Source organism: Myripristis murdjan, chromosome 24 (genome assembly GCF_902150065.1).
Source record: "Myripristis murdjan chromosome 24, fMyrMur1.1, whole genome shotgun sequence".
Lineage (NCBI taxonomy): Eukaryota > Metazoa > Chordata > Actinopteri > Holocentriformes > Holocentridae > Myripristis > Myripristis murdjan.
Window position 1 is genome coordinate 2354373 of NC_044003.1, and position 144179 is coordinate 2498551.

The following is a 144179-nucleotide window of genomic DNA, read 5'->3' on the forward strand; positions in this document are numbered from 1 at the left end:
AATTTTGTGTAATTTCAAAATGATTCTGTTCACATAGACACATCATCACTCTGCTCTCTTGATCCCTCTTCTTTTACCTCATTTATTTTATATATTTTATTTATTTTGCTGCATTTTTTTTAATCACATGACTTGTTTTGTTCCTTGTAGTTTTTATAAAACTGGAGGCGATACAGACTCAAATGACTGTGCTGTGCTTAGTTTCCTCTGCCACTTCGTGTCATCCAATAAAGAGACATTACACTCTAAATCAATTTCTTGCGATGCAATATATTTTTGGCCACAGGATGGCGGGGCCCAAGGGCTCACAGCTGAAAAAGGCAACATGGATCAAGACTTTCCAAACAAAAAAACAAGACAAGAAAGGCTGGGAAACAGCTAACTACAGCAGAAGCTGTTGAACTACAGCGACCAATATTCAACCAGAGAATCTTCCGGTAAACTGCAATCCTGCACCATTCTATATGATTAGACTGGTACTTTGAAATTCAATTATAGTTATTATTATTATTATTATTATTATTATTTCAAAATAACCCAGCTGCAGGCTTCTCTCGAGCTGTTGCAGATGACGCAAAAGATGATTGCAAATTCTAGCTGTAGCAGCAACAGCAATGTGGGGGAAAAATTGCGGGGTCCAAACTGTCAGTAGTGTACAGACTGTAAGGCAGGTGCAGGAAGTGCTGCCCTCAGCCTCCCCCACCCTTTCCAGTGGATGTGTCCATCCATGGAAGAACAGAGGTCAAGCAGGAAATAATAAAATCAGAGAGAGAAAAGGGGAAAAAAAATGTCGAAGTTGATGCTGCACCTTGAAGCGTTCATGCCTCCGGCTGCAGAAGAAGACATTGTTCTGGCTTTGGACACTGATGGAATGATCGTCAGGACGACGGAGAGGAGAGCAGTGACGGGACGTCTTCTCAGGCAGGACACGCTGTTCTGGTCTATTAGCTGCTCAAAGTCGCTGTGCTGTGTTTTTTTTTTTTTTTTTAAATCAGGTCAAGGTGAGAGGGTTATTCTGGTTCAGCTGCTCTGTTGCTCCGGGTCGCTCCAGCAGGGGGCAGCATGGTGCCTGACAGCCGGACAGCAGCAGTGAATGAACCTGTTTAAATCGTGTCGGCAGGAGGAGAGCCTGACTGTTGAGCCTGATGTGTGAGCTGCATCAGATCAGCTGGGAACACAAAGTGAACAGAGTCTGTTGATTAATGTGCAACTTCACACACACCTCCAGCTCCTCACTAGGCCAGGCCTGCATGGAGGAAAGCTCTGTCCAGTGGGAAAACTGAGTTTGGCTGTTTGGTTGAATGACAGCAGCAATGCATTTTGTCATAGACTATATTCATGACATGTGATTTTGGAATATGTGTTTCATTTAAGTCACAGATTGTATGTTTGAAGTACACAGAGAGTTGGGCTGCCCACTATCAAATGAGTCAGTGCATCTCTTGGGGTGGCAGCTTTTCCCCTAGGCTGTTTCTGGGTGATTTATTTCTAATGTTATTTCATGAAACCCTGTAAGTTCACGTTCAGGTTCATTTAGAGCCAAATATCACTGTATACAGTCTCAAGTTTTCAACAAACTGGGTGACACCCCCTGACTTCATCCTCATAGTGGGCAAGAAAAAACTCCAAAACCCAGCAGCTGGAGCAGGGAAACACCGAGAGAGGAGACGCCACACCTGGCCAGACAGGTGGGAGACAAGAGCAGCAGAGGTGGATATTAAAGTCTCCCTGCATCAGGATTTTATCTGCTCTAGCTGTCACAGATAAAACTCTTCCAGAAATTGGCTGCAGGGCTCTAGGGGGCGATAAAGTACCACTATGAGAGATGGTGAGGCAGTGCAGGATCGCTTCATGGAGAGAAACTCAGAGGGAGGAAAGTTGGGTTCACTGAGGGTGTTGGGACAAAGTTCAGTATTCAGTACACGAGTTGTTAGAGTGCCAACTGGACTCTGTTGCTCAGCCTGATGCTGCTGGATGCAGCTCAGAAATGTGCATGTTGGGGACAAAAGCAGCCAGTTCAGACAAAAACTGCCAGGACCGAATTTTTTTCTCAGTCTGACCCGGACTACCTGTCTGATCACATCAGAGCGTTGGAATTAAAAAATGTCCTGTCAATGGTAATAAGACTCATCTTATTGAACATTTTACATGATCATTTTTGTTGACTCCATAATAAACTGTAACAATAAAATGTGTTAAAAAGCAGATATGAGATAAAAGACACCAAATTATTATTATTATTTTTTTTAAATAAATAATGTGGAAGCAGTGATATAATAGGTGATCTATTCTGCAGGTCAGAGATGTTCAGGTGGGTCGGTCCAAAGACATTAAAGAAGGATTTCATTCACCTGGACAGAGTCAGAAAATACTTCTTTGCACTTGTAAACCAGCTTTGCAGTGTGTCAGAGAGAAGGCACGTAGAAATCATAAAGAAAATCCCACACACCGTCTCAAACTCACAGCTTGAACTTTATTAAACAAGACAACGGAACAGTCTGCTCAGGATCTTCCTCAGGTGTGAACAGCAGGTGACTGACATGTTCTTATACAGTCACCTGCCAAAGACATCTGAAGCAACTGGACTTTCTCTCATCACCACAGAAACAGCGACACAATTTACAATCAGATAAACGTCTTGCAGCATTAAAGAATAAAACATATATGATGATGTAGCATTGATTATTATATGCAGAATACCTTTAACAAGCATAACTTTATTACACTTTCAAACAGCTCAATAACATCATCATAAGAGTTTAAAATTAAAAACAATCAATCAACTGAAAATAAAATCTCTGATGTGGAGGTCTATCATTAATTTATTTATTTTGAATTTGTTTTGTTTCACTTTGTAAGTGTGTGTGTGAGTGTGTTAGATATGCACACGAGTCGTTTTTTGCAAGTTTAAATCGAGTCTCAAGTCTCTTATGGTTGTAATGAGTGTTTTATATCATCGGCTGCATCGCTGTGTCTAAGCTATTCAAAGCATCTACACCACTAGTATCACTCTTTTGTAAAGTTTTTTTTAAAAAGTATTTTACAATAAAAGAATATATATAAGGATACAAGGATACAAGGAAGTTTATTTGTCATTATACAACAGGTTGAATAATGAGATTAAAGTGTGGTTCCCTCTTGATTGATTAATTGATTGATTGATTAGAAAATAGAATTATTAAGCCTGGAGGAGTTCAGATGGTGCATTCAGTCTCACAGCCTGAGGGAAGAAGCTGCTCTGTAGTCTGGTGGTACGGCAGCAGATACTTCTGTATCTTTTGCCTGACGGCAGCAGGTGAACAGGCTGTGGCTGGGGTTGATGTTGTCTTTTAGTATCCTTTTGGCTCTGCGCAGGCACCTCACCTCCCCGATATTGCTGATGCTTGGTAGATGGGTACCAATGATGTTTTAGGCAGTTTTAATCACTCGTTGCAGAGTCTTCCTGTCCTGGGCCGTGCACATCCCATGCCAGTTTGTGATGTTTCCAGTCAGGATGCTTTCAATCGCTCCTTTGTAGAAGCGGACAAGAACTTGGCGTGGGAATTTTGCTTTCTTAAGTTTCCTTAAGAAATACAGCCGTTTCTGAGCTTTTTTAACCAGGGCAGAGATATGTGAAGTCCATGACAGGTTCTCTGTTATGTTGATTCCCAGGAACTTAAAACTGCTCACTTGCTCCACCTCAGCTCCATTGATGTAGACAGGGTTGTGTGTCTTTGCCTCCTTTTTTTGAAAATCAACTATCAGCTCTTTGGTTTTATTGACGTTGAGCAGTAGGTTGTTTTCTGTGTTGCATTCTGCAAGATGGTTGATTTCCTCCCGATATGAAAACTCATCATTGTTGGAAATCCGGCCGATGATGGTGGTGTCATCCGCGAACTTCACAATACAGTTCTCTCCATGTCGGGGGTTGCAGTCGTGGGTGTACAGCGTGAACAGGAGGGGGCTGAGCACACACATAAGTTATGGAAGCTGTTGGATTTTCTTTGCTCTGTTTGAAACAGAAAGCAAACAAACAGAAAGTGTGCACCCACTGTTAGAAAACATGGACTGGATCCCTCCTTCACATAAAACTACAGCCCAATTGGACCTCAGCACAGAACACAACTGATCACAGCCTCCTGTTACACAGACTGAGGCTCTGGCTGGGGGTTTCTGGAACAGCTTCAGAACGACTACCTGTCGGATAGGAGGCTCAGAGTCTCTGTGAATAACTGTGTCTCTCCAGGTTCTTCTGTTACAGTATGGTGTCCCTCAGGGGTCGGTTTTGGGACCAATTTCATTTTCTTGATTCATGCTTCCCCTTGGGCAAATTATTCATAGACATGACGGTTCCTTTCGTTGTTATGCTGATGATACGCATGAAGTACCTGCTCGTTTCAACCAGAACTTTCAAGGCTCTTCATGGCATCTGATCTCTTCTCTGACCTCTTAGTACTGAACATGCTGGTACAAACTTTCAGATCCACAGGCAGACGTCTTTTGTCAGTTTTGGCGGCCCGGCTGAAAGCTAAAGAGGACAGAGCCGTTACGGCCCCGAGGCTCTGGGGTCCTTTCTTAAAACAAACTTTTCTGATTTTACTTCACCTGTAATTTTCTTTGAACCGTCTTTTAAACCCTATGAACCATGCACTTTTCACAAAAACCCTTTTTTCCACCATTAAAATACCAAATGTGGACTTGGACACGCACTAAATGCACTTCACCATGCTCTGCAGACTGTTTTTATGACTCTGTCATAAAAACAGAGCCCCTTGTGTTTTTAGATGTGTTGGTTTCCTGTGCCCTCATGGTGTCAGTCTCATTTTAAACAGCCCAGCTTCCCACACCTGCCCTGATTTAGATCCATCAGCCCTGATTGATCTGTTCCCTCCCTGGATCAGCGGATCCTCTGTTTTCTCCTGTCTTGTGTTTTCTTGTTTCCTTGTTCGTCTCTGGTGTGTTTCAGTTCTGTGTTCATTTCTGTCTTTGTTGGTTCATGGTGTGTGTTTGCCTTGCCTGTTTTCAGAGTCTCTGAGGTCTAAATTCCTGTGTTAACCTGACTTAATTATATTAAATATGTTAAATGCTGCAGGCCTGCCTGGTCTCCTGCATTTGGGTCCACCTGCTCTGCTGCATGTAACAGAACCTCAAATCTCAAGTCTCAAGTCACTGTGTGTGCAATTTCAGTCCAAGTGCCACACTAAAATCCCCATCTCTGGTGTGTGTGTGTGTGTTAATCCACACTGAAGGCGACTCTCACTCCTCAAATCTCACACAGAGACACTGAGGAGTCATCTACCCAGAAATCAAACCCCGGGTACAGAGGCTCAGTGAAGGTGCTGTTGAAGGTGTGGAGGTGGATCAGTGTGTCAGAGGAGACGCTGTAGAAGGACAGAGAGCCAGCAGGCCAGTCCAGATACACTGACACTCTGTTAGAGGAGGACGAGGCAGCGATGTTTGTATATCTGTTATTGTGTCTGACAGTGAAACCACCATCAGAGCAGATCAGACTCCAGGACTTGTCATTCCTGCCAAGCCCACAGTCATCACTGTTTCCTTTCCTGTTGATTCCTCTGTAAGTCACTGATATATAAACTCTTCCTTTCTTCTCGACCTCCCAGTAGCAGCGACCAGTCAGACCATCTCTACACAGGATCTGTCTCCAGAAGTCAAACCTCTCTGGGTGATCAGGATATGGCTGCTCCTCTGTCACTGCTGTCGCCTTCCTGTTGTCCTCAGACAGGACGAGGTTTCTGTGAGCTGTGTTTGTGTCCAGTTTGAGTTCACAGGAATCTGATGGAGAGAACAAGACACAACAGACCTACTGTGGTTATTATCTGCTGATTTATTACCAGTTTGATTATTGATTTATTAACACTTTGATGATGACACATTTTAAATGCCAAATTGTAATTTGTCATTGTTTTGTGATAATTTTATTATTTTGTCAAGCCCAATTAGTCAAACTGATTATTACTGAATTGTATATTTGATTTTATGAGGGACATTTCTAATTGTTATGGTTTTTGTTGCACGGGGGACATATTTTGGTGCGACACCTACCTGTCTTTCACATGCGCTTGCTATGCATTGGTGTTGGATGTGGTGAAGATGGACAACTGCTAAGCTGGCGTTGTTCAGACAATAAGTTGTGGTGGCAGCCGCTTTGTCTGCTAATTTACGTTTTGGAGAACATTTGCTCATTTAGAGATTAAGTTTTATGTTTATCTCTGGATTTGGAAGAAGAAAGTTCTGAAGATTTCCTCTGGACTCATTTCATATTTCAATATTGTTAGTTATTTTATTGTACTTTTATTTTATATCTTTTTGTATAATTATCCGGTAATTCTGTATTTATGTTTGTGTATGTGCTTATAGTTCGACGGTGACGTGGTGACAACAAGGTGACAAGTGGTTTAAATAAAAGTCATCTGTATGAAGAACAGTGGTGCAGTTTATGTCCCGGAGGGAGTGAAACACATTTTGTCAGCCGTCCTCTTCATTCACAGCAGGATCTGAATGGATGGACATCACAAACTGCTGTGGAAATTCACTTTACATCTGTAAGAGCCATTTATACATGTATAAAGTCATTTATTAATTTGAATGGAATAATATAACAAAAACACTATTACGGGACTATTTATCAATGGGTCCTTTAATAACTGAAAATGTATAAAAGTTTAGACAGTTGGGTAAACTGTTCTAAGACCTTGGATATAATTTTGGACAGTTTTTTGTGTTGAGATATTGTGTCTATAATTTTAATGTCTGAAAACAGCAAAGATGGAGAGGTAGTTTAACAAATAAGCAAGGCTTTGCGTGAGTGTGTTAACTGTTTTTACTGTATGTGTAAAAATTAGTTTGTAAAATGTGTAAATATTAAAGGAATAAAGACTGTCTTTGGTGGAGCATCAAATGTGATTTTGTTTGGTTCAACAGGTAAAAGCAGCTGAGAACAAGTAGAAACTGCAGCTGCAGCATCTAAACAGCTGAATGTTTGCTGCTTTGTGTTCAGGAGTCAAACTAAATCCACACTTACACTTCCTCAGACCTGGTTTCAACCACTGCTCTCCACCATGGTCCACCCTGGAGGAAGAAACAGAGTCAGAGCAGCAGATTCTCTTTGATGATGGAAACATGGGCAGTAAATAACCTTCCCTATGAAAGATTTAGCAGACCACATCACTCATATCCACCATTAAACATGAAACAATATTCCTCAGCCCTCTGTAAGACATTGTGTGTGTCTCTCCATACCTGAGAGCCTCCAGTCTCCAGGTTGGATCCTCCAGTCCAGCAGAAAGCAGCTTCACTCCTGAGTCTCCTGGATGATTGTAGCTCAGGTCCAGCTCTCTCAGATGGGAGGGGTTGGAGCTCAGAGCTGAGGCCAGAGAAGCACAGCCTTCCTGTGTGAGCAGACAGCCTGACAGCCTGCACACCATCACAAACACAATCAGTCCACCACATCATCTGCTTTGTGATTTCACAAAAACCTACACAGGTTAGGATTCTGATCAGTGACATAAAGCTGCATGTAAAACAGGTCTGAACTGGTCATGTGTTGAGCAGGTTGAGGAATCCTGACCTGAGAGTCTCCAGTCTGCAGTGTGGACTCTCCAGTCCAGCAGAGAGCAGCTTCACTCCTGAATCCTGCAGCTGGTTGTTACTCAGGTCCAGCTCTCTCAGACTAGAGGACTGGGAGCTGAGAACTGAGGCCAGAGCTGCACAGCTTCTCTCTGACAGATTACATACACTCAGCCTGAAGAGGAAGTAAAGATGGAAACAATAATATGACACTTGTGGAAATAACAATATGTCATGCGCTAAATATGTCCAGTTATCTTTGAACCTACACAGATTTCCTGGAGGCTTTGACCAGTGGCAGCAGCCCCAGAAGAGCGTCCTCTGAAGCAGAGTATTTCTTCAGGTCAAACACCTCCAGATCTTCTTCTGATGACAGTAAGATGAAGACCAGAGCTGACCACTGAGCAGGGGACAGTTTGTCTGTGGAGAGACGTCCTGACCTCAGGTACTGTTGGATCTCCTCCACTAGAGAATGGTCATTCAGCTCATTCAGACAGTGGAACAGGTTGATGCTTCTCTCTGGAGAGGGATTGTCCCTGATCTTCTCCTTGATGAACTGGACTGTTTCCTGATTGGTCTGTGAGCTACTTCCTGTCTGTGTCAGCAGGCCTCGTAGGAGAGTCTGATTGGTCTGCAGTGAAAGACCCAGGAGAAAGCGCAGGAACAAGTCCAGGTGTCCATTTGCACTCTGTAAGGCCTTGTCCACAGCACTCTGGTAGAGGTGTTTCAGTTGGGAGGTTGATTGTTCTTCTGACAGCAGATTGACTCCAGAGTTGATGAATGTCACAAAGACATAAAGAGCAGCCAGAAGCTCCTGAACGCTCAGATGGACGAAGCAGAAAACCTTGTCCTGGTACAGCCCACACTCCTCTTTAAAGATCTGTGTGAACACTCCTGAGTACACTGAGGCTGCTCTGATATCAATGCCACACTCTGCCAGGTCTGCTTCATAGAAGATCAGGTTGCCTTTCTCGAGCTGCTCAAAAGCCAGTTTTCCCAGAGACAGGATCATCTCCCTGGTCTCTGGAGTCCAGTGTGGATCTGTCTCAGTTTTCCCATGATACTTGACATTCTGCACTTTGGACTGAACCACCAGGAAGTGGATGTACATCTCAGTCAGGGTCTTGGGCAGGTCTCCTCCCCCACTGGTTTTCAACACGTCCTCCAGAACTGTAGCAGTGATCCAGCAGAAGACTGGGATGTGGCACATGATGTGGAGGCTTCGTGACGTCTTGATGTGGGAGATGATTCTGCTGGCCTGCTTCCCATCTCTGAATCTCTTCCTGAAGTATTCCTCCTTCTGTGGGTCAGTGAAGCCTCTCACCTCTGTCACCATGCCAACGCACTCAGGAGGGATCTGATTGGCTGCTGCGGGTCGTGTGGTTATCCAGAGGTGAGCAGAGGGAAGCAGGTTCCCCTTGATGAGGTTTGTCAGCAGAACGTCCACTGAGGTGGACTCTGTGACATCAGCCAGGATCTGGTTGTTCTTGAAGTCCAGAGGAAGTCGACACTCATCCAGACCGTCAAAGATCAACACAACCTGGAACTGCTCAAACCTGCTGATTCCTGCTTCTTTGGTCTCAGTGAAGAAGTGATGAAGAAGTTCCACCAAGCTCAACTGTTTCCCTCTCAGCAGATTCAGCTCTCTGAAAGTGAATGGAAATGTGAAGTGGACATGCTGGTTGGCTTTGTGTTCAGCCCAGTCCAGAGTGAACTTCTGTGTTAAGACTGTTTTCCCAATGCCAGCCACTCCCTTTGTCATCACTGTTCTGATTGGTTGATCTCTTCCAGGTAAAGGGTTAAAGATGTCTTCACATTTGATTGGTGTTTCTGGTCTGGCTGGTTTCCTGGATGCTGTTTCAATCTGTCTGACCTCATGTTCCTCATTGAGCTCTCCACTCTCTCCCTCTGTGATGTACAGCTCTGTGTAGATCTGATTCAGAGGTGTTGGGTTTCCTGCTTTAGCAATCCCCTCAAACAAACACTCAAACTTCTTCTTCAGGTTAGATCTGAGTTCATGTTGGCACCCTGCGAGAGTTCCTGAGTGAACAAACAACAAAAAACATCAACAAATGGAAATTGTATTAAATGCTCGGAAATGTATCTATTGGCCCATTTCAGCTGTAAGCCAAACAACAGTCTGCAGAAACAAACAAAGAGCTGCACATCCTGATGAGGATTTAGGGAGAATAAAGTTCACAGTTCAACAAACAACACAGCGCTGCCTCAGCTGGAGTTCTGCTGCTGCTGTCCTGGAGAATTCAGCAGGACATAACGAGAAAACAGGAGGAACTTTTCACCAGGCAAGCAGGAAGTGGAAAAGCCGCCCACTGAAAAAAATGCTTCAGTGTAAAAAGTGACAGAGGCTGACATTGAATTAATGGTTTATGGTATTCAGCAGATGTTGACATGAAAAAGTGTTAATAAATTTACAAAAATGTCTTAAAACATATTTTCACTTTGTCATTATGGGCTATTTCGTGTAGATTTTTTAAAAGAAAACTATACTCAAATCAGTTTTAGAATAAGTCTGTAACAGAACAAAATGTGGAAAAAGTGAAGGGTTGTGAATACTTTCTGATGGCACTGTATATTTAGCAGACCACAGGTATTCAAAACCACAAATAAAGCTTGCTAGGGATATCAACAGTTAAAATAAAACCCTGGAAAAGTGTACAGCATGGGGCATTTTTGTCTAAAATGTACTCCCCCAGATTAAATGGCAGCTCTGCTATTCTAATTGGTGAACTGTATCAGAACTGCAACAGAGCACATTATAATATCAGATGTTAGTAAATCACTGGCTAAACTGGTACCAGTTATTTTGTAACAATAGGCAGAACCTGAACTTGACGGGTTCTGAAGAGTCCCAGGTTGTGGAAAGTTCCAGGTTTCCCTTGACAGTGGAAAAGGGCCACATGACATCGATTTAGCTCATAACTGCTGGTGGAAAAACGAGTCCTGACCGTGTGCAGCCAAATGTGAAAACGGTTTTCATGTGAACTTTGTGTTCAGCTTTTTACACAAATATTACAAATCAACACTTTAACCAGGTTATCTGTGGGGATTGTGCTCATTTCCCTTCCAATCTGGAATGATGAGATCTTGTTTTAGAAATGTCTGTATTTACAGCAGAGGGTAGAAATACAAACATTTCCATTTTCCCATCATTCCTCCTTTCCGTCCTGTTAAAGGAGTTGAAAGCCTCTTACTGCTCTGCAGACGCTCAGCCAGCTCCTCCTGCTTCATTCTCCTCAGGAAGTGCAGTGTGATCTGCAGAAAAGCCTCTCTGCTGCTCCACCTCTGCTCTTCCTCCTCACCGTCCAACACCTCCTCATCCTCCCTCTGCCTCTCTAAGCATTCTGGGTAATCTGGCCTCAGAGACCTCTGGAGGTTTTTCAGCTCCTTCTTCACAAAGGTGACCATGTTCTCCTCCAGCAGCTGCAACAGAAAAATAACAGAATCAGACTTCCACATTAAAATCTGGACACAAAACACCAAATCAAATCCAGGTCAAAGAGGCTGAAAGATGTAAAGAGAGCAGCACGGAGACGATTCTGAGCAGAATGGTTGTTTTTCAGTTGGTATGTTGTTGTACATTTACACACCATAAATATGGAGGCCAGGTCTGTTTGATGCTGCTGGGCAGACTGAGCACTGGGAACTTCTGAGCTCTGCTGGTGGACTCTGTGGAGGACACACACACACACACACACACACACACACACACACAGGAAACTCAGTCAACAGAGTCTGAAGGTTGTGAAGTACTGTGAATCTGAAAATAGAAAAAAAAAAAACCCATCTGTTTCATCATCAGTTTAAAATAGTTACCCATGATCCACAGGGTGCTGACTGTGTTTGAAGTTCTCATGATGATACATAGACTCCTCACTCCTCATGGACACACAGCTGGGCTCAGGGGAATCTGGTCTCTCCTTCTGGATCCTGATAGAAACATCAGGAACACAGTGAAGAAGATCTGAGTCCTAATACAGAAAATTGTAATTTTACTTTCTCAATAAAGTCAGAATGCTAAGATAATAATGTCTTACTTATTTTTAGAGGCATATTTGTCTAAAACTTATACAGATTTATTTGTTTTGTCAGTTTCGTTTTCAACAAATTGTGAGCCTGTAAACTCCTTTGAGACTTTATCAGAGATTGAGGGATATAAAATTTAATTTGAACTGGACCTTGAAACTCAGTCAAGAATGGGAGCTGAACCAAATCTATATCTCATGACTGAATCTGATAACAACAAACCCAGCTGTTATTTTTCCTTCTTTTTCTTATCAGTGTTAAATAATTAACTTTGAGCAATAAAGTGGTGTCCAACTTTGAAGTCAAATCATTCATAGACCTGTCACTCTTAATGGACACACAGCTGGGCTCACGTCGAGGCTTAGGTCCAGGTCCAGGTCTAGGTTCAGGTTCAGGCCTTCAACACAACACACACAGAGCTTTTCCTGTGAATAATGCTGCTGTGCTGATTTGCCTGCTGAGCTCTGAGATGGAGAACAGTCATGGACAGTCAGAGATCCTCGTCTTACCTCTGAGCTTTGGTCTGGCTGTCATGTTCTCCAGACAGAGTGGTTCTAGAGGCGGGGAACCTCCTCTCTCTCTTCCCAGCCGGTTCCATAGCAGAGCCAACACCTTGACACAAACACAGCGGCTGATTGATGACAACAAGCTTTCCATGACAGGATGTGTGCTGTCTTCCTGTCAGCACCATGTCACATATACAGAGTGGACGTAACACTCAGAGCAGCCGCCCTTTACATCAAACCCACTGAGCAGCTTCATCTACAGAGGACTTTGAATCCTCTGGGACTCTTCACACATGGACTGGAAACTACTGACAGGCAGAAAAGTTTTATTTCATCATCTACACAAAATTCACTTTGTCATTTTCTGAGGGGAATTTTGTGGAATTTTCTTGTAATTTAACCCATTTAAGCCCACCGGCAACTACAGTTGCTGAAGTCTATGCCTGTCATTTTCTACTCAAAATAAAAAATCTATATGTTATTCATATAGTTTTCTTCAATAATATGATAGTAGACAACTTAGACAAAGGTTTCAAGAAAAAAAAATAAGTTTGCAAGTGCTTCCTGTCAAATGACATCATCGACTTCCTGCCCCTTCCTCCCGAGAACATGGCGGCAGCAAACCCTCCCAGAAAGAGCTCATTTTCTTTAAATTATGATGTTTTCAACCCTGACATGTTTATATGTATTTAATCATACAAGTCTCTTGAATAACCCAAAAAAAGAATTTTGTAACTGGGATGAATAGTTTATTGTTTATGGGCAAATTTGTGCAAGCGGCAACTATAGTTGCCGGTGGGCACATAGCTTGTAGCTACCATGGGAAAACACTCATGAATTACTTATTTTAAATTGTAGAATGATGTACAATGGCTCATTGTAATCCTCTTAGATTACCTTTTCTAACTATATAAGGACACTGGTGTTCAAAAGCCACATGTCCCTAGATTTTGACACATTCACACACCTCATCGTGCTTGCTGCTAACATAATCAATCCTACTTTGCTTTAGTATTGAACTGAGGCAAAAAAAAAAAAAAAAGACTGTTGTCCAATTGGAGATGCTTTTCCCTTCATACACAAGTACTAACCCCAACCAATGCTCCCACCCCTCCACCCAATCCCCCCATTTGGTAGCTAACACACACACACACTCTCCCCAGGACCTCTCCCCAGTCCCCCCCAATCGCCTCCTCTGCTAAATGTTAGCACTTTTCATATAATAATCAGGTACCAAATGAATAATCATGTATATATCCATGGATGACATGAGAGGAAAATCAGTTTTTAGAGGTTTTGGGTCATATTTGAAAAATGAAAAGTCCACACTGTTTTTACATGAACTACAATTCATAATGTTTATGTTTTATACGATGTTTATCTATTTCACATGCGCTTTATCATTTCTAACTTTATAAGTTTTAAACTTGTTATGGACTTTTAAAAAATGTTAATGACCCTTTATGAAATTCTTGTAATTGGTTTCCATTTGCTGCAATTGGTGCTTTGATGTATCCAACTTGTTCCCACATTTTTGTCAGTTTTGGATTGACAAAGTGTTATTTAATGTTTTAAACCTTTGAATTGATATTTTAATCTTCAATTTTGTGCTAAAACAGATTTGAGCTTACATGTAGCTCCAGCATAAAGATTGTTTATCAATAAAGAAAATTGCTGGAATATTTTTTTTATTTCATGATTTGATTTGACCATTGTTCAACATGTAGCTTAGAGGAACCAGGATTCGAACCAGCAACCCTATGATCATTGGGTGACCCCATCACTATCTGCCTGGACCAATAATTCATATCCATGTACAGTTTTAGATCAATTGCTCAAGCCAAACTGAGGAGATACAATGGCAGCTTACCAGCCATTGATTTACTGGTTTAGACCTTGATACAAGGTATGTGCCCACCGGCAACTATACATACATAACATGATTGTTAGTGACTCAACTGACATAATTATATGCATGAAACCTTTGAAAAAAATTTGGGCATAAATGGGTTAATTACAAATAGGTACATATTTTCAATAATTATAAATGGTTTCCTTTTTATACTATTTTTTCTGGTTATTCTTTTCATTTTCCGATTCATTTGTGTTTATTTCTGTCAAATAATTTTCCTGAAACTTTGTTTTATTTTATTTTTACTCATTTGTTGGGTTGGTATTGAGGCCATAAAGCAGCTTAAAAAACAATAGATGAAATCGTTGGTGATGATGTTTTTCTGTCCTGCGTCGACAGCAGAGGAGGGTTCATCCAACTGGTCTGACTGGTTGTCTCCTGTATTCTTTCAGTTTTACCGATGAACTGAATTCAGATTACAATCTACCTTACACCGACTTCAGTCACCTCTAATAAAATACATTTTAAAGACTTTAGACAGAGTTGATTTTGTCCTCAGTGTCAGAGAACAATGTTGAAAATTATGACACAATGAATATTTACATCTGGAAACACAGAAATCACATTTTGAAAGACGTTCCACCATCCAGTTATGAAGCACAAAGTTAATTAAACATCTCTAATGATCCCTGGTCGGCTCTTTACCTGCTGAGTCACATCCACATCAAATCCAAGAGCCTTTCAGCTTCACCTGGAGAGGAAACCCAGAGAGAGAAGACGCTGCTGACTCTCCTGAGACAGTCCTGAGTGTGTGTGTGTGTGTGTGTGTGTGTGTGTGTGTGTGTGTGTGTGTGTGTGTGTGTGTGTGTGTGTTTGTTTGTTTTGGAGGAAACAGGGTGCTGCTCCGCCCAGTCGAGTCCCAACACTGACCTTCTAAGCACCTCAGCACGCAATACACTACTACTCTGACTTTGCTCACCACTAAAAAACACATTTTAAACATTTCAGATAAAGTTGATTTTGTCTTCAGTGTCAGACATCAATGTTGAACATTATGACACAATGAATATTAAAATGTGGAAACACGGACATCATGCTTTGCTTCACTGCGTCACTCCAGTGTGTGTGTGTGTGTGTGTGTGTGTGTGTGTGTGTGTGTGTAACTTCAGTCTCAAAGTCCACAAGTTGATGTTTGTGGACTTTGCCCTTGGTTCTTTAGTTGATCTGACTGTAAAGGATTTGATACCTGATATGGGCAGAGATAAGGCCTCTTGAGCAACAAGGTAATAAAGTAATTCAGCGCTGCACAAAAATAATAAAGTAATAAATATAATAAAGTGCTGTACAAAACAACACACAGTGATTGAGTGAGTCTTGAGCTCCTGACCCTGGACGAGGTGGAGCAGAAATGGCGCGACTCTCAGCGTGAGGTGAAGACACACATCACGTCCACAGTGTCGGTGCTGTAATGCAGCAAGTGAGGTCGTGTCTGCCAGCATGTGAAATACCCAGTCAACCCAGTCACTGTGAGACTGTCCCTGTCACTGACCTTCAGAACCAGGTGGCCATGTCAAGCTTCATCCCCACGTCTGTCCACCTCCTGAAGCCCTGAGCTGAGCCTGCTGGGCTGCCTCAGCCGTCCCAGGCACCAGCACCTGGACCCATTCTAGGAACCAACTTTAACATTGTGATCTTTTAAATGTAAACACCTACAAACCTTTTGAAACCTTTTCAGCCTGTTTTTAAGCTGTTTACGGTCTGACCTGTCATCAGTGGGTTCATCAGCGCTGTGTGTCCCAGCTTTGTTCAAACCCACAAAACTTTATTGTAAGTTCTAATGGAGATCCTGAGGTTTCCAAAGATCCCGAACATGAGCTGCTGAGATCCAGGGGAATGTGTCTAAAATGATGCACAGGACATGTAGATCTTTTCTGTCTGATGTGATGCTGCAGCCATAAAACAACAGCATCTTGGCTTTGAATATTTCCCTCAGCATCAGAGTGATGGAGCTTCAGCAGAGACACAACAGGGAGGAGACTCTGTGCTGCTTCATGGGAAGACATGCTGTTATCAAGCTGAAGATATTTAGGGGGGAATTCAAGGGGAAAAGCCAACTCCAGTCACAAATCCTGAAAAATATTTTTGTACAGAAACTCAAATGACTTTGTTGTTCTTTGTATTCTCTAGAACTGTGTGTTTTCACTGTCATCCAATAAAGAGACATTACACTCTAAATCAATTTCTTTAGGGCTGCAGTATATTTTTGGACTCAAGGTGGCAGTGTATGGACTGGTGGTGCTGTTGCAACTATTCTGCTGCACTGCCAGTGTTATTTTTTCCCCTCCTGTTTTCCAGGAATACCAACCCCTACTCTGCCTCTGATTGGCTAACCCTAACCCTAACCCCGCCCTAACCTAACCTCGACCAACCTAACCAAAAGAGGCAATGAGTGGCAACAAATACTAGCCAGTCAGAGTTTATTTAATGGTTTGCAGGGCGTGTCTTGCCAAGAAAAGCTTTGGGATCTATATCAACATGTACCGACCGGGGTTCAAATCTGTGATGGAGGAAGACAAAAAAACTTCATGAAGGTAATTATCAGTCTGAGCTCAGGATGAATTAGACTGATAAAGTTTCATCAGAAATGAATCAGTGAATGAAGAGAGGGATGGATGAGGAATAGATAAATAGACAGATAATCTTTACTGTCCACAGAAAACACATCACAGTAAATCACAATACATGCAATAATAAAAGCACAACCTGCAGAGTGCAGACAGCAGTAACACACCTGGTTCCACTGTGATGCTGTTTTCCAGTTTAGCAGAGTTCTTGCATTTGGTATGAAAGACATTCTGTAAATGTTCTTGGTTCCTGCAGCGGCTCTATAGCGCCTCCCGAGGGCAGTTTGATGGATACTTCAAAGAAAGCATGAACAGAATCAGACACCATTTGATTCACCTGCATTTTATATATAAATCAAAGTTGTCTCTGCTCTTTCCCAATAATTTGACCGGCCTCGTTTATATTTCTGGATCATCTATTTCTGTTCTCAGACCCCAGGTGTCCACAACATGTACACATTAAAAGTTCAAACACTGTCAACAAGACTTCTGTAAACAGTCTCTAAAATATTATTGCCCTTATCGAATGAATCCAATTTCCAGATTAGATACAAGCGCTGCATTTTTTTTTTTTAAAAGATGCACTATGTGTTGACTGTAAAACTTAAATTGCCATAAAAAGGTTAAAAAATATTTAAACTCTACTGCTGCTTCAACAGGCTGAATATGAATCAAAACAGGTGGAAAATAATAGCAGGCCCTTTAGTGACTCATGATAAGCAGCTCCTCAGTGTTTCTTTGGAAGAGGCCACTGTCTTCACACCACTTAGTAAGCTCATCAATGTGGTGGAAATATGAAGACTGATGAACTGTGTTGCCTGTCTGCACAGGACCCAATAACACCATGTCTTCAGCAGATTCATGCAATTTGGACTCGACTTATTTGAAATGCACCATTTATGTCATCAACATGGTGAGAGCTTTATTTTGTTGACCATCTCAGTTCCAGTTTAACACTCCAGCTTTCTCAGTCTCAGCACTGGAACCATTTGAATGCTCTGGGGCCAGACGTGGAAAGAATTAGAAATAAAGAATTCATGTGTAATTAATGAATCAGTCAGAAAATCCATTATTCCTGTGTGTTTCTCTACACAGGAAGCAAATCTTAGTCCTTAAATCTCACACAGAGACACTGAGGATTCAAACGAAACCCAAAACCCCGGGTACAGAGGCTCAGTGAAGGTGCTGTTGATGGGGATGGATGGGGATCTGTTATTGTGTCTCACAAAGAAACTTCCATCAGAAGTTGATGAAGTCTGTGTCTATGTCCACACTCCTGTAAATGTCCATATCAATGCTGTTTTCCTGTGATTCCAGGGGTACAGTCCAGACTGTGCATTTCAAATAGTCCATGAGAGAGCCGCTGGCCTCCTGGGGCCATTTCCTGAATGAACAGGTGGTTACAGCCACTTTTAATACACAGGTGGGCTGGAGAAAGACCAGATTGTGACCTAATCTGCAAAGAGGTAGTAGAGCAGAAGCACTGTGTAAACCTTCTTGGTGTTTTTGAATAAAACAAATCAAGAGTCTAATTTTTCCTCATGGGACAGTCCGTAGAAAACTAGTCAGACAGGGTGGTGCCTGCCGGTGGTGCCAGCTCCACCTCGACTGACAGCTGGTTCAGCAAATGAGAGGATGTTTTGGAAACAAATACAAATAAATTTTAATTACAAAGCAAATACATGGTTACATTGTGCTTTTGTTGTGAAAAATACAGAACTGTGTTTTATTACATTTTTACATCATGAAGTAGTTACTTTGATACACACACACACACACACACACACACACACACACACACTTCCTCTCTCTCTCTCTGCAGGTTGGACAGGTAGGGCGAGCGGGCGGCTGGCAGCAGGAATGTTGCGTCCTCATTGGTCCGTTCACTTCAGTCACTTCCCCTGCCTGACAGCCTGTAATCTGACACCATCAGCATCTTCAAGGCTTCTTTAGTCAAGTTAGCAAAACTTGCCTGCAGATGAAAATTAGCCCGTTTGGCCTAAATCTGGCAGATTTACATGATGGACTCATATGCTCATGTTAGTTAATGTGCACTGGCCATTCTTAAATAAATAAACAAACAAACAATTATAGGAAAAACTTAACTCTAACAAAACTTAATAATTCATTACAGTAAATAATTGTAAATAAAAATCACAGTGTGGGATCCTGTTTATCAGCACAGCATCTCACAGCACACTAACACAGAGGGTGTAGACGTGGATGGGATGAACCAATAGGCGAGGGCGGGGTCTGTCTGGATTTCCAAAGCAACCGTCCCCAGACTGTCAGGCTGGGAAAACAAACATCCTCCACTCTAATCCTGAACACAGGTGTCCCTCAGGGGTGTGTCCTGAGCCCCATCCTGTAGACCCTTCACCCATGACTGCCAACCTCTCCATGCAACACCATCATAAAGTTTGCAGACGACACAACGGTCACAGGCCTGATCTTCAGTAACGAAGAGTCAGCAAACAGGGATCTCTCTTTAGGAGGAAGAGGAGAACCAGTCACAACCCAGATTACAGCGACAGTGTAGCAGTGGAGAACGTCTCCAGTTTCAAATTCCTGGTTGTGAACTTCACTGAAGACCTCACCTGGGCCTTGCACGCAACCACCGTCATCAGCAAGGCACCAGAGTGTCTCTTTCTCCTGGGGAAGCGGAGGAGAGCCAGTCTGCCACAGAACCTACAGGTAAACCTGTACAGGTGCTCTGTGGAGCGTGTCATCACGTACTGCATCACAGCATGGTTTGCCCACTGCACTAATAAGGACCAGAGGGCACTGCAAACACTCATCAAGACGGCACAGCACATCACTGGGACCCAGCTTCCTGCAGTCAGGGACATCTTCCAGGCCCGCTGTTGGAGCCACAAACATCACCTGCGACCCAACACACCTGGTCACCACCACTTCCAGTTACTCCCCTCTGGCAGACGATACAGGGCAACTCAGTCACACAACACAAGACTGAAAAACAGTTTCTTCCCTCAGACTGTTAAACTAATGAACATGGCCTGAGCCCTTCACATCACACACAGAGCACATCCAGCAGCATTTACACAACTAAATCCACCCATTAGTGTCATTTTATATTGCTTTATCCTTTTACCATTTTGTACAGGAGTGTATATACCTGTAAACCAGGTGATATTATGGCTCAGCAGCAGCTAAAACGATTGTAATCTCAAATCTAAAGGTCAAACACCACTTAGCTCTGTCATATGCAGTGTGTGTCTCTGTGTTGGCTTTTTGATGGCAAAATAATGATTTGGGTCAGCAGCAGAATTCAGTGGATCCAGTAAACATCTGAGAGAGAAACGTGCAAACAAAAACCTCCAAGTTTTAAATGACAATGTGGATGACATCAGAATCAAAATACTCCAGTATATTGATGATGATTTTGTTATTGATACACCCACCTATAAAGGACAAGGCTTTTCTGTCTTTGAGCCTATATCTTTGCCCACTCTAACAAAGGTTGTCATGGCAGCACAATATACAACTTGCTCTTGAGATCCTTTGCCATCTTCGATGGTCAAAGAGTTGTGGTCTACATTAGGTCCTTATGTTTTATATATAAATAATCTTAAACTTATCACTTTCTACAGGTGTCTTCCCAGCTTGTTTTAAATCTGCTGTAATTAAACCCTTATTAAAGAAGCCTGGTTTGGACGCTGACTCCTTAACAAATTACAGACCTGTCTCAAATCTTGCTTTTTTTTTTGGTCAAATGTTACTGAAAAAGTGGTCTCAAATCAACTCTTGAACTATCATCATCAAATGACCTCCTTGAGCCATTTAAATCTGCAATCCCAGTGAATCGCTCAGCTCAAAAAGTACTCACAACGGTGGTAAATGATTTATTATTGACTGTAGACTCAGCAACTGTGTGATTGTTGTTTGATCTGAGTGCAGCATGCCACACAGCGGATCACTGTGTGTTATTGGACAGACTTGAGAATTATTTTGGCATCTCAGGTCAGGTGCTTCTCTGGTTGAGATCTTACCTGTGAGAAAGATCTCAATGTGTCTTATATAACAACACATTCTCTGAACACCGTGCTGCTAGTAATGGGGTCCCACAGGGGTCTGTGCTCGGTCCCCTGCTGTTTTCACGGAACTTCACGCCAGGGTAGGAATTATACTACAGCCATGATGGCCATGGCCGTCGATGCCCCTCGCTCTGGCCGCAGTGCCCTGAAAATAATTGTACCCCTCACGGCCAATTTGGCCGGTGTGCCCCAAATAGTCAGTCTCTCAAGGTTATCATGGATGCAAGAAAAAAAGGGGGGTGGGGAGGGGAGGGAGCGAATCCCAACCCAACATGAATTGAATTTCTGCTCATGTTGGTGGCTTTGAAGCAAAACAATGTTTTGCATGCACGCGCAACCATTATACAACACATAGATCCGACCAAGCAATCTGATTGGTTAATCAGACGTTTAGGATTTGCTCAAATGAGCATGATAGCACGGCTAGCCATGCTCAAATGAAAATTACCTCATCACTGAAAATATTACTCCGCCTATATCTTATTGCCTGAGTCTGTGTGGTTTCCATGGCAACATGAACTGAAACCCGCATCAAAAGCCGCTGTCAACTTTGTTAGTCTGCATAATGGACCGTTTTGTTGTGATTGTGATTTTGATTTATTTGGCGACCTAAGTTTGGATAAACGGCTGAACGAGGAAGACAAGACAGAACAGAAAAAGGAGAGATACGCGAGAGTGACGAGTGAAGAGCTGGATCAGCTGGAGAGTCAGGAAATGAAGCTGGTACGGCCCGGTCAACGTCTTGGGACATCAAATGTCTACAAGACTACCTGACAAACACCGGGCAAACAGCTGATTTCTCAGCTGTAAGGAAAGAAGAGCTAAACAAGATCCTCCATGAATTTTATGGAGCTTTAATTTCTATAATAAAGAGAATGAAATGCCTCAGCAGAGTCAGCACCATGGACAGTACCTGCTGAGGTAGATTCAGCACCACGGAGAGTGTCGACCGAGGCAGATTCACCACCACGGACAGTACCCTCTGGGGCAGATTCAGCACCATGGACAGTGTCTGCTGAGGCAGATTCAGCACCATGGACAGTGTCTGCTGAGGCAGATTCAGCACCATGGACAGTACCCTCTGGGGAAAATTCAGCACCACGGACAGTACCTGCTGAGGCAGATTCACCACCACGGACAGTACCCTCTGGGGCAGATTCAGCACCATGGACAGTGTCTGCTGAGGCAGATTCTGCACCATGGACAGTACCCGTTGAGGCAGATTCAGCACCATGGACAGTACCTGTCAGATTTTCCACAGAGATGTGCAGCCTGTAACTTTGTTCTTGTTATTAATGTGTTAATGTTATTAGTTATTAATTAGCCTATTAATTGTTATTAATTTGTTTAGTCTATATTATATATATATATATATATATATATATATATATATATATATAGATAGATAGATAGATAGATAGATATACTGTATTGATCCCAACCAGGGAAATTCTGGTATATATATGTATATATTGGCTTATACCGGGACCTGAGTGCTAATTTCGTACCACTAGCATGTAAGTGTGAACTGGTATGACAATAAAGTTCCTTGAATCCTTGAATCTTGAATCCTTAGTCTTTATGAGTAGCCTAGGCCACTGATTTAATTAATTCATCAGCCTTAATGTTACTGCTTACTGTTGTTACTTTTGCTGCTTAGCCACATTAATCGGAGCTGACGTTAAATTGGAGTGACACACCCCCAGCTGAAATAAAACATCTGCCAGTGAGTTTATGAAAAGATAGATGTTTGTTCTGGCGCCGACACTGGAAAGCAGTAGCCTACATTTAAATATAACTGTTAATATAAGTTGGTTGTAGATAAAGATCTGTGCTGCTGAGTCGTTGTCACGGCAACTGTTAGATTAAAAATGACTGAGAAGTCGGCAGGAGTATAACTATCAGTCCATGAAAAAAATACTTTTTCCAGCGGATATTCTAGTGACAACATGATTGAGCTAGCAGAGCAGTTTTGTGTTGCTATCTGTGGTATTTATTCAGTTTGGGGAAATCACGATGTCTAGAAAACATGATAAGCCCAAGTTGGCTGGCTGACAAGGACTGGTTACCGTCAGATCTCATGTGTTTCAGCTGAAACAGAGAGAACAGAGAGAATACTAGCAAAAAACTTTTATATTTTGAGAGCGAAATGCCCACAGTATGCTTCAGTATAATTGTATAATCACATTGTGTGTGATGTTTTTTGTTTACTTGTATGAAGTCATCAGTCAATGTTTATTCATAGCATAGGTTACAAGTCCACGCATTTTACTCAATGGCCTTGGTTCCCTGGCATGTGGCCTTAATGTCCTAAAAAATAAAAAAGTTGCAACACCAAAGGCCAAATGTCCTTGCCCCTTAAATTGTGTAATTCCCACCCTGCTTCACACCTTTGGGTCAGATTTTACGTTCATCTCATTTCTTTTCATTGTTATGCAGATGACTTACAGTTGTATATGCTTGTTTTCCTTCAAAGTGGGTCTGATACAACTAAACGTGAGACCTGTGTAGCTGCAGTCAGGAAATGGTTATCTAGAAAATTCCTGAACTCGGCAAAGACAGAAATGATGGTTAATGGTCCTGCAAAACTAAAGTATCTGTATGAACACTTTACTTTGACTCTGGATGACTGTGTAATTCATTGCATTGACAGAGTTAAGAATCTTGGTGTGCTATTTGATTAGACCCCCTAGTTTGATTTTCATATAAAGGAGGTGACCAGAGTGGCCAGAAACATCACTAAGATTCTTTGTATTCTGTTGTTTAGGGATGCTGAGATCCTTATTCATGCTTTTATTACATCACAACTAGATTATTGCAATGTCCATCTTTCAGGTTTGCCAAAGAAGAGTTTTTGAGGTCTTCAGATAGTAAATCAAATTTATTATTATTATCATCACCTGGTTCTGGTCCAAAGGACAGATGAGCTACACAGCAGTGCACAGAGGGAATGCACAGAGCACATAAAGTGCATAGAGGAAGGAAGAATTCAGAGGCAATTTTTTTTGGATTTTTTGGAATCAGTGACGTATTCTCACTGTATATACAGTACAGTTACATGACAAAGACACCTGAGGCGACTGGACTGTTTCTCAGGACCACAGCAAGTTTATCAATATTAACACCATACACAACAAGAAAAATGTCACATTACATAAAAGAAAAAAAGGCTGACATAAGAATTTCTCTATCAGATTTGTTCTGCTGTAAGAGTCTGCATGAATCAGAGTTTTTTCTCCTCCTTTTAGATAGTTCAGTAATTTTACAAGCGTTCTGAAGAATTCATTTGGATAATAGAAATAAAATAAAATAAAATAAATCAAGCAACTGAAAAAATCCTCATTGATAGGGAGGTCTATCAATTAATCTCTAATTTTTGAGTTAATTTCTCTCTCTCTCTGTGTGCGTGTGTGTGTGTGTGTGTGTGTGTATGCGTGTGTGTGTCTGTGTATATCTCATGTCAGCAGCTGTCTCTGATCAGCAGTGTGAATGTTTCTCCACACAGGAAGCGACTCTCACTGAGGCGTCTGGCCAAAACCCAAACCCCGGGTACAGAGGCTCAGTGAAGGTGCTGTTGAAGGTGTGGAGGTGGATCAGTGTGTCAGAGGAGACGCTGTAGAAGGACAGAGAGCCAGCAGGCCAGTCCAGATACACTGCCACTCTGTTAGAGGAGGAGGGGGCAGGGATGGCTGCCTGTCTGTTATTGTGTCTGGCAGTGAAACCACCTTCATGGCAGGCCAGAGTCCAGGACATGTCATTCCTGCCAAGTGAACAGTCATCACTGTTTCCTTTCCTGCTGATTCCTCTGTAAGCCACTGCTATATGAACCCATCCTTCCCACTCGACCTCCCAGTAGCAGCGACCAGTCAGACCATCACTACACAGCATCTGCCACAAGGAGTCAAATCTCTCTGGGTGATCAGGATATGGCTGCTCCTCTGTCACTGTCGCCTTCCTGTTGTCCTCAGACAGGACGAGGTGTCTGTTTGCTGTGTTTGTGTCCAGTTTAAGTTCACAGGAATCTGATGGAGAGAACAAGACACAACAGACCTGCTGTGCTTATTATCTGCTGATTTATTAACAGTTTGATTATTGATTTGTTAACACTGATGTTGTTTACTAATTTGTATGAAATAATACAAGAAAAACACTATTATTGGACTATTTGTTAACAGGTCTTAATTTTTGAGTTTTCTGTGTTGATTTTTTAAAATGACGTATAGTTTTAAGGTCTGTAAAAACAGTGAAAATGGAGAGGTGGTTTAACAAATGATCAAGGCTTCGCATGAGTGTGGAAACTGTTTTCACGCTATGTGTAAAAAATCGCTTGCAAAATGCGTAAATATTAAAGGAATAAAGATTCTCGTTGTGGTGGAGAATCAAATGTGATTTTGTTTGGTTCAACAGGGAAAAGCAGCTGAGAACAAAACAGCAGAAACTGCAGCTGCAGCATCTAAACAGCTGAATGTTTGCTGCTTTGTGTTCAGGAGTCAAACTAAATCCACACTTACACTTCCTCAGACCTGGTTTCAACCACTGCTCTCCACCATGGTCCACCCTGGAGGAAGAAACAGAGTCAGAGCAGCAGATTCTTTTTGAGGATGGAAACATGGGCAGTACATAACCTTCCCTATGAAAGATTTAGCAGACCACATCACTCATATCCACCATTAAACATGAAACAATATTCCTCAGCCCTCTGTAAGACATTGTGTGTGTCTCTCCATACCTGAGAGCCTCCAGTCTCCAGGTTGGATCCTCCAGTCCAGCAGAGAGCAGCTTCACTCCTGAGTCTCCTGGATGATTGTAGCTCAGGTCCAGCTCTCTCAGATGGGAGGGGTTGGAGCTCAGAGCTGAGGCCAGAGAAGCACAGCCTTCCTGTGTGAGCAGACAGCCTGACAGCCTGCACACCATCACAAACACAATCAGTCCACCACATCATCTGCTTTGTGTTTTCACAAAAACCTACACAGGTTAGGAATCTGATCAGTGACATGAAGCTGCATGTAAATCAGGATTCAAAGTGTAATTCATTCAAAATGTAATATTAATGCTCTTGAAGTGTGAAAATGATCACCATACAGCAGCAATAGATCAGTAATGTTGTCAGCATAAGAGTCAATCCACTGTCACCACAATGGCAGCTGAGCAGTGGGTCCTTGGGAAAAATCCTTGGAAAGGATTTTTCTACTGTCACTCAAATTGGGACATTTCATGCTCTTGGCAACATGAATGTTGTCACCAAGTTTCATGGTGATCCACCACAAAGCTTTGGAGATTTGCTGCTCTGGACCTAACTGCTGAGCGACCGACACAGTGACGTACAAGCCTCTGTTTCACAGCAGGGCAAGAAGGCATGAAGACAAAAACACAGAACAGATGATCCTGATATGGATCTTACATGGTTACACTTTGCAGATTCAGGATCACTGAGCTGAGACAAACTGCTTTGAGTGAATGGACCTTAGTGTGAAAAGTGACAAATCAGTCAATCACTGTAAATGGACATTACCTGAGAGTCTCCAGTCTGCAGTGTGGACTCTCCAGTCCAGCAGAGAGCAGCTTCACTCCTGAATCCTGCAGCTGGTTGTTGCTCAGGTCCAGCTCTCTCAGACTAGAGGACTGGGAGCTGAGAACTGAGGCCAGAGCTGCACAGCTTCTCTCTGACAGATTACACACACTCAGCCTGAGGAGGAAGTAAAGATGAAAACAAAAATATAACACCTAGTTTTCTCTTGTGGAGATAACAATATGTTATGCATGAAATATGTCCAGTTATCTATGAACCTACACAGATTTCTTGGAGGCTTTGACCAGTGACAGCAGCCCGAGAAGAGCCTCCTCTGAAGCAGAGTATTTCTTCAGGTCAAACACCTCCAGATCTTCTTCCGATGACAGTAAGATGAAGACCAGAGCTGACCACTGAGCAGGAGACAGTTTGGCTGTGGAGAGACGTCCTGATCTCAGGTACTGTTGGATCTCCTCCACTAGAGAACGGTCATTCAGCTCATTCAGACAGTGGAACAGGTTGATGCTTCTCTCTGGAGAAGGACTGTCCCTGATCTTCTCCTTGATGAGCTGGACTGTTTCCTGATTGGTCTGTGAGCCACTTCCTGTCTGTGTCAGCAGGCCTTGTAGGAGAGTCTGATTGGTCTGCAGTGAAAGACCCAGGAGGAAGCGCAGGAACAAGTCCAGGTGTCCATTTGGACTCTGTAAGGCCTTGTCCACAGCACTCTGGTAGAGGTGTTTTAGTTGGGAGGCTGATTGTCCTTCTGACAGCAGATTGACTCCAGAGTTGATGAATGTCACAAAGACATGAACAGCAGCCAGAAACTCCTGAACGCTCAGATGGACAAAGCAGAAAACCTTGTCCTGGTACAGCCCACGCTCCTCTTTAAAGATCTGTGTGAACACTCCTGAGTACACTGAGGCTGCTCTGATATCAATGCCACACTCTGCCAGGTCTGCTTCATAGAAGATCAGGTTGCCTTTCTCCAGTTCCTCAAAAGCCAGTTTTCCCAGAGACAGGATCATCTCCGTGGTCTCTGGAGTCCAGTGTGGATCTGTCTCAGCTCTCCCATGATACTTGACGTTCTGCACTTTGGACTGAACCACCAGGAAGTGGATGTACATCTCAGTCAGGGTCTTGGGCAGGTCTCTTCCCTCACTGGTCTTCAACACGTCCTCCAGAACTGTAGCAGTGATCCAGCAGAAGACTGGGATGTGGCACATGATGTGGAGGCATCGTGATGTTTTGATGTGGGAGATGATTCTGCCGGCCTGCTTCCCATCTCTGAATCTCTTCCTGAAGTATTCCTCCTTCTGTGGGTCAGTGAAGCCTCTCACCTCTGTCACCATGCCAACGCACTCAGGAGGGATCTGATTGGCCGCTGCAGGTCGTGTGGTTATCCAGAGGAAAGCAGAGGGAAGCAGGTTCCCCTTGATGAGGTTTGTCAGCAGAACATCCACTGAGGTGGACTCTGTAACATCAGTCAGGATCTGGTTGTTGTTGAAGTCCAGAGGAAGTCGACACTCATCCAGACCATCAAAGATCAACACAACCTGGAACTGCTCAAACCTGCTGATTCCTGCTTCTTTGGTCTCAGTGAAGAAGTGATGAAGAAGTTCCACCAAGCTCAACTTTTTCCCTCTCAGCAGATTCAGCTCTCTGAAAGTGAATGGAAATTGGAAGTGGACATGCTGGTTGGCTTTGTGTTCAGCCCAGTCCAGAGTGAACTTCTGTGTTAAGACTGTTTTCCCAATGCCAGCCACTCCCTTTGTCATCACTGTTCTGATTGATCCATCTCTTCCACGTAAAGGTTTAAAGATGTCTTCACATTTGATTGTTTTTTCTGGTCTGGCTTGTTTCCTGGGTGTTGTTTCAATCCATCTGACCTCATGTTCCTCATTGAGCTCTCCACTCTCTCCCTCTGTGATGTACAGCTCTGTGTAGATCTGATTCAGAGGTGTTGGGTTTCCTGCTTTAGCAATCCCCTCAAACAGAAACTCAAACTTCTTCTTCAGGTTAGATCTGAGTTCACGCTGGCACCCTGCGAGAGTTCCTGAATGAACAAACAACAAATAACGTCAACACATCGATGTTTTATTAAATGTGAAACGTGAATATTTCCTGGGAATTATATCTGTTGGCCCCTTTCAGCTGTCAACCAAACAACAGTCTGCAGAAACAAAGAGCTGCACATCCTGATCAGGATTTGGGGAGAGTAAAGTTCGCAGTTCACAGTTTAACAAACAACACAGTGCTTCCTCAGCCGGAGTGCTGCTGCTGCTGTCCTGGAGAATTCAGCGGGATGTGATGAGAAAACAGGAGGAACTTTTCACTAGGCAAGCAGGAAGTGGAAAAGCCACCCACTGAGAAAAATGATAATGTGTAAAAAGTGTCAGAGGCTGATATAATGGAATTGATGGTTTATGGTATTCAGCAGATCCTGACATGAAAAAATGAACTGCTCAGCTGCTCAGAGTATAAAAATGAAGCAAGACGACAAAAAGAAAATTCCTTGATTTAAAAAAGGTTTGTAGTGGCATTAACGGCATTGTGTGCATAAAAAAATAATAATTAGGGTCCAGTTCCCTCTTGTATTCCTGCGTGTTCTTCTTCTTCTTTCTTTCTTTCTTTCTTTCTTTCTTTCTTTCTTCCTTTCTTTCTTTCTTTCTTCCGAGGCAGTCCTACTTCCTATGTGCAAAAAATCACCAAATTTTGCACAAAGGTCCAGTCCCGTGCCAGATTACCTCAGATGCAAACACAAGCCAGTAGTCCTGATGGTGGCGCTATAGCAAGCCTTTAAAGTTCAAAACTTTGAAAATTCATTACAAATCAACCATATGTGCCACAACTTCACAACTTTCACCAAAATGTAGCTCCAATACTGATGAAACTTTTGTGCACTTAAACCTATTGCAAATTATGAAATCCATCACTCTGTTTTTCTAAAAACTGTAAAACTTATTAAACCTATCTCCTCCCACAATTTTTGCTCAAATGTCACCAAATTTGATACAGAGCATCTTCCGACTGTCCTACACAAACAATCCACACAGATTTTTGATTTATCAAAAACTGAGCCTGCAGTGCATCAAAATGTTTGACTGTAAATGGTACTGTAAACATGCACTTGTAAATTCTTGGTAAATAAATCTTCAATGTTCATGAAAAAAATGTCAGAATTCTCAAAAACTCAATTTTTGACAGCATTTTGAACTCTGCTCTCATGTGAACAATTGGAGTCAATGCAAGAATGGCATTTTTAAACATCAGTTTTTCACTTATGGAGCAAATCAATCACTGTTAAAAACAAATGATCAACATCTCCATGCTGTCTAGATGCAATATGTGTATTTTCATATTTTTATCTTAATAACTGAATTTTTGACAGCTATTTAAAATCTGCCTTTCCAAGCATGGATGGCTGCTGTCCTGTAGGTCAGTGATTGGCTCAGTCAGTCCGTGAAGCTACATGTGAAGTTTTAGCTCAGTGAGATAGAGGCCAGGCCTCGGTGTCGAAGATTGTGAGTTCACGCCTCAGCTTGTGCAACATTCCCATGAGCCAAAACTCACCAAACTTTGTACAAAGGTCTAGTCCCATGCCAGATTTCCTCAGCTGCAAACACAAGCCAATAGTCCTGATGGTGGCGCTACAGCAAGCCTCTAAATTTCAAAACTTTGAAAATTCATAACAAATCAACCATATGTGCTGCAGCTTTGCAACTTTCACCAAAATGTAGCCCCAATACTGAAGAAACTTTTGTACACTTTACACTTAAACATCAGTATTCACTTATGGAGCAAATCAATCATTGTTAAAAACAAATTACCAAGATCTCCATGCTGTCTAGATGCAATATGTGTATTTTCAGATTTTTTTTTTTTTTACAGTGGTTTGAAATCTGCCTTTCCATGCATAGGCGGCTGCTATCATGTGACTTAGTCAATTTGTCAAGCCTCACATGAACCGACACTTGCCAATGAGCTCAATGCGATAGAGCATTGTCCTTCATGCCAGAAATTGTGAGTTCAAATCTCAACTGATACAAAATGAACATGAGAATGCCACCTTTCTTTTCATCTTCCTATTCTCCACTTGTTGCTCAGAATTGCCTAAATTTGCCTAAAACTGCCTGGCCCCGACCATTGCTGTGCAGCAACTATAATTCTCACTCTTTTGTTTTTCACTCCTAGATTTTGCAAGTGCATCTGAAGATGGGCATCAGGGTACAAACATTTAGCATTTTAGAACCAATGAATATGTCAGATAGAAAGCACAGAAATTAAGGAGGGGTTTATTTTAATCATTTAAATAACTCCTTACTAAAAATTAAAAAGCTTATTTACTGCCTTGTGAAAGTATGTTTTAATTTAGACACAGACACGAAAAAAGTTTTTAAATGTACGAGCAGCCTACTTAGGGTCACCATAATGATGAGTTAACATAAAATCTACAACAACAATTGTAGATTTTGTTGATATTACAAATCAACACTTTAACCAGGTTATCTGTGGGGATTGTGCTCATTTCCCTTCCCTTCCCTTGGAATGATGAGATCTTGTTTTAGAAATGTCTGTATTTACAGCAGAGGATAGAAATGCAAACATTTCCATTTTCCCATTGTTCCTCCTTTCTATCCTGTTAAAGGAGTTGAAAGCCTCTTACTGCTCTGCAGACGCTCAGCCAGCTCCTCCTGCTTCATTCTCCTCAGGAAGTGCAGTGTGATCTGCAGAAAAGCCTCTCTGCTGCTCCACCTCTGCTCTTCCTCCTCACCGTCCAACACCTCCTCATCCTCCCTCTGCCTCTCTAAGCATTCTGGGTAATCTGGCCTCAGAGACCTCTGGAGGTTTTTCAGCTCCTTCTTCACAAAGGTGACCATGTTCTCCTCCAGCAGCTGCAACAGAAAAATCAAAGAATCAGACTTCCACATTAAAATCTGGACATGGAATTTTCTTGGTTGAACTTCTTCTCCTACACCCTGTTGCAAACCTTCTTAGAGTTTTGGAGAAAGGATTTTAATCTATCAAGATCCTAAAGTATTTAAATTTTTTTTGACTATTTCTAATCTTTGTCCATTAACAAGTACACTATATTACCAAAAGTATTCGCTCACCTGCCTTTACTCATACTATGAACTGAAGTGCCATCCCATTCCTAACCCATAGAGTTCAATATGATGTCGGTCCACCTTTTGCAGCTATTACAGCTTCAACTCTTCTGGGAAGACTGTCCACAAGGTTGAGGAGAGTGTTTATAGGAATTTTTGACCATTCTTCCAAAAGCGCATTGGTGAGGTCACACACTGATGTTGGTCGAGAAGGCCTGGCTCTCAGTCTCCGCTCTAATTCATCCCAAAGGTGTTCTATCGGGTTCAGGTCAGGACTCTGTGCAGGCCAGTCAAGTTCATCCACACCAGACTCTGTCATCCATGTCTTTATGGACTTTGCTTTGTGCACTGGTGCACAGTCATGTTGGAAGAGGAAGGGGCCCGCTCCAAACTGTTCCCACAAGGTTGGGAGCATGGAATTGTCCAAAATGTTTTGGTATCCTGAAGCATTCAAAGTTCCTTTCACTGGAACTAAGGGGCCAAGCCCAGCTCCTGAAAAACAACCCCACACCATAATTCCTCCTCCACCAAATTTCACAGTCGGCACAATGCAGTCTGAAATGTACCGTTCTCCTGGCAACCTCCAAACCCAGACTCGTCCATCAGATTGCCAGATGGAAAAGCGTGATTCATCACTCCAGAGAACGCGTCTCCACTGCTCTAGAGGCCAGTGGCGGCGTGCTTTACACCATTGCATCCGACGCTTTGCATTGCACTTGGTGATGTGTGGCTTGGCTGCAGCTGCTTGGTCATGGAAACCCATTCCATGAAGCTCTCTGCGTTCTGTACTTGGGCTAATCTGAAGGTCACACGAAGTTTGTAGCTCTGTAGCAATTGACTGTGCAGAAAGTCGGCGACCTCTTTGCACTATGCGCTTCAGCATCCGCTGACCCCTCTCCGTCACTTTACGTGGCCTACCACTTCGTGGCTGAGTTGCTGTTGTTCCCAAACGCTTCCATTTTGTTATAATAGAGCTGACAGTTGACAGTGGAATATTTAGGAGCGAGGAAATTTCACAACTGGATTTGTTGCACAGGTGGCATCCTATGACAGTTCCACGCTGGAATTCACTGAGCTCCTGAGAGCGGCCCATTCTTTCACAAATGTCTTGTTTCACAGTCTGCATGCCTGAGTGCTTGATTTTATACACCTGTGGCCAGGCCAAGTGATTAGGACACCTGATTCTGATCATTTGAATGGGTGAGCGAATACTTTTGGTAATATAGTGTATGTGTGCTTCAATGACATTGCTTGCTTACTCTGTGAAATACATACTAGTCGTTTTGATACATTTAATTGTAAACATCAGTGGTTTAACCATTTGGTGACATGGACTAGTCTTTGGTTAGGATGGAAATGACCTAACTTTTCGTATTGCTGTGTACATACAGTGGTGGAAAAAAGTTTTCGGACACCCTTAAAATTTTACACAATCTCAAATATTATCATGAAATATTTGTGGAAAAATATTTTTTGTGTTTCAAAAGGTGTGGCTGCATTAGACAGATACAAACAAATACAAATTATATTTTTTTGTTTATTGTTTACAAGAAAAACTAACAAAACTAAATTCTTGACAGTTTAATCTTTATCTTCAGGCGTGTTTCCTGCGTTAGGTTCCTGGTTTTAGCCATTTTTGTGTCCGAAGATCTTTCAGATGTGCTGGCTTTATATAGACACCAAGCTTGGCAACAAAAATTGTGTCTTTTAATAAAAAGAACCACCTTCATCACTGGTACCAAAATGACGCAATACTCCAAATGTCTTATGTATTTTTATGGAACCAATCAGTTTGAAGTTTTTAATGTCTTTTTTAGGATTTGTTTAGTATTTTGGCTGTGACTGTACTAAAAGAAATTGCACTTGAAGACCTAAGAGTGATTTGTTAATGTAATATTTCACAAATGCATGGGGTGTCTGAAAACGTTTTTCCACCTCTGTACAGTGTCATCAAGGAAGTTGTTTGATGTACAGCTAGCTAGATTTCTGTTTCATTTTGTTTAAGAATAATTCCCAAGGGTATTCTCTCCAGAGCCTTAGAGTTTAGATTAGATTAAGTACACTTTATTAATCCCACAAGGGGAAATTCCAATTTCGGTTAGGGCTAACGCTAACCCTAATCCAAGTGAAGAGAGTGAGCAGAGGCGCTCATGTGAATAACATCCTCATATTCAAGAAGAGGCAAAAAGGTGGCAGCAGCAAGCCGCCTCTTGACAGTAAGTGATTTGTTTCTAAAAAAGAAACCCAGTTTTCAGTTTTCAAGATCAACAATGTGAGGTTTCAAAGAAATGAGCGTTCTGTCATCAAACCCTGACCCATGGTTGGGTCTGCCAAAAGCCTGTGGGAGAAGAAGATCCACTTATTGATCCGCTGTTGAGCAGCCGTTTGGATCAAACAAATTAGGAAACACGACCTGGTGGGAAAGTGAAACATTAGAACGGCTTAATGAGGTTTTTTATTATTATTATTATTATTATTATTATTTTTAAAACATTTTGGGAGGTCAGGATACTCGTGTCACACACGTTTCCTATCTTAAGTTGGGATAGGAGTGCTGACTCAGCTCTGAGGGCTGCTGGACGTTCAGGGTCATGCTGGTGAGAGAGTATGATAGCAGGCACAGGCTCAGATAAGGAACAGAAAGTTAACTAACAATAAAACAGGTTAGGTAGGGTTATTGCTTCATCATTGCTTTATCATTGCTTGAGTCGCCATGACCTTTAAGGACTCAAGAGACAACAAGGTCCGGGAAGCGGAGGTACAAACCAGATCAGGACGGAAGTGAGGCTTCTACAGCACTAGCCCAAGCAGAAGGAAATCTCAAGCTCAGAGACATCATCGGAGCACCCTGCACAGGCAGGCAAGGTCTAGGGATGACCTACTTCCAAAAGTGGGGAAAAGCCAACCCAAGGGAGAGGAGAACCATGGTCCAGACAAAAATAAGGAACCTGGAAGAAGAGTGGAGGAAGGCAAGAGCAGTGGAGCTAGGATCCCTGGGAGCCTGGACAAGGTGGGACCTCCCAAAGAGGAAGCTGACATGTGCAAACTTATGGAGGCTCGAGCCATTCCGGATCTCCTTCTTGCTGAGGGCCATCTGTGACACCCTTCCAACCCCTGTGAACCTGCACAGATGGGGTATGAGAGAAAACCCAAAACGCCAACTCACGGGCAAGCCGCCACCTGCCATCACATTTGTCAAGGAGGGAGCAAAACCAGTAGGGCCCAGTAAAACCAGGGCAAATCTCCTACAGTCAGCCCAAGCGTGGGAGCTAAGGATTGTAGCGGTTTACTGGCAGGGAGGTTTGTTTGTTTTCTGCGGGGTGCCAGTCAGCGTCTCAGTCTGACAAAAGTATCATTTAAACCAATATTCCACCGGAACCCCTACAAGGGACTGCTAATTAAGTCCCACCAAACCTTCAACACACAATAACAAAATGTGTAAGAAAAACACACACACAATATTCTCCAAATTACCCTCAGTGTATTCCACAGGTCAGTATTTACACACAGTCCCGGTTACAGTTCATATAAAGTCCACCATCTTCAAACATTTGTCAAAGTCACAGTCACTAAACACAGTCCGCTGAATATCAAGAGGTCCGCTCAGAAGAGCCGTAAACCGCAGGGGTTTGCTTGCCTAGGACACAGCTCGAAGCAGAACATGGGAGTAGCTAGCAGCTGATGGCATGTTACCGTGAGTGGATCCGAAGTGGAATCACTGCGGCGCTCCCTAGCAGAGACGAGCCTTGCTTCCACCCAGAGTACGTCCAAGCCAGGATCTGGGCGAGCCCACGGCGGAGCAAGCTAAGCTAAACCGGACTTTGGGAACAGGGACCAGAGGTAGGCCTGCTACATGCGCTAGGACTCACAACCCACTCCTCTCACTGAAACAGCCCCTTTTGAATAATGGGCCGAGGCCGGCTTTTTTTTTCATTCATTCGATTGGAGGGTGTAGTTGTGTGACGTAGGAGAGGCCGGGCCAGTGTTTCATTAATAGATTCGGTTGGAGGGCGTGGTTGTGTGACGTGGGGAGGACAGGTTACCAAGGCGCCGACTGCCACAGGGTAGACCTGAAGAGAAGGCTCCAGGTCCTGGATGTCGTCCACACAACCTTACATCCAGATGCAGTCATGTTCTCCACTGAAGGGAAAAAGATCATCCTTGTGGAGCTTACTGTGCCATGGGAAGAGGGGTGTGAAGAGGCATATGAGAGGAAATCTGAGCGCTATAGAGATCTGATGCAGGACTACAGGGAGAAAGGCTGGCAGACATGGTTGTACCCGATTGAGGTAGGGTGCAGAGGTTTCCCGGCCCAGTCAGCCTGGAAGTTGTTGACCGCAGTGGGGCTGACAGGAAGTGAGAGGAAGAAGGTGGTACAAAGACTGGGGGAGGCGGCAAAGAGAGCCTCCTGTTGGATATGGAGCAGGAGGGAGGAGGCATGCTGGCAACCAGGAAGGAGTGAGTAGTGGCTGGCCACCACTGCTGACCCGCCAGCAGGAGGGTGTTATGGTTAAGGGTCGAAACACCCAGTGAGCGCTGGTGACCATCTGATGACACGACCTCCTGGCCAAAGGCTGCAGACATTATGCAATGACTAAGAGGAGAAGCATCACAACATGTATGTAAATACTGCTCTGCTGCAGCTTCAAAAGAGCAAATAAAGCTGCTCTGCAGATGAAGTTGTGTGTCTAAGAAGAGGAGAGGGTCAGAGTGCATTAGTGTCTCTCTATGTCTTTACTTTTGTATTTTTTGTTTTTATATTTCCCCCTTCTCTTTATTGTTATACATTTATTAAATGAATTAAAAAAAAAAAAAACAGTCAGAACAGCAATGTGAATGGTTTTATTCCCTTCCTTGCTGTTTGTATTGGTCTGTATATCATATCTTTGTTGTTGTTTATTGTTTTTGTTTGCTTGTTGTCATTATTTGTTTTTTTTTTTTCATATATTTGTCTTTTACAGTGACGTTTAATGAGTGTGAAGCACTTTGTAACTTTCTGTTTTAAAAAGTTAAATATGAATAAATTCACTTCCTTATTTATTTACAACAACAGAATGAATCAGGAAGGTGTAAACACTGCAGGAGAACATTTACACACCATAAATATGGAGGCCAGGTCTGTTTGATGCTGCTGGGCAGACTGAGCACTGGGAACCTCTGAGCTCTGCTGGTGGACTCTGTGGAGGACACACACACACACACACACACACACACACACACACACACAGGGGAAACTCAGTCAAAAGAGTCTGAAGGTTGGAGCCAGTTCTGTATCTCATGACTGTGAATCTGAAAACAGAAAAAAAAACATCTGTTTCATCATCAGTTTTAAATAATTACCCATAATCCACAGGGTGCTGTTTGTCTTTGAAGAAAATAGTTTGATCCATAGACCAGTCGCTCTTCATGGACACACAGCTGGGCTCAGGTTCAGGTTCAGGTTCAGGTCCAGGTCCAGGTCCAGGTTCAGGTCCAGGTTCAGGTCCAGGTCCAGGTTCAGGTTCAGGTCCAGGTTCAGTCCTTCAACACAACACACACAGAGCTTTTCCTGTGAATAAAGCTGCTGTGCTGATTTGCCTGCTGAGCTCTGAGATGGAGAACAGTCATGGACAGTCAGAGATCCTCGTCTTACCTCTGAACTTTGGTCTGGCTGTCATGTTCTCCAAACAGAAGAGTTCTACAGGCGGGGAACCTCCTCTTTCTCTTCCCATCCGGTTCCATGGCAGAGCCAACACCTTGACACAAACACAGCGGCTGATTGATGACAACAAGCTTTCCATGACAGGATGTGTGCTGTCTTCCTGTCAGCACCATGTCACATATACAGAGTGGACGTAACACTCAGAGCAGCCGCCCTTTACATCAAACCCACTGAGCAGCTTCATCTACAGAGGACTTTGAATCCTCTGGGACTCTTCACACATGGACTGACAACAACTGACAGGAAAGTTTTATTTCATCATCTCAACAAAATTCACTTTGTTTTATTTTTACTTTGATAGATGTAAATTGTCAGCAGCCGTTGCTCCGTGTGCAAAACCCTCTGGCACATGGCCAGGAAATACAGACTGCAGGGGCCTGTTCCATCAAGCTGGCTAACGGGATAGCCTGGCCTATTTCGATAAGCCTCGCTAATTTAAGTGAGAGTTCCGTTCCATCAAAGTGGCTTGTATGAGTTGCAGCTCAGTAACCATGGTAACTTAGTCAGCAGAACTAGCCTGCTCCGTGGCGGCTTACGGTCCAGTTTAGCTCAGCTGCCTGTCAAAGAATGTCCGACGGACGGAAACAGACCCCCAAATGACGGTCCCGTCATGTAGGCTATATTGTGGTGGTTGCCATGGCAGCGCGCATAGACGCAGCGGATACAGCTCTCCACTCTCGGTGCCGTATTACATGTTTTTGTATGTGTGAACGGTTGTGTTTTTAGCTTAAAACACCACCTTATGTTGGGCAATGTACGCGTACAGTCGTCAGCACCTTTTGAGCTTGGGATTGTGCTGCGAGGTACCAATTTCGCCGGACTTTCATCGCTGCCAGGACATTCCGGAGGACGCCGTTAGAACACCGGGGTCTCCGCGGATAGTTCTTCCCAGTGACAAGTCCAGGAGGAAACATAAACAAGCAAAGGAAACAACAGTTATCAGGACCTTTTGAGCTTGGGATTGCGCTGCGGGATGCCAATTTCACCGGACTTTCGTCGCTGCCAGGATATTCCTGAGGACGCCGAGGCTGCAGGGCCGGCGCGTTGACACGGCTGAAAGGACAGCCCTCCCAGCTTTTTCCAGCGCCAGGTCCATGGCGAACACGGGATGACGAACTGTGCTTGCACATCCAACAAGTGTTTCCGTGACTGTTGAATTTTTTCTGATATCAGAGACATGGCTGCAGCCATCTATTACTGGACTTGGCTATTCAACTAGCAAGATGCACGATGCTTTCTATTCTCCCCTGCACCGAAAGGACTGAGCCCTAATTTCGTTGCATTATTATACGTATATGATTGTGCAATGACAATAAAAATCTATCTATCTATCTATCTATCTATCTATCTATCTATCTATCTATCTATCTATCTATCTATCTATCTATTGTTGCCCTGGCATCACATATTCAGTTCAATTAAATTCAAATTTAATTATGTAGCACCATGTCAGTGTTCAGAAATATAAGTTCAGACCAATTTCCCACAATGTGACCAAGCATGAATGTACGTGTTTACTTAATAAAAATAAACGTAATGAAAATCATGTGTTACCACTGTCAGTCTCCGAAATCAACCGAATAAACAATCAGTTACTCAATCAAATTTTATTCATGTAGCACAAGTCATACATCAAATGCAACAACAAGTGTTGAACATAAGGGTTAAAAAGAACATGAGGTTAAATAAAAAAGACGTCTTATTTCCCACCCGCAATTTGCGATGACCCGCCTCTATTCTGCCCGAAGCCAATAGATTAGTTGACACAGGTGAGGGACGTTTACAAGAACACATATTTCAGTTAATCCCAATTGGATTCATGGTCATCCCACTTTTAGAATGATCCCTTTTTATTTGGATTTTTACATGTATAATTTAAGAAAGATCGTGCCTCAGTTTTGAAATAATTTATTAACCATTCAAAAAAAAAAAAAAAAAAAAAAAAAAAAAAAATCAGTCCAATCCAATCCAATCCAACTTTATTTATAAAGCGCTTTAAAATAACCACAGAGGTCCAAAGTGCTGTACAGTAAGATGAAAACATAAAATACATAAAATACATAAAAACATAAAATACAGTACATAAAACATAAAAAACGGTAAAATACAGACATCACAGAAGACAGTATATATAAGAACAGTATATATATAAGAACATATAAAAACAATAACTTACACGGTGTTAAAAGCCAAAGAAAAGAGGTGAGTTTTAAGAAGAGACTTAAAAATAGAAAGAGAAGGAGCCTGTCTAATGTGCAATGGCAGATTGTTCCAAAGATTCGGAGCTGCAGCACAGAAAGCTCGATCCCCTCTGTGCTTGAGCCTGGTTTTTGGCATCACTAGGAGCAGCTGATCGGCTGACCTGAGCGAACGGGTTGGGGTGTAAGGGCGAAGCAGTTCAGTGAGGTAAAGCGGGGCAAGACCATTAAGAGATTTAAAAACAAATAAAAGAATTTTAAAATGAATCCTAAAATGTACTGGGAGCCAGTGGAGTGAGGCTAAAACCGGGGAAATGTGCTCGTGCTTACGTATGCCAGTTAAAAGACGCGCAGCAGCGTTTTGGACTAGCTGTAGACGAGCTACAGAGGACCCACCAACCCCGATATACAGTGCGTTACAATAATCAAGCCGGGTAGTAATAAAGGCATGTATTACTTGTTCAAAACACTTTCTTTCGAGTATAGGCTTTATTTTGGCCAGCTGCCTCAACTGATAAAAACTTGATTTTATTACAGCTTTAATCTGACTGTCAAGCTTTAGGTCTGCATCAACAGTAACTCCTAAGTTTTTGACGGTAGGCTTGACGTACTGGGCCAGAGAACCCAGATCTATATGAGGGGTCACAGATGGGGATGAGCTGCCAAAAACCATTACTTCTGTCTTTTTTTCATTAAAATTTAAAAAGTTCACAGACATCCAGGCCTTAATGTCATCAAGACAGCTGAGAAGAGGTTTGATGGAGTAGGCGTCATTTTTGTTCAGGGGTACATAAATCTGACTGTCATCAGCGTAACAATGAAAAGATATACCATGTCTCCTGAGTATTGAGCCGAGTGGCAATAAGTAAAGGGAGAAGAGCAGCGGGCCAAGAACTGAGCCTTGTGGGACCCCACATGAAAGGGGGGCAGTGGCGGACACAGAGTCACCAAGGCTAACACAGAAAGTACGATCTGATAAGCAGGACCTGAACCATTTCAGAGCTATCCCCTTTATTCCCACCTGATGCTCCAAACGAGAAATGAGGGTTTCATGGTCAACAGTATCAAAAGCAGCTGTCAGATCTAAAAGCACAAGTCACCACACAGTCATCATAATTTTGTTCAAGCTGTGAAGACAAAGAATGAAAGCATTAGCCTAAATACAGTCCAAACCATGACTTTCTGTTGTGTTTAAATTTATACTTACTTCTTTCTCCAATGTTTTGATTTCCATATCCCGACAGTGTCACGCCGGTCAACAATCCTGCTTCCGGCGCCCCTCTGGCCGCTAGCGGCACCCCTCCAGCAGATGGCACCCTAGGCAAATGTCTATACCGCCTATGCCAAAAGCCGGCTCTGTTTGTGATGATTTCTATATTCTTCATATACCCTGCATTCCAATACTCATACTACCATACTATTTAGTAGGGGAAAAAAAGAATTAGCATGCATATTTCATACTAAACTACATACTTTATAAGGGCAGCTGCAGTATAGGCTATACTAAAAGTAAAAAGTATAAGTATGCGATTTGGAACGCAGGGATAGTTCCATCAGCAGTGTCTGCTCCGCCGCTGAAAATGTCGAGGCTCTCCTTTTCCCCTCCTTTTAAGACAGCTGTATCTTCGTTTCGACACTCGACTGTTCTGGGCTGCTTATGTACCCCGTGGACTTGTTCAGGCATGGCTAGAATTAACGTTGACCTGACGCGGTTGAATCGCGTTAGTGGAACGGGTTGAGGCTTTAGTGAAAGTTGACGCTAATTCAAGCCAGGCTATATCACGTAAGCGCAGCTTTCTTTAGCTGCTTTCATGGAATAGCCCTCCGGTCTCCTGCCCTTTTCCTCTCTTTCATTCCCAACCATGGAGGCCATGCTGTGATTCGGTGGTTTGACTGTTTTTGTCCGTCATCTAAATTGATTATTGTTAGTTATAGGCTTGGTGTGTTTACCTAGTGTGTAAATATAGTTCATTGTAAAAATTGTAAATATTCGTTTGAAAAGGAAACCAAGAGCAGCATCTGGTAGGAAGGAGAAGCCCTTTTTTGTTAACATTTTTCTCCTGTTTCAAATGTAGTGAGTAGGTAAACTGATGTCTTTTGTTTTCATTGTTTTCCCCGTCAGGTAAGGGCAGAGGGGTGTAGCCTACTACGAAGCAGGTTTAGTGGGTTAGCGAGGTATGTTGAGTCTAAAGCAGGGGTGTCAAACTCGTGCCATGGAGGGCCAAGAGGCTGCAGGTTTTCATTCCAACCAACAACTCCACCAGGTGACCTCGAAACAGAGGCGGGACTAATCAGTGAAATCACCTGGTGGAGTTGTTGGTTGGAATGAAAACCTGCAGCCTCTTGGCCCTCCATGGCACGAGTTTGACACCCCTGGTCTAAAGCCAGGCTTTCCTGTATCACAAAGGTGGCTCTCTTTTAACCCGGCTAGATCACCATGGTAACTTAGGCTTAACTCATAACCTGGTCGGGACCAGGTTATGAGTTAAGTTTAACCTCGCCCGGCTATAAAAGCGGCGCTATCTCACCATTTAACTCTTTGGGAGACGGCGTCACCATTCACTGATGACCTGGTGGACCTGGGACCCAGGACTGTCCGTGGCTCATTACGGAGGCAAAGAGGATTTAGGGATCGCGCAGATCCGCTGGCATTTCCTGACCATATTCTCCATGAGCGGTATAGATTTTCATTTGAAGGAATACGCTACACTTTGCTCACTTGTTGAGCCAAGTGTCAGGAATGCCACGGATAGAAGTTGTGCGCTCACAGTAGGGCAAACGGTGTGCGTGGCGCTAATAGTAGCCTATACCTGCATAATGCAGGTATACCAAACGCCACTTATTCCCATTTAGAAAAAAAAAAAAGATTTAACAAAAAAGGAGCAAACAAACATCAACAGAATTCTAGTTAAACTTCAAATGTAACGAACAGTTATCTGAAACTACTAGCCTACTGACAAGGAGCTCTAAGCAGCGTAAATAGTGGTCAAAACTGTCATGTAACCATGGTAACCACCGCCTGCTCCGTCCGACACTGCTAGACTCACCCACACACACCTTCAGTCACCTGACTTAACCTCAGGCTTTACCTCCAATTCCTAGGCAACACTCCCATAAAGCTACTGAAGTTACATATTTCTAAACTAAAAATCATAATACTGAATGAATATAGAGAATATAATGAGTCAGTTGACCGACGCATTCGCTAGGTCAGCAATTTTCTGCCAGCTCTCCTCTCTCGCCTTATTTGCGGCCACAGTGTTGCTCTTAGCGTTAATTTTATTTTTAAAATGTTCATAGCTTTCCATGAGGACAAGCTGCTCCTCTTGTGTGAAATATGCAGCCCGTGAACAGTCCATTTTTCGCGGAAGTAGAATCACATGAGGCCCAAACGCCCCCTTTTCTGTGAGCGCGCACAGAGCACAAAGCTGACAGCCGGACTGAACAAACCTTGATGAGAACCGCCGTCGTGATACCACTTAACTTTGACTGGAGCTTTAGGTTTTGTTGAGCCTGATAGTGAACACAAAGCCTGCCTATGTTGAGCCTCCTTCATAGTAAAGCCCTCTGGGCTATATTTAGTTGTTTTGTTTGTTGTTTTGGGCATATCTTCTCCTGTCCCAAGTCTACTATTAATAAATACGCTGCTCTGTGAACTTCAACCCTGGTATGGTCCTGCATTCTTGGGGATGAGAAGAGCGGGGGCTCTATTCATGTTGTGGCTCCAGGTTCCCCTAGGCCAGGGACATAACACACTACAGGAAGCCAAAACAATGGAATAAAAAATCTGGAATGCTGTCAGTGTCGTCTTGGCAGCTGCTGAAATAAAGTTCAAACTGTTAAGTTATGTGATCTCATCAAATATTTGGGATGTACTATTATTATTTGTTTTTGTTTTATGTATACTCCCATTTATGTGATTTACCACCTGTTCATCTTATGCAATCGTATTGGTGTAATGTCATCACATGACTGTCGTAAACTGTATGTAGTGCACCTTTACGCCCTTTTTTTATATACAAGGAAGTAACCTTACTTAACAGTAATTATAATAATTTAAAAAAAAAACAGTCAGTAGGCCTTTATTAGAAGTCCATTAGTAGTTAGTTTTTCACGAACATGGCATGTCCTTTCGACAACGATCCCGTGGGTGAAGGTGCAGTGTTACTGTGCAGAGAATTAAATATTCGTTAAATATTAAGACTACCTCTTGAAGCTCATCTAGAGAATGCCAATGGAATGGGTTTCCATGGCCGAGCAGCTGCAGCCAAGCCACACATCACCAAGTGCAATGCAAAGCGTCGGATGCAATGGTGTAAAGCACGCCGCCACTGGCCTCTAGAGCAGTGGAGACGCGTTCTCTGGAGTGATGAATCACGCTTTTCCATCTGGCAATCTGATGGACGAGTCTGGGTTTGGAGGTTGCCAGGAGAACGGTACATTTCAGACTGCATTGTGCCGACTGTGAAATTTGGTGGAGGAGGAATTATGGTGTGGGGTTGTTTTTCAGGAGCTGGGCTTGGCCCCTTAGTTCCAGTGAAAGGAACTTTGAATGCTTCAGGATACCAAAACATTTTGGACAATTCCATGCTCCCAACCTTGTGGGAACAGTTTGGAGCGGGCCCCTTCCTCTTCCAACATGACTGTGCACCAGTGCACAAAGCAAGGTCCATAAAGACATGGATGACAGAGTCTGGTGTGGATGAACTTGACTGGCCTGCACAGAGTCCTGACCTGAACCCGATAGAACACCTTTGGGATGAATTAGAGCGGAGACTGAGAGCCAGGCCTTCTCGACCAACATCAGTGTGTGACCTCACCAATGCGCTTTTGGAAGAATGGTCAAAAATTCCTATAAACACTCTCCTCAACCTTGTGGACAGTCTTCCCAGAAGAGTTGAAGCTGTAATAGCTGCAAAAGGTGGACCGACATCATATTGAACTCTATGGGTTAGGAATGGGATGGCACTTCAGTTCATAGTATGAGTAAAGGCAGGTGAGCGAATACTTTTGGTAATATAGTGTATGTTATGTCTATTATGTGATGTTGTGATCACTAATTTTGCAATCTTCATTGTAGTTTTTTTTTTCTTAAGATTGTGAAATCATGTTTTTTCCATGTTTTGACACTAGTCAGTGGCGCCCCCTATTGGTTTGCCATCGGACATGATAATAGAGGTCAAGAGCTTTCCAAAAATGTTGACCCCATGTCTGTGCCATTTTTTGTTGCTGCACTGTAAGCCTTTAAAAGTGATCTTTAAATCTTACTCTAGCCAATCATCACCACTTACGCAGTTGTCTCGCCCCTCCCCTCCTCCCTCACCAAAGAAAAAAAAAAACACCTTTGCAGCTCCTGTGGTGTCTGAGAGCCAAGTTGGATGACAGCTTCAATGAGTAGCTTCAGTAACGCGCCAGTAATGCATGTCGGTAAAGGTAACGGCGTTGTAACGATGGAAATAGTAATCAGTTAGATTACCCATTACTGAAAAAAAAAATAACGCTGTTAGTAACGCCATTTATTTTAACGCCGTTATTCCCATCATTGGTCATATGTCACCTTTGCTGTTTTCCATTCATACTAATGACACCGTGGTGAATTTTAATAATGTTCAACTTTTTAAATATGCTGATGACATGGCCCTGGTTGGGCTAATGTCTTAAAGTATGCCACACACAAGGAGGCCTATTTCAGACAGATCTCTGTTTTGCAGGACTGGTGTCAGGCCCGTTATTTGGAAATTAATGTGGCCAAAACAAAAGAACTTTTAATACAAACAAAAACAAAGGGAGCTATCAGTGTCACTCCTGTCACTCTCAACAACCAGCCTGTGGAGGGAGTGGATCATTTTAAGTACCTTGGCACAATCACTGACAAAACCTTGAGCTTCACTGAGAACTCAGAGAGCATTTTTAAGAGAGCAAATCAGCGACTGTTTTTAATAAGGAAACTAAAGAGCTTTGGTGTAAGTCAGCATGTTCTGGAAATGGCATGTAAAGGCCTGGTAGAAAGTATTTTACAATTCAACATAGCGGCTTGGTTTGGCAATTTGAGTGTGAAGCAGAAAAATAGGCTCTCCAAAATTGTTAACACTGCAGGGAAGGTGGCTGGGAAGCCACAAAAGCAACTCTGTGAAGTGTTTGCAGGAGTCAGGAAGGACAGACAGATATCTGAAGATACTGCACACCCTTTGAATTCAGAGTTTGAATTGCTCCCATCTGGCTGCAGATTCAGGGCTCCAAAGGCAGGCCGCAACATTTATAAGACATCTTTTATTCCTCATGCCACACAAGCACTGAATACGATGTGACCATCACTCATTCTCTGTGGGTTGTGACACTCATCTGCTGCTGCTGTTTCATGTTCATGCACATTTTATCTTCATGTCACTGTACTGTATGTGGTGGGGTGTTTTAATGGTATGCTGTGTGTCAGTTTGCTTGTGTGTGATTTGATGCCTTGGAGAGACCAAAAACAAATTTCCACTAAGGTGGACAATAAAATCAATCAATCTATCCATCTATCATTTGCATAATATTAACAGTATAACAGTAAGATAAGAAAAAAATATTACTACTAATACTAATGACAAAATATAAAGGATATAAATTCTCTACACTCAGAATACCAACACCACTGGTCAACAGGCAGGAATAACAGACAGTGCAGTGCACCTCAAAGCTTATAGGCATAAAGAGGCAGAATTATCAAGGTCACAGTGCCCCCTTGTGGCGACACACGTAATATACAGTAAATTCCACTGACTGAGCGATGTATTTCCATCACTAAACATTTTAAACTGTCTTAATACAGGAAGTAATGCACAGTAGACTGGTAGAATAATACACAGAATAACCCAGACAGTGACTGGCGAGGTGAAAGGAGAATTATTCACTCGGCAGCAACCGACTTATAAAGTTTCCCCCGCAGCGCCGAGGTGCGCTCCTGAGGATTTAAAGTGCGTCACAGTCACACCATGGAGGAAAACCCTTACCAAAAAGAAGTAAACTTCTAGTTTACCTTTCCAAGTGTACTTAAGTGGAGTTTGAGTATACTTTATCAAGTATACTTTCCTTACCAAGTATACTTGTATTTATGTACTAGTAGTGTACTTACATATGTACTAGTTAGTATACTTACAAAGTATACTTATACTAAAAGTACCCTGATTTGGCCCATTTTTGAGTATACTCGGGTAAACTTCAAGGTTACTTTACTTATATATAAGTATACTTAAATTATACTATTTCCTGTACTTGAGTTGTACTATTCTTTAGTTAAAGTAAACCATTCGTATACTCATTAGTGTACTTCAAGTACACTATTGCTTTACTTACTTTGCACTTTTATAAACTTAACCTTCAATGTACTTGAAAATACTTTACTTATACTTGATGCATACTACAACCATACTTGAATTTGTTGATTTTGTTGACCCGGCCGGGGATTGAACCCCCAACCTCCCAGTCTCAGGGCGGACGCTCTACCACTAGGCCACTGAGTTGGCACAATCTACTTTGAATCAAATAGCTGAGTGGAGAGGTATCTCATGTGAATAAACACCTCTTGGAAAAAAATGCACTTTAATGAACGAAGAACTGAAAAATGCGAGGTACTGAATGAAAGTGTTACAGGGTTTGGGCGCCAACCCTGTGAGAGCAAATAGGCATGGCATTCAAAACTTCCCTTACCAAAAAGGAGTATACTCAAGTATACTTATAAGTATACTTTTTATGAACTAAGTATACTTTCTGTGAACTAATACTTAAGTTAGTATACTTTTCAGATTACTTTGAATGTACTATCAGGAATATAAAGTTTAAGTATACTCCAAGTATAACATACTTGATATGCTTTAAGTTTAAGTATATTATCCAATGTTGTACCTGCTTGCAACATGGAGTGTTATTTTACTGTATTAGCTGGCTTGTTGTATAGCTATTTTACACATTGGCTGCTTTGAGGTAGTTGCCATAACACATACACTGTGAGTGAACCTGTAGTGTACTGCTTATGCTTGACTACATTTACACTTAAACACTACTATATTTACGTATATACTGTTTATAGGTTCAAGGTTGCCAGTTGCCACACACAAGTACACAATGCTCAAATCAGAATTCAACTCATACTTAAAGTACCATCCCTCTTTCTTTATAAAACACATTTAAAAACAACAACACTGTGCCAAAGTGCTTTACAATTAAAAAAAAAAAAGAAAGAAAGAAAGAAAGGAAAATACACACTGCACATGAATCATCATATTGTAGTCACGTTCATATACATTCGGCAACATACAAATGATCAACGTCATCAAGTGTTTTGATGACGTTGATCCCTTCCAAACCTTGTGTGTGGCAACTGGCAACCTTGAACCTATAAACAGTATATACATAAATATAGTAGTATTTAAGTGTAAATGTAGTCAAGTATAAGCAGTACACTACAGGTTCACTCACAGTGTATGTGTTATGGCAAAGCAGCCAATGTGTAAAATAGCTATACAACAAGCCAGCTAATACAGTAAAATAACACTCCATGTTGCAAGCAGGTACAACATTTTTATATACTTGTACTAAGTTTTAACTACTATTGGATAATATACTTAAAGTATATCAAGTATGTTATACTTGAATTATACTTAAACTTTGTCTGTGTACTCATCAGTATAAACTAAGTATACTTTTGTTAAGTATATTCCTGATAGTACATTCAAAGTAATCTGAAAAGTATACTTACCTAAGTATTAGTTCACAGAAAGTATACTTAGTTCATAAAAAGTATACTTATAAGTTACTTGAGTATACTCCTTTTTGGTAAGGGAATACAACTAGGAAATATCTTTTTACCTACTGCCGTCTCTATGTAATTATATTAGCAACACAGGCCGATATGTAATATCTAACATCTCAAACAACATTTCAGTTTTCACAGAACTAAGTAAATAAACAACAGGTTGTTACTTAAAGGTCAGGGACTCACAGCGAAGGGAAAATATGATGCACCGAATTCACCTTCACACAAACTCATTACTCTAGCGGGCCAAACTACTAATTATGTATTCAATTAAGGAAAACATGGCCTACATTATATTTTCGGAGCACTCTTTTGTACAGAGACAGTTTCGCAAATCTAGGGTTACCGTCTGAGCAGGAGAGAGACTGGGGGAGGGGCGAGAGAGAGAGATGGTCGAGCAAGGTAGACAGTGAACAGAGAGAGTGAAAGTAGACAAAACAAACGTCTTGTGAAGGTTTTGAACCATAGCAACCAGGAGAAGTTCTCACACACACACACACACACACACACACACACACACACACACACACACACACACACACACACACACACCCCGAGCGGCCTGTCCTCACCTGCAGTGAGAGCGGGGAGTCCAGTGGAGTCCAGCTGCTTCACAGTCTCTGCTCTGCTCTCCTGTTCACTTTCTGACTGCTGAGCACTTTCACACAACTCCCATTAAAAAGAGTCAACTTCCTGTTTCTACACAGCGGCTGCTAACACAGGACACTTTGGAGTCAACTGGACAATCTGCACTTTGAGCACAGAGGGAGCGGCACGGCGGATTCAGAGCAGGACGAGGCTCTGTGTCAGGCGCGACGCAACAGATTGGACTTTGCAGTTTTTCATAACTTATTACCATCAATGGGGAATGAGTCCAAAGTGCATATAAGGCACAAAGGTTCCGATAGCAGAGCAGTTAGTGTCCCCGCCTTCCCTGCAGGAGCCCGTGGGTTAGAATCCCTGCCTGGACCAGAGGGCATCCCTACTTTGTGATTCTTATTATTCTGCCTGTCATTGGCTAGATGACACACAGAGTGGCATTTAGGGTTTCTGTAATTTTCATTTTGTAACCAAGGTGGTATTCTTCTTCTTCTTCTTCTTCTTCTTCTCGTGTTTTTTTTTTTTTTTTTTTTTTTTTTTTGCCATTTTTTAAGCCTTGTTCTAACTTTATGGGATATATATATATATATATATATATATATATATATATATACATATATATATATACCAATTCATTCAGATTCAGATTTAAACAAGGATTTGTGTGGTATACTTTGCCATGACCTTCCTATGTGCAGTTTGGGCTCATTCTCCATTCATGCTGATCGGCACCTCCACTTACTGATCTGAAGTAGATGCCCAAAAGGTTTTACCAATATGGCCGCCAAGTGAACAGACTTGGCCTAAAGGGACGTTGGCCTATTGACCCTAATCAGGCATACAGCCTTTATTGATTATACAGTAACCTGAATGCATTATGTTTTAAGTCTTAACTTTGCCATTATAAGACTCTTAAAAGTCCCCTGAAGCCACTATTTAAGGGGTTGTTTTTCAAAAATGTCTCCTGCGGGAACATACCCCCACACCCCCCAGTCGGCCCGGGCTTAAGCCCCGGATGTCAACAATGTCTGGCACGGCCCCTGGAGGAGAGCCTGACTGTTGAGCCTGATGTGTGAGTTGCATCAGATCAGCTGTGAACACAAAGTGAACAGAGTCTGTTGATTAATGTGCAACTTCACACACACCTCCAGCTCCTCACTAGGCCAGGCCTGCATGGAGGAAAGCTCTGTCCAACAGCAATGCATTTTGTCATAGACTATATTCATGACATGTGATTTTGGAATATGTGTTTCATTTAAGTCACAGATTGTATGTTTGAAGTCCACAGAGAGTTGGGCTGCCCACTATCAAATGAGTCAGTGCATCTCTTGGGGTGGCAGCTTTTCCCCTAGGCTGTTTCTGGGTGATTTATTTCTAATGTTATTTCATGAAACCCTGTAAGTTCAAGTTCAGGTTTATTTAGAGCCTAATATCACTGTAGACAGTCTCAAAGGGCTTTACATGCCCACAAGTTTTCAACAAACTGGGTGACACCCCCTGACTTCATCCTCATAGTGGGTAAGAAAAAAACTCCAAAACCCAGCAGCTGGAGCAGGGAAAAACCGAGAGAGGAGACGCCACACCTGGCCAGACAGGTGGGAGACAAGAGCAGCAGAGGTGGATATTAAAGTCTCCCTGCATCAGGATTTTATCTGCTCTAGCTGTCAGAGATAAAACTCATCCAGAAATTGGCTGCAGGGCTCTAGGGGGCGATAAAGTACCACTATGAGAGATGGTGAGGCAGTGCAGGATCGCTTCATGGAGAGCAACTCAGAGGGAGGAAAGTTGGGTTCGCTGAGGGTGTTGGGACAAAGTTCAGTATTAAGTACACGAGTTGTTAGGGTGCAAACTGGACTCAGTTGCTCAGCCTGATGCTGCTGGATGCAGCTCAGAAATGTGCATGTTGGAGACATGCACATTTCACAGACAGAATTTTCCTGGTTGGGATCAATAAAGTATATCTATCTATCTATCTATCTATCTATCTATCTATCAAAAGCAGCCAGTTCAGACAAAAATTGCCAGGACTGAATTTTTTTCTCAGTCTGACCCAGACTACCTGTCTGATCACATCAGAGCTTTGGAATTAAAAAATGTCCTGTCAATGGTAATAAGACTCATCTTATTGAACATTTACATGATCATTTTTGTTGACTCCATAATAAACTGTAACAATAAAATGTGTTAAAAAGCAGATATGAGATAAAATACACCAAATTATTATTTTTTTAAATAAATAATGTGGAAGCAGTGATTTAATAGGTGATCTATTCTGCAGGTCAGAGATGTTCAGGTGGGTCAGTCCAAAGACATTAAAGAAGGATTTCATTCACCTGGTCAGTGTCAGAAAATACTTATTTGCACTTGTAAACCAGCTTTGCAGTGTGTCAGACAGAAGGCACGTAGAAATAAAAAAAAAATCCCACACACCGTCTCAAACTCACAGCTAGAACTTTATTAAACAAGACGATGTTACAGTCTGCTCAGGATCTTCCTCAGGTGTGAACAGCAGGTGACTGACACGTTCTTATACAGGGCACAGTCACCTGTCAAAGAAATGTGAAGCACCACAGAGGTTTAGTAACAACATTAACAGTATTAACGGAATACACAATCAGATAAATGTCTTGCAGCATTAAAGAATAAAACACTGATTATTTTATGCAGAATACCTTTAACAAGCATAACTTCATAACACTTTTAAACACCTCAATAACATCATCACAAGAGTTTAAAATGAAAAACAATCAATCAACTGAAAATAAAATCTCTGAAATGGAGGTCAATCATTAATTTATTTATTTTGAATTTGTTTTGTTTCACTTTGTAAGTGTGTGTGTGTGTGAGTGTGTTAGCTATGCACACGAGTAGTTTTTTGCAAGTTTAAATCGAGTCTCAAGTCTCTTATGGTTGTAATGAGTGTTTTATATCATCGGCTGCATCGCTGTGTCTAAGCTATTCAAAGCATCTACACCACTAGTATCACTCTTTTTTTAGTTTTATTTTTTTAAGTATTTTACAATAAAAGAATATATATATATATATATATATATATATATATATATAAGTTATGGAAGCTGTTGGGTTCTCTTTGCTTTCTGTTTGAAACAGAAAGCAAACAAACAGAAAGTGTGCACCCACTGTTAGAAAACATGGACTGGATCCCTCCTTCACATAAAACTAAAGCAAAATTTCCAAATTACATTTTATAATCAGACAATTTTGGAAAAAATAGTGTTTAAACAATGTCTCTTTGTGCTGGAAGGTAACAGCATTTGTGAGTCTGGGTTCCTGAAGAATCTCAGCACTGAGACGGCTCCAGGTTACTGATGGCCTCTCATTGGCTGCTGATGGCGGCGTGTGCTGCGTTCTCGTGGTCTTGGCCCTCAGCGCAGAACACGACTGATCACAGCCTCCTGTCACACAGACTGAGGCTCTGGTTGGGGATTTCTGGAACAGCTTCAGAACGACTACCTGTCGGATAGGAGGCTCAGAGTCTCTGTGAATAACTGTGTCTCTCCAGTTTCTCCTGTTACAGTATGGTGTGCCTCAGGGGTCAGTTTTGGGACCAATTTCATTTTCTTTATACATGCTTCCCCTTGGGCAAATTATTCCTAGACATGACGGTTCCTTTTGTTGTTATGCTGATGATACACATGAAGTACCTGCTCGTTTCAACCAGAACTTTCAAGGCTCTTCATGGCATCTGATCTCTTCTCTGACCTCTTAGTACTGAACATGCTGGTACAAACTTTGAGATCCTCGGGCAGACGTCTTTGGTCAGTTCTGGCGGCCCGGCTGAAAGCTAAAGGGGACAGAGCCGTTACGGCCCCGAGGCTCTGGGGTCCTTTCTTAAAACAAACTTTTCTGATTTTACTTGACTTGTAATTTTCTTTGAACTGTTTTTTAAACCCTATGAACCATGCACTTAACACAAAACCCCTTTTTTCCACCATTAAAATACCAAATGTGGACTTGGACACGCACTAAATTCACTGCACCATGCTCTGCAGACTGTCCACACAGATCATAAAAACAGAGCCCCTTGTGTTTTTAGATGTGTTGGTTTCCTGTGCCCTCTTTGTGTCAGTCTCGTTTTAAACAGCCCAGCTTCCCACACCTGCCCTGAGTTAGATCCATCAGCCCTGATTGATCTGTTCCCTCCCCGGATCAGCAGATCCTCTGTTTTCTCCTGTCTTGTGTTTTCTTGTTTCCTCATTCATCTCTGGTGTGTTTCAGTTCTGTGTTCAGTTCTGTCTTTGTCGGTTCATGGTGTGTGTTTGCCTTGCCTGTTTTCAGAGTCTCTGAGTTCCTGTGTTAACCTGCCTTAATTATATTAAATATGTTAAATGCTGCAGGCCTGCCTGGTCTCCTGCATTTGGGTCCTCCTGCTCTGCTGCATGTAACAGAACCTAAAACCTCAAGTCTCAAGTCTCAAGTGACTGTGTGTGCATTTTCAGTCAAAGTGCCACACTCAAATCCCCATCTCTGGTGTGCGTGTGTGTGTGTGTGTGTGTGTGTGTGTGTGTGTGTGTGTGTGTGTGTGTGTGTCTGTGTGTCTGTGTCTGTGTGTGTGTGTTAATCCACACTGAAGGCGACTCTCACTCCTCAAATCTCACAGAGACACTGAGGAGTCATATACCCAAATCTCAAACCCCGGGTACAGAGGCTCAGTGAAGGTGCTGTTGAAGGTGTGGAGGTGGATCAGTGTGTCAGAGGAGACGCTGTAGAAGGACAGAGAGCCAGCAGGCCAGTCCAGATACACTGCCACTCTGTTAGAGGAGGAGGGGGCAGGGATGTCTGTCTGTCTGTTATTGTGTTTGGCAGTGAAACCACGATCATGGCAGATCAGACTCCAGGACTTGTCATTCCTGCCAAGCCCACCCTCATCACTGTTTCCTTTCCTGCTGATTCCTCTGTAAGTCACTGATACATAAACCCTTCCTTTCTTCTCGACCTCCCAGTAGCAGCGACCAGTCAGACCATCACTACACAGGATCTGTGGCCAGAAGTCAAACCTCTCTGGGTGATCAGGATATGGCTGCTGCTCTGTCACTGTTGTCACCTTCCTGCTGTCCTCAGACAGGACGAGGTTTCTGTGAGCTGTGTTTGTGTCCAGTTTGAGTTCACAGGAATCTGATGGAGAGAACAAGACACAACAGACCTGCTGTGGTTATATATAAATATTTAAGGAATAAAAGATTGTCTTTATCATTGGTCATTTTGTTTGGTTGAAGAGAACCAAACAAACAAGCAGCAAACATTCAGCTGCAGCATCTAAACAGCTGAATGTTTGCTGCTTTATGTTCAGGAGTCAAACTAAATCCACACTTACACTTCCTCAGACCTGGTTTCAACCACTGCTCTCCACCATGGTCCACCCTGGAGGAAGAAACAGAGTCAGAGCAGCAGGTTCTCTTTGATGATAGAAACATGGGCAGTAAATAACCTTCCCTATGAAGGATTTAGCAGACGTCACTCATATCCACCTTTAAACATGAAACAATATTCCTCAGCCCTCTGTAAGACATTGGGCCCTATCTTGTGCCACCCGCTATCCGCTGCCACTACCCGCTACCCGCAAATTGCGGATTTAGGAACTTCCGCTATCCCTAAACGGTATCTTGCGCCACCCGCTACCCGCTATCCTTATGCCGACTCCGTCATTTGCGCCTGGAGGTGTGTCCGTGGGCGTGTTTCATGCGCTATCCCTAAAGTTGCTATCTTGCGCACACACTTTAGGGATAGCAGATAGCGGGTGGTCCTGACCAGCCGCTTTGGGCTGTTACGAGAGCGCGCCCAGGCGGCTTCAATGTACGCCCCGACGGAGCCTCACCACGCACACGGTCGGACTGATACCGGGAATGGACTGAGTATATTACTCATATAGAGTGTTTAGAGGAAAGACTGTTTTAATTGGACACTTACGGCAGCACGTTTTATTGTTTTATCATAAGCCAGCAGCTGTGCTATATTTTTATTTTTAATATTTTATTTGCCCAATCTACCTTGTCAATAAATTAGTTTACACATAGTTCCACCTCTGCCTCTTGTGTGTGTGTGTATGGTGTGACCCGGGGATTTTACTCAATCAGTACAATCTTGTGACACGTCCACTTGGACACATGTGGCTCCACCTCCCGAATTAACTCGCCTATAATATATAATATGTATAAAGCCAACTTGCTTTAGCCTCAGTAGAAGCCCTGAGAAAATCTACCTCCCTCTCTCCATCGCGGGTTTAGGATTTAGGATTTAGGATAGCGCAGCCTGCCCTTAAAGGCAATGGCACCTGGCACACTGATTGGTTTAACTGGCGTAACGCCCAAAACACGCCTATGCATAATATAGCGGGTAGCGCAAGTGTTTTGCGGATAGCGGGAGGTGCACAAGATAGCAACTTTTACGGGGGAACGCCTCTTCCTAAATCCTAAATCCGCAAATAACGGGTTTAGGGAGTCTGGCGCAAGATAGGGCCCATTGTGTGTGTCTCTCCATACCTGAGAGCCTCCAGTTTCCAGGTTGGATCCTCCAGTCCAGCAGAGAGCAGCTTCACTCCTGAGTCTCCTGGATGATTGTAGCTCAGGTCCAGCTCTCTCAGATGGGAGGGGTTGGACCTCAGAGCTGAGGCCAGAGAAGCACAGCCTTCCTGTGTGAGCAGACAGCCTGACAGCCTGCACACCATCACAAACACAATCAGTCCACCACATCATCTGCTTTGTGTTTTCACAAAAACCTACACAGGTTAGGAATCTGATCAGTGACATGAAGCTGCATTTAAAACAGGATTGAACTGGTCATGTGTTGAGCAGGTTGAGGAATCCTAACCTGAGAGTCTCCAGTCTGCAGTGTGGACTCTCCAGTCCAGCAGAGAGCAGCTTCACTCCTGAATCCTGCAGCTGGTTGTTACTCAGGTCCAGCTCTCTCAGACTAGAGGACTGGGAGCTGAGAACTGAAGCCAGAGCTGCACAGCTTCTCTCTGACAGATTAAACACACTCAGCCTTAAGAGGAAGTAAAGATAAAAACAATAATATTATACACCTATTTTCTTTTGTCAAGATAACAATATGTTATGTGCTAAATATATCCAGCTATCTATGAACTTACACAGATTTCTTGGAGGCTTTGACCAGTGGCAGCAGCCCCAGAAGAGCCTCCTCTGAAGCAGAGTATTTCTTCAGGTCAAACACCTCCAGATCTTCTTCTGATGTCAGTAAGATGAAGACCAGAGCTGACCATTGAGCAGGGCACAGTTTGACTGTGGAGAGACGTCCTGAACTCAGGTACTGTTGGACCTCCTCCACTAGAGAATGGTCATTCAGCTCATTCAGACAGTGGAACAGGTTGATGCTTCTCTCTGGAGAGGGATTGTCCCTGATCTTCTCCTTGATGAACTGGACTGTTTCCTGATTGGTCTGTGAGCTACTTCCTGTCTGAGTCAGCAGGCCTCGTAGGAGAGTCTGATTGGTCTGTAGTGAAAGACCCAGGAGGAAGCGCAGGAACAAGTCCAGGTGTCCATTTGGACTCTGTAAGGCCTTGTCCACAGCACTCTGGTAGAGGTGTTTTAGTTGGGAGGTTGATTGTCCTTCTGACAGCAGATTGACTCCAGAGTTGATGAATGTCACAAAGACATGAACAGCAGCCAGAAACTCCTGAACGCTCAGATGGACGAAGCAGAAAAGCTTGTCCTGGTACAACCCACGCTCCTCTTTAAAGATCTGTGTGAACACTCCTGAGTACACTGAGGCTGCTCTGATATCAATGCCACACTCTGCCAGGTCTGCTTCATAGAATATCAGGTTGCCTTTCTCCAGCTCCTCAAAAGCCAGTTTTCCCAGAGACAGGATCATCTCCGTGGTCTCTGGAGTCCAGTGTGGATCTGTCTCAGCTCTCCCATGATACTTGACATTCTGCACTTTGGTCTGAACCAGCAGGAAGTGGATGTACATCTCAGTCAGGGTCTTGGGCAGGTCTCCTCCCTCACTGGTTTTCAACACGTCCTCCAGAACTGTAGCAGTGATCCAGCAGAAGACTGGGATGTGGCACATGATGTGGAGGCTTCGTGACGTCTTGATGTGGGAGATGATTCTGCTGGCCTGCTCCTCATCTCTGAATCTCTTCCTGAAGTATTCCTCCTTCTGTGGGTCAGTGAAGCCTCTCACCTCTGTCACCATGCCAACGCACTCAGGAGGGATCTGATTGGCCGCTGAAGGTCGTGTGGTTATCCAGAGGCGAGCAGAGGGAAGCAGGTTCCCCTTGATGAGGTTTGTCAGCAGAACGTCCACTGAGGTGGACTCTGTGACATCAGTCAGGATCTGGTTGTTCTTGAAGTCCAGAGGAAGTCGACACTCATCCAGACCGTCAAAGATCAACACAACCTGGAACTGCTCAAACCTGCTGATTCCTGCTTCTTTGGTCTCAGTGAAGAAGTGATGAAGAAGTTCCACCAAGCTCAACTTTTTCCCTCTCAGCAGGTTCAGCTCTCTGAAAGTGAATGGAAATGTGAAGTGGACATGCTGGTTGGCTTTGTGTTCAGCCCAGTCCAGAGTGAACTTCTGTGTTAAGACTGTTTTCCCAATGCCAGCCACTCCCTTTGTCATCGCTGCTCTGATTGGTTGATCTCTTCCAGGTAAAGGTTTAAAGATGTCTTCACATTTGATTGATGTTTCTGGTCTGGCTGGTTTCCTGGATGCTGTTTCAATCTGTCTGACCTCATGTTCCTCATTGAGCTCTCCACTCTCTCCCTCTGTGATGTACAGCTCTGTGTAGATCTGATTCAGAGGTGTTGGGTTTCCTGCTTTAGCAATCCCCTCAAACACACACTCAAACTTCTTCTTCAGGTTAGATCTGAGTTCATGTTGGCACCCTGCGAGAGTTCCTGAATGAACAAATAACAAATAACATCAACAAATGGATGTTGTATTAAATATGAAACATGTAAGCTTTTCCTAGGAAATGTATCTGTTGGCTCCTTTCAGCTGTCAGCCAAACAACAGTCTTCAAAAACAAAGAGCTGCACATCCTGATCAGGATTTGGGGAGAATAAAGTTCACAGTTTAACAAACAACACAGAGCTGCCTCAGCTGGAGTGCTACTGCTGCTGTCCTGGAGAATTCAGCGGGACGTGACGAGAAAACAGGAGGAACTTTTCACCAGGCAAGCAGGAAGTGGAAAAGCCGCCCACTGAGAAAAACGATAATGTGTAAAAAGTGTCAGAGGCTTATATAACTGAATTAATGGTTTATGGTATTCAGCAGATCTTGACATGAAAAAGTGAACTGCACAGCAGAGTGTAAATATGAATGAAGACCACAAAACGTTGAATTCCTTGATTTACAAAAAGGTTTCAAGGAGCATTAAAGGCCCCGTGGCCTGAAAAATGAAATTTTCATTGTTTTTGCGTGATAGGGAGGGTCTTGGGGCCACATAAACACTGTGTCATGCATTTCACCTGTGATAAATGGAGAAGTGCACACAGCCTGTTTTTTGAAACTGTCCCTGTAAAACAAACGGATTTGCACTTCCTGCAATTTCCTGACGTCAGTCTGTAATCTGACATCAGTGACTCCGCCCACAGCCCACCTTCCCTCCCCAGGTAACCAACTCTCAAGCCAGCCACCTCAGACAGTTTGTTTATGCTCCTCGGTCTACAAGCTACCAAGCTAACGAGCTCAGCCTGTTAGCTTCAACTCCCCGACCAACAAGATACCAAGCTAGCGAACTTAGCCAGTTAGCTTCAACTCCTGGACCAACAAGCTACCAAGCTAGAAAACTTAGCCAGTTAGCTTCAACTCCCCGACCAACAAGCTACCAAGCTAGCGGAATTAGCCAGTACCCCTCCGCTCCCCGGGCAACAAGCTCACAACATATTTGACAATAATAACGTACCATTCTGCAACATCTTGTAATAAACAGATTTGAGGTGGTTCAGTTTCTCCTGCCGTCTGTGGTTCGAGATCATATGGTCGTAAACCATCACGCTCAGGGTCCTGGTTTCACGGGTCCCGCAGGGTTTTAGTCCAAATTTGCTTGTCTGTTGGGCTCATTTCAGCGCTGACTGTTTTAACAACCCGACACAATCAAATCAAATCAAGCTTTATTGTCAGTTAGCTCCACATACAGCAGTAATGCACACAAAATGAAATAGCGTTTCTCACTTGAGATCCCTGAGTGATGGGTAAAGTCAGCCTAGCGTGGATCCCGGCTCTCTTCCCCCTCCTTTGTTTACGTTCGCACCGCTTGCGCAGCCTCCTCTCCCTGGTGATGCCGGTGTAGACACAGGTAAAATCCCGTGCTGGCGTAGTATGTCCACATCAAAGCAGAGTGCCTCAGTTGCAGCATGCTTTACCCTGATGTTTAGTAATGTTTAGTAATCAGACAGCTGCAGCTGATTCAGAATGCTGCCGCCAGAGTCCTTACAAACACCAGGAAACTGGACCATATTACACCGGTCATTAAATCGCTACACTGGCTTCCTGTGAGTCAAAGGATTGATCTACTGGTTCCCTACGAAGCATCCAGACCCCTAAGGTCATCTGGAACTGGTTTGTTGTGCGTTCCAAGAACTAGAACCAAGAAAGGTGAGGCAGCATTCAGTTATTATGCTCCTCACCTGTGGAACAAACTTCCTGTAGATCTGAGGTCTGCTCAATCTGTTAGCTCCTTTAAATCAGGGCTAAAAACACTATTGTTCAATGAAGCATACTCTTAGATTAAATACTTACCTGTTTTATTGCCTGTACCTTTTAACTACGCACTGTTGATTTATGCCTCCTTCGCACTCCAAGGACTACCTGTTGTTTTGCATGCACTTTTTAACTATGCCTTTTATTTTTCTACTTCTTTTCTTATCCTGACTGTTCTAGTGTAAATAGGTTAGTTAGAGTTTCTACTTATAGTGATACCAGAGAAAGTCTGATGCAGGGAAAAGCCCTATGCCAGAGAAAGTCTGATGCCAGAGAAAGTCTGATGCCGTTTTCCTGTCTTCTTGTAGACATAGGCCTAAAGTTCTATAAGGACACAGGGAAAGTTTTGTTATTTTTCATCTCAATTCTATTTCCCTTTTTATTGACTGTTTTTATTGTTTTAAATTGTGTCTTGTTGCTTTTAATGTCTCTGTAAAGCACTTTGAATTACCTTGTGTTGAACTGTGCTATACAAATAAACTTGCCTTGCCTTGCCTAAAGTCTCTCGGCTGTAGGTTATGCAACCTGAGCGTCTGGGTTAAGCAAAACATTCCCTCTCGCTGATCCCTGGAGGGGCCGCTGTGTCCTTGCGCGCCGCCATCACCATAGTAACACAATGCCGGCTTTGTCTGTGGTTCGGGATCGGAGTCGGACTCAAATACGTACGGTTGTATGACATCATGCTCGGCGGTAGCCATGACAATCCTACATAAGATGATAACTCGCTTTCGACAAGTTTTCAAATAGTGCATAAAAGGTAATAATACTTATTCATTTTTTTCACTCCTAGATTTTGCGAGTGCAACTGAAGATTGACATCAGGGTACAAACATTTAGCATTTCAGAACCAATGGATATGTCAGATAGTGTGCTGAAGATCGTTTAGTGTGCATGTGCGACTGTACATGCAGCCTGTTGCAAGCGCTCCTGCTCGTTTTCTAACTTTTTCCTATTTTTTTTTTTTATCTTTTTAACTTACTTACTCGAGTACTTTGTTCCTACTACCTACTAAGCCGTTCCCTCTCCGAACATGCTGGTGGAGAGAGTTTTAGTCTTTTTACTGGCAGTGTGTATACTTTTTACACTCTGCCGGGCGCAGCAAACACACGGCCGCTTTGTTTACACCAGAGAACAGCTGATCGCTATGAAGCCGGCCGGCATAGCGACCAGATCGGCAGACATCCCCAAGGAGATCTGGAGAAGAACACACCAGGGTTGCAGAGGAAAGAAGAACCAGCAGAGAAGAGAAACGAGAAGGAGACAGCGGAGACTTATGGAGAATAAGAGGTACAAACCGAGTCTCCCCACCGTCACCATGGGCAACGTGAGATCGCTGGCTAACAAGATGGATGAGCTAACAGCGCTAGCCAGGAGTCAGTTGGAGTACCGGGAGTGTAGTCTTATGTGCTTTATGGAGACATGGCTGCACCAGGACATCCCCGATGACAACGTCTCCATCAGTGGCTTCCAGACTGTCCGGGCAGACAGGGACTGCACCGGGAGCGGTAAGCGGAAAGGAGGTGGGCTTGCCGTTCTCGTAAACAACAAGTGGTGCAATCCTATGCACATCACTATTAAAGAGCGCATTTGTAGCCCGGACATCAAACTTCTTGCTGTTGGTCTCCATCCATATTATCTGCCGCGGGAGTTTTCTCATGTTGTTATGCTGACTGTGTACATTCCTCCGTCCGCCAACCCGACCACAGCGTCATCCACTCCGCCATAGCCCGGTTACAGACTCAACACCCGAGTGCATTCATTGCCATCTCGGGTGACTTCAACCATGTCACCATGGACAAAACACTACCCAGCTTCACACAGTTTGTGAACTGCCACACCAGGGAGGAGAAGACACTGGACCTGCTGTATCCCAACGTGAAGGATGCATACAGCTCCTCTCCCCTTCCCCCGCTGGGCAGGTCAGACCACAATCTAGTGCACCTCAGACCCTCTTATGTGCCTCTGGTGAAGAGCCAGCCTGCGACCACAAGGACAGTGAGGAGATGGTCAGAGGAGGCTTATGAGACACTGCAGGGGTGTTTTGAGGTCACAGACTGGCAGGCACTCTGTGAGCCGAACGGAGAGGACATAGACGGGCTCACAGAGTGCATCACAGACTACATCAACTTTTGTGTTGACTCCATTGTTCCAGAAGAGACAATAAACTGTTACCCCAACAACAAGCCCTGGGTAACAAAGGACATCAAAGCCATCCTGAACAAAAAGAAGAGGGCATTCAGGGCTGGCAACAAAAAGGAGGTGAGAGATATCCAGAGACACTTGAAATACAAAGTCAGAAAGGCTAAGGAGGAGTACAGGAGGAAGCTGGAGTGGAAACTCCAGCAGAATAACACCAGAGAGGTCTGGAGAGGGATAAGAACAATCACCGGCTTCAGGCCGGCCGGAAATAAAGATACTGAAGGCAGCGTGGAATGGGCCAACAAACTCAATCTGTTCTTTAACAGATTTGATACAGTGGTCCCCGCACCCCCCACGGACTCCACCATCAACACCTCCACCAGCACCTCTATTGTTTGGCCCCTGACGACAGCTACTCCTCTCTCTCCCCCTCCCTCTCCTGACTGCCTCTCATCTTCCTGTGAATGCCCTTCTCTCACCTCCACCCCCACCCATCCACCCCCATCTACAGTGTTCATCACAGCAGAGAATGTTAGAAGACAGCTGGGGAAACTTCACTCTGGCAAGGCTGCGGGCCCTGGCGGTATCAGTCCCCGGGTGCTCAGAGCCTGCGCCCCCCAGCTCTGTGGAGTTCTCCAGTATATCTTCAACATGAGCCTGAGTCTACAGAGGGTCCCCGTGATGTGGAAGACGTCCTGCGTCGTTCCCGTGCCGAAGACGCCGCGCCCCGGCAGCTCCAAAGACTACAGACCGGTGGTGCTGACCTCCCACATTATGAAGACCATGGAGAGACTCATCCTACAGCAGCTCCGGCCTGTGGTCACACCACATCTGGACCCCCTCCAGTTCGCCTACCAGCCCCGACTAGGAGCTGAGGATGCCATCCTCTACCTGCTCGACCGCGTCTACACACACCTGGACGGGGGGCACTGTGAGAGTCATGTTTTTTGACTTCTCCAGTGCCTTCAACACCATCCGTCCGGCCCTACTGAGTGAGAAGATGACGGCGATGCAGGTGGACTCCTCCCTTGTGTCCTGGATTGGGGACTATCTGACAGGCAGACCACAGTATGTGCGCCTGCAACACTGTGTGTCAGACAGAGTGGTCAGCAGCACCGGGGCACCACAGGGGACTGTCCTCTCTCCCTTCCTCTTCACCCTGTACACCAGCGACTTCAACTACCGCACAGAGACCTGTCACCTCCAGAAGTTCTCGGATGACTCAGCAGTAGTTGGATGCATCAGCAAGGGTGATGAGGTGGAGTACAGGACTACTGTGAGCAACTTTGTCACATGGTGTGAGCAGAACCATCTACAGCTCAATGTGACAAAGACCAAGGAACTGGTGGTGGACCTGAGGAGGGCCAAGTTGCCGGTGACCCCTGTTTCCATCCAGGGGGTCAATGTGGACATTGTTGAGGACTACAAGTACCTGGGGGTTCACATTGATAATAAACTGGACTGGAGGAAGAACACTGATGCCCTGTACAAGAAGGGCCAGAGCCGCCTCTTTTTTCTGAGGCGGCTGAGGTCCTTCAACATCTGCAGGACTATGCTCAGGATGTTTTATGAGTCTGTGGTAGCCAGTGCTATCCTCTATGCTGTGGTGTGCTGGGGCAGCAAGCTGAGGGTACCGGACACAAACAGACTCAACAGACTGATCCGCAAGGCCAGCAACGTTGTGGGAGTGAAGATGGACTCTCTGACGGTGGTGTTAGAGAGGAGAATGCTTCACAAGGTGAAAGCCATCCTGGACAATGTGTCCAACCTGCTCCATGACGTATTGGTCAGACACAGGAGTTCTTTCAGCACCAGACTGATTGCACCACGATGCACCACAGAGCGACACAGGAAATCATTCCTGCCTGTGGCCATCAAACTGTACAACTCCCCACTCTGAGTGTCAGACACTCTAAGTCAGTGGGCTGGCCCCCGAAACTAATTCTTGTGCAAATTCCCTCTGTGCAATAATCCATATTCAATACCATACTTATGTGCAATAACCTATAGTGCAATAACTCCTGTCCATGTTTGCACTTGTACATATATTTTTTCTTTCTTTTTATTCTCTCTCTCTCTCTCTCTCTCTCTCTCTCTCTATATATATATATATATATATATTTATATTTATATTCCTTTCTTTATTTTTCTTGACTAATTGCTCTTTTTTACTTTACACTTTGAGTGGGAGTTGTTATTGTAACTAAAAGTAATTTCCCCCTGGGGATCAATAAAGTATTCTGATTCTGATTCTGATTCTGATGTAGTTTGAGGCCCAGCCACTTGGCGGTGCTGTAGCCAACTCAGCTGGCCCAGGACTTTTACTAAAGAAGAAGAAGTTCTGTTACATGTCTGGGCAAGTCTAGTTTTACAGTTGAAGTGAGTTGGTCCACCACTTATGTTCGTGTGTGTGTGTCCAGAGAAACGTGAGTTAATTGCTATTATTACATCTCTGAGAAACGTTAGATAAATATAGTTTTTTGCTGGTTTATGTTTGCAGCTAGGCTGAAGGCTTTTATATTGTATATATTTATGTTATATATTTGTGACTGCCGTTGCATATTTTATACATAGTCTGTTATTTCATCAATGTAAGGCAGGTATCATTATTTCTTTATTGTAAGTAAGCTTTAGTAATTGCTACTTGTATTGTTTATTTCCAGAACCACACAAAACCACAATGTATGTTGATTGAGTTGCAATAAAGTGCAGTAAAGTGACCAATTGCTTCTTGAAGCCTTATTTATATTTAGTCTTGGGGGAACCAGGAAGTGCATTCTAACCGATGCCCACTTCACGATTGTGATTAAGAGAAGCCAGCCTGTGATTATTGAGCCTCTGCAACAGATAGAAAGCACAGAAATGAAGGAGCAGTTTATTCTAATAACTATAATAGGTGCTCACTAAAAATAAAACAGCTTATTTTACCATCCAGTGAAAGCATGATATAATTAAGGCACAAAAAATAAAATTATTTTAAAATCTACCAGCAGCAAACTTTGGGTTGTATTTTCAAAGTCAATTCATTTTATGTTACTTTAAGAGGAAGGGACCTGTCTTGTGTTGCCAGAAGTGGGAATTTTGCACCAAGTTTGGTGCAAAATACCACATACATCCCACATACATCCCAAAAGCCATCGCTGGCTTTTGGGAGGCTTTTGAGAGGGTAGTGCGCGGGCCCGTGACCCTGCCACGTAAAAAGCTCTTGCTACAGAAATCTTAACCAACAAACCAGATGCTGGGAGGAGGACAGAAGCACGTCACGAAACTGAAATGATGACAGATGACAGCCAAATCCAACTGGAAGCTGGCATCTCGAGGGTGGATATCCTCAGACCAAAAACTACACGAAGAGTCGGTTGCTGGAATGTGCGAACACTCTACCAGACAGGGAAACTAGCTCAAGTCATGAAGGAGATGGAAAGCTATAACATCGAGCGATTAGGAGTGAGTGAAACAAGATGGACAGGCAGTGGCACAAGACAGCAACAGGGCACCAGATTCTGGAATGTATTCTGGAAGAACAGACGATCACCATAGTAGAGGTGTGGCCATCATCACTGCAAAACAGGTTCACAAATGCTTATTAGAATGAAAGCCAGTTAATGACAGATTAATCACAGCCAGGTACAACTCCACTTTTGCAAAGCTGACTGTTATAGTCTGCTACGGACCAACAGAGGATTCACTGGATGTGGAAAAAGACACCTTCTATGACCAACTGCAAGAGCTTGTTGATGAAACACTGGCACACGATGTGCTCCTCATCATGGGCGATCTAAATGCAAAGGTCAGATCCAACAACAAGGGAAAAGAGAACACCATGGGGAAGCATGGCCTGGGAGACATAACTCACAATGGAGACAGACTAACATCCTTTTGTCAGGAAAACAGATTAGTGGTAGGAGGAACCATCTTTGAACACAAGAACATCCATAAAGTAACCCGGACATCCCCGGATGGTAAAACAAAGAACCAGATAGACCATATAATTATTAACAACAGATGGAGAAGTAGTCTTCAGGACGTAGTGGTAAGATGAGGAGCAGATGTTGGCAGTGACCACTCATTTGTCATGGCAAAGATAAGGTTAAAACTTAGAAAGACCAAGAAGAGAGACCAAAGGGACCCACCACTAAATATAGGGAAACTAAACGACAACTAAATTACAACTCTACAAAACCACCAGGAACTGGACCTGTAGGCTACCATTTCAATGAAGTTCTCTTCGAAGCTGGAAATAAAGTATTAGGAACCAGAAGGAAACGACATGAGGTCTGGATATCGGAAGAGACGTGGACAAAAATAGATGAAGATTTTAACAACTAAGTCAGGAAGACTGAAGGCCAAGCTACAGCTGCCATATAGTGCATTAGACAAAGAGGTAGAGAAGAGGGCCAGAGCAGATAAGAAAGCATATACTGAAACAATTGCAGAGGAAGCGGAAACAGTGGCTTCACAACAGGACATGGGCACACTCTACAAGTTTACAACAACACTCCACTTCACTTCACTTTATTAATTGTCCTAAAAAGGGCAATTTGGTTTGCAGCAAACTTTGAAAGGACAAAAACACATAAAACACACAGTGCACACTTAGCAGCAGGTGGCAAGTAGCAAGTAGCAAGCATCGACTCACCACAGTAGTACATTTTATAAAGGCACCATTCACATTAAAGTGCATAATAGGTACCGGTAAAATAAATAAGTTAAAGCATAACATGAATACTGACAGATAAACTAGGCGGCAGTATTGCATCTTCAAATATACACCTCAACCCGTTGAACATCAGACAAAAACACAAGGAAACAACAGGTTGGACCAGTGCAAATGCAAATAGCAGCAGCAACACAGAGAGTTAACTCTGCTGATCTCCGCAGCATTTAAAGCCCGGATGGGGATAGGCAAAAAGGAGAACTTGTACCAGTATTTAATGGCCGGGGGGACAATTAGGGGAAGGACTGTAGGAAGCAACTTACCTTATGAGCTGAGGGGATGGATGTCATCCATACGAATGGACTTGGCTTTCGTAAGCACCTGTGTGTTGCACCTGTGACACTGACCAAGGGATTCCAGTCAATCGACATCCCACCCCAAGATGATGAGGAATGGAAAAGTGTTGACAAGAGAAGAAGACCAACTGCGGTGCTGGAAAGAGCATTTTCAAAGAGTACTTAATGGCAATGAACCAGAAACAGAGGCAAACATCATGCCAGCTGAAGAATTGTTGGACACAGAGACTGGGCCACCAAATGTTGAGGAGGTAAAGAGTGCTATAAAGGCACTGAAGAGCGGAAAGGCACCAGGTTTAGATCAAGTCCAGTCAGAAATGCTGAAAGTAGATGAACACCTAACAGCAATGGTCCTTACTGAATTACTTGTATTGGGGACATCTGGACTTCAGAAGAAACACCGCATTCCTGGAAAACAGGTCTCACTGTCAAGATACCAAAGAGGGGAGATTTGTCCAATTGTAACAACTCGAGGGGAATGATGTTGTTGCCAGTCAGCAGTAAAAAAGACGCAGTTGATCCCCTTCTTCGAAAAGAACAGGCAGGGTTTGGAAAGGGAAGAGCCTGTACGGACCACATATTCACCTTAAGACAGATAATGGAACAGAGCAATGAATGGAGTACAACCATCTATGCCAATTTCATTGACTTTGCCAAAACATTCAACAGCATCACTTGAACAGTGCTATGGAGAATTTGGAGCCATTATTCCCAATAAAATCATCTCTGTAATTAAGATCCTTTTAAAGAGACTTAAGTGCTAAAGTGATCTGTGGATCCAGCCTCACAGAGGAATTCATAATTAAAACTGGAGTCAAACAAGGCTGCCTGCTATCCCTGTTACAGTTCCCTCTATGCATTGATTGGCTCATGAAAGTAACCATTGGAAACAACAAAAGAGTAATATCATGGACATTCGTACAAACTCTTGAGGATATCAATTATGCAGACGACACTGCCTTATTATCTCATCACCACCAAGGCATACAGAGTAAAACTGAAGAACTTTTGGTGAACAGATTGGTCTCAACATCAACATAGACAAGACAAAACTGATGAAGCTAAAACCCTAAATCAGTCCAACCCCTCATTCTCAATAACAACAGGGTGGAGGAGGTCCAGGAATTTACCTGCTTAAGGCTGAATTATGCTTTCGCGTAGGAAGAGCGTACGGAGGTTGTGCGAAGCTTACGGGGGTTGTGCGACCGCCGCAGAGCCTTGCCGCGCGCCTCCCAAAAATTGTAACTACACAGACCCTACGCAGCCCCACAAGAGCTGTGATTGGTCCGCCGAAGTACATCATTTCCGGCATTTCGTTGCAACCGGCATCACATCCTGTTGTTGTGTTGGCCAGCAGCGCCGTTTTTAAAACAACTGCTGAGTCGTTGTGTTTGAAAACTTTGGAGAATGCTGGATCTCGCGGAAGAACGCCTGGCCGAGGAGGTGCGCAAGTACCCGCACCTATACGACTCGTCCTCTTGCCATTACAAAGACGCACAGAAGAGCAGCGACCATACGTCACAGGGTCTACGTTGGTGGGAGGAGAATTGCTCAGTGTGTTTCGCAGAGGTATGTTGGACACACACGCGCTGCGTAGGAAATGCATGCTTCGCACAACCCCCGTACGCTGAAGCATAATTCAGCCTTTAGGCAGCAAGATAACAACAGATGGAGACTCTGGGACGGATGTGCAGAGAAGGATCTCTTAGGCAAGGGGGCTTTTGCTGTATCAAAGACCATATGGAGATCATCCAATATTAGAACAAAAACCAAGCTGAGGATTTTTAAGTGCAATGTCCTCGGGGCTCTCCTGTATGGGGCAGAGTCGTGGATGGTGACACAGGCCATCTGTCACCTTCCTAGACGTGTTCCAGACAAGATGCCTTAGGAAAATACTAAGGATATTCTGGCCCACGACAATCTCCAATGAAGACCTGTACAAGAGAACAGGCCTGACTGCACTGTCAAATGTCATCAAGTTCAGAAGGTGCATATGGATTGGACATGTTTGCAGAATGGACCCAAGTGCCATACCAAGGGCAGCCATGAGCTGGACACCGCCTGGGAAGAGAAAACAAGGGTGACCCAAAGAGACATGGAGAAGATCTGTGTGAAAGGAGATGAAAGAACAGGGGTGGACCTGGGCCAAGTGGAATATGGGCAGCAGACAGACAACATTGGCGTTTGTTGGTGAAGACTATGGGCTCTATTTTCGCAGACCAGGCGAGGCGGAGGCGCAGCGCAGCTGCGCTGCGCCAACTGGGAGTGGCCAAGTGGATTTTGCTATTTTGGCACGCCGTGCGCCTTGGCACAACTGCTGCGCCGTTCCTCCTACCGGCGCAAGGGAGGAGAGAAGGCGTGGAATGGGTTTGACACAGCCGATTCACTTTAAACCAATCAAATGAGCCCCTGTCCTCACCTTTAAAATGCACTGCGTGAAGGCGTAATGAACGTTCACACAATTGACATGGAGAAAGAGAGCAGCCGCGACACACACGCAGTGAGGCCAGTCTTGGCTGCTGGAATGTCGCTGGAGCTACCTGCCATCCATCTGTCCATCCATCCATCCATCCATGCGTCTATCCTTAAATTCGTCTTCCTGAGTCCCCTGTCTTTCCATTACCTACCTGCCTCGCATCTCTCTTTTTTCCAGCTCTGTCACCGTCTGTTAAAGTTATTGATTTTTACAAGCAAATATAAATTTAACTGTGAAGCCCCCATTTTTAATGAATGTTTTTACATCAAAGGATAATGCTCGCAGTATTCATATAAATACATGTTTGTTTTGCAACTTTTGACTCCCGTCACTTACTGATGCAACGACATACTAGAGATTAAAACAAAATCCGGTTCATGAAAGCTTTTACATTTGTTTGTTTGTTCTAAACGCCCAGAGTCTGGCAAGGAACCGATGCATTTTACATTTTCTATATGTGTGGAATCAGGGTTTCCCCTAGAAAAAAAGATTGGCACCGGACAATGTGACCGGCAGGTTTTCAATTTATCGGACAAATGTTTGAAATTCCGGTCAAACATTATCTGAATTTATTGAGCTTAAAATTATATGCAGGCTACATAAGAATGATATCAAGGCATGTCAATTTATAGCGTAATATTTTTTATTGAAAAGTAGGCTATATCAAATAAAATGAGTGCCGTCAATTGACTCAAGTGCGTAACGTCTAAAATAAATAAATAAATAAATATTGCACAAGCCTGTGCTCTTTTAACGTGAACATTGCATACAATTGCAAACAAATGCAACTACAATTTGCAAACAAAAAAACTGGCTCATACCATTTTAATAACGCTGCGTGCTGCCAACTTGAAATCAAATAGATGCAATAAAAACTAAATTCAGCAGCTGAATTAAAATCGAAAGTCTCAAGTGTCTCTCCGCAACTTGCAATGCGCATCAGTCTTGTGACCTTGTTCTCCCCCAGGCAACTTTGCTGCGCTGTTTTGATCCGGTTCTGCAGAGAAAAACCTCTCTCTCTCTCTCTCTCTCTCTGGTACACTGGAGACAGGGATCACGCAGGCTATTTTTTTAAAATAACTAAATAAATAAATAAAATTAGTGAAAATTGACTGTTTTAATAAAATTCAAATTGTGCTTAGAGGGAATCTTTTCACCGGGCATTTAAAAATTACCGGACTGACAGGTGATCAGGTTGGGTTTCCATTGCGCATGCCAAACAGTGCCATTCTCCTTTGATCTGACATCAGTTGTGTCGGGACAGTCGATATGGAGATACATTTATGATTGAGATTATAGCATTGAATTGTGTTTTTTGTGGTTATTTATTGCATTGTTACTGTGCCTGACAATCTGTGAGGTTTTGGAGACGTGTGCGCACTGCCCGCCTGCCAGCCAAAATTCCACTGCGCCAGCCCCGCTGCACCTTGCGCCGAAAGTAGACGTGGTTTCAGGAGGCGAGCTTTTGGCGCACCTTGGCGAAGCCTTTTGGCACGAAAATGCCACTGCGCCAGGTTGAATCTGTCGGCACCTCCCCCTGCTGCGCCGCCACTCCCATCTCGGCGAACCTTGGTCTGGGAAAATAAGAAACTGTGCGCCCCACGGGTTGCGCTGGTCGAAAATAGCTTTGCGCGGGGTGCGCCTCACTGCGCCACCCTGCGCTGCGCCGGGAAAATAGAGCCCTTTATGTGCTACCCAGCACAAAGAGGATCAATGTATGTAATGTTAAGAGGAAGGGACACAGTCACAATGTAGCCTATTTCATTTCATTTCATGAGGACACTGAGCAGTCACCTCACACTGCCGGCTGTTCTCACCTCCCTTTAGGATCTGAGATACAACCATGTTAGAGCCACACATGTGGTGCAGCACAAGTTTGAAATCACAGTTTCTCTGCCTCGACTGCACCGGTGGAGAGGCTGTTGCTGTTTGCTGCATGTGCTACAGTAGAACCACAGGGTGATGATGAGGATTATGATAAAGAGTAAGACTGTGAGGAGGAAGATGAGGATGACAGACCTCTGCTGCCCAGGTGTGGCAGGCGCATCAGAGTGACACGAGATGTTTTTTTGAGATGTTGTAATTGGTGAACTGTATCAGAACTGCAACAGAGCTCATTATAATATAAGATGTTAGTAAATCACTGGCTAAACTGATACCAGTTATTTTGTAGCTCAGGCAGCTGGTTTGCGTCTGCCTTAATAAATCAGGGGGTAAGACTAAGATTTTTTATGAAGCCTCTTACTGCTCTGCAGACGCTCAGCCAGCTCCTCCTGCTTCATTCTCCTCAGGAAGTGCAGTGTGATCTGCAGAAAAGCCTCTCTGCTGCTCCACCTCTGCTCTTCCTCCTCACCGTCCAACACCTCCTCATCCTCCCTCTGCCTCTCTAAGCATTCTGGGTAATCTGGCCTCAGAGACCTCTGGAGGTTTTTCAGCTCCTTCTTCACAAAGGTGAGCATGTTCTCCTCCAGCAGCTGCAACAGAAAAATCAAAGAATCCGACTTCCACATTAAAATCTGGACACAAAACACTAAATCTAATCCAGGTCAAAGAGGCTGAAAGATGTAAAGAGAGCAGCACGGAGACGATTCTGAGCAGAATGGTTGTTTTTCAGTTGGTATGTTGTTGTACATTTACACACCATAAATATGGAGGCCAGGTCTGTTTGATGCTGCTGGGCAGACTGAGCACTGGGAACCTCTGAGCTCTGCTGGTGGACTCTGTGGAGGACACACACACATGCACACACACACACACACAGAAAACTCAGTCAACAGAGTCTGAAGGTTGGAACCAAGAAAAAACAGAAAAAAAACCCATCTGTTTTATCATCAGTTTGAAATAATTACCCATAATCCACAGAGTGCTGTCTGTGTTTGAAGAAAATTGGTCGATCCATAGACACGTCACTCTTCATGGACACACAGCTGGACTCAGGTTCAGGTTCAGGTTCAGGGGAGTCTGGTCTCTCCTTCTGGATCCTGATAGAAACATCAGGAACACAGTGAAGGGATCTGAGTCCTCTTTAAAAAAATAACTGTAAGTTTACTTTCTCAATAAAGTTAAAATGCTACGATATTAATGTGTTACTCATTTTTATAGATATATTTGTCTAAATCTTGTACAGATTTATTTGTTTTTGTCCGTTTAGTTTTCAACAAATCATGAACCTGTAAAGTCCTTTGAGACTTAATTAGAGATTAAGGGATATAAAACTGTGAATTTGAGAACAGAAAAAAACATTTGTTTTATCATCAGTTTGAAATAATTACCCATAATCCACAGAGTGCCGTCTGTGTTTGAAGAAAATTGGTCGATCCATAGACACGTTGCTCTTCATGGACACACAGCTGGGCTCAGGTCCAGGTCCAGGTTCAGGTTCAGGTTCAGGCCTTCAACACAACACACACAGAGCTTTTCCTGTGAATAATGCTGCTGTGCTGATTTGCCTGCTGAGCTCTGAGATGGAGAACAGTCATGGACAGTCAGAGATCCTCGTCTTACCTCTGAGCTTTGGTCTGGCTGTCATGTTCTCCAGACAGAGTGGTTCTAGAGGCGGGGAACCTCCTCTCTCTCTTCCCAGCCGGTTCCATAGCAGAGCCAACACCTTGACACAAACACAGCGGCTGATTGATGACAACAAGCTTTCCATGACAGGATGTGTGCTGTCTTCCTGTCAGCACTAGGGCTGGGTATTGTTAAGAACCTCACGATGCGATTCGATTTGGAATTCGATTCTTTGGGTAACAATTTGATTCGATTTCGATTCGATTCGATATTGATTTAAACACTTCGATATCGATTCAGTAATAAGTTGAAATGCACAAATAATTTTTGCTGCTTAGCAACATTAATTGGAGCTGACGTTAAATTTAAGAGACTCACCCCCAGCTGAAATAAAACATCTGCCGGTGAGTTTATTAAAAGACAGATGTTTGTTGTGGCGCCGACACTGGAAAGCAGTAGCCTGTATTTAAATATAACTGTTCATATAAGTTGGTTGTAGATAAAGATCAGCTGTGTTGGTGAGTCCTTGTCACAGCAACTGAGAAGTCGGCAGAAGTATAACTATCAGTCCATGAAAAAAATATTTTTTCCAGCGGATATTCTAGTTCCAACATGATTGAGCTAGCAGAGCAGTTTTGTGTTGCCATGTGTGGTATTTACTCAGTTTTGGGGAATCACGATGTCTAGAAAACATGATAAGCTCAAGTTGGCTGGCTGACAAGGACTAGTTACCGTCAGATCTCATGTATTTCCGCAGAAACAGAGAGAATACCGGCAAAAAACGTTGATATTTTGAGAGCGAAATCCTCACAGTATGAATGCATTTTGATTATACATTTATTTTGTTGGTAATAGTTGTATAATCGCATTATTACATGAGAGGGTGTGCTTGACCATCATTATTGTCACTTCAGTGATGCGCCCGTCAGCATCAAGCACACCCTCTCGTGTAACAATGCTTAAAAGGATAAAGGATGCATCGAGTTGCATCTGTTTGGGTTTAGCCACAGGTTGCTGCATAACATCGGCATGGTGTCGGCTAAGGTGGTTGCGCAGGTTCGTGGTATTATTGCAGTACTTTAATACCACCTGGCACAGTTTACACACGACTTGACTCTCATCTGTTACCTGTGTTCCGGGGTTACGTTTAAATTCAAAGTGAGCCCAAACGTCTAATTTTAAAGTCGCAGGTGTCGACTTAACACTGCTGCTACTTGCTTCCATGTTGTAGTTGTGTACAGTGCGGCTTCCGTCCATACAACGCCAATCACACGGAGGTGTTGCTCACAGCGCCCCCTACTGGTTAGGGGGTTTAATCGATTCAGAGGCTTTTATGAATCTATATTGAATTGTGAAAAAAGATATTGCAATGCAGTGATGAACCGATATTTTTACCCACCCCTAGTCAGCACCATGTCACATATACAGAGTGGACGTAACACTCAGAGCAGCCGCCCTTTACATCAAACCCACTGAGCAGCTTCATCTAGAGAGGACTTTAAATCCTCTGGGACTCTTTACACTAGGGCATTAATGTAAAGGTCGACCCGTCGAAATGTCGACGTCATTAACTGACGTCGACGTTTCGACATTGATTGAAACGTCAGCGTGAAAAAGTCTGGCGTTGTTAATGCCCTACTTCACACATGGACTGGAAACTACTGACGTTTACCAAGCTCTCATTTCACCGATTCACCAAAAGTCACTTTCTCTTACTTTTCTACGAGTAAACTGTCATTTTCTTGTCATTTAATTTTACATGTGCGTCCAAAAATGATATATAAATTGCTGTCTTATAATTGATACTGATTTCCTGGCAATTATTTTATATATTTTCTGATTTTTGTGTACATTTTTTCAAAAAAATTGTCAAAGATATGTTATGTGTAACTGATTACGAATTTACTTTTTCTGCTTTTTTAAGATGCAAATGCTCAGGTTTCAGAGGGTTACTTAGTATAGAAATACTGATCGATAGTAGTGATAATAGAAGAGGTGAAACAACAGGTGATCATGTTTTTCTCTGCTGGTGTAATTTTTTCCTGATGAAATGAGTTCAGATCACAACGTACCTGACTCTGACTTTGCTCACCACTAAAAAACACATTTTAAACATTTCAGATGAAGTTGATTTTGTCTTCAGTGTCAGACATCAATGTCGAAAATTATGAAACAATGAATATTAAAATGTGGAAACACGGACATCATGCTTTGCTTCACTGCGTCAGTCCACTGTGTGTGTGTGTGTGTGTGTGTGTGTGTGTGTGTGTACACAGCTGATCTGAGGGTGACGTCACTTTGTCATGAGTTCAGTCTCCAAAGATCGTGTGGAGATGGTAACCCTAGATTTGTCAAACTCTCGCACATGCGCACTAGATTCAGCACAACGACGCTTTACTCTGCTCTATTATTAAAGTCAATACTGACGGCATCGTGAGAGTTTGATGAGCAGTGGGCGTTTCACAAATCTAGGGTTACCGTCTGGACAGGCGAGAGAGAGTGGGGGGCGCAGAGAGGGAGAGAGATGGTCGAGCGAGGTAGACAGTGAACAGAGAGAGCGAAAGTAAACAAAACAAACGTCTTATAAAGGTTTTGAGCCACAGCAACCAGGAGAGACTCACACACACACACACACACACACACACACACACACACACACACACACACACACACACACACACACACACACACACACACACACACACACACACACACACACACACACACACACACACACACACACACACACCGAGCGGCCTGTCCTCACCTGCAGTGAGAGCGGGGAGTCCAGTGGAGTCCAGCTGCTTCACAGTCTCTGCTCTGCTCTCCTGTTCACTTTCTGACTGCTGAGCACTTTCACACAACTCCCATTAAAAAGAGTCAACTTCCTGTTTCCACACAGCGGCTGCTAACACAGGACACTTTGGAGTCAACTGGACAATCTGCACTTTGAGCACAGAGGGAGCGGCACGGCGGATTCACAGCAGGACGAGGCTCTGCTTTCACTTTCCGGTTCCGTTTTATGGAGCAGGAGCGCCACCAAGTGGACATGAAGGGAACTTCTCTCAATCCTTTCCATCAGTCCAGACAATATAAACCTGAACTCCACGCCTCTCACCTGGGAGACACAGATGGATTTCAAACCTACACTTTCTTCTCATTCCAGACATTTTCTCATTACAAAATAAGTCGCTTCACTGTGTTTCTCATGACAATAATCACAGAGTCCAGTTTAATTTGACAAGCAAAGTCCTGAATGAGCCCCTCTCATCCATTGTTCCTCACATGGTGGGAAGTAACTCTATGGAGGAAAGACGTGTTGTGTGAAGGAGGAGGACTAAATGCAGGAGATGCTTGACTTGGTCTGGAGCTGCTGTCACAAAGTCGAGTTGGACAGAAATGCTGACAGAAGTGGTGCACTTCAGAAAGCCGTCTGTGGTCGTGGCAGGTTTCAAACTCTCTTGTTGCTCTTCACCTCTTGAAATTGCCAAACAGGATCAATCTCTGAGTTTAATTTTTCTTGGATTTTGGATTACAACCGGACTAGCCAGCAGCTAGCCTGTTATAACTGTAGCAGCACCGCTACCAGTGCCTGTCAGTAGCCTGTTGTTTAGTTTGGTGTTTCTCCATTATTTATTACTCTGTGTGTAACACTTCATGGTGTTACCGCTGTTTTGGTCAGGTCCCATTTCAAGTAGCTTTGAGTCAGAATCAGTCATCATCATCATAAAAACATCTTGTGACCCAGTAAGTCATCTCTGAGGATGTTGTTAATGATACTAAGATTATAAGTACTTGATAAGATCCAGTGTTATTTAAAGTTTGTTTGTTTTTGATGGATAGCCTACAGAAAGATGGTTCTACACAAAAGATTGAGGGAGTCAGCCTTCCCACCACCATGAACATCTATACCCCAGATGCAGGAAAAGGGCCTACAGCATCATGAAGGACCTCACCCACCGCACGCGCTCACTGTTTGCCCCCTCCCCTCAGGCCAGAGGTGGAGGAGCATCAGGAGCAGAACCACCAGACTCAACAACAGCTTTTACCCACAAGCTGTCAGGCCTCAGTTCTTAATTTCGTACCTCCTCATGTGCATGCTTGTTGGTATGACAATAAAGAATCCTTGAATTATACCAGTACACTGAAAAAAAATAATATTATAAATTCCTAATTTTGTATTGTATATTTATGTAACAATGATATCTTTAATGATTTTATGTGTGCCATTTACCACTAACGATACATAGTATATGTCTGTACATTGTATGATACAGAGACTTTGATCGATTTATTATCGAATTATTAATATAGCCTAATAGAAAATATCTGGTATTTGGTAATGCTGTGTAATGACTTTACTAACCCTAACCCTTCATGATGTGCATTAATGAAGCACAAAAGACATACAAAAAAAGATTTTGTCACAGAAATAAATTCTGTTGTCTCCCGTCTTCTGCCCACAGACTACTTTTTCCATTAAATATGTAACCCATGGAATCAGCTCACACTTCATATGTGTAACACTTGCAGATTAAAAATTGTGCACTTTGCCTCCTCAGTCCTGAGCTACATCAAAACCAACTCAGACAGTGTCACTACCATCAAACGGATCACTACATTCGTGAATCAGAAGCTGAAGGATGAACAGAGAGGCACGCCTACTGCTGAAGGCACATGACACTGTTTTCAGATCAGGCGACATGCAAGCCTACAGTGCATCCAGGGCCAATCTGCGGAAAAGCCTTAAAGAGGGCCAAGCACAGCCACAAGTTAAAGACTGAGGACTTCTTTAACACCTTGGACCCCCGACACCTGTGGCAGGGTATCCAGGCCATCACCGACTGCAAACCCACCAGCAACACCCCCTCAACCTGCGACACCTCCCTCCCTGATGAGCTTAACAACATCTATGCTCGCTTGGACAGGGACAACCTAGAGGCAGTCGTCAAATCTGCACCCCCTGCAGATCACCAACCCCTCAGACTCCCTCTGATGTGTACACTGCACTGAGCAAGATCAATGCATGCAAAGCTGCTGGCCCTGATGGCATCCCCAGATGCGTACTCAGGGCCTGTGCTGAGCAGCTTGCCGGAGTCCTGACTGACATTTTCAACTTGTCACTGGCCCACGCTATTGTCCCTGCATGCTTTAAAGCCACTTCCATTGCGCCTGTTGGAGCCAATTTAATGGGTCTAGGTGTTAGTGATTTATTTTGACCACAAGGGTGTACTCTAGTTCTGTTTAATTCTGTTAATTTTGGGTTGGTAGCCGCCCAGACACAGGTGCTTTGAATAAGGCTGAAATCACTTTGAGTTGAATGGTGGTGGGAAGCACACAGTTTTTACCGACCTCCAGCCGAAATCCAGCCACAATCCACCATCTTTGTGTTACAGTCAACATCTTCTTTCACGGTAAAAGCTTTGTTTCTTTTTGTAATTATTATTATTTTTGTTGCAATAAATGGGAACATCACCCAAAGGAAGTCATTTTTGAACAGTGTTTATTTTCCTGGAGTCGAAGTCAAGACATTCCTCATGCCACCATTAAGTTACTAATTAAGTTTGTTTTTGATAGTCACCACACAAGTAAAAACTGTCCTGAATGGAGGAATAACACTCCACCCCAGCGGGCCTAAATGACTACTGCTCTGTTGCGCTTACCCCCATCATCATGAAGTGCTTCGAGAGGATAGTCTTGGCTCATCTTAAATCTTGCCTAAACCCCTTACTGGACTTTGCTTACCACCAGAATAGGAGCACTGAGGACTCCACCTTGACGGCACTCCACTCTGCCCTCTCCCATCTGGACAACAGCAACACTTACGTCAGAATGCTGTTCGTTGACTTCAGCTCAGCATTCAATATCATCCTTCCCTCCAAACTGGTCACCAATCTCAACAAGCTTGGCATCAACCCCTTCCTCTGCTGCTGGATACAGGATTTCCTAATCAACAGACCCCAGCATGTCAGGTTAGGTCTCAGCGACATCTGTACCAGATCAGGACATCAGCTGACTTGACTCCGGCCGTCCAGACCCCGTGAGCGATGGCCTGGGAGCATCAGGAGCTGCTGGCACCCGTGGACACTGCAGCCGCATTTAGGTGCCACATCTGCGGACGAGGCCCCAGCGCAACATGAGGCCCGAGGCACAGCGCGTGCTCTGTGTTTAGGGAGGGGCAGCCCTGAGGTTAATACACCACTAATGCTGCCAGACAGGGAGTGGACATGGGCTGGAAAACATTATGGTGTGGCCAGTGGCTGTGCATGAACAGGGACTGGTGTAGCCTTGGGGAAATGACTGATACCAGACTTTACCAACGAGGGTTTTTGTGGGGGAAGAAACAGTGAAGCAAATACATGCACATCGACCACAGGATGGTTTGAAGGATTCGCTCCTGGTTATGGATTAAAATTTTACACATTCTTACACATCACTGAGTGTTCCCTAAATAGAGAACCTGCAACTGGAGCAGTGATGTGTTCAACCACATTCCAGCACTGAACAGCCATTCTGGCTTCACGTCACTGGTTACCAGAGCGAGCTGGAGCTGACTTTAGGGTTCCTCTTTGAACTTATAAGTTTGCTTCTTTTCAGTGTGATTTTTTTTTTTTTTTTTTTTTTTTAATTTTCCTTGTTCAATCAATGTTACATTTACTTTGGCATGGAGTTTTATTGTGATGTAGGAGGACTTACCCAGAGTCAAGTGTGTGTGAACTCATCAGAGGGAAAAACAGGTGTCTGGTCCCATGACTCAAAAACACAAATCAGATTGTTTGTGTCTTTATGGGCTGAACTGTTAAGAATGGCTCTCTGAAATCCACAACTATATTCAGTGTCACTTTATAAACATTCTTCACTCCCAGCATCATACAAATGATTTGTGCCTCTCCTCGTTAGTGTAGGGGTCAGTACCCCCACCCCCCACCCCCCCATCTCCTGGGACAGCGGGTTCAAATCCCTGATGGGGGGAAGTCAGCAGCTTCCTCTCTACAGGCTCCATGGAGGCAGTTCAGTGTTCCTGTACAGTCACTACTGTCTGATCACAGCACTGCTTTGGAATTAAAAAATGTCCTCCCAAATTATAATAAGACTCACTTTATTCTACATTTCATTTAATTATTTTTCTTGATTTCATGCGTGTAAAAATTGGAGAAAAAAAAAAAAAAAGCAAAACACCAAATGATTTTCCATAATTAACCAGTAAGCAGTGATTTACAGTTTTTCTCAATTGCTAAAACACTAAACCCTGTTGTCTGAACCCACTGATTGAATCAGTCACTCTTTTGGCAAAACCATAAGCACATTTCACCTGTTTAGACACGACTTATCAACACATTTTCATTGTGATGCACCTGTGTTGCATAATGGTGAGCACTGGTGGCAAAAGTCAAACACAAGTAAAACACTGGTGTCACTGGTTGAACACAACAGCTCAAAATTGATCACACTTTTGGCTAATGATGTGAGGGAACATATATAAGCCAGTTCAGAGAGCACTGCTTTGTGAGGCACAACAATGGATAGAAATCTGAGAGGAGGAGTTTGTGTGAGAGGAGGTCGAGGTGGTCGAGGTGGTCGAGGAGGTCGAGGAGGTCGAGGTGGTCGAGGTGGTCAAGGTGGTCGAGGAGGTCGAGGTGGTCGAGGAGGTGGACCCAGTACGGAGAAATGATGCTGTGGCTGAGTAATGCACTTCTCATTTGTATATTTTTGTACTTTATTTTTACGTAGGCTTACTGTGTACAAGATTTCTGTTTGTTTTTGTACTGTGCAAGTGCTACGTGTAAATGCACAAGATTTCTGTTTTTCGTACTTTTTTTTTTTTTTTACTATGTACAAGTGCTAAATGCACAGGTTTTTGGTTTTGCAACATGCATTTAGCCTACAGTGAACAATAAACATTTATTTCTACAGCTTCATGTCCTGAGCATTGTGTTTTCTATTTTTCTATGTAGTGTTTAGTGACTGCTCAGTAGTGTTTTTAATTTTGATTGACTCGGGGCACAATTTGACAACATAGTTCAGTTTTGAGCACAGATTGAACTGTTTTGAGGTGAAAGTTTGGTTTTGCAAGAGGAGTCTGAGGTTTTGTGAATGTAGCTTGAAAATTGGGTTTTGTATTCACAGATTAGAGAAAAGGAGAGCAACTTTCGAGAAATGTGTCTTAGCAATCGAGAAAAACTGTAGTACATGATGCATTCTGATGGTCAGAGCTCTAAGGTTGGGTCGGTCCACAGACATTAGAGAAGGATTTCTTTCACCAGGACAGTGTCAGAAAATTCTTCTGCACACCTGTAAACAAGCTTTGCAGTGTGTCAGAGAGAAAGCATGAATAAATCATAAACAAAATCCCACACACCGTCTAAAATTTGCAGATAGAACTTTATTAAACAAGAAAACATTACAGTCTGCTCAGGATCTTCCTCAGGTGTGAACAGCAGGTGACTGTCACGTTCTTATACAGGGCACAGTCACCTGTCAAAGAAATCTGAAGCACCACAGCAAGATTGCTTATTCTCTTAATATTGTTAATCAAAAAAATGTCACATTACATAAAAGAAAACAATATGACAATAACCTATAGGCCGAGCATAAGAACATTAAATATAAACCTCATATGTCTCATGATCAAAACATAAACCCTCATTCAAGAGAACCTGTGAAGCCAAATATACACATGAAGTTAAACCAAAACAAAACAAAACAAAAAAAACAGATAAAAGATCCTGATTGAACACAGTCAGAATGAAGAAAACCAGAGCCTCGCATTGAGAACTAATTTATCATTACGTTCATGTGGGAACAGAGTTTTTAAGGTGTGTATCCAGTACGCTTCACCTCTTTTTAGAGGCAGTTCATGATTTTGGCCTCTAGGTGGCAGACTGACCTGTTGTATGCCAATGAAACCTAGACTAGAAATATGACTGGAGTCAGTGAGGTGGACAGCGACTGGATCTTCCTGTCATTCCTACAGACGCTACTTTTGTGTTCACTGCTTCACTTTTTGAACTTTGTAGATGTTTCAGCGACATGTGCCAGGCCACAAGGAGCAGCAGATAAATCACATGGTGGAGGCTCAGGTGATGCTGCTGCCAACAGGACACGATTTCCCTGCATGTGGCCATGAAAACATGACATTTTCACATTATTGTGACACTGTGCACAGTTTCACATCAGCAGCTGACATTTGGTAATGGACTCAGCAGAGACTGGGAAGGACTTCGAAGTCAGCATGAATCAGATGGTCCCTGAGGTTTTTCTCCTTTTAAGTAGTTCAGTAATCTTATAATAACAGTTCTAAAGAATTCAGTTGGATATTACAAATAAAATGAAATAAAATCAAGCAAGCAACTGAAAAAACTCCTCATCGTCTAATCCGTGTATCATTCGTTTAATTATCATTTATTTAATTGGTCCGGTTTACCGTAAACCGGACCAATTAAATAATAAAATCAAATTCAGTCCTGATTCCTGTTTTTCCATTTCGTATTTTTGATCCGAGCCTAAAATTGAACTATGAAAAACCAGGCATATTTTGAATTTTGGTGTTAGTTTAAAAAACAAATAACAAATAACCAGTCACTTTTTCATTTTTTAATTTTTGATTGGCAATTGAAAATAGAAAGAACGAATGATACACGGATTTAGTCTATCAATTAATCTCTTATTTATTTTGAGTTAATTTTGTTTTGCTCGATGTGTGTGTGTGTGTGTGTGTGTGTGTGTGTGTGTGTGTGTGTAGTGATACAATATGTCATGTCAGCAGCTGTCTCTGATCAGCAGTGTGAGTGTTTCTCCACACAGGAAGAGACTCTCACTGAGGCGTCATGCCAAATCCTGAACCCTGGAAACAGAGGCTCAGTGAAGGTGGTGTTGAAGGTGTGGAGGTGGATCAGTGTGTCAGAGGAGACGCTGTAGAAGGACAGAGAGCCAGCAGGCCAGTCCAGATACACTGCCACTCTGTTAGAGGAGGAGGGGGGGGCAGGGATGGCTGTTGTTCTGTCATTGTGACAGGCAGTGAAACCATGATCGTGGCAGGCTAGACTCCAGGACTTGTCATTCCTACCAAGCCCACAGTTATCACTGTTTCCTTTCCTGCTGATTCCTCTGTAAGTCACTGATATATAAACTCTTCTTTTCCACTCGACCTCCCAGTAGCAGTGACCAGTTAGACCATCACTACACAGGACCTGATACCAGAAGTCAAACCTCTCTGGGTGATCAGGATATGGCTGCTCCTCTCTCACTCCTGTCGCCTTCCTGTTGTCCTCAGACAGGACGATGTTTCTGTGAGCGGTGTTTGTCTTCAGTTTGAGTTCACAGGAATCTGATGGAGAGAACAAGACACAACAGACCTGCTGTGGTTATTATCTGCTGATATATTAACAGTTTGATTACTGACTTGTTAACACTTTGATGATGACACATTGTGTCAGCCGTTTTTAATTATTGGACTATTTGTTAAAAGATGTTTTAATTTTTGAGTTTTCTGTGTTGAGTTTTTAAAATGATGTACAGTTTTAATGTCTTTGAAAAAAATGAAAATAGCGAGGAGGGTTAACAGATGATCAAGGCTTTGTGGGAGTCAAACTAAATCCACACTTACACTTCCTCAGACCTGGTTTCAACCACTGCTCTCCACCATGGTCCACCCTGGAGGAAGAAACAGAGTCAGAGCAGCAGATTCTCTTTGAGGATAGAAACATGGGCAGTAAATAACCTTCCCTATGAAGGATTTAGCAGACCATGTCACTCATATCCACCATTAAACATGAAACAATACTCAGCCCTCTGTAAGACATTGTGTGTGTCTCTCCATACCTGAGAGCCTCCAGTCTCCAGGTTGGATCTTCCAGTCCAGCAGAGAGCAGCTTCACTCCTGAGTCTCCTGGATGATTGTAGCTCAGGTCCAGCTCTCTCAGATGGGAGGGGTTGGAGCTCAGAGCTGAGGCCAGAGAAGCACAGCCTTCCTGTGTGAGCAGACAGTCTGACAGCCTGCACACCATCACAAACACAATCAGTCCACCACATCATCTGCTTTGTGTTTTCACAGAAACCTACACAGGTTAGGAATCTGATCAGTGACATGAAGCTGCATGTAAATCAGGATTGAACTGGTCATGTGTTGAGCAGGTTGAGGAATCCTGACCTGAGAGTCTCCAGTCTGCAATGTGGACTCTCCAGTCCAGCAGAGAGCAGCTTCACTCCTGAATCCTGCAGCTGGTTGTTACTCAGGTCCAGCTCTCTCAGACTACAGGACTGGGAGCTGAGAACTGAGGCCAGAGCTGCACAGCAACTCTCTGACAGATTACACACACTCAATCTGAGGAGGAAGTAAAGATGGAAACAATAATATGACACTTGTGGAAATAACAATATATCATGTGCTAAATATGTCCAGTTTTCTCTAAACCTACACAGATCTCTTGGAGGCTTTGACCAGTGGCAGCAGCCCCAGAAGAGCCTCCTCTGAAGCAGAGTATTTCTTCAGGTCAAACACCTCCAGATCTTCTTCTGATGTCAGTAAGATGAAGACCAGAGCTGACCACTGAGCAGGGGACAGTTTGGCTATGGAGAGGCGTCCTGAACTCAAGTACTGTTGGATCTCCTCCACTAGAGAATGATCATTCAGCTCATTCAGACAGTGGAACAGGTTGATGCTTCTCTCTGGAGAGGGATTGTCCCTGATCTTTTCCTTGATGAACTGGACTGTTTCCTGATTGGTCTGTGAGCTACTTCCTGTCTGTGTCAGCAGGCCTCGTAGCAGAATCTGATTGGTCTGCAGCGAAAGACCCAGGAGGAAGCGCAGGAACAAGTCCAGGTGTCCATTTGGACTCTGTAAGGCCTTGTCCACAGCACTCTGGTAGAGGTGTTTTAGTTGGGAGGTTGATTGTCCTTCTGACAGCAGATTGACTCCAGAGTTGATGAATGTCACAAAGACATGAACAGCAGCCAGAAACTCCTGAACGCTCAGATGGATGAAGCAGAAAACCTTGTCCTGGTACAGCCCACGCTCCTCTTTAAAGATCTGTGTGAACACTCCTGAGTACACTGAGGCTGCTCTGATATCAATGCCACACTCTGCTTCATAAAAGATCAGGTTGCCTTTCTCCAGCTCCTCAAAAGCCAGTTTTCCCAGAGACAGGATCATCTCCCTGGTCTCTGGAGTCCAGTGTGGATCTGTCTCAGCTCTCCCATGATACTTGATGTTCTGCACTTTGGACTGAACCACCAGGAAGTGGATGTACATCTCAGTCAGGGTCTTGGGCAGGTCTCCTCCATCACTGGTTTTCAACACGTCCTCCAGAACTGTAGCAGTGATCCAGCAGAAGACTGGGATGTGACACATGATGTGGAGGCTTCGTGACGTCTTTATGTGGGAGATGATTCTGCTGGCCTGCACCTCATCTCTGAATCTCTTCCTGAAGTATTCCTCCTTCCGTGGGTCAGTGAAACCTCTCACTTCTGTCACCATGCTAACGCACTCAGGAGGGATCTGATTGGCTGCTGCTGGTCGTGAGGTTATCCAGAGGCAAGCAGAGGGAAGAAGATTCCCCTTGATCAGGTTTGTCAGCAGAACGTCCACTGAGGTGGACTCTGTAACATCAGTCAGGATCTGGTTGTTCTTGAAGTCCAGAGGAAGTCGACACTCATCCAGACCGTCAAAGATCAACACAACCTGGAACTGCTCAAACCTGCTGATTCCTGCTTCTTTGGTCTCAGTAAAGAAGTGATGAAGAAGTTCCACCAAGCTGAATGTTTTCCCTTTCAGCAGATTCAGCTCTCTGAAAGTGAATGGAAATGTGAAGTGGACATGCTGGTTGGCTTTGTGTTCAGCCCAGTCCTGAATGAACCTCTGTGTTAAGACTGTTTTCCCAATGCCAGCCACTCCCTTTGTCATCACTGTTCTGATTGGTTGATCTCTTCCAGGTAAAGGTTTAAAGATGTCTTCACATTTGATTGATGTTTCTGGTCTGGATGGTTTCCTGGATGCTGTTTCAATCCATCTGACCTCATGTTCCTCATTGAGCTCTCCACTCTCTCCCTCTGTGATGCACAGCTCTGTGTAGATCTGATTCAGAATTGTTGGGTTTCCTGCTTTAGCAGTCCCCTCAAACAAACACTCAAACTTCTTCTTCATGTTAGATCTGAGTTCACGTTGGCACCCTGCGAGAGTTCCTGAATGACCAAACAACAAAAAACATCAGCAAATAGATGTTGTATTAAATGTTGTATTAAATTCCAAGGAAATCTATCTGTTGGCCCATTTTGAGAGTAAACCATAAAACTGATAGCAGGAACAAACAAAGAGCTGCACATCCTGATCAGGATTTGGGGAGAATCAAGTTCACAGTTCAACAAACAACACAGCGCTGCCTCAGCCGGAGTGCTGCTGCTGCTGTCCTGGAGAATTCAGCGGGATGTGATGAGAAAACAGGAGGAACTTTTCACCAGGCAAGCAGAAAATGGAAAAGCTGCCCACTAACAAAAATTATAATGTGTAAAAAGTGTCAGAGGCTGATATTGAATTGATGGTTTATGGTATTCAGCAGATCTCAACCAGCAAATCTGCTATTCTAATTGGTGAACTGTATCAGAACTGAAACAGAGCTCATTATAATATCTGATGTTAGTAAATCACTGGCTAAACTGGTACCAGTTATTTTGTAGCTCAGGCAGCTGGTTTGCGCCTGCCTTTGTAAATCAGGGGTAAAACTAAGATTTTTTATGAAGCACTTCCTGTCCTTCACGGTTGGTTCTTCATGAAGTGGAAAAGGAAACAAAAGGCAGAACTTGAACTTGACGGGTTCTGAAGAGTCCCAAGTTGTGGAAAGTTCCTGGTTTCCCTTGACAGTGGAAAAGGGCCACATGACATCAATTTAGCTCATAACTGCTGGTGGAAAAACGAGTCCTGACTGTGTGCAGCCAAATGTGAAAGGCAACATTTTTCATGTGAACTTTTTGTTCAGCTTTTTACACAAATATTATAAATCAACACTTTAACCAGGTTATCTGTAGGGATTTCCCTTCCAATCTGGAATGATGAGATCTTGTTTTAGAAATGTCTGAATTTACAGCAAAGGGTCCAAATGTAAACATTTCCAGTTTCCCATCATTCCTCCTTTCAATCCTGTTAAAGGAGTTAAATGCCTCTTACTGCTCTGCAGACACTCAGCCAGCTCCTCCTGTTTCATTCTCCTCAGGAAGTGCAGTGTGATCTGCAGAAAAGCCTCTCTGCTGCTCCACCTCTGCCGTTCCTCCTCACCGTCCAACACCTCCTCATCCTCCCTCTGCCTCTCTAAGCATTCTGGGTAATCTGGCCTCAGAGACCTCTGGAGGTTTTTCAGCTCCTTCTTCACAAACGTGTTGATGTTCTCCTCCAGCAGCTGCAACAGAAAAATCAAAGAATTAGACTTCCACATTAAAATCTGGACACAAAACACAAAATCAAATCCAGGTGAGGTACTATCCCCCAACAGGACGAGGTAGATGAGATGACAGACTTTTGGGACTCTGAGGACTCAGGGGAACACCTAAAGGACTCCAGACTGCCCTGTTCACAGTTGTGGGGATGTTCACCAGAGCTCTGATTGCTGCTGGACGTTCAGGGTCATGCTAGTGAGAGAGTACGATAGCAGGCACAGGCTCGGATAAGGAACAGAAACTTAACTAACAATAGCTGGGTTTCCATCCACCTATTTTTATTCAATAAAAGAAAATGCGACTTTTTGCTGTGGAAACAGGTTTTGCGAATAAACGATGACTGGACCGGATACCACGTCACACTTCTACGCTACAGTCTTATTATTATTATTATTATTATTAGTCACTTATTCCTTATTTAGGATGGTTCGGTACGAAGTTAGTGCTGCCAAAATAGTAACCAGACTTCTCCCAAGAGCCGACAAGTTCAGCTGGAATCTGTCCATGATCAGCTGTTCAGTGTCAGCTGAGTGTTTGCTGTTGTTCAGTGGACACACAGACGCTATCTTATCAGACCAGATGGGTTTCATACCTAACAGAAACTCCACTTTCAATCTCAGACGTCTTTTTAATATTATGTATATGAAAAGAGAACCAGTCACCGACCTTGTTGTAATAGCTCTTGATGCTGAGAAAGCTTGCGATCAGATCGAATGGCATTACTTATTCAAAGTACTCAGCAGATTCAACCTTGGATCTAAGTTTCTGTCACTAATTAAGCTCATCTATAAAAATCCTACAGCCCAAATCCTAACCAATCGAATACTGTCCGCTCCATTTAAACTGTGCAGAGGAACTAGACAGGGATGTCCCCTCTTCCCTTAAATTTTTGCTCTTGCTATTGAACCGCTAGCTCAAATATTAGACTTGACCCTCAGATGCACGGATACACCACCAAAGGAACAATCAGTAAAATATCACTATACGCAGATGACATCCTTTTATATATAACACAACCACAAACTACTATTCCAGTACTCCTGAATAAAATAAACTTGTTTGGAACCTTCTCAGGTTAACGAATTAATTGGACGAAAAGTGTCTTGATGCCAGTTTATATGGATGACGTATCATCTCTGGTCAACCTTCCATTCATAATTGCTTCTGAAAAATTTACTTACTTGGGGATAGAGGTGACAAAACATTATACCCTCTCCCTTGGCTTAACTCTACCTGCTTAAAACTGATGAAGCATAGGGATCAGCTGCTTAGAAAATCTATTAAGTCTGGGCTTAACACAGACAGCTAGAAACAAAGTGACATCAGAATTACGTAAGACCAAAGCTGTTTTTTTTTATTCAAATTATTGAGAACGCTAGAGGTAACAGCAAAAAAAATATGGCAAACTATGAATATATTAACAGGGAAACAACCCAAGCAGGAAACTAAAGGTCTGGAATTAAAAATTGACAATAAGCTGGTGAGAAACCCTGGTATCCTGGCTCAGAAATGTAATTCTTTTTTTCATAAAATCAATAGAGGATTTGGTAATCCTCTATTCCCCTTCGAAGTTTTTGATCAGCAGGTTTCTAATTCATCTAACAATATCGAACCCAAATTTCATATTCAAGAAATTACAAAATCAGAAGTTATTGAGATCATTAGCAATCTGAACAACTCTAAAGCCAAGGATATCCACGGGCTTGACACCAGTTTCTTAAAATTACATAAGGAGGGTTTAGCTCCCCCACTGGTGCACTTGGTAAATGTATCTATCAAAAATTCAACTGTTCCAAAGGCATGGAAATTGGCTTCAGTCACTCCAGTATTTAAAGCTGGTGACAAGTCTGACATGAATAATTATAGACCTATCAGTATTTTATCTATTACTTCCAAAATAATTGAAAAATGGGTCCCAATCAAGTCATTGAGTTCCTCAGCAACAGCCATACTCCTTTACATCCCATGCAGTTTGGGTTTCGACCACTCCACTGAGACTGCATTGACCATGTTCATGGAGAAAATTAAGTGTTATCTAGATGTTAATGGATGTGTTGGCGCTGTTTTTTTTAGATCTAAAAAGAGCGTTCAACACCGTCACTCATAAGGTACTTTTATCTAAACTGTCTCATTTCAATTTTTCCTCCAAATCTATTAAATGGTTTGACTCATACTTGTCACATAGAGAACAATGCACTGTGGTGGATGGTACCAGCTCCTCTTTTATGGGTTGTCCAGTAGGGGTCCCCCAAGGGTCCATTTTGGGGCCCATATTATTTACATTGTATATTAATGATCTGAAGATGGGGGGATTAGCACTCCCCAATTTTATGCACTATTACTGGGCCTCTGCGATTAGGACTTTTACCTTCTGGCTAAAGAAATATCAGCTACAGCTAAATGGCTACTGATAGAGCAGGAGGACTTTTCTCCATTTTCTTTATCCGCTATCCTACTAGCCCCAACTAAGATCAGTAAGTCAATATATAACAACAACCCTATCATTCACATGATCTGTATATGGACAAAAATCAAATCCAGAGGTATCACCCCTGTGTGACAAATGCAAATCTACTGTAGCAACCCATCTTCATAGTTATGTACTGTGCCCAAAGATTCACTCCTTTTGGATTGGTGTATTCAAAATAATGTCTGAGGTCATGAAGACTGTGATCAAACCAGAACCTCTGCTAATTATTCTGGATGTTTCTGAATCCTTTGAGAATCTAAACCTAGCACAACAGTGTTTTGTGTCATATGGCCTCATAATAGCAAATAAACTGATTCTCACATTGTGGAAGAGTGTGAATGCACCAACTCCTAAGATGGTGGGTGGGTTAGGGTGAGATTTCCCAGTCAACTGATTGTTGTTGTTATTTTGTTATTATGGTTGTTTGTTTTATTTTGTCTATTATTATTATTTTTTCTTTTCTGCTCAAAGTCTGTTTCTATCCTTGAACAATATCCTTAAATGTTTTTGTAAAACGTTACTCTTTTGCCCTAGTCGCTTCTTGACTCAATATAGACTTCAATTATAATCACATGAGTAACCAAAAAGGAGCTGGAAATATGTCATATAATTTGTATGTGATTTTTGAATGCTAAATAAAGAAACATGAGAAAAAAACAAACAGGTTAGGTTGGTTTATTGCTTTATCATTGCTGCTGTGCTGCAGCTTCAAAAGAGCAAACAAAAGGGTTTTGAAGCTGCTCTGCAGATGGAGTTGTATGTTTAAGAAAAGGACTGTAACTTTCTGTTTTAAAAGATGAAATATGAATAAGAGTCACTTCTTTATTTATTTACAACAACAGAATAAATCAGGAAGGTGTAAATACTGCAGGAGAACATTTACACCCATGCGCGCGGGAACTACTTTTTGCCAGGGGGTGCTGCGTAGGGGGTGGGTGGGTGGGTGGGGAGGGAGGGGGGTGCACCTGCGCGCGCACACACACACAGGCTCCCTTTCTGAAACGTTAACGTTAGCTCCAGCTGTAGTGTCCCCCGAAAAATGGTCAAAAAGAGGCGCTTCGTAACACAGAGAAGGCGACTTTATGAAGGAGAAAGTGAACGTTATGTCAAAAAAACATACTCATACGTATCTTTGCGCATTTTTAAGTGGTTATACGGAAATGCGGGACCTTTTCTAGTGGGTATACGCCGTATACCTGCGTATCACGTAGACTACACCACTGATTTGGAGGCTAAACTTTCAGTGACAGACAGACAACCAGCTGTGCGAGCGCAGCGCAAACAAGTGAGAGAGAGTTGCAGCAGTATCCCGCTGTGCTGGCAGACTCAGCAGCAGGGACGGTTTCTGCTATGGGCAGTGCAACTGCCCAAGGCGCAATCTACTTGGGGGCGCACGAGAAAAAAAAATCACTAGTTTTCTAGACTACCGTATTGACCCGCACATGCCGCGGCACCATCAGTCGGCATCAGGCGAGCCCGTCGCGGCATCATCCGGCACCGCGCCCACCCGTCAGGTCTGCCGGATCTGACAGGTGAGCTGCCTCATGCTGGCCGGTGCCGCGGCCGGCTCGCCTGATACCGACTGATGGTGCCGCCTGATGTGTCTCGGTGTGATTGCCCCTCTGCACGCGTTTTACATGTTTTTCGTTTTCCTTGCATTAGGTGCAGTAGATTAATACACGTTTTACTTTCTCCCCCTGTCCACACCTTAAGTGACTGCCACAATCAAGTCATTTTCAAAAGAAAATGACTTTGAAATGTGGTAAAATTAATTTGACATTTATTCCACCCCTCCTCAGCAGGGGGTGCTGCAGCACCCTCAGCACCACCCTTCCCGCGCCCTTGTTTACACCATAAATATTTTACCATAAATATGGAGGCCAGGTCTGTTTGATGCTGCTGGGCAGACTGAGCACTGGGAACCTCTGAGCTCTGCTGGTGGACTCTGTGGAGGACACACACACACACACACACACACACACACACACACACACACACAGGAAACTCAGTCAACAGAGTCTGAAGGTTGAAACCAATTCTGTATCTCATGACTGTGAATCTGAAAACAGAAAAAAAAACATCTTTTTTATCATCAGTTTGAAATAATTACCCATGATCCACAGAGTGCTGTTCGTCTTTGAAGAAAATAGGTGGAGTCATAGACCGTTCACTCTTCATGGACACACAGCTTGCCTCAGGTTCAGGTTCAGGGGAGTCTGGTCTCTCCTTCTGGATCCTGATAGAAACATCAGGAACACAGTGAAGGGATCTGAGTCCTCATTAAAAAATAACTGTAATTTTACTTTCTCAATACAGTTAAAATGCTAACATAATAATGTCTTAGTTAGTTTTAGAGGCATATTTGTCTTAAACCGTTGAGACTTCATCAGAGATTGAGGGCTATAAAATTTAATTCGAACTGGACCTTGAAACTCAGTCAAGAATGGGAGCTGAACCAAATCTATATCTCATGACTGAATCTGATAACAACAAACACATCTGCTATTTTTTTTATTACTGTTAAATAATTAACTTTGATTATAGAGTGGTGTCCATCTTTGAAGTCAAGTTGTAGGGAAACTGAATTTTTAGAAGACAGGGTTGGAGATGGAGAACAGTCATGGACAGTCAGAGATCCTCGTCTTACCTCTGAGCTTTGGTCTGGCTGTCATGTTCTCCAGACAGAGTGGTTCTAGAGGCGGGGAACCTCCTCTCTCTCTTCCCAGCCGGTTCCATAGCAGAGCCAACACCTTGACACAAACACAGCGGCTGATTGATGACAACAAGCTTTCCATGACAGGATGTGTGCTGTCTTCCTGTCAGCACCATGTCACATATACAGAGCAGGAGAACAGTTTTATTTCATCAACTGAACAAAATTCACTTTGTCATTTCCTGAGGGGAATTTTGTGGAATTTTCTTGTAATTTAATCACAAATACATATTTACAATAGTTATAAATGGTTTCCTTTTTATACAAATTTTCTGGCTATTCTATTTGTTAATTTTCTGATAAATATGCATTTACTTTTGTAAAATAATATTCTTGTAATTTTGTTTTATTTTATTCAATTTTCTCTCTTTTGTTAAGAAATCAAGTGAATTTGTCCAGGTTCCAAAGGGGTTGGTATTGAAGCCATAAAGCAGCTTAAAAAACAATAGATGAAACAGTCGGTGATGATGTTTTTCTGTCCTGCGTCGACAGCAGAGGAGGGTTCATCCAACTGGTCTGACTAGTTGTCTCCTGTATTCTTTCAGTTTTACCGATGAACTGAATTCAGATTACAATCTACCTTACACCGACTTCAGTCACCTCTAATGAAATACATTTTAAAGACTTTAGACAGAGTTGATTTTGTCAGAGAGCAATGTTGAAAATTATGACACAATGAATATTTACATCTGGAAACACAGAAATCACATTTTGAAAGACTTTCCACCATCCAGTTATGAAACACAATGTTAATTAAACATCTCTAATGATCCCTGGTCGGCTCTTTACCTGCTGAGTCACATCCACATCAAATCCATGAGACTTTCAGCTTCACCTGGAGAGGAAACACAGAGAGAGAAGACGCTGCTGACTCTCCTGAGACAGTCCTGAGTGTGTGTGTGTGTTTGTGTGTGTGTGTGTGTGTGTTTGTGTTCCTTCCTCATAACTTCAGTCTCAAAGTCCACAAGTTGATGTTTGTGGACTTTGCCCTTGGTTCTTTAGTTGATCTTACTGTAAAGGATTTGATACCTGATATGGGCAGAGATAAGGCCTCTTGAACAACAAAGTAATAAATTAATTCAGTGCTGCACAAAAATAATAAAGTAATAAATATAATAAAGTGCTGCACAAAACAACACAGAGTGATTCAGTCAGTCTTGAGCTCCTGACCCTGGACGAGGTGGAGCAGACATGGTGCGACTCTCAGCGTGAGGTGAAGACACACATCACGTCCACAGTGTCGGTGCTGTAATGCAGCAAGTGAGGTCGTGTCTGCCAGCGTGTGAAATACCCAGTCAACCCAGTCACTGTGAGACTGTCACTGTCACTGACCTTCAGAACCAGGTGGCCATGTCAAGCTTCATCCCCACGTCTGTCCACCTCCTGAAGCCCTGAGCTGAGCCTGCTGGACTGCCTCAGCCATCCCGGGCACCAGCACCTGGACCCATTCTAGGAACCAACTTTTACATTGTGATCTTTTAAATGTAGACACAACACCTACAGACCTTTTGAAACCTTTTCGGGCTGTTTTTAAGCTGTTTACGGTCTGACCTCAACGTATTCTCATGAAACGGTTCGTATGATATCGTACGAAAAATAATGCACAAATTTTCGTGCATTTTCCTACGAATTTCCAGCAGCACGAGCGATCAGCGCGCCTGCGCGAGCCCCGAGGCGAGAGCCTTAAGAAAAATGGCAGACATTCCTTTTATTCTCGGTGGAAAATGCAATATTTTAAGAGAGCTTATGCATTCAAATGCGCTTTGATAACATTTCTAGCGGGAAATGAGCATTTTATTTCCAAAATCTTCGTTCAGTTAGTGTATATAATGTTTACTTTGTTAGTTATTACGAAGATTCTTTCAGGTTTCTATCGTTGCTATGGCTGTTGCTATGGACGCTGCTACCACTGTCGCTGATGTAGCTTCCGCTCGGAAGTATTGTCCTCACTGTCACCGTGGAAATCTGGGGAGGGAGGCGTGGGGTTAACCTGCTCTCACAGAAATCCGTGAAATGAGCATGACCTCCTAATAACGCATTGCGTGCTCCTCGCATGTAACCTGTTTTAATCGATTTCTATGGTTTTAATTCCGTGTGATCACCACACAAACGGTGTTCACTGGAAGTCGGCGAGGATCCGTGACGTCATGCTGTGGGTGGTGGTTCATAGATCCCGGAAGTGCAAATTTTATCGATATTCCGGAAAAAGGTCTGATTATTAGCCATAACGTTGTAACCATCCAAGGCAGACTTACCACAAGCTATGAGGATGTGTAACGATGGCATGTGCTTCAGCCGAGTCCACAAGTCCCGTATAATATCAACTTTATTTTAAGAAAACACGTTTTATTTGCGATGTCATATCACGGAGAAGCACTACATTACCCATAATCCTAGTGTTTATCAGCGACGTGTCTGATTTGACTTTCATCAATAAAGTCAATAAAGTGTAATAAAGTGCATGAAAGTTGATAATATGCTGATATGTTACGCCATTGAACACAACCCTTTCAGTCAGCGAAACAGAGCGGGTGGAAAAAACGCGGAAACACGTCAAAATAACACTAACAATTTATATATATATTTTTATTTTTCATAACACATCTTTATTCATGATATAAACATAGGCTACATGTTAAGGTTATAGTTTTGGTGTTGAAAAACTACCGTATGTATGTTTTTTAAACCTAATTTCAAAACTTTTCCCCTAACCCGGAAGAGGCGCACCAGAACTACAATCTGCGCGGAGTTGCAACACACAGAGGTGTCCTGCGCCATAGATTTTGTAGTTCTAATATGTTATGTCTATTATGTGATGTTGTGATCACTAATTTTTTGGGTGTGGGAAGAACGCCTGTTTGGTCAGATTTTATTTATTTTTTTCTTAAGATAGTGAAATCATGTTTTTTCCATGTTTTGACACTAGTCAGTGGCGCCCCCTATTGGTTTGCCATCGGGCATGATAGTAGAGGTCAAGAGCTTTCCAAAAATGTTGACCCCATGTCTGTGCCATTTTTTGTTGCTGCACTGTAAGCCTTTAAAAGTGTCTCAGGTGCAAGGTTCAAGTTTGATTTTCATCTTGCTCCAAGCCAAGGCTGTCTCAGATGTACATCTGCAGACCTCTTTTAGGGCCAAGCTTGATAAAATCAGTCAAACTTCTTTAAGGGGGTATTTAATGGCCAAATTTATTTATAATATTGATGTTAGTCTTAAACACAGTCATACTTTTCAATTTGGACCATTTCAAAGCTTATTTTCCCCTTAAAATACTCAGTGTTTCATATTTCATATTTTCCCATTGACTTAATATGGCCACCTGAGACACTTTTAAAGGCTTACAGTGCAGCAACAAAAAATGGCACAGACATGGGGTCAACATTTTTGGAAAGCTCTTGACCTCTACTATCATGCCCGATGGCAAACCAATAGGGGGCGCCACTGACTAGTGTCAAAACATGGAAAAAACGTGATTTCACTGTCTTAAGAAAAAAATAAATAAAACCTGACCAAAGAGGCGTTCTTCCCACACCCAAAAAAATTAATAAAGATTGAAAAATTAGTGATCACAACATCACATAATAGACATAACATATTAGAACTACAAAATCTATGGCGCAGGACACCTCTGTGTGTTGCAACTCCGCGCAGATTGTAGTTCTGGTACGCCTCTTCCGGGTTAGGGGAAAAGTTTTGAAATTAGGTTTAAAAAACATACATACGGTAGTTTTTCAACACCAAAACTATAACCTTAACATGTAGCCTATGTTTATATCATGAATAAAGATGTGTTATGAAAAATAAAAATATATATATAAATTGTTAGTGTTATTTTGACGTGTTTCCGCGTTTTTTTCCACCCGCTCTGTTTCGCTGACTGAAAGGGTTGTGTTCAATGGCGTAACATATCAGCATATTATCAACTTTCATGCACTTTATTACACTTTATTGACTTTATTGATGAAAGTCAAATCAGACACGTCGCTGATAAACACTAGGATTATGGGTAATGTAGTGCTTCTCCGTGATATGACATCGCAAATAAAACGTGTTTTCTTAAAATAAAGTTGATATTATACGGGACTTGTGGACTCGGCTGAAGCACATGCCATCGTTACACATCCTCATAGCTCATGGTAAGTCTGCCTTGGATGGTTACAACATTATGGCTAACGTCATGCAATTTGGACTATTTGAAATTCACCATTTGTGTCATCACCATGGTGAGAGCTTTAATTTGCTGACCATGTCAGTTCCAGTTTAACACTCCAGCTTTCTCAGTCTCAACACCAGAACCATCTGAATGCTCTGGGGCCAAGCATGGGATGAACTGGAAGCAAAGAATTCATGTGAAATTAATGAATCAGTTGGAAAATCCATAATTCAATCACAGATGTTTGTATACTCATTATTGTGTCTGGCAGTGAAACCACCATCATGGCAGTCCAGACTCCAGGACTTGTCATTCCTGCCAAGCCCACAGTCATCACTGTTTCCTTTCCTGCTGATTCCTCTGTAAGTCACTGCTACATAAACCCTTCCTTCCCACTCGACCTCCCAGTAGCAGCGACCAGTCAGACCATCTCTACACAGGATCTGTTTCCAGAAGTCTAACCTCTCTGGGTGATCAGGATATGGCTGCTCCTCATTCACATGTGTCGCCTTCCTGTTGTCCTCAGACAGGACGAGGATTCTGTTTGCTGTGTTTGTGTCCAGTTTGAGTTCACAGGAATCTGATGGAGAGAACAAGACACAACAGACCTGCTGTGGTTATTATCTGCTGATTTATTAACAGTTTGATAATTGATATGTTAACACTTTGATGATGACACATTGTGTCAGCTAGCCTCTGTGCACAACAGGTACAAAATCAGTGCACAACAAAATGTTATTAAATTTTCCAGTATTTATTAATAAGTACAAACAAGATCTGAGATTTTTTAAAAAAAATGACATCATTTTTATTTAAACAACATATCCAACCTTCACATCTTTCTTCCCTCTTGCCTCCGATGGATTCAGATTGTCTTTTCGTGGCGTCTCTTCACCTGCACTGCTGCCCAGAGCAGAGCTGTGATTGGTCAGATGTTGACTGTCAGTCATCACACTGATGCCTGCACCAGATCAGGAGCTCAGCTGACTGGATTCGGGGCGTCCAGGCCCCGTAAGCGATGGCCTGGGAGCGTCAGGAGCCGCTGGCACCCGGGACACTGCAGCCGCATTTATGCGCCACATCTGCGGACGAGGCCCCAGCGCATCATGAGGCCCGAGGCACAGCGCGTGCTCTGTGTTTAGGGAGGGGCAGCCCTGAGGTAAATACACCCCCTAATGCTGCCAGACAGGGAGTGGACGTGAGCTGGAAAACATTATGGTGTCCCCAGTGGCTGTGCATGAACAGGGACTGGTGTAGCCTCGGGGAAATGACTGATGCCAGACTTTACCAACGAGGGTTTTTGTGGGGGAAGAAACAGTGAAGCAAATACATGCACATCAACCATAGGATGGTTTGAAGGATTCGCTCCTGGTTATGGATTAAAGTCTTCCACAATCAAAGGTCTTACACATCACTGGGAGGACATTAAAAAATGTCCTCCCAAATATCAAGACTCACTTTATTCTACATTTCATTTAATTATTTTTCTTGAATGAAATCAAGAAAAATAATGTGTGTAAAAACTGGATTAAAAAAAAAAAAAACACCAAAGACTGAGACTGTTGGTGTCCTTTTATCGCTGCTCCATCGAGAGCATACTAACTTACTATATTTACAGCAGCAGCACAGCGGCCCAGAAGAAGGCCCTCCAGAGGGTCATCAGCTCAGCCCAAAAAATCATCAGCTGCACCCTCCCCACACTGGAGGAACTGTACAGTTCCCGCTGCCTCAAAAGGGCTCAGAACATTGTTAAAGACACTTTCCATCCTGGTCACAGCCTGTTTGAGCTGCTGCCATCAGGGAGACGGTACAGAAGCATCAAATCTAGGACAAATAGGCTGAAAAACAGCTTCTACCCCACTGCAGTAAATGCACTCAATGCTACTAAGAGATAGTGCAATAGATTGTGAATGTGTTTGTGTTTTACTGTTTACTTTTTATTCAATTTATTATGTTTTTTTTTTTTTTGTTCTTTACATTGTTTGTATGTTGAACGAATGAATTACCATCAAGGATCGCACTTTTAATTTCGTTGTGCATTGTACAATGATAATACTCTATTCTATTCTATTCTATTCTAAATGATTTTCCATAATTAACCAGTAAGCAGTGATTTAATACATGATACATTCTGATGGTCAGAGATCTAAGGTTGGGTCGGTCTACAGACGTTAGAGAAGGATTTCATTCACCTGGACAGTGTCAGAAAATTCTTCTGCACACCTGTAAACAAGCTTTGCAGTGTGTCAGAGAGAAGGCATGAATAAATCATGAACAAAATCCCACACACCGTCTCAAACTTGAAGCTAGACCTTTATTAAACAAGACGACGTTACAGTCTGCTCAGGATCTTCCTCAGGTGTGAACAGCAGGTGACTGACACGTTCTTATACAGGGCACAGTCACCTATCAAAGAAACCTGAAGCACCACAGCAAGATTGCTTATTCTCTTAATGTTATTAATCAAAGAAATGTCCCATTGCATAAAAGAAAACAATATGACAATAACCTATAGGCCGAGCATAAGAACATTAAATATAAACCTCAGATATTTCTCATGATCAAAACATAAACCCTCATCCAAGAGAACCTGTGAAGCCAAATATACACATGAAGTAAAAAAAAACAAAACAAAACAAAACAAAAAAAAAAAAAAACAGCAGATAGGTTTCTATATAAAGATCGTGATTGAATACAGTCAGAATGAAGAAAACCAGAGGCTCGCATTGAGAACTAATTCATCATCATGTTCATGTGGGAACAGAGTTTTTAAGGCGTGTATCCAGTACGCTTCACCTCTTTTTAGAGGCAGTTCATGATTTTGGCCTCTAGGTGGCAGACTGACCTGTTCTATGCCAATGAAACCTAGACTAGAAATATGACTGGAGTCACTGAGGTGGACAGCCACTGGATCTTCCTGTCATTCGTCCAGACGCTACTTTTGTATTCACTGCTTCAATGTTTGAACTTTGCAGATGTTTCAGCGACATGTACCAGGCCACAAGGAGCAGCAGATAAATCACATGGTGGAGGCTCAGGTGATGCTGCTGCCAACAGGACACCATTTCCCTACATGTGGGCATGAAAACATGTTTTCATATTATTGTGACACTGTGCACAGTTTCACATCAGCAGCTGACATTTGGTAATGGACTCAGCAGAGACAGAAGGACTTCGAAGTCACAATGAATCAGATGAACTGAGGTTTTTTTCTTCTTTTAAATAGTTCAATAATTTTAATAAGAGTTATAAAGAATTTAGCTGGATACGAGAATTAAAAGAAAATTAAATCAATCAAGCAACTGAATAAACTCCTCATCGTCTATCAATTAATCTCTTATTTATTTTGAGTTAATTTTGTTTTGCTCGGTGTGTGTGTGTGTGTGTGTGTGTGTGTAGTGATACAATATGTCATGTCAGCAGCTGTCTCTGATCAGCAGTGTGAGTGTTTCTCCACACAGGAAGTGACTCTCACTGAGGCGTCTGGCCAGAACTTAAACCCTGGAAACAGAGGCTCAGTGAAGGTGCTGCTGAAGGTGTGGAGGTGGATCAGTGTGTCAGAGGAGACGCTGTAGAAGGACAGAGAGCCAGCAGGCCAGTCCAAATACACTGCCACTCTCTTAGAGGAGGAGGAGACACGAATGTCTGCCTGTCTGTTATTGTGTCTGGCAGTGAAACCACGATCATGGCAGTCCAGACTCCAGGACTTGTCATTTCTGCCAAGCCCACAGTCATCACTGTTTCCTTTCCTGCTGATTCCTCTGTAAGTCACTCCTACATAAACCCTTCCTTTCCATTCGACCTCCCAGTAGCAGTGACCAGTCAGACCATCTCTACACAGGATCTGCCACCAGGAGTCAAACCTCTCTGGGTGATCAGGATATGGCTGCTCCTCTTTCATCCATGTCACCTTCCTGTTGTCCTCAGACAGGATGAGGTTTCTGTGAACTGTGTTTATGTCCAGTTTGAGTTCACAGGAATCTGATGGAGAGAACAAGACACAACAGACCTGCTGTGGTTATTATCTGCGGATTTATCTGCGGTAACAGTTTGATTATTGATTTGTTAATACTTTGATGATGACACATTGTGTGTTGTTTATTAATTTGTATGAAATAATAATAATAAAAAAAAACTCTATTGGTGGACTATTTGTTAAGAGTTTTTTAAATAACGTGTAGTTATGTCTGTGAAAACAATGAAAATGTAGAAGTGGTTTAACAAATGATAATGGCTTTGCATGAGTGTGTTTACTGTATGCGTAAAAATTAATTTGTAAAATTTTTAAATATTAAAGGAATAAAGCTTGTCTTTGTGATGGGTGATTGTGATTTTGTTTGGTTCAACAGGTAAAAGCAGCTGAGAACAAGCAGCAGAAACTGCAGCTGCAGCATCTAAACAGCTGAATGTTTGCTGCTTTGTGTTCAGGAGTCAAACTAAATCCACACTTACACTTCCTCAGACCTGGTTTCAACCACTGCTCTCCACGAGGGTCCACCCTGGAGGAAGAAACAGAGTCAGAGCAGCAGATTCTCTTTGATGATGGAAACATGGGCAGTAAATAACCTTCCCTATGAAGGATTTAGCAGACCATGTCACTCATATCCACCATTAAACATGAAAAAATATTCCTCAGGCCTCTGTAAGACATTGTGTGTGTCTCTCCATACCTGAGAGCCTCCAGTCTCCAGGTTGGATCTTCCAGTCCAGCAGAGAGCAGCTTCACTCCTGAGTATCCTGGATGATTGTAGCTCAGGTCCAGCTCTCTCAGATGGGAGGGGTTGGAGCTCAGAGCTGAGGCCAGAGAAGCACAGCCTTCCTGTGTGAGCAGACAGCCTGACAGCCTGCACACCATCACAAACACAATCAGTCCACCACATCATCTGCTTTGTGTTTTCACAAAAACCTACACAGCTTAGGAATATGTTCAGTGCATGTAAATCAGGATTCAAAGGTACAAAATGTAATATTAATGCTCTTAAAGTGTGTGAATGATCATAACACAACAGCAATTGTTCACTAATGTTGTTGTTATCATAGCAGTCAATCCACTGTCACCACGATGGCAGCTGAAATTTGAGAAGTGGGTCCTTGGGAAAAATCCCTGGGAAGGATTTTCCTGCTGTCACCCGAACTGGGTCATTTTATTCTATTGGCAACATGAATGTTGTGACCAAGTTTCATGGTGATCCACCACAAAGCTTTGGAGATTTGCTGCTCTGGACCTAACTGCTGAGTGACCGACAAAGTGACGTACAGGCCTCTGTTTCACAGCAGGGCAAGAAGGGATGAAGACAAAAACACTGAACAGATGATCCTGATATGGATCTTACATGGTTACACTTTGCAGATTCAGGATCACTGAGCTGAGAGAAACTTTGAGTAAATGGACCTTAGTGTGAAAAGTGACAAATCAGTCAATCACTGTAAATGGACATTACCTGAGAGCCTCCAGTCTGCAGTGTGGACTCTCCAGTCCAGCAGAGAGCAGCTTCACTCCTGAATCCTGCAGCTGGTTGTCACTCAGGTCCAGCTCTCTCAGACTAGAGGACTGGGAGCTGAGAACTGAGGCCAGAGCTGCACAGCTTCTCTCTGACAGATTACAGCCACTCAGCCTGAAAAGGAAATAAAGACGCAAACAATAATGTTACACCTAGTTTCTCTTCTGGAGAAAACAATATGTTATGTGTTAAATATGCTCAGTTATCTCTGAACCTACACAGATTTCTTGGAGGCTTTGACCAGTGGGAGCAGCCCCAGAAGAGCCTCCTCTGAAGCAGAATATTTCTTCAGGTCAAACACCTCCAGATCTTCTTCCGATGACAGTAAGATGAAGACCAGAGCTGACCACTGAGCAGGGGACAGTTTGACTGTGGAGAGACGTCCTGAACTCAGGTACTGTTGGATCTCCTCCACTAGAGAATGGTCATTCAGCTCATTCAGACTGTGGAACAAGTTGATGCTTCTCTCTGGAGAGGGATTGTCCCTGATCTTCTCCTTGATGAACTGGACTGTTTCCTGATTGGTCTGTGAGCTACTTCCTGTCTGTGTCAGCAGGCCTCGTAGGAGAGTCTGATTGGTCTGCAGTGAAAGACCCAGGAGGAAGCGCAGGAACAAGTCCAGGTGTCCATTTGGACTCTGTAAGGCCTTGTTCACAGCACTCTGGTAGAGATGTTTTAGTTGGGAGGTTGATTGTCCTTCTGACAGCAGATTGACTCCAGAGTTGATGAATGTCACAAAGACATGAACAGCAGCCAGAAACTCCTGAACGCTCAGATGGACGAAGCAGAAAACCTTGTCCTGGTACAGCCCACGCTCCTCTTTAAAGATCTGTGTGAACACTCCTGAGTACACTGAGGCTGCTCTGATATCAATGCCACACTCTGCCAGGTCTGCTTCATAGAAGATCAGGTTGCCTTTCTCCAGCTGCTCAAAAGCCAGTTTTCCCAGAGACAGGATCATCTCCCTGGTCTCTGGAGTCCAGTGTGGATCTGTCTCAGCTCTCCCATGATACTTGACGTTCTGCACTTTGGACTGGACCACCAGGAAGTGGATGTACATCTCAGTCAGGGTCTTGGGCAGGTCTCCTCCCTCACTGGTTTTCAACACGTCCTCCAGAACTGTAGCAGTGATCCAGCAGAAGACTGGGATGTGGCACATGATGTGGAGGCTTTGTGACGTCTTGATGTGGGAGATGATTCTGCTGGCCCTCTTCTCATCTCTAAATCTTTTCCTGAAATATTCCTCCTTCTGCGGGCCAGTGAAGCCTCTCACCTCTGTCACCATGCCAACGCACTCAGGAGGGATCTGATTGGCCGCTGCGGGTCGTGTGGTTATCCAGAGGCGAGCAGAGGGAAGCAGGTTCCCCTTGATGAGGTTTGTCAGCAGAACGTCCACTGAGGTGGACTCTGTAACATCAGTCAGTATCTGGTTGTGGTTGAAGTCCAGAGGAAGTCGACACTCATCCAGACCGTCAAAGATCAACACAACCTGGAACTGCTCAAACCTGCTGATTCCTGCTTCTTTGGTCTCAGTGAAGAAGTGATGAAGAAGTTCCACCAAGCTCAACTTTTTCCCTCTCAGCAGATTCAGCTCTCTGAAAGTGAATGGAAATGTGAAGTGGACATGCTGGTTGGCTTTGTGTTCAGCCCAGTCCAGAGTGAACTTCTGTGTTAAGACTGTTTTCCCAATGCCAGCCACTCCCTTTGTCATCACTGTCCTGATTGGTTGATCTTTTCCAGGTAAAGGTTTAAAGATGTCTTCACATTTGATTGGTGTTTCTGGTCTTGCTGGTTTCCTGGATGCTGTTTCAATCCATCTGACCTCATGTTCCTCATTGAGCTCTCCACTCTCTCCCTCTGTGATGTACAGCTCTGTGTAGATCTGATTCAGAGGTGTTGGGTTTCCTGCTTTAGCAATCCCCTCAAACACACACTCAAACTTCTTCTTCAGGTTAGATCGGAGTTCATGTTGGCACCCTGCGAGAGTTCCTGAGTGAACAAACAACAAATAACATCAACAAATGGATGGCATATTAAATGTGAGACATGTCAACATTTCCTAGGAAATATATCTGTTGGCGCCTTTCAGCTGTAAGCGAAACAACAGTCTGCAGAAACAAATAAATTTGATTTGGGGGGAATAAAGTTCACAGTTTAACAAACAACACAGTGCTGCCTCAGCTGGAGTGCTGCTGCTGCTGTCCTGGAGAATTCAGCGGGACGTGACGAAAACACAGGAGGAACTTTTTACCAGGCAAGCAGGAAGTGGAAAAGCCGCCTACTGAGAAAAATACGACTGTGTACAAAGTGTCAGAGGCTGATATAATTGAATTGATGACTTATGACAAATCAGCAGATCTTGACGTGAAAAAGTTAATTCTACAGCAAACAGAGTATAAAAATAGGGATGCACGATATATCGGCATTAATATCAGTATCGGCCGATGTTCGCCATTTTTTAACATATCGGCATTGGTCAGATGAGTAAAACTGGACCGATATTAACAACCGATGTTTATATCTGTCTAGTTGCTGTTTGTGTATGTGTGCCGGGAGAGGGAGAGGTGTGAGGGAGGGTGAGAGGGTATTTGTTTGGGCACGTGTCAGTGACATAAACAGCACAGGATTGTGGGGTGTTAAAATGAAGAGGAGAAAAAAAATGTCAGCGGTGTGGTCGTTTTTCACGGTGTCGAAAGAAGATACTCGAAAAGCAGTATGCAACACCTGCAAAGTCGAGGTAATGCGAGGAGGATGCCGCGTCAAGTCATTCAACACTACAAATTTATTATCTCATCTGAAAAACCGCCATCCAGAAGTTCACAGCCAATGGCAGAAAGCTAATGCTGCTAACGTTAGCCAGCGGGCAAAAGCGAAAACAGCAGCCGCCGCCGCCGCAGCTGGGAGCCCAATACAACAAGTACTCGACCAAACCAAGAAATTTGCCAAGGACAGTGCAAAAGCCAGATCAATAACAAACAAGGTAATGGAAATGATTGCTCTTGACGACCAGCCGTTTTCCATAGTGGAGGACCAGGGATTTCGGCGGTTGATAGAGCATATTGAACCCCGCTACAGCCTGCCAAGTCGGCGCTACTTTTCCGACGTCTCCCTCCCTGCTTTGCATGAAGTTGTGGCCACGCATATCCACAAACTGTTGGACAATGTGACTGACATTAGCTTCACGACGGATATATGGATTTCGGACGTAAGTCAGATGAGTATGTTGAGCCTCACTGCCCAGTGGATTAATGACAACTTTGAAATGAAGAGAGCTGTTTTGCATGCACAGGAGTTTGCAGGATCGCATACGGGGGCCGCCATCGCTAGCGCATTTGACTGCATGTTCGCTCAGTGGAAAATTAAAAAAGACAATGTGCATGTTGTGCTTCGCGACAATGCACGAAATATGCAGAAGGCAATGGACGAGTGTGGTGTTAAAAGCCTAGGCTGCATGGCTCATACGCTGCAGCTAGCAGTGCATGATGGAGTGTTGAGTCAGCGAAACGTCTCTGACTGTGTGGCTATTGGAAGGAAAATTGTCGGACATTTTCGCCACTCTCAACTCGCCACCTCCCGGCTGAGAGACATACAGCAAGAGTTAGGCATGAAAACCAAGATGCTACAACAAGATGTCGCAACCAGATGGAATAGTACTTTTATATGATGAAAAGTCTACTGGAACAGAAGCGCGCGCTTGGTGTGTATGGAGCAGATCATGAGCTGCCTGCTTGTTTCAGCGCACATCAGTGGGGCCTCGTTGAAAACATGACCACGCTTCTCACTCCATTTGAACAATTAACGGGGGAGATCAGCTCGCATTCGGCTACTGCAGCGGGCGTGATTCCCCTCTGTTGTGGCACTGAAACGTTTGCTGAGCAAGGCAGCTGACACAGACAGAGGGGTCCGCACAACAAAAAACACTCTACTGGAAGCTGTGAACCAGAGATTTGGAAGCGCTCTCTCTGAGCCGCTTTACTACTTGGCTACGATCCTTGACCCTAGGTACAAAGACCGTTATTTTGACACAGTCACCAAGCAAGCGGCGGTAAATATGCTCCAGAAGCAAGTGGACAAAATGACGCACAGCGACAGAGCTACGGAGACACCAGGCACAGAAGAACCACAAGAGAAGAAGATAAGAACGAGCGACGAGGGTGGAAAGTCGCTGCTTGACATGCATGATGAAATTCTGGAGGAAAACTCCATCATGGAACAGCAGGCAGGCCTGACAAGCCACACAAGTGTGCAGGTATAGTATTATCAGACCCTGTCTTTTATTAAAATAACAAATCCTTTGAGCAATGATTTTTTCTTATTAATGTGCTGTACATTCTATAGAGTTACTAAAACAATAGGTTTACTTAAATGAAAAAACTAATTGTTACAAAAACATTATTTAGTGATGCTTCTCTGCCCTCTTGAGGTTGACCTTTAGCACTGGTCATCTGCTCAGAGCAAAGTTCATCAAAGCTCTTAAGGGGAGGAGGACAATGTTATGTCTATATTGCTGGTAATTTATCAGACATGCATACTAATACACTTACGTCTACATTACTGTAGGTGCATGGCTATCTGATTGAGCCCCCTATCCCCAGAAATGAGAGCCCACTGCAGTATTGGAAAAGCAACATGTCTCGCTTTCCTGCCTTGGCCAAAGCAGCATGCAAGTACCTTTCAGCTCCATGTACAAGTGTGGACAGCGAACGTCTCTTCTCTGCTGCATCACAAATTGTTGATGAAAAGAGAAACAGGATCCAGTGCGAGAAAGCAGAAATGCTTCTCTTTGTCAAAAAAAACCTGCCTTTGCTGATGAAGTAGGCCTGGACTATAACCTACAGTGTCAGGTGGAAACACTATTTTAGTGTTTGGGAAATTTACTTTGAGTACATTGTGGCTCCTTTAAGTTGGAAAATGTACAAAGACTACTATGTCTTTTGAGTTACAGTTATGTCACAGTTCTAAAATTCTGATTGAGTATTTTTATAGATGGGACTTGAAATTGTCTTGCACTGATTTGCACTTGTATAGTGTTTTTTATGTTTGCTTGGTGGAAACATTGTTTCAGTGTTGGGGCATTTACTTGAAAATTACAGTGCACGTTGGAAAATTGTACACTGACAGTCAGGACATGTTTTGATATTTTTGATTTAGCCTTTTTCACAGATTTGAGTTTAAATGGAGTGGGCTTGAGCTTAAAACATGTTTTGCAATTTAACAAATGCCTGGTTGCCATGAATACTGGCAAGTTTTATCAGGTAACTTTGTCAGGATATTATTTTGATTTATGATCCTTGTTATAATTTATGATCCAAACCTTCTCACAGGAGTTTTGTAAGTTGAGGGAGTCAAATTGTACTTTAATTTAGTTACACAGTTGCTACAAGTAGTAAAGGTTGCTGAAAAGTAACACTGTTGGTTACTTGTGTTTTATGGTAGCCCGATAAACTTGTTATTTGGAAGTAAAACACGTTTTGAAAATAAAGGAAGAGATTCAAAAATTCAGTTTGCATGATTCTCAGTCTGTACAGAATTTTATCATCTCTGAAACTTAAAAAAAAAAACATATCGATATCGGTAAATATCGGATATCAGCCATAACAGCAATATTAATATCGGATATCGGTATCGGCCAAAATTTCCATATCGGTGCATCCCTATATAAAAATGAAGCAAGAATGAATTCTTTGATTTAAAAAAGGTTTGTAGTGGCATTAATAGCATTGTGTGCATAAAAAAAATAATTATCATTATTTTCTTTTGCACTCCTTGATTTTGCAAGTGCAACTGAAGGTGGACATCAGGGTACAAACATTTAGCCCATGAGTGTGTCTTACTAAAAATAAAAAGCTTTTTTACTGCCTCATGAAAATATGTTTTAATTTAGACACAGACATGAAAAAAGGTTTTAAATGTACCAGCAGCCTACTTAGGGTCACCGAAAGGATGATTTAAAATAAAATCTACAACAATTGTTTTAGAAATGTCTGTATTTACAGCAGAGGGTAGAAATGCAAACATTTCCATTTTCCCATCATTCCTCCTTTCCATCCTGTTAAAGGAGTTGAAAGCCTCTTACTGCTCTGCAGACGCTCAGCCAGCTCCTCCTGCTTCATTCTCCTCAGGAAGTGCAGTGTGATCTGCAGAAAAGCCTCTCTGCTGCTCCACCTCTGCTCTTCCTCCTCACCATCCAACACCTCCTCATCCTCCCTCTGCCTCTCTAAGCATTCTGGGTAATCTGGCCTCAGAGACCTCTGGAGGTTTTTCAGCTCCTTCTTCACAAAGGTGACCATGTTCTCCTCCAGCAGCTGCAACAGAAAAATAAAAGAATCAGACTTCCACATTAAAATCTGGACACAAAACTCAAAATCAAATCCAGATCAAAGAGGCTGAAAGATGTAAAGAGAGCAGCACGGAGACGATTCTGAGCAGAATGGTTGTTTTTCAGTTGGTATGTTGTTGTACATTTACACACCATAAATATGGAGGCCAGGTCTGTTTGATGCTGCTGGGCAGACTGAGCACTGGGAACCTCTGAGCTCTGCTGGTGGACTCTGTGGAGGACACACACACACACACACAGAGGAAACTCAGTCAACAGAGTCTGAAGGTTGGAACCAATTCTGTATCTCATCACTGTGAATCTGAAAACAGAAAAACATCTGTTTCATCATCAGTTTGAAATAATTACCCATGATCCACAGAGTGCTGTCTGTCTTTGAAGGCAATAGGTCGATGCATCGACCAGTCACTCTTCATGGACACACAGCTGGGCTCAGGTTCTGGTTCAGGTTCTGGTTCAGGTTCAGGTTCATGTTCTCCAGACAGAGTGGTTCTAGAGGCGGGGAACCTCCTCTCTCTCTTCCCAGCCGGTTCCATAGCAGAGCCAACACCTTGACACAAACACAGCGGCTGATTGATGACAACAAGCTTTCCATGACAGGATGTGTGCTGTCTTCCTGTCAGCACCATGTCACATATACAGAGTGGACGTAACACTCAGAGCAGCCGCCCTTTACATCAAACCCACTGAGCAGCTTCATCTACAGAGGACTTTGAATCCTCTGGGACTCTTCACACATGGACTGACCACAAATGACATTAAGAAAGTTTCATTTCATCATCTAAACAAAATTCACTTTGTTTTATTTTTACTTTTCTGGGGGGAATTTGTGATGTGAATTTCTTGTAATTTAATTTTGAAAGTGCACCTACAATAATTGTAAATTGTTGTCTTTTTTTTTTTTTTTATAATTCCCTGATTATTGTTCTGTTCATTTTCTGAATTCTTGTTGTACAACATTTTAAACCAGTTTTCAAAGATATGTTTCATGTAATTGAGTACTATTTTTTTTAATCAACCTTTTTATCCCTTGTTTGTTTTTTAAGATGAAACAGTTAGTACTGAAACAGGAGGTGTTCGCTGGGTTAAAAAAATAATATATCAGGTGAAACAACAGGTCATAATATTTCCTCTCTTGGAGTGTCGACAGCAGAAAAAAGGAACTTGATGCAGGAAGTTGATGCAAGCTGTCAAACCGGCCGTTTGCTGCATTTTTCATCAGTGAAATGAGTTCAGATCACAATCTACCTGACTGTGACTCTGTTCACCACTAAAACATGACAGCTACAACAGTTTAGACAAAGCTGATTGGCAGGAAGCCAAAACAATGGAATTAAAAGATGTGTAATGCTGTCAGTGTCATCTTGGCAGCTGATGAAATTAAATTCAAACATTTCAATATACGGACCAAAAACACTGTGTGTTTCCATGGAGATGCACTTCTATAAACTCTCTAAAATCCATTTCTGAAGAGAAATATTTTAATACCTGTCTTGTCTACAGGATTTTTGCATCTTCAATGAACATTCAAATGTCTGCATTCATATAGACCTATTTTTCAATTACTAATACAATCCTAATAATTAGGCTCTAAAACATTAAAAAACCTGAATGTGATCATGCACTGACATCCATTTAATGCATTTTCATGCTCTTCTGTTAGAAAACATGTGTTTCTGTGTGTTGGATAACCGATTAGTGACTGAGACCATGAGACAGTTTTTTCTGATCTTGGTGAGAGCGCTGTCGATCACTCCTAACATGTTTTTAACTGAGACAAAAGACAAAATAAGAAAACATCGGTGGATTCAACAAATCACTGGATCACTGACAAAATATTAAAATCGTAGATAGGAAAACAAAAATAGGAAGAAACATGTTCGTGTCGCTTCCTGTATCAGGCTCACTTAGGAGGCTATTTAAATGTGGAAACACGGAAATCAGGTTTTGACAGATCTTGTGGTCCCAGTGTGCTCTCAGTCGTCCAGCTCTGAAACACAATGTAGGACCCTGTTCATCAAACATCTCTAATGATCCCTGGTCGGCTATTTACCTGCTGAGTCACATCCACATCAAATCCAAGAGACTTTCAGTTTCACCTGGAGAGGCTGAGCGGCCTGTCCTCACCTGCAGTGAGAGCGGGGAGTCCAGTGGAGTCCAGCTGCTTCACAGTCTCTGCTCTGCTCTCCTGTTCACTTTCTGACTGCTGAGCACTTTCACACAACTCCCATTAAAAAGAGTCAACTTCCTGTTTCCACACAGCGGCTGCTAACACAGGACACTTTGGAGTCAACTGGACAATCTGCACTTTGAGCACAGAGGGAGCGGCACGGCGGATTCAGAGCAGGACGAGGCTCTGCGTTCACTTTCCCATTCTGTTTGCGGAGCAGGAGCGACACCAAGTGGACATGAAGGGAACTTCTCTCAATCCTTTCCATCAGTCTAGACAATATAAACCTGAACTCCACGCCTCTCACCTGGGAGACACAGATGGATTTGAAATCTTCACTTTTTTCTCATTCCAGACATTTTCTCATTTTCTCATTACAAAATAAGTCGCTTCACTGTGTTTCTCATGACAATAATCACAGAGTCCAGTTTAATTTGACAAGCAAGGTCCTGAATGAGCCCCTCCCATCCATTGTTCCTCACATGGTGGGAACTAACTCTGTGGAGGAAAGATGTGTTGTGTGAAGGAGGAGGACTAAATGCAGGAGATGCTTGACTTGGTCTGGAGCTGCTGTCACAAAGTCAAGTTGGACAGAAATGCTGACAGAAGTGGTGCACTTCAGAAAGCCGTCTGTGGTCGTGGCAGGTTTCAAACTCTCTTGTTGCTCTTCACCTCCTCACACATTCACCTCTGTTTCCAAATTACATTTTGGCATTTTGTAATCCTTCGGGCACACATCATATAATTTCATTGCAATACACTCTATTAATATAAAACTGATTCAGTACAGCTGCCAACAACCAGTTCAGTCCTACAGCTAATCTTTTAATTCTACCCATTCTCTGTCAACTTTTATCAAATTTTGCTGTAACTATACATGTTCGAGTTGGACAGAGAGCCTGACTTCATAGCCTTCTCAGGAACGGTTAAAACTTTACAATACAATTACTATCCAACATCTAACACTCATAAACAGCACAAACCAGCCTCGACTAACAATCCATGAGAAGGTCTTGCATGGACTTGCACCACCTTACCTATCTGAGCTAATTACACCATATCGCCTTATTTGCTCTGTCGATGTTGGTCTCCTGGTTGTTCCTTCAGTCAGCAAAAAATCAGTCGGCTGCAGAGAATATGACCACCTGTTATAATTGGCCTTATAGCTCAGTGTCTCTTGTATTATCCAGTGTATCATATAGTTGTGCATGTGGCAGTGATACGTGTGGCAGTGTATCGAACAGTTGAGACTGGTCGAGAATTCCTGCACTGACTAGATCTCAAGTAGTCTGTCCCCACTGGGGCGCTGTGCCATTCGCCCTCGCTGACTAACACATGTATGTATTTAAGATGTCGCAGAAAGTTACTGATAGATGGACGGAACACTGACTGAGGTTCGGACTGACCCCGTGACCCTGACTGGGACACACTTAGACACGGAGAGCACTGACAATGACCACACTGGAATTGAAACCGTACCAGAGACTGGACAGACACCTGACAACAATAATATTGAGGAGGACTCCGCTATGGAGACTAGGCTGTAGAACCAGGGTGGCAGTAACCATATTGGTGACACTAACATTGATTATTGTAGTGCCTATTTTGTGGTGGGAGACCCAAACTTCCAAGTCCCACACAGCTAAGAAAAACCACCTGACCCTCAATGGGCCTTTCCTCCCACCACACCACGTCACCTGACCAAAAGATCCAAAGAACATAAAAAAAAAAAAAAAAATCTAAATATGGAGGAAAAAGTTTTGAATTTAACACAAACTAGAACCAGAAACATGTTCAAAATTTTGTGACAGACATAGAAAGGTTGGACAGGGAAAAGAAAGCTAAATGATAAATATGGCCTGCCCCAAGCTAGAGAATGGTTAACAGAAGCTAATAGAAAAAAAAGGGTTAAAGAAAAAGAAAACAGAAATCCCAGTTTTTAGAAGACCAAATAAAGATTGACAGTAGTTAGTTACAGAGTTATAAAATTCTAAATTATTTCATGTATTTATTATTTTTTGTTTATTCATTTATTATTCTGCTGCTGTTTGGAAAAAAAAAAAGAGACAACAGCAACACTGACAAATAGATGACGCATTTATGACAGTAAAACATAAAGTAGTGCAAAAGAGAAAAACAGCCAAATCAAAATAATTCTCTATTCAGACCTTGTCCTCTGCACAAACAAACACCAGGTGCCAGTTAAGACCCTAACTTCTCCGGACACACAGTACCGAGCTTAGACGCAAAACATTCTCACCAATAACAACTGATCCGGCCACACCAGATGTCTCAACCTGAGCCTGCTAGCCAGAAAAAAAGAATAACAGGTCCAAAGGTGAAGGCTACAGGCACTGGGCCAAACATTGTCCGTCTCAGCCACAACAGATACAGCAATATTCACACCCGCAAGACCTCCGCACTCCACAATATGATTACACATGTAAATCAGCGAAGGGAAAACTACTACCACTACACTGACTCGGCCTATGCAGGTTCAAGCGGTAGCTACACGCGGATGTGTCACTGGAGAAGGAAAGGTTTTGTGACCTCAGCTGACACCCTGTTAAACACTTAAATCAGCTACTAACTTCTATTATGCCCTGCTTGGACCAGATCAGGCTGCTATAGTCGAGTGCAGAGGACACCAAAAAGGAGATGGCAAAGTGGCAAGAGGCAACATTGCGGCAGAAATCAGAAATCCTATTGTCATTATGCCAAAAGCATAATGAATTGTGTGCATTTCCATTGCCAGTGTTTCAACAGAAAGAATAAAAGGAGAAATGACAAAAAACAAGAACAGTAACTGAAGACAAAGAAAAAAAAAACAATAAATATATAAACAAGTTAAAGTGACAATAACTAAGTTAAAGTGACAATAAACAAGTTTAAAGTGAAAATAAATAAAATATATGGCAGCAAAAGCAGTAGCAGGGAACAATGTGCATAAACAAATGTCTCAAAAGAAAATTTGGTGATAAACCTATAGGGACCTATATGTAGAGAAGATTAAAAGAACTGCCTAGAGGCAGTTGCTCCGACTGAAAAGCAAGCCTGGATAGAGCCACAAAAGACTGTAAAGGGCTCTGGAGAAATCATGAGGGCAAAATCGTAGCCCCAGCGGGACTACTGACCTGTTAGATTGTTAGATAGATAGATAGATAGATAGATAGATAGATAGATAGATAGATAGATAGATTGTTAGATAGATAGATAGATAGATAGATAGAGACACATAGTGGAGGTCACTGTGCTAGCTCTATAGTAACAGCCTTATCTTACAACATTGGTGGCAAACCCCATTTAAAGGATATCATTAAATATCTGTACCATGAGCTCTCTCTCTCTCTCTCTCTCTCTCTCTCTCTCACACACACACACACACACCACACCACACACACACCACACACACTTATAATGAGGTAAGGGGTTGGTAGCTAGTTCTTTGAGGTTTATGCAGGAAACAAGCTGCTGTGTCTATCAGAACACCGGAATGATGACAGGAGATGAGGACACTTTATCAGCAGATCTAATGGCTGTGGTTTCTTTATTGTGGCACTCAGTGTACACAGTTTCTGTAAATGATAACAATAAACCATATTATACCTAATTGTCTTCTTGTTACTAATATGATGTTACCACATAACAGAATATATATTATATATATATATATATATATATATATGTGTGTGTGTGTGTGTGTGTGTGTGTGTGTGTGTGTGTGTGTGTGTATGTATATACCATCTTCTGTGCATAAAAACCACAATAAATACATATTAAATCAACATCCATACATTTAACCATAAACATGAGTAATTAACCGAATAGCACCCTGTACTGGTTAAACCAAACGTTAAACGCATGGCGCACATGTCGGCTCCCCCGCCGAGCAATTAACATAATATATATTTATATAAAAGCGGCACTTACGTTATGCATCCACTTGAACACTCTGAGCACCACAACAAAGCACAAACTCCAGACAAAAAAACACACAGAACTCAAAGGTAAAACACACAGGAAAGTCCCCGCAGGTGTACTGAGGTGAAAAGGAGAAAAGGACAAAGTCCGTCGACTCGGTGTCGCTAATTAACTCTGGCAGGGCGATAAAGTCAATTCTCTTAAACAAACTATAAATACTCCCTGTGAAAACCCTTCAAAATAAAAGCCTTTTATACAAACACACACAACACACACACACACACACACACACACACACACACACACACACACACACACACACACACACACACACACACACACACACACACACACCCTCACACACACACACAGCATTTACACCAAAGCTTTAAACTGATAGGCCTTTGAATTATTGGAATCACAATGATACAGATGCAAAAAAAAACAAAAAAACAAAACAAAAAAAAAACATAATTTGATATCAGATTACATAGTCTCAAAATATTAAAAACATCCAGTTTTTCTATGAAACAAGTTGGTAATAGATGCATTAAAAGGTTTGTAGCGGACCCTTGGTTCCAATGAATGAAGCGGAGAGATTCATTACGGGTGCTTAACTTTATTGGTTGACGTTGCACCGTGAAAACTACAAAAAGGAAATACCGAAGGAAAACAAGGGAATTTAGATTATAAACATGAAACAAACATTTCACCAACAATTTCATAGAAGGCTACACCAATACACTTTTTCCCCATTCAATGAAAATTAAAAAGCTACATTATCGGTGCTTACATCATCGTTAAAACTCAATCAAAGCATCAAAATAGAGTGAGCGGCATCCTTCAAATAAAATAAAACCAGGCATCCCGAGGATTAAAGGGTAATAGCCTAGAAATTGACTTCCACATACCTCATTCCACTCTACCAAGGGAACTAATCTTTCATAATGCCGAAGTTGCCAGTCTGGGGAACCATCTACCTCCTAATAACAATAAAACAAACTTAAACAGACTGCAACAACCCAGTCAGCACAAAGGCAATACATGAGCACAATAGTCAAGAAAAAAAGAAAGACACTTAATCAAAGAATCACAAATTCAAACAAGAAAGACCCAGCAGCACACACGCCACACCAAACCACAGGAGACCAAGGATGAGGTGCTTGATGCAAAGGTAAGCTTACGGGGCGCAATAGTCTCCTCCATTATATACCTTGCTCCCTCAACAAAACACTGGCCACTAGGTGGCAGTCAGAGATCATTTACTGGCGTTTGACACTTAAAGAAAAAGGGAGTCCAGACAAAACACAGAGGGAGCACAGAGGATTTACTGTTATTCACAAGGTTACTTATATTTGGACAGCATAAATAAATTCAGGGTTATTAAAAATATATGCAGATGTGTTGGATTACCATTAGTGTATTTGGCAAAATTACTGATCATGTGTAACACATGACAGACCTTTGTGAAAAATCTAGTTTTAAATGCTATATGCTTTATATATATGTATATTTTGCTTATGTCTTACATCCAGCTTATAACCCTACACACAGCAAACACTTCCTTTTTTCCTCTCTGTCTGTATACAAGCAGTTACATAGCACTACCTATTGCTTGGGTAGGATTAGCTTTCAGAACACAACAATTACAAAGTATGATCTGACTAATTTAATTTGGTCATCAACTGCAGACTTGATACACAGCATCCATGAAGGCAAGCAGCGGGTGTCTGCAGTGTATGGCTGATCCAGCCTTGCAAAGCAAAGCAAAGTTTTTTTTAATTTTCTTTCTCCCATAAATTTGTGACTTTATACTGTCTGGAAATTTCACGTTTTGACTCATCAATTTGCGGGTAATTTTCACGTAAATTTATTACTGTAATCTCAAAAAAAAAAAAAAAAAAAAAAAAAAAATTATGAGTTTTTTTTCTCCCAGCTCTGTATTTGTTTTTCCTAGAATGGCCCTAATATGTTGCCATACATTGGTTGTTTTATAAGGAGCACTTTTAAGTATGGCTCTATGGCCAAAGCAATAACCGTCAGGCAGGCAACTGAGTGAACTTTTTAGAATAACAGATATTTTGTTTTAGATAAAACATTTTTCATTTTTTTCAGTACTCCTTTAAGTTTCCCTGTAGCACTTTTTTCTCAGGGACCTCTGTTAGATACAGAAGGGAAGTTATTGTGTTTTCTGGTTGTTATCTGTGCTCATATATAGGTTATTCTGCATTCTTACATTATTGACAGTAAGTGTTCATGAAAAATAAAAAAAAAAATAGTGAATTGCTCTAAAATGATACCAAATTAACTACTAGCTTTCAAAGAGCTGAAAGGGCTGGGGAGTTTTCCCGGCCAGATGCTTCCTGAAAAAAGTAGTGATTGACTTTACTGATATGGGAGCTCAAAACAAACTGAAGGCAAGAGATACCTTCTTGTCTGTATTGATCCATTTTCTAGGTGGGTCACGATAAGTAAGAATGTTGCCAGGAAAAATTACATCCATTTTTAATGTGCAAAGATTGAATAATATGACAAGGAATGCTACCACTGGTCTGCATGAACAGTTGGCCGCTGCTTCATTAATACCTACCAAAAAGACTAGCACTCAATTTTCTCTTAAACAGGAGGTGTGTGTGTTATGTTCCTCAGGACTGTTACGTCTTCATCCCCAACAATACTGCGCCAGACAGCTCTATAACTCGAGCTCTCTCTGGCCTAAAGACCATGACAGAAGAATTGGCAGAGCAACCAGGGATATTTTTTTATTTTATTTCTTACTTCAAGGATAGTCCCTTGAGATGCACCATCTCATTTTCCCTTAGCTGATTGGCTTGATCATGCATTCGGAAAATGGAAAACTTTGATAGTTTCTATATTCATCTCATTGAACGTTACAGTAACAGTACTCACACTAGGTGGATGCCTGCTGCATACCATGCATCAGAAATCTCTGTCTGAAATGTTATTACGGCAAATTAATGATAGCGCAATTTGAGGTAGCGCAATACAGAATAAACATTCTCACCTTGTTTTTGTTGACATAATAGAATAATGTCAAAAGCGGTAATTTTTATAATTGGCCTTATAGTTCAATGTCTTTTGTATTATCCAGTGTATCATATAGTTCATATCTCTAGAACAGCCTGTCCTAATATCGGGGCTCTTTCTGACGGAGATCCTGCGACAGCTCTGTCACCCTGAGCCCAGCCAGCGCTGCCTTACTTAATATGTGACCAAAATAAATATTTCAGCTGAGAACTGAAGATTTTTCTCCGGTTTGTTCTTTGGCTTTCAACAAAAGAATCTGGTGCTAACACTCTGCTTTCACTTTCTAGTTGTGTTAACGGAGAAACCTCCTCCTCCATAAACAGAATAGAAAGTGAAAGTAGAGCCTCTTCCTGCTCTGAATCCGCCGTGCCGCTCCCTCTGTGCTCAAAGTGCAGATTGTCCAGTTGACTCCAAAGTGTCCTGTGTTAGCAGCCGCTGTGTGGAAACAGGAAGTTGACTCTTTTTAATGGGAGTTGTGTGAAAGTGCTCAGCAGTCAGAAAGTGAACAGGAGAGCAGAGCAGAGACTGTGAAGCAGCTGGACTCCACTGGACTCCCCGCTCTCACTGCAGGTGAGGACAGGCCGCTGTGTGTGTGTATGTGGTGTGTGTGTGTGTGTGTGTGTGTGTGTGTGTGTGTGTGTGTGTGTGTGTGTGTGTGGTGTGTGTGTGTGTGTTGTGTGAACCTCTCCTGGTTGCTGTGGCTCAAAACCTTTATAAGACGTTTGTTTTGTCTACTTTCGCTCTCTCTGTTCACTGTCTACCTCGCTCGACCATCTCTCTCTCTCTGCCCCTCCCCAACTCTCTCTCGCCTGTCCAGACGGTAACCCTAAATTTTCCTCCCACTGCCCCGCTGAGCAAAAAGTGGTCCAGAAAACGTTAAAAGACGTCTTTTCTGTACCTCCAGAAGATGTCTTCAGAGGGGCCAGAATGAAAGTTTTTTATACGTCTTTCCTGGACGTTGTAGTGACGTAATCTCGTACCTATAATGGACGTCTTCAGAGGGGCCAGAGTGAAAGTTGTCTGTACATCTTTCCTGGACGTTGATAGGACGTTATCTCCGTACCTCTAAAAGATGTGTTCAGAGGGGCCAGAATGAAAGCTCTCTGTATGTCTTTCCTGGACGTTGTTAAGACGTCTTTTTTGGACATCATATAGATGTCATGATTACACATTTTAAATACACTATCAGACGTCCAGAAGATGTCCTAAATGAGGTAAATAATGCCACTTTCAGTACATTGAACATTAAAATTTAGTAAGAACAGCTTGTAAAAGTATTTCTCTTGACACTTCTACTGACACATCTAAAGCATTGACTAACTTGTAATATCAAGCAACAATAAACCACCACTGTCCTGCACTAATAGATAAGTGAATGACCCGGTGTTGCTAAAATTAAAGATCAATTGAAATGCTAAGATATTGTGTAAAAAGAGTCACTGTCCTCGAACTGAAACAGATGTACAAAAATGAAGAATGCATGTTTGAAGAAGTGTAGGGAGAAATGAGTACAAATGTAGTAGAGAACTTGGATCCATATGTGTGTGTGTGAGCAGGCTGTCCAACCTTACAGTTACAGAAGACCCCTGAGAGGAAGGATGGGCCAGATGTAAAAGTGGTTCATCTACAGACCATCTCTACAGCCCTTCCAAGCGCTAAGTATAAAAGACTTTTAAATAAATAAATAATAATAAAAAAAGAATAATAGAAAAAGACAACAGACCAAGGAATAAGCCATGGCAAATTATTTGGCTCACAGAGATCCCCAATCAAAAAAAAAAAAAAGGAAAAAAATAAAGACTTTCAACGATGGAATATTTATTTGGCCATACCTGTAATTGTGAATAACAACATATTTTTAGGCACCACTGGCATTGTTGCCTTTGGTTTGCAATATTTTCATTGATATTTTTATGCACTAATGGCATTGTTGCTTTAACCTATTTCATAGTCTGAGAAGCCTCTTGACTGAGAGGCCAAACATTTTCAAAATAAACATACAAACAATAAACAACTTAAAACAACTACTAATTTGTATGCGCCTCCTCCGACTCTCCACGGGGCATGTTTGAGATGATCAGCAGAAGCACTCCTTATTTGGGCCTCAGTCGCTGACCTGTCCCACTGCATGACAGCATCTGAAACAACAAAAACAGAAATTAACGAGCGCAAATTTGCAATAGCTGCAACCATGTGTGCAGAAACCTTTATATATGTGCACACATGCACAGATGCACAGACAACTAATAAACATGTAACCTGATGGCCAGCTTGGCCCTGATGGTGGCACTAGAGGAAAGGTAATGGGGTCATCAAATAAATAGGGTTCATCCTCTAGGGGTCATGAATGTGTCCAGCAAGTTGAAGCAATTTCCATGAAAGCTGTTCTGCGCTTACATGAAAACTCTTTGGCGGCAACCCGGATAAAAAGATTACACAAACTGAGTAGTCTCAAATGGCCCAAGACAGCCTGTGATTGTTCCTGCAGTTTGAAGGCAGAAATACTCAGAGATCTTGTTTACTGCTAACTTTTCACCCGATATGTCTTGTAACATGTGGGAAATGCAATATGAACATGTGAACAAGGTGAAAACCATGATTTTTTGTTGGAGGTGGTCTTTTAAATGTTCATTCAGAACCGTGTTTACCAGAAAAAGGATATTTAAGCTACCTTTTATAGCGGAAAACACTTTTGTGTCCTCTAATCCATTTTTTTCTTTTTTCCCCTTTCCTCTCATGTTAAACTGTGTCATGAGCTGGTTGGTTGAAGAGCCTAATCCAAGAGAAATTTAAGTCAGTTAAAGATATCAAAGGCAGAGAAAGCCTCCCTTAGTCACTCTTCTGCGTCTAAAGAAAGTGTATGATATTGCAAAAGAAAAACTAAGTGCAAGTAAATGCATAAATACCTCTTCAGCACTTTGTGTGTGCAGTCCTTGACATCTTTGCCACCCACTCTCACCAGCCGATGAACCTATAAATAAAAGCACTGTGTTTGGATCCACCTGAGATATATAATATTTTTTTATCCCTTTTATCCATTCATATTGTTCACATATTATACTAGCCAAAAAGTTAAAAACAAACAAAAAATGTTTCTTTGTATTTTCATATCAAAATTCAATCACATTTTCCAGCTGACATGCCGCTCCAGCTGTCAGTTGGCTGCTGCATTCAACCAGGTGGCCGCGCAGAGCGGCCGGCCCACCTGATGCCGGCCGGTGCCTCGGCGGTACCGCGGCCCACCCGGTCAGGTCTGCCAGATCTGACAGGTGCGCGGCACACACAGACTGCCATATATACATTTCATCATAAATCAACTTTTGTTTATACGCGGTTGCAGCAGCACCAATGGACAGCGACACAGACAACATGGTTGATTAGTGATTGTGCAATTTATTTATTTATTTATTGGATCCCCATTAGCTGCCACCGAAGTAGCAGCTACTCTTCCTGGGGTCCACAACAAACAACAATAATTATCACATATTACAGATCTCAATTAAAACAGTTAACAATCCTAATGAAAACCTTTCCAAGACAAATAAAAGTCAAATAAAACAAGAATCACAACACTCAACTTAACAATCATGATTGTTCAGTTCAATTCTTCACTTTAGGGTTACTCATCATGTGTCTTTTTAGCAGCCTGTTAAAACTTGCCTTACTGGGTGCTCCAGTAATCATAGTTGGTAACGTATGCCATATTGAAATGGCCCTATAGATTACAGATCTGCATATTTCATTTGTCCTGGGTTTCTATTTTAACCATATGACCGCCTTAGTAGCTTGCCTGGTAGAATACCCATGATAATCTCTCACATAATGTATTTGCGGAGTACAGACAAACAGGTTGTTTGCTATAACAGATATTCCTAAAGAAACACATTAAATTGCATGCCAACCTCTCCTCTACTCTGAGCCAAGAGAGACTCACATGCAGTCATGCATGCAAAAATTTGCAATATAAATGAAAAACTGAACAACCATTTCGGTTTTCAGCCAAGTGTTTAATTTTTTTCTGGTTTCGGCCACAAATTTTCATTTCGGTGCATCCCTACAGTTGACTAATATGAACAGGTCCAACACATTGAATGTGTATCAGTAGAGAAGCAACTGACTGAAAGCATCTTAACCAAATTACTCAAGTTGTCTGCTTCAGTAAGTGAGGCCTCCATCCTTCTGAAATCCTCCATTGACTGCATTTTTTTCAATGTTGCTGGCTGAGTGAATTTCACTTCTCTGCAGTTTTTTTTATTTCATTCTCTAGAGTCACAAGCTTGGTGATGACAATTTTCTGAAACTCTAACAATGGAGAGAAAAGATTGAATTACTCACTGTAATGTGGTCACAACTGTGTAGCTCCTTTATTCCCAGAGGAACTTACAGTTTAGTCCAGTAAATTTAACTCAAAAAAGGGCCTAACCCATGAGAATTTGCAATAGTAATGTTTCATAGTTTTTATTGGTCCTAATACCGGCCAGTGTGGTGGCTGACCTCCAGTACAGTAAGTAGTTAAAACAAACGACATGTGGACATTTCGGTACCACTTTAAAAAAAAAGCCGAAGTGATGGCAGCTTCTCTGAATAGACAAGCTAAGCCAGTGTGCTGCTGGTTAGCTAATGAAAATAGAGCGGAGTGGCAACCTCTTCCCTTTGTTACACCAATCTACACTATATTACCAAAAGTATTCGCTCACCTGCCTTTACTCATACTATGAACTGAAGTGCCATCCCATTCCTAACCCATAGAGTTCAATATGATGTCGGTCCACCTTTTGCAGCTATTACAGCTTCAACTCTTCTGGGAAGACTGTCCACAGGTTGAGGAGAGTGTTTATAGGAATTTTTGACCATTCTTCAAAAGCGCATTGCTGAGGTCACACACTGATGTTGGTCGAGAAGGCCTGGCTCTCAGTCTCCGCTCTAATTCATCCCAAAGGTGTTCTATCGGGTTCAGGTCAGGACTCTGTGCAGGCCAGTCAAGTTCATCCACACCAGACTCTGTCATCCATGTCTTTATGGACCTTGCTTTGTGCACTGGTGCACAGTCATGTTGGAAGAGGAAGGGGCCCGCTCCAAACTGTTCCCACAAGGTTGGGAGCATGGAATTGTCCAAAATGTTTTGGTATCCTGAAGCATTCAAAGTTCCTTTCACTGGAACTAAGGGGCCAAGCCCAGCTCCTGAAAAACAACCCCACACCATAATTCCTCCTCCACCAAATTTCACAGTCGGCACAATGCAGTCTGAATGTACCGTTCTCCTGGCAACCTCCAAACCAGAATCGTCCATCAGATTGCCAGATGAAAAGCGTGATTCATCACTCCAGAGAACGCGTCTCCCACTGCTCTAGAGGCCAGTGGCGGGCGTGCTTTACACCATTGCATCCGACGCTTTGCATCTGCACTTGGTGATGTGTGGCTTGGCTGCAGCTGCTCGGCCACTGGAAACCCATTCCATGAAGCTCTCTGCGTACTGTACTTGGGCTAATCTGAAGGTCACATGAAGTTTGTAGCTCTGTAGCAATGACTGTGCAGAAAGTCGGCGACCTCTTTGCACTATGCGCTTCAGCATCCGCTGACCCCTCTCCGTCACTTTACGTGGCCTACCACTTCGTGGCTGAGTTGCTGTTGTTCCCCAAACGCTTCCATTTTGTTATAATAGAGCTGACAGTTGACTGTGGAATATTTAGGAGCGCGGAAATTTCACAACTGGATTTCTTGCACAGGTGGCATCCTATGACAGTTCCACGCTGGAATTCACTGAGCTCCTGAGAGCGGCCCATTCTTTCACAAATGTCTTGTTTCACAGTCTGCATGCCTGAGTGCTTGATTTTATACACCTGTGGCCAGGCCAAGTGATTAGGACACCTGATTCTGATCATTTGAATGGGTGAGCGAATACTTTTGGTAATATAGTGTATGTCAGTGCGCTGCTGGTAGCTGGAAAGTGTCTTTGCCTTTTAGCTCGTGCGGTGTCGGTGCATTTAAAAATTCATCAGATCTGCACGAGTCACACAAGTCACGCAAATGGCCACGAAAAAAGCGAGTGTCTCGCGAAGACGATTTTAAGACGATCCCTCTTTTTCAAGACCCTTTTTCGGAAAAAATAGGCTACTTTTTATATGAACAAAATCTTGTTTGAATAAAAAGCCAACGGCCGGCACCAGGCGGCCGGCCTGCCTGGTGCCGTGTGGCGGTGATGTGTTGTCATGTTTCAACTAAATATGGACGTTATATAGACGTTCAGATAGTGTCACGTGTTTGACGTCTATCTTCGACTAGTTTCTGGTTGTCTAATGACGTTCAGAATTGGGCCAGATCTAACCTCTTATCTTAATGTCATTCATCGACTGATTTTGGACTCACATAGATGTCCAGATTGTGGCCTGTCTCAACGTCTATCCTCGACTAGTTCTAGCCGTCTAATGACGTCCAGAATTGGGCCAGGTATCTGAACGACATCAATCAGGATCATGTTTGTACCATGTATGGACGTTATATAGACGTACATATTATGGCCTGCCTCAACGTCTATTCCCAACTAGTTCTGGCCGTCTGTAGACGTCCAGATTTGGGCCAGGCTGAACAACATCACTCAATGTCATGTTTCAAGTGTGAACGTTCTCATCGACGTTCAGACTTTGTTCTGGACGGACCGATGTGATATCGACTTATTTTGGACGTTGCTTGCTCAGTGGGGCTCATCAAACTCTCGCGATGCCATCAGTATTACGTTGATACAGAGAATGTCTAATATAGGTCGTAACATAGGTATAGGTATACTAGGAGACGGGCTTGGTTGATATTAGCAGAGAAAAGCGTCACCTGTATTAGAGATTCTCTGGCGTCACTGTGCGACTTAAGTGCGCATGTGCGAGTTTCACAAATCTAGGGTTACCATCTCCGCACGATCTGTTGTGAGACTGAAGTCATGACCAAGTGACGTCACTCTCAGATCAGCAGTGCACACACACAACACACACACACCACACACACACACACACACACACACACACACACACTGGGACTGAGGCAGTGAAGCAAAGCATGATGTCCATGTTTCCACATTTTAATATTCATTGTGTCATAATTTTCAACATTGATGTCTGACACTGAGACAAAATCAACTTTATCTGAAATGTTTCAAATGTGTTTTTTAGTGGGGAGCAAAGTCAAGTCAGGTACGTAATAAAATAATTGCCAAGAAATCAGTAAAATTAGAGACAGCAATTTATATATATTTTTTGGGACGCACATGTAAAATTAAATGACAAGAAAATGACAAATTTTCCTGAAAAGTAAAAATAAAACATAGTGAATTTTGTTGAGATGATGAAATAAAACTTCTTAATGTCAGTTGTGGTCAGGGCCGCTGCTAAGCTTTGGAGGCCCTAAGCTAAACTGGTCAGGGAGGCCCCCCCCAGAGCCGCCGCAGCCCCCCACCCCCACCCCCACCCCCACCTCCCGAAACAACACACACAACCTTCCAAATTCTCTCAAACAGTTGTGATTTATTTTAAATAGACATTAAAGATAACATAAACAGAAAATAGTATAAATTAAGTAATATCTAAAATATGGGGTTCTGTTTTAATTTTTTTAATTTAATTTATTTTTTAATTTAAAAAAAAAAAAAAAAAAATTACCTTTTTACTCTTACTTTACTACCAAAAAGAGTGTGGTTTTAATGTTAATGACTAAAATGTTAATGACTACAATGCACACAAATGATTTAACAATATGTTAAATTATATTTGTTTTAAAATGTAAATTACTTATCAAACAGACTACACAATTCAGCTACCAGTGAATGAGCAGTAGTATGTGATAATTTAGATTGAAAATCAGCCAAAGTGATACCTCTTCTCTGAATAGACAAGCTAAGCCAGTGTGCTGCTGCTAGCCAGTGAAAATAGAGTGGAGTGGCAACTCTTCGCTTTATCATACAATCTATGTCAGTGCGCTGCTGTAGCCTGGAAGTTTCTTTTCCTTTGGACTCGTCTGGTGTCAGTGCAGTTGTGTAATGTTGTTTCTTGGTGGTGCAGGTGAAACGTTGGAGGGGTTGCGCCACCACAGATTTGCTTCCCTTCTCCCAATGCGTGAGACTTGACAGCCCTGCCTCAGTCACCAAACATAAGGCTAGCAAGATATTAAGACAATATCACCTGCACGGTGCACCGGAGGCAGAGCAGCAAACTCCGATGGAAAAAAAGACGTGCACTTGAAGACTGTACCATTTCAGGGAAGGGGTGTGTGTGTGGTGTGTGTGTGTGTGTGTGTGTGGGGGAGGGGGGGGGGGGGGGGGGGGGGGGGCGGGGGCTGGGCTCTTTTAATTTGATCAAATGAGTAGGGTACACAATAAAAAAGACAACAGTGGGGCTTTTCAAAACTAATTTATACATTTTTGTTATGTAATAATGTTATAATTATCATGACATTTTTTATTATCAACCTTAATTTTTGGGGCCCCCTGCAGGTACTCGGGGCCCTACGCGCTGTGCCGTAGTCTGCGTATAGGGAGCGGCGGCCCTGGTTGTGGTCAGTCCATGTGTGAAGAGTCCCAGAGGATTCAAAGTCCTCTGTAGATGAAGCTGCTCAGTGGGTTTGATGTAAAGGGCGGCTGCTCTGAGTGTTACGTCCACTCTGTATATGTGACATGGTGCTGACAGGAAGACAGCACACATCCTGTCATGGAAAGCTTGTTGTCATCAATCAGCCGCTGTGTTTGTGTCAAGGTGTCGGCTCTGCTATGGAACCGGCTGGGAAGAGAAAGAGAAGGTTCTCCGCCTCTAGAACCACTCTGTCTGGAGAACATGACAGCCAGACCAAAGCTCGAGGTAAGACGAGGATCTCTGACTGTCCATGACTGTTCTCCATCTCAGAGCTCAGCAGGCAATCCGCACAGCAGCATTATTCACAGGAAAAGCTCTGTGTGTGTTGTGTTGAAGGCCTGAACCTGAACCTGGACCTGGACCTGAGCCCAGCTGTGTGTCCATGAAGAGTGATGAGTCTATGCATCGACCTATTGCCTTCAAAGACATATGGCACTTTGTGGATCATGGGTAATTATATGAAAATGATGATAAACAGATGTTTTTTTTTCTGTTTCAGATTCACAGTCATGAGATACAGAATTGGTTCCAACCTCAGACTCTGTTGACTGAGTTTCCTCTTTCAAAAACAGTTAATATGTGTGTGTGTGTGTGTGTGTGTGTGTGTGTGTGTGTGTGTGTGTGTGTGTGTGTGGTGTCCTCCACAGAGTCCACCAGCAGAGCTCAGAGGTTCCCAGTGCTCAGTCTGCCCAGCAGCATCAAACAGACCTGGCCTCCATATTTATGGTGTGTAAATGTACAACATAACAACTGAAAAACAACCATTCTGCTCAGAATCGTCTCCGTGCTGCTCTCTTTACATCTTTCAGCCTCTTTGACCTGGATTTGATTTGGTGTTTTGTATCCAGATTTTAATGTGGAAGTCTGATTCTTTTATTTTTTCTGTTGCAGCTGCTGGAGGACAACATGGTCACCTTTGTGAAGAAGGAGCTGACAAAACCTCCAAAGGTCTCTGAGGCCAGATTACCCAGAATGCTTAGAGAGGCAGAGGGAGGATGAGGAGGTGTTGGACGGTGAGGAGGAAGAGCAGAGGTGGAGCAGCAGAGAGGCTTTTCTGCAGATCACACTGCACTTCCTGAGGAGAATGAAGCAGGAGGAGCTGGCTGAGCGTCTGCAGAGCAGTAAGAGGCTTTCAACTCCTTTAACAGGATGGACAGGAGGAATGATGGAAATAGAAATGTTTGCATTTCTACCCTCTGCTGTAAATACAGACATTTCTAAAACAAGATCTCATCATTCCAGATTGGAAGTGAAATGAGCACAATCCCCACAGATAACCTGGTTAAAGTGTTGATTTGTAATATTTGTGTAAAAAGTAGGGATGTCCCCGATCCGATACTATAATCGGAAATCGGGCACAATCACGCAATTTTCAAAGGATCGGAATCGGGTGGAAAAGATCCGTATCTCTGATGTAGGCCTATTAATGTAATGTTGCGTAATAGTCCAGTAATTTTAGGCCAAAATTGGGGTCAACCTAGGACAATTGCAAGAGAAGGAAACTCAACTGATTTTGTATCCTCAGTTTGTCCTGAGTGATGGAAAAAAAGTCCCAAGGAATGCCATTGGTGGAAAGTTTTGAAAATCACCTCTATATGACCATATAATACCAAGAAAACAGCCTTTTAACACACAGGGGGAATGGGTTCAACATTTTACTTTCAGATATCACTATAAAAATTCTCAAGTTGATTACACACTCAAAGACAAGAAAAAAGTCAATTACAAGTTCTTTGAATTATTCTGTTTACACATGAATATCACACATTATCTGATTTGATATGCACTAATAAGGAATATAAGCAATAAATGCCAGAACAGATAGGCTATTTAGATAGATAGATACTTTATTCATCCCGCAGGAAATTCGCAGCCTGGCCCAATTATAACAGTGAATTAAAAGGTTACTATGCTACTGCTAGATGTGATCCTTACCAATACTCCGCATATGTACCAGTCAGGTGTGTTCTGCAGCGATCTCAGTGACCACTGCTTTATCGCCTGCATTCGCAAGACCACCACAGCCAAAAAGCCCATCACTATCAGCACCAAACGCTCACTAAAGCACTTTAACAGCCAAGCTTTCCTGCGTGACCTGGCCAACATTAACTGGCACAGAGTCAGCCTGGTCCCCGTTGTGAACGACGCATGGTCCCTGTTCAGAGACCAGTTCAGTTCAGTGCTGTGGTCAATAGGCATGCCCCTCTCAAAAAGCTCTCTCAAAATAAAGAACCGTCACAGCCCCTGGTTCACCCATGAGCTCACTTCTCTTCTAAACCAGAAGAACACTGCATGGAGAAAAGCTCACTTATCGAGTTCTCCCAGTGATCACCTCCACTTTCGGCAGCTCCGTAATAAGGCTACCCAAGCCGTGCGACAGGCCAAATCTGGTTACTATAAGGCCCAATTGCCACCTGTGGCGCGGGGATGAGGAGATCCCCGCGCCATTTGGAAAACAGTCAGAAAACTTGAGAACAAGCCCTCATCATTGCCCCTCTCACTCAAAGCGAACAATCTTGTCATTACAGACAAGATTGCTATGGCAGACACTTTCAACAGTCATTTCATACAGTCCAATTTTGTCTTTGAGACCACACAGTCCAAAAGCCCCACCACCTCGCCACCCACCCCCCCCAGTCCCCCCAACCACCCCCCCCCCCCTTGCCTCCCTATACAGTTTCTCCCTCCGGCCCCTCAAAGAGGGAGAGGTACTAAAGGAACTGTCCGCTCTGGATCCCAAAAAAGCAGCTGGGTCTGACGACCTTCCTGCATTTTTTATTAAAATTGTGGCTCCCATCATTACAGCACCCTTAACCGACATTTTCAACCTCTCACAAGAAGCCATTGTCCTCCCCCTGGTGGTGAGCAGTCTGACCCTAACAGTTATCGTCTCATCTCCATCCTCCCCTGTGTGTCCAAGGTTTTTGAGAAGCTTGTGAACAAACAGCTCACAACCTATCTTAATACTTCCGATATTCTGTCCGGCGTTCAGTCTGGCTTCCGTGCTGGGTTTAGGTGTACAACGGCTACTTTAAAGGTGCTAAACGACATTACCTCGGCTCTAGACGCCAAACAACATTGTGCTGCCATATTCATCGACCTTGCCAAAGCCTTTGGCACTGTTGACCACCCTATCCTCATTTGCAGGCTGAGTAATATAGGGGTCACTAATCACTCTTTGGCTTGGTTCTCTAACTATCTTTCCCACCGGGTGCAGCATGTAAGATTCACTCTCTTGCCCCCCACTCTCTTGCCCCCTCTCTGTCACCAAGGGTGTCCCTCAAGGTTCTGTACTCGGTCCACAACTGTTCTCCATCTTCATCAATGACATTCCCCTAGCTGCTGGAAACTCATCCATCCACCTTTACACCGATGACACAATACTCTATGCCTCTGGTCTGTCCCCCTCCTCTGTCCAATCCACGCTCCAGGATAGCTTTCTCCAGGTACAACATGCCTTCTCTCAACTAAAACTGTCACTCAACACCTCCAAGACAAAGGCCATGTGGTTTCACCGAAAGGGTGCTCCCTCTCCATCTCCATTAAACATCTCCACCTGTGAGGGAGCTATCCTGGAGCACGTTCCCACCTATAAGTACTTGGGCACCTGGTTAGACTCCAGGCTTTCCTTCTCTCACCACATCTCACGGTTACAGTCCAAGGTCAAGGCCAAACTTGGTTTCCTCTACAGAAATCGTCACGCCTTCACTTCTCTCTCTTCAACACCCACCACTGCACCCTTTACTCACTGGTAAGCTGGCCCTCACTTCACACCCACCGCCATATTCACTGGCTCACCCTCATCTACAAGACCCTCCTTCAGCGCACACCCCCCTATCTGTCTCATCTGCTGCACCGACTCCCCGTCACATACAACACCCGGTCCTCTCTGCACATACAGTTAACAACCCCTAAATCCAGATCCTCCCTTGGTCATGCATCTGTCCAGTCAGCCGCTGTCACTGACTGGAATGCTCTGCAAAAACTCCTAAAACTGGACAACTTCATCTCTATCCCGGCCTTCAAGGAGGGCATCTGACACATACTCACTGAAGCCTGCAACTGCTTCCCGCCATCTAATTCAGCCCCCACCTTACGTTATACGCTCATACCCGCTGACGTTGCCCAGGTCACACATTGATGTTGTAAATATGTTGTTCATGTTATAAATATTCCTCATTTCCTTTTCTAATCTGTGTTTCTAATATTTTATCCCCTTGTAAGTTTATCTTGTCGTCCTGCCTGTTAACCTGCTTGGCCTATTCTTTCTCTATCGCTCATTGTGTACCTGTCTTTCCCTGCATGGTTGTGTCCCAACGCCCCCCATGCATATTTGTTGTATGGTTGTGGCTGTGTCGTTTGCTGTAGTTGTATAGCTTGGTTACGGTCGTCACCATATACCAAGTTGGTGTTTTTATACCATGTTGGTGTTGCCCTGTTTGTCTCTATTTTTGTCTTACTGTATGTCTGTATAGCCGTGCTACACAATCTGTTGTTTGCTGTATGTCTGCATTGTCGTGTACTGAATTGCTGTATGTCTGTATTGCCATATTTGTATGCTCCTGCTCCGCTAACCAAACCTCTTTCCTTTATACCCTGAAAATCAACTCTGGTGAGGATGGTCACTGTCTGTGAGGCAGTTTTGAATTTTGAAAATGGACAAAAACGTCCAGGGGTCACACGAGGGTTAAGACTGCGAGGAGGAAGATGAGGACAGCAGACCTCCACTGCCCAGGTGTGGCAGGTGCATCAGGGCTCAAGTGACACGAGATGTTTTTCTCCTGACTTGGATGGCCTGTTCACCATCAGAATGATTTAAAACAGAATCTACAGTAGAAAATGTGTGTAGTTGCAGTATCTTTGAACTGAAAGTACTAACAATATGTAATCACTTGAATTAGATTATTTAGAAGCAAGAAGATCAAATTTTGTTTCATACTTTATAACTAGTGGTGTCAAATTATCGCGTTAATTGAGATTAATTAATTACAGTCATATTTAGCGCGTTATGTTTTTTAATCGAGTTAATCTAATTTTTAATCTCTAATTTTACTCTTTATAAAATCGGTTTGTAGGCGTTGGGCTTCCTGTGCTTAAGTTGTTGGGGGTGGAAAACAATGGTCAGTCACACCCTGAAGTGGACATTGATTGGAGGTCATTGTGTTTGTGCCGGCCTGTCACTGGTTCGGTGGCCTGACCGTCTTTTTTTTTTTTTTTTTTTTTTTTAAACAGGTCGCCGGCCGGCTGGCCTCACCAGTCTGATCTTTTTTTTTTTTTTTTTTTTTTTAAGTCAGAGAGACAGGCCAGGCCAATCAGAGGCCAGCAACCTGTGAAGAGGTCAAGACATGATTGGTTTGTTTTGATTAACACCCGCCCCAACAGTCTGAGTCCGTTGTAAACAGGCAGCGCATGTTGAGGAGAGGGTGTCGCGACTCGCGTGTGTGTCTGACTGTGGAGGAGAGGAGAGGAGAGGAGGTGGAAGAAAAGGTTGCGTGATCGAAGTTAATACATTACCGTATTCATCCGAATATAAGACGATATTTTTTCCATTGAAAATGCCCTAAAAAAACGCCCTCGTCTAATATTGGGGGTCTAAGCAAATATACATGTAGCCTATTGTGCATATGTAAACCAGTAGGTAGGCTCGCCTGATGCCGCGATTACCGGCGAATGGCCGCATTGCGCAGTCATTGCAGCCGCATATGAACAAAAATTGATATGGCAGTAGGCTATGTGTGCGCCGCTCACCTGTCAGATCCGGCAGACCAGACCCGGTGCCGCGGCCGGCTCGCCTGATGCCGACTGGTGGCTTTTTTATTCAAACAAGATTTTGTCCATATAATTTTTTTTTTTTTTTTTTCCAAAAAAGGGTCTTGAAAAAGAGGGGTCGTCCCCCCGACCCGCATCGGACTGATCTGCTACAATAATGTAATGAATTTAAAGGGAAATACCTCAAGTTGAGGGCTTTTCTCAGCAATTTTAGGTGAGATTAAAAAAGAGATTAATTAGATCAATTAATTACAGATCATAATTAATTAATCTCTCAATTTTTTTAATCTCTTGACACCACTATTTATAACATCAAACACATTTTTGTCTAAAATGTACTGGTTACACTTTACAATAAGAGTACAACAACTAACGTTACTTAACGTTAGTTAATGTTAGTTAATGCTGTAATGGTTAATTAACTGTTAGTTAATGATTATTATGGCATTTACTAATGTTGATAATATCTACAATAACCCTTAAATAACATATAAATTAATACCTTAGCATGAACAGCATTAGTTAACAGTTAGTTAACTGTTACTTAATGTTTATTACCTGTTACTTAATGTTTATTACGGCATTAACTAACGTTAATTGTTGTACTGTTATTGTAAAGTGTTACCTTTCCATTTCTGTGCTTTAATTAAACCATGCTTTCACTGGACGGTAAATAAGCAGTTTTATTTTTAGTGAGGAACTATTATAATTATTAGAACAAACCCCTCCTTCATTTCTGTGCTTTCTATCTGACATATCCATTGGTTCTGAAATGCTAAATGTTTATACCCTGATGTCCATCTTCAGTTGCACTTGCAAAATCTAGGAGTGAAAAAAAATGAGTCAGAATTATTACCTTTTATACATGCAGTGCCATAAATGCTACTACAAACCTTTTGTAAATCAAGGAATTCATCTTTTTGTGGTCTTGTTTAATTTTTCCACTCTGTTTGGCCTTGCAATTCACATTTTCATGTCAAGATCTGCTGAATACCATAAACCATTAATTCAGTTATATTAGCCTCTGACACTTTTTACACATGATCATTTTTCTCAATGGGCAGCTTTTCTACTTCCTGCTTGCCTGGTGAAAAGTTCCTCCTGTTTTCTCGTCACGTCCCGCTGAATTCTCCAGGACAGCAGCAGCAGCACTCCGGCTGAGGCAATGCTGTGTTGTTTTTTAAACTGTGAACTTTATTCTCCCCAAATCCTCATCAGGATGTGCAGCTCTTTCTTTTGGCACTTTTCCACTAGCACCTACTCCTTGAACTGCCACCTTACCGTGGTGGAGGGGTTTGTGTGCCCACATGATCCTAGGAGCTATGTTGCCAGGGGCATTTTGCCTCTGGTAGGGTCTCCCATGGCAAACAGGTCCTAGGTGATGAGCCAGACTAAGCGCAGTTCGAAAACCCCTTATGATGAGAAGAAGTAAGTAAGTAACTTTATTCGTATCCAAGGGTAGATTTGGTTGCAGTTAAAAGAGATGGCTGCTTACACATACACAGACAACATTTACAACATCGACAGAGACAATGACATAACAGTGACAGAGGAGCTTCAAACATAGGACATGGATAAAAAGTGTCCAGGTGATAAAAAGTATACAGGGATAAAAAGTATCCAAATGATAAAAAGTATACAAGGATAAAAAGTGTACAAAAGGTACAAGTATCAGTAGGCAAAAGATAAGGGATACAATGCAGAATAAGAGCCGTCATGGCAGATACAAAAAAAAAAAAAAACCTAGGTTAGAATAAATAGATAAATAGATTAGGAGAGGCTGTGTAGTCCATAAGACCAAGGAACGTGATGTCGCCCGGTACGGCGGAGCCGGGGCCCCACCCTGGAGCCAGGCCTGGGGGCGGCTGGTGGCCCGAGCCTTTGCCCACGGGGCCCGGCCGGACCCAGCCCGAACCGACGACATGGGTCCAACCCTCTGCGGGCTCACCACCCACAAGGGAAGCCGTAAGGGGTTGGTGCTTTGTGGATTGGGTGGCACTCGAAGGCAAGGGCCTCGGCGACCCAATCTCCGGATGCAACGGCTGCCGATGGGGACATGGAATGTCACCTCGCTGGGGGGGAAGGAGCCTGAGCTTGTGCGGGAGGTTGAGAGGTACCAGCTAGAAATAGTCGGGCTCACCTCCACGCACAGCTTGGGCTCTGGAACCCAGCTCCTCGAGAGGGGCTGGACCCTCCACTACGCTGGAGTCGCCCTCGGTGAGAGGCGGTGGGCAGGTGTGGGCAGCAAAAACTCGGAGCTGGGAGGAGTTCGGTGAGGCCATGGAGGAGGATTATCGGTCGGCCTCGAAGAAATTCTGGCAAACTGTCCGGCGCCTCAGGAGGGGGAAGCAGTACTCTGCCGGCACTGTTTACAGTGCAGGTGGGGAGCTGCTGACGTCGACTGGGGATATTGTCGGGCGGTGGAAGGAATACTTCGAGGGTCTCCTCAATCCCGTCGTCATGTCTTCCGCTGAGGAAGCAGAGGCTGAGGACCCAGAGGTGGACTCGTCCATCACCCAAGCTGAGGTCACTGAGGTGGTTTGTAAGCTCCTCAGTGGCAGGGCAGCGGGGGTTGATGAGATCCGCCCTGAGTATCTCAAGTCTCTGGATGTTGTGGGGCTGTCTTGGCTCACACGCCTCTGCAACATCGTGTGGCGGTCGGGGACAGTGCCTCTGGAGTGGCAGACCGGGGTGGTGGTCCCTCTTTATAAGAAGGGGGACCGGAGGGTGTGTTCCAACTACAGGGGGATCACACTTCTCAGCCTACACGGGAAGGTCTACTCCAAGGTGCTGGAGAGGAGGATTCGGCCGATAGTCGAACCTCGGATTAAGGAGGAACAATGCAGTTTTCGTCCCGGCCGCGGAACACTGGACCAGCTCTATACCCTCCAGAGGGTGCTCGAGGGTTCGTGGGAGTTTGCCCAACCAGTCCACATGTGTTTTGTGGATCTGGAGAAGGCATTCGACCGTGTCCCTCATGGTGCCCTGTGGGGGGTGCTCTGGGAGTATGGGGTCCAAGGCCCTTTGCTAAGGGCTGTTCGGTCCCTGTACGACCGGAGCAGGAGCTTGGTTCGCATTGCCGGCAATAAGTCAGACTTGTTCCCGGTGCATGTTGGACTCCGGCAGGGCTGCCCTTTGTCACTGGTTCTGTTCATAATCTTTATGGACAGAATTTCTAGGCGCAGCCAGGGGCCGGAGGGAGTCCTGTTTGGGAGCCACAGGATTTCATCGCTGCTTTTTGCGGATGATGTTGTCCTGTTGGCCCCATCGATGCAGGACCTTCAGCAGGCACTGGGGTGGTTTGCAGCCGAGTGTGAAGCGGCGGGGATGAGAATCAGCATCTCCAAGTCCGAGGCCATGGTTCTCGACCGGAAAAAGGTGGCATGCCCTCTCCGGGTTGGTGGAGAAGTCCTGCCTCAAGTGAAGGAGTTCAAGTATCTCGGGGTCTTGTTCACGAGTGAGGGAAGGATGGAGCTTGAGATTGGCAGGCGGATTGGTGCAGCTTCCGCAGTGATGCGGTCGGTGTACCGGTCCGTCGTGGTGAAGAAGGAGCTGAGCCGAAAGGCAAAGCTCTCGATTTACCAGTCAATCTACGGTCATGAGCTTTGGGTAATGACCGAAAGGACAAGATCGCGGATACAAGCGGCTGAAATGAGTTTCCTCCGCAGGGTGGCCGGGCGCTCCCTTAGAGATAGGGTGAGGAGCTCGGTCACTCGGGAGGAGCTCGGAGTAAAGCCCCTGCTCCTCCGTATCGAGAGGAACCAGTTGAGGTGGCTCGGGCATCTGTTTCGGATGCCCCCTGGACGCCTCCCTGGGGAGGTGTTCCGGGCATGCCCCACCGGGAGGAGGCCCGGGGAAGACCCAGGACACACTGGAGGGACTATGTCACTCGGCTGGCCTGGGAATGCCTTGTGGTTCCTCCCGAGGAGCTGGCGGAAGTGTCTGGGGAGAGGGAAGTCTGGGCATCTCTACTTAGACTGCTGCCCCCGCGACCCGGCCCCGGATAAGCGGCAGAAGATGGATGGACCTACTCGGATTGACTCGGCTTGACTCTATTCGGTTTGTAAGGTTTTCCATTACGTGGTAGTATCTGGTACTAGGTACTATTTTAGTACCTACTCAGCCAGGGTTCCAAGCGAGCTGAGTCGAGCCGAAAATGTGACGTAAATAGGGCCCTATAAAATCCGTTTTATTTTTTCCCAAATTCCGTTTCATTTTTTCCCATTCATTTTTTTTCCGTTTTAATTTTTGGGAATTCTGTTTTTTACCTTTTACTCTTATTTTACTACCAAAAAAGAGTGTGTTTTTAATGTTTATGACTAAAATGCACACAAATGAAATAGAAATTACCTTAAATTGATTGAGGTAACAAATAAACAGCACTTTATTTATTTATTTAACAATTACGTTGTTATAGCAATAATAGGTGAAAATGATATGTTATTAATGATTGAACAAAATGTTAAATCATTATTTGTTTTAACAATGTAAATTACTTATCAAACAGACCTAACAATGCAGCTACCAATGAATGAGCAGTGGTATGCATGTGATAATATAGATTGAAAAATAAACCGAAGTGATACCTCTTCTCTGAATAGACAAGCTAAGCCAGTGTGCTGCTGTTAGCCAGTGAAAATAGAGCGGAGTGGCAACTCTTCACTTTGTTACACAATCCATGTCAGCGTGCTGCTGTAGCCTGGAAATTTTCTTTGCCTTTTGGACTCGTATGGTGCTGGTGCAGGTGTTGTAATTTTTTCTTGGTGGTGCAGGTGCAGGTGAAACGACTGGAGGGGTTGTGCCACCCAGATTTGCTTCCCTCCATGTAATTTTCCCCATACATGCGTTCATATTCCACACAAAAACAGCATTTCATTCAAATGATGTCAAATTCCGTGATATTCTGTGTTAAAAAAAGAGGTTCAATTTTATTTGGCTAATTCTGCAATTCCATCCGCGATTCCGTGATTGCGGAGATTATAGAGCCGTACATAAACAGAGTGCAGGCCACTGATTGTACAGGGAGCGATGAAACATGAGAGCAACTCCTTCATGTCCCCAAAGAAAACTGCAACAGTGACTGTGCACATTGATTATCACTGAAGTTGGCAAAGTTGGAAAATTGCAAGCAAACCGGTACCATGGTCAAATGAAGAGGTGGAGACTTTTCTGTGCTTGGGGGTGGGGCCGCCTTGCTATAACAGCAATTGTAATGGAAGACGACCGAAACCGAGGTGAGTGGAGTATAGTCGAGCCGAGTAGAGCCGAGTAGGTGCTACTGGAAAAGTGGCATTTGTTTCTGCAGTCTGTTGTTTGGCTTACAGTCGATAGGGTCCAACAGACACATTTCCCAGGAAATGATGACATGTTTCACATTTAATACAACATCAGTTTGTTGATGATATTTGTTTATTATGTGTTTATTCATTCAGGAACTCTCGCAGGGTGCCAACGTGAACTCAGATCTAACCTGAAGAAGAAGTTTGAGTGTGTGTTTGAGGGGATTGCTAAAGCAGGAAACCCAACACCTCTGAATCAGATCTACACAGAGCTGTACATCACAGAGGGAGAGAGTGGAGAGCTCAATGAGGAACATGAGGTCAGACAGATAGAAACAGCATCCAGGAAACCAGCCAGACCAGAAACACCAATCAAATGTGAAGACATCTTTAAACCTTTACCTGGAAGAGATCAGCTAATCAGAACAGTGATGACAAAGGGAGTGGCTGGCATTGGGAAAACAGTCTTAACACAGAAGTTCACTCTGGACTGGGCTGAACACAAAGCCAACCAGCATGTCCACTTCACATTTCCATTCACTTTCAGAGAGCTGAATCTGCTGAGAGGGAAAAAATTGAGCTTGGTGGAACTTCTTCATCACTTCTTCACTGAGACCAAAGAAGCAGGAATCAGCAGGTTTGAGCAGTTCCAGGTTGTGTTGATCTTTGACGGTCTGGATGAGTGTCGACTTCCTCTGGACTTCAAGAACAACCAGATCCTGACTGATGCTACAGAGTCCACCTCAGTGGACGTTCTGCTGACAAACCTCATCAAGGGGAAACTGCTTCCCTCTGCTCGCCTCTGGATAACCACACGACCCGCAGCAGCCAATCAGATCCCTCCTGAGTGCGTTGGCATGGTGACAGAAGTGAGGGGTTTCACTGACCCACAGAAGGAGGAATACTTCAGAAAGAGATTCAGAGATGAGAAGCAGGCCAGCAGAATCATCTCCCACATCAAGACGTCACGAAGCCTCCACATCATGTGCCACATCCCAGTCTTCTGCTGGATCACTGCTACAGTTCTGGAGGACGTGTTGAAAACCAGTGAGGGAGGAGACCTGCCCAAGACCCTGACTGAAATGTACATCCACTTCCTGGTGGTTCAGTCCAAAGTGCAGAACATCAAGTATCATGGGAGAGCTGAGACAGATCCACACTGGACTCCAGAGAACAAGGAGATGATCCTGTCCCTGGGAAAACTGGCTTTTGAGGAGCTGGAGAAAGGCAACCTGATCTTCTATGAGGCAGACCTGGCAGAGTGTGGCATTGATATCAGAGCAGCCTCAGTGTACTCGGGAGTGTTCACACAGATCTTTAAAGAGGAGCGTGGGCTGTACCAGGACAAGGTTTTCTGCTTCGTCCATCTGAGCGTTCAGGAGTTTCTGGCTGCTGTTCATGTCTTTGTGACATTCATCAACTCTGGAGTCAATCTGCTGTCAGAAGGACAATCAACCTCTCAACTAAAACACCTCTACCAGAGTGCTGTGGACAAGGCCTTACAGAGTCCAAATGGACACCTGGACTTGTTCCTGCGCTTCCTCCTGGGTCTTTCACTGCAGACCAATCAGACTCTCCTACGAGGCCTGATGACACAGACAGGAAGTAGCTCACAGACCAACCAGGAAACAGTCCAGTTCATCAAGGAGAAGATCAGGGACAATCCCTCTCCAGAGAGAAGCATCAACCTGTTCCACTGTCTGAATGAGCTGAATGACCATTCTCTAGTGGAGGAGGTCCAACAGTACCTGAGATCAGGACGTCTCTCCACAGACAAACTGTCCCCTGCTCAGTGGTCAGCTCTGGTCTTCATCTTACTGTCATCAGAAGAAGATCTGGAGGTTTTTGACCTGAAGAAATACTCTGCTTCAGAGGAGGCTCTTCTGGGGCTGCTGCCACTGGTCAAAGCCTCCAAGAAATCTGTGTAGGTTCATAGATAACTGGACATATTTAACACATAAAATATTGTTTTCTCAACAAGAGAAAACTAGGTGTAACTGTATTGTTTGCATCTTTACTTCCTCCTCAGGCTGAGTGTGTGTAATCTGTCAGAGAGAAGCTGTGCAGCTCTGGCCTCAGTTCTCAGCTCCCAGTCCTCTAGTCTGAGAGAGCTGGACCTGAGTAACAACCAGCTGCAGGATTCAGGAGTGAAACTGCTCTCTGCTGGACTGGAGAGTCCACACTGCAGACTGGAGGCTCTCAGGTCAGGATTCCTCAACCTGCTCAACACATGACCAGTTCAGACCTGTTTTACATGCAGCTTCATGTCACTGATCAGATTCCTAACCTCTATAGGGTTTTTGTGAAAACACAAAGCAGATGATGTGGTGGACTGATTGTGTTTGTGATGGTGTGCAGGCTGTCAGGCTGTCTGCTCACACAGGAAGGCTGTGCTTCTCTGGCCTCAGCTCTGAGCTCCAACCCCTCCCATCTGAGAGAGCTGGACCTGAGCTACAATCATCCAGGAGACTCAGGAGTGAAGCTGCTCTCTGCTGGACTGGAGGATCCAACCTGGAGACTGGAGGTTCTCAGGTATGGAGAGACACACACTTATATCACACTTATGTCTTATAGAGGAATAGGGCTGAGGAATATTGTTTCATGTTGAATGGTGGATATGAGTGACATGGTCTGCTAAATCCTTCATAGGGAAGGTTATTTACTGCCCATGTTTCCATCATCAAAGAGAATCTGCTGCTCTGACTCTGTTTCTTCCTCCAGGGTGGACCATGGTGGAGAGCAGTGGTTGAAACCAGGTCTGAGGAAGTGTAAGTGTGGATTTAGGGCCCTATATTGCGCCAGACTCCCTAAACCCGTTATTTGCGGATTTAGGATTTAGGACTAGGCGTTCCCCCGTAAAAGTTGCTATCTTGCGCACTTCCCGCTATCCGCAAAACACCTGCGCTACCCGCTATATTATGCATAGGCGTGTTTTGGGCGTTACGCCAGTTAAACCAATCAGTGTGCCAGGTGCCATTGCCTTTAAGGGCAGGCTGCGCTATCCTAAATCCTAAATCCTAAACCCGCGATGGAGAGAGGGAGGTAGATTTTCTCAGGGCTTCTACTGAGGCTAAAGCAAGTTGGCTTTATATATATACATATTATGTATTATATTATAGGCGAGTCAATTCGGGAGGTGGAGCCACATGTGTCCAAGTGGACTGATTGAGTAAAATCCCCGGGTCACACCACACACACACAAGAGGCAGAGGTGGAACTATGTGTAAACTAATTTATTGACAAGGTAGATTGGGCAAATAAAATATTAAAAATAAAAATATAGCACAGCTGCTGGCTTATGATAAAACAATAAAACGTGCTGGCGTAAGTGTCCAATTAAAACAGTCTTTCCTCTAAACAGTCTATATGAGTAATATACTCAGTCCATTCCGGCGGCGTCCCGGTATCAGTCCGACCGTGTGCGTGGCGAGGCTCCGTCGGGGTGTGCATTGAAGCCGCCTGGGCGTGCTCTCCTAACAGCCCAAACTTTAGGGATAGCTATCCCTAAAGTGTGTGCGCAAGATAGCAACTTTAGGGATAGCGCATGAAACACGCCCACGGACACACCTCCAGGCGCAAATGACGGAGTCGACATAACGGATAGCGGGTAGCGTGGGCGCAAGATATCGTTTAGGGATAGCGGAAGTTCCTAAATCCGCAATTTGCGGGTAGCGGGTAGTGGCAGCGGGTAGCGGGTGGCACAAGATAGGGCCCTTAGTTTGACTCCTGAACACAAAGCAGCAAACATTCAGCTGTTTAGATGCTGCAGCTGCAGTTTCTGCTGCTTGTCCTTGTCACACAGGTGTGTGAGGTTCTTTTTTATACCAGCAGTAAAGGTAGTTTCCACTGTTAAGAATGACCAGATACTGTGTGAAGGTTAAATAATTTAATAAAAATAAAATAAAATGACTAAAATAATTCAAAGAATAACATAAAATAGGTTTTTTTGAAATGCAAAAAAAATCCAAGATAAACTTGCTAAAAACAGCACAATAGACAAAAGAATCCACAATTCAGTGTCCAAAGTCCAAGGGAACAATATCAGTCCACTAAGTCCAAAAACAAGATGGGCTACTCAAGCGTTGAGGGGGGCAGGTAAGGCAGAGGGCTCCTGGGTCCGCCAGGTCTCGGCTCCGGTCCTGCATCTCAGCGTGCGGGGTCCTTCCCTCCGGCAGCCGCTGCGGGAGACAGAAACTAACTGACCTCAGATCACGACTCTCTCAAAGAAAGGGTAGCACACATACACACAGGTCTTTTGCATATATTTACGTGAGAGTTGAACCAATCCTCTCTCGGCTCGTCCTCCGCCGCTCGTCGGATGTCGTCCTGGCCGGCCTCTCTCTCAGTCGGCCCGCATGCTGTCACCACGCCGCTTCCTTTTCCGATGCCGTCCAGCCGTTTGTTCACGTTAGTGTGTGTTGCGCTCCTCCATGCCCTTGCCGTCTGCCTTCCCTCGGTGTCCTCTCGTTCTCCTCACCTGTCTGTGATCACCCTATTTAACCTGCTGTCACGGTCCTGTGCTCCAATCGCGAGTCCAGGGTTGTGTCCCTTAATCAGTCTCAGCTCTATCAATTTACTTGATCCTCCATAAACAAATCAAAACCAGTAAAACCAATATAAAACAACCCATGCAAAAACATGCAATATAAAATCTAGATAAAATCTAAGAATAAACTATAAAATGATCAAACCACACAAAATGTAAAAACACACACACATCAGGATCAAGTGATTTAAAAAAACAAATAATAAGGGTCTCTGTGACATTCTCCGCTGATTTTACCTGTTGAACCAAACAATTTGACCCTCAACAATGACAAAGGCAATCTTTTATTCCTTTAATATTTAAGCATAACCACTGCAGGTCTGTTGTGTCTTGTTCTCTCCATCAGATTCCTGTGAACTCAAACTGGACACAAATACAGCTCACAGAAACCTCGTCCTGTCTGAGGACAACAGGAAAGTGACAGCGGTGAGAGAAGAGCAGCCATATCCTGATCACCCAGAGAGGTTTGCCTTCTGGAGACAGATCCTGTGTAGTGATGGTCTGACTGGTCGCTGCTACTGGGAGGTCGAGAAGAAAGGAAGAGTTTATATATCAGTGACTTACAGAGGAATCAACAGGAGAGGAAATAGTGAAGACTGTGGGCTTGGCAGGAATGACAAGTCCTGGAGTCTGGCCTGCTCTGATGATGGTTTCTCTGCCAGACACAATAACAGAGGAACAGCCATTCCTGTCCGTCCCTCCTCTAACAGAGTGGCAGTGTATCTGGACTGGCCTGCTGGCTCTCTGTCCTTCTACAGCGTCTCCTCTGACACACTGATCCACCTCCACACCTTCAACAACACCTTCACTGAGCCTCTGTACCCAGGGTTTGAGATTTGGGAATATGACTCCTCAGTGTCTCTGTGTGACATTTGAGGAGTGAGAGTTGCCTCCTGTGTGGAAACACACACACACACACACACACACACACACACACACACACCAGAGATGGGGATTTAACAATAACAATAATAATAATAAATTTTATTTAAAGGCGCCTGTGTTGGTACTCAAGGTCACCATACAGAACACATTTAAAAACATCAGAACACATTTAAAAACATGAGAACACATTTAAAAACAGCAGCAATAAAAATAAAGAATAAAAACGAGAGAAAGAGGCAGAGAAATGAACATCAAGTGAGATAAGCAGTTTTGAACAGATGCGTTTTGAGTTGTGATTTGAACTGGGTGAATGAGTCAGTGTTTCTGAGTTGGGCTGGTAATGAACTCCAGAGACGGGGAGCAGAGCGGCTCCCCGTGAGACAGGCGGAGGGGACAGACAGGTGTATGGAGGAAGAGGATCTTAGGGCACGGGAGGGAGTGGGAACGTGGAGGAGGTCGGAAAGATATGGGGGGGTGAGGTTGTGGATGGCCTTGAATGTAAACAGGAGGATTTTGAATTGAATGCAGAACTGAACCGGGAGCCAGGGGGCTGCTGAAGGACAGGACTGATGTGGTGGATGGAGGGGGTTCGAGTTATGACGCGGGCAGCTGAATTCTGGACCATTTGATGTTTATGGAGGGATTTGTGAGGGAGGCTGAAGAGGAGAGAGTTACAGTAATCCAGGTGGGAAGTGATGAGGATGTGGGGGGTAAGGGAGGGACGGAGGCGATTGATGTTCCGTAGATGGAAGTAGGCAGACCAGGTAATGTTATTGATGTGGGATTGAAAGGATAGTGTGCTGTCCAGGATGACACTGAGGCTCGTAACTTGGGGGGAGGGTGAAACAGTGGAGTTGTCAATTATGAGAGAAAAGCTGTCAGTTTTGGATAAAGTGGATTTGGTGCCAATGAGGAGAACCTCGGTTTTATTACTGTTTAATTTGGAAGGTTTTGGTGAACCAGGTTTTTATTTCAGAGACGCAGTCAGTAAGGTAGGTGGGCGGGAGAGAGGACGAGGGTTTGGTGGTGAGGTAGAGCTGGGTGTCATCAGCGTAGCAGTGGAAATGAATGTTGAATTTGCGGAAGATATTGCCAAGGGGAAGGAGGTAGATGATGAAGAGCAGGGGCCACAGGACAGAGCCATGGGGCATGCCAGAAGTAACGGAGGAGGGGATAGATTTAAGAGACTTGAGTTGAATGAACTGAGTGCGGCCAGAGAGGTAAGATTTGAACCAGTCCAGTGGAGTGTGGGTGATGCCGATGGAAGATAGCCTGTTGAGGAGGGTGGTGTGACAGATGGTATCAAAGGCTGCACTCAGTTTGAGGAGAATGAAGATGGTGAGGAGTCCAGAATCAGCTGCCATGAGGAGGTCATTGGTGATTTTGATAAGTGCTGTTTCAGTGCTATGGAGTGGATGGAAACCGGACTGGAACTGTTCATACAGGTTGTTGTGGAATAGGTGAGAATGGAGTTGGGAGGCAACTGTTTTTTCAAGGATTTTGGAGATGAAAGGTAGATTTGAGTGTGGGATTTCAGGATCAGGATCAGGATAAACTTTATTGTCCCTTGCGGGAAATTTGTTTTAGACAATAATGCTACATGAGCTGCCAAACACATAACTTGGGCTTGGACTGAAATTGCACACACAATGACTTGAGACTTGAGATTTTAGGGTTTGTTACATGCAGCAGAGCAGGAGGACCCAAATGTAGGAGACCAGGCAGGCCTGCAGCATTTAACATATTTAATATAATTAAGGCATGTTAACACAGGAATTCAGAGACTCTGAAAACAGGCAAGGCAAACACACACCATGAACCGACAAAGACAGAACTGAACACAGAACTGAAACACACCAGAGACGAACGAGGACACAAGAAAACACAAGACAGGAGAAAACAGGATCTGCTGATCTGGGGAGGGAACAGATCAATCAGGGCTGATGGATCTAAATCAGGGCAGGTGTGGGAAGCTG

At 43.3% G+C, this 144179-nt stretch overlaps 2 protein-coding genes across 2 annotated transcripts; both read right to left on the minus strand.

Moving 5' to 3' along the window:
- Window positions 1–4757: 4757 nt before the first annotated feature.
- LOC115356447 (NLR family CARD domain-containing protein 3-like) lies at window positions 4758–71150 on the minus strand. Its single transcript, XM_030047617.1, has 6 exons — window positions 71114–71150; window positions 55663–57433; window positions 26160–26333; window positions 25377–25550; window positions 25159–25205; window positions 4758–5772 (listed from the first exon to the last, which is right to left on the minus strand). The coding sequence occupies exons 1-6, from the start codon at window positions 71148–71150 to the stop codon at window positions 5243–5245; spliced, it is 2733 nt and encodes a 910-aa protein (XP_029903477.1). The 3' UTR covers window positions 4758–5242.
- Window positions 71151–82128: 10978 nt separating this feature from the next.
- LOC115356444 (NLR family CARD domain-containing protein 3-like) lies at window positions 82129–108419 on the minus strand. Its single transcript, XM_030047613.1, has 9 exons — window positions 108322–108419; window positions 91380–91505; window positions 91136–91214; window positions 86534–86762; window positions 83793–85554; window positions 83525–83698; window positions 83197–83370; window positions 82982–83028; window positions 82129–82702 (listed from the first exon to the last, which is right to left on the minus strand). Exons 1-9 carry the CDS (start codon window positions 108387–108389, stop codon window positions 82152–82154), a joined length of 3210 nt encoding a protein of 1069 aa, XP_029903473.1. The 5' UTR covers window positions 108390–108419; the 3' UTR covers window positions 82129–82151.
- Between the last annotated feature and the right edge of the window lie 35760 nt (window positions 108420–144179).

Bases quoted from the DNA above. Each gene is read 5' to 3' on its own strand.
- LOC115356447 (XM_030047617.1), bottom strand. From the start codon at position 71,150: ATGAAGCAGGAGGAGCTGGCTGAGCGTCTGCAGAGCA. The intron at 57,434-71,113 runs GTAAGAGGCTTC...TTGTTCATTCAG, and splicing joins GGCTGAGCGTCTGCAGAGCA to GAACTCTCGCAGGGTGCCAA. The intron at 26,334-55,662 runs GTAAGTTCATAG...CTTCCTCCTCAG, and splicing joins AAAGCCTCCAAGAAATCTGT to GCTGAGTGTGTGTAATCTGT.
- LOC115356444 (XM_030047613.1), bottom strand. From the start codon at position 108,389: ATGAAGAGTGACTGGTCGATGCATCGACCTATTGCCTTCAAAGACAGA. The intron at 91,506-108,321 runs GTAATTATTTCA...TGTTTCTATCAG, and splicing joins CAGCACTCTGTGGATCATGG to GATCCAGAAGGAGAGACCAG. The intron at 83,371-83,524 runs GTCAGGATTCCT...GATGGTGTGCAG, and splicing joins TGCAGACTGGAGACTCTCAG to GCTGTCAGACTGTCTGCTCA.